Source organism: the organism of the source record quoted next, unplaced genomic scaffold (assembly GCF_019419815.1).
Source record: "Pyrus x bretschneideri cultivar Hongxiangsu unplaced genomic scaffold, Pyrus_bretschneideri_v1 Contig39, whole genome shotgun sequence".
Lineage (NCBI taxonomy): Eukaryota > Viridiplantae > Streptophyta > Magnoliopsida > Rosales > Rosaceae > Pyrus > Pyrus x bretschneideri.
The window spans coordinates 2,496,660-2,623,764 of NW_025999712.1; the positions used below are offsets into that span (position 1 = coordinate 2,496,660).

The 127,105-nt window shown below is 36.3% G+C and overlaps 4 protein-coding genes, 7 long non-coding RNA genes and 4 pseudogenes across 15 annotated transcripts; 7 read left to right on the forward strand and 8 right to left on the reverse strand.

Annotated features, from left to right (window-relative positions):
• Nucleotides 1–518: 518 nt before the first annotated feature.
• LOC125468560 (probable disease resistance protein At4g27220) lies at nucleotides 519–13,428 on the forward strand. Its single transcript, XM_048564534.1, has 8 exons — nucleotides 519–761; nucleotides 898–1,634; nucleotides 4,905–5,055; nucleotides 7,913–10,728; nucleotides 10,855–11,616; nucleotides 11,707–12,311; nucleotides 12,706–12,794; nucleotides 13,173–13,428. Exons 4-7 carry the CDS (start codon nucleotides 7,996–7,998, stop codon nucleotides 12,776–12,778), a joined length of 4,173 nt encoding a protein of 1,390 aa, XP_048420491.1. The 5' UTR covers nucleotides 519–761; nucleotides 898–1,634; nucleotides 4,905–5,055; nucleotides 7,913–7,995; the 3' UTR covers nucleotides 12,779–12,794; nucleotides 13,173–13,428.
• Nucleotides 12,304–14,746, reverse strand: LOC125468594. Its single transcript, XR_007250996.1, has 2 exons — nucleotides 14,171–14,746; nucleotides 12,304–12,359 (listed from the first exon to the last, which is right to left on the reverse strand). It is a non-coding gene; the product is annotated as an uncharacterized LOC125468594 (long non-coding RNA).
• A 3,136-nt stretch (nucleotides 14,747–17,882) lies between these two features.
• On the forward strand, nucleotides 17,883–19,341 carry LOC125468517 (annotated as a pseudogene).
• Nucleotides 19,342–35,992: 16,651 nt separating this feature from the next.
• Nucleotides 35,993–44,413, forward strand: LOC125468576 (probable disease resistance protein At4g27220). The gene is made up of 9 exons (XM_048564545.1): nucleotides 35,993–36,545; nucleotides 36,640–36,735; nucleotides 37,388–37,543; nucleotides 38,333–41,102; nucleotides 41,196–41,335; nucleotides 41,429–41,957; nucleotides 42,048–42,652; nucleotides 43,123–43,190; nucleotides 44,079–44,413. Exons 4-8 carry the CDS (start codon nucleotides 38,412–38,414, stop codon nucleotides 43,124–43,126), a joined length of 3,969 nt encoding a protein of 1,322 aa, XP_048420502.1. The 5' UTR covers nucleotides 35,993–36,545; nucleotides 36,640–36,735; nucleotides 37,388–37,543; nucleotides 38,333–38,411; the 3' UTR covers nucleotides 43,127–43,190; nucleotides 44,079–44,413.
• On the reverse strand, nucleotides 42,586–50,509 carry LOC125468579. Of its 2 annotated transcripts, XR_007250975.1 has the most exons (5): nucleotides 48,759–50,509; nucleotides 48,605–48,663; nucleotides 48,099–48,231; nucleotides 43,414–43,894; nucleotides 42,586–42,700 (listed from the first exon to the last, which is right to left on the reverse strand). It is a non-coding gene; the product is annotated as an uncharacterized LOC125468579 (long non-coding RNA). The 2 variants fall into 2 exon arrangements; XR_007250974.1 differs by lacking the exon at nucleotides 42,586–42,700 and having other exon boundaries at nucleotides 43,236–43,894.
• LOC125468593 lies at nucleotides 47,014–47,704 on the reverse strand. Its single transcript, XR_007250995.1, has 2 exons — nucleotides 47,336–47,704; nucleotides 47,014–47,238 (listed from the first exon to the last, which is right to left on the reverse strand). It is a non-coding gene; the product is annotated as an uncharacterized LOC125468593 (long non-coding RNA).
• A 2,394-nt stretch (nucleotides 50,510–52,903) lies between the features above and the next one.
• Nucleotides 52,904–53,664, reverse strand: LOC125468567 (annotated as a pseudogene).
• Nucleotides 53,665–54,733: 1,069 nt separating this feature from the next.
• LOC125468580 lies at nucleotides 54,734–55,915 on the forward strand. The gene is made up of 3 exons (XR_007250976.1): nucleotides 54,734–54,874; nucleotides 55,096–55,136; nucleotides 55,449–55,915. It is a non-coding gene; the product is annotated as an uncharacterized LOC125468580 (long non-coding RNA).
• A 5,388-nt stretch (nucleotides 55,916–61,303) lies between these two features.
• LOC103929839 lies at nucleotides 61,304–61,969 on the reverse strand (annotated as a pseudogene).
• Nucleotides 61,970–65,130: 3,161 nt separating this feature from the next.
• Nucleotides 65,131–66,647, forward strand: LOC125468569 (annotated as a pseudogene).
• Nucleotides 66,648–69,616: 2,969 nt separating this feature from the next.
• Nucleotides 69,617–86,117, forward strand: LOC103929838 (probable disease resistance protein At4g27220). Of its 2 annotated transcripts, none has more exons than XM_048564537.1 (8): nucleotides 69,617–69,830; nucleotides 69,965–70,077; nucleotides 70,540–70,683; nucleotides 74,121–74,271; nucleotides 77,104–79,883; nucleotides 80,011–80,775; nucleotides 80,866–81,378; nucleotides 84,970–86,117. In XM_048564537.1, exons 5-8 carry the CDS (start codon nucleotides 77,187–77,189, stop codon nucleotides 85,096–85,098), a joined length of 4,104 nt encoding a protein of 1,367 aa, XP_048420494.1. In that variant the 5' UTR covers nucleotides 69,617–69,830; nucleotides 69,965–70,077; nucleotides 70,540–70,683; nucleotides 74,121–74,271; nucleotides 77,104–77,186; the 3' UTR covers nucleotides 85,099–86,117. The 2 variants fall into 2 exon arrangements, with proteins under 2 accessions (XP_048420494.1, XP_048420493.1); XM_048564536.1 differs by lacking the exon at nucleotides 84,970–86,117 and adding an exon at nucleotides 82,945–83,265 and having other exon boundaries at nucleotides 69,618–69,830; nucleotides 80,866–81,470.
• On the reverse strand, nucleotides 82,258–107,796 carry LOC125468589. Of its 2 annotated transcripts, XR_007250991.1 has the most exons (3): nucleotides 107,241–107,796; nucleotides 106,777–106,874; nucleotides 82,258–82,760 (listed from the first exon to the last, which is right to left on the reverse strand). It is a non-coding gene; the product is annotated as an uncharacterized LOC125468589 (long non-coding RNA). The 2 variants fall into 2 exon arrangements; XR_007250990.1 differs by lacking the exons at nucleotides 106,777–106,874; nucleotides 107,241–107,796 and adding an exon at nucleotides 83,766–83,909.
• On the reverse strand, nucleotides 86,065–87,739 carry LOC125468581. Its single transcript, XR_007250977.1, has 2 exons — nucleotides 87,274–87,739; nucleotides 86,065–86,298 (listed from the first exon to the last, which is right to left on the reverse strand). It is a non-coding gene; the product is annotated as an uncharacterized LOC125468581 (long non-coding RNA).
• LOC125468144 (disease resistance protein At4g27190-like) lies at nucleotides 98,866–106,462 on the forward strand. Of its 2 annotated transcripts, none has more exons than XM_048564529.1 (8): nucleotides 98,866–99,111; nucleotides 99,206–99,301; nucleotides 100,010–100,165; nucleotides 100,952–103,712; nucleotides 103,806–104,567; nucleotides 104,648–105,270; nucleotides 105,631–105,827; nucleotides 106,207–106,462. In XM_048564529.1, exons 4-7 carry the CDS (start codon nucleotides 101,031–101,033, stop codon nucleotides 105,809–105,811), a joined length of 4,248 nt encoding a protein of 1,415 aa, XP_048420486.1. In that variant the 5' UTR covers nucleotides 98,866–99,111; nucleotides 99,206–99,301; nucleotides 100,010–100,165; nucleotides 100,952–101,030; the 3' UTR covers nucleotides 105,812–105,827; nucleotides 106,207–106,462. The 2 variants fall into 2 exon arrangements, with proteins under 2 accessions (XP_048420486.1, XP_048420487.1); XM_048564530.1 differs by having other exon boundaries at nucleotides 99,222–99,301.
• A 1,901-nt stretch (nucleotides 107,797–109,697) lies between the features above and the next one.
• Nucleotides 109,698–112,013, reverse strand: LOC108865456. The gene is made up of 2 exons (XR_007250985.1): nucleotides 111,550–112,013; nucleotides 109,698–110,423 (listed from the first exon to the last, which is right to left on the reverse strand). It is a non-coding gene; the product is annotated as an uncharacterized LOC108865456 (long non-coding RNA).
• Nucleotides 112,014–127,105: the final 15,092 nt, after the last annotated feature.

A 127,105-nucleotide genomic window follows, 5' to 3' on the forward strand; every position in this document is an offset into this window, starting at 1 on the left:
ACCTTGTTGGAAAATGGGTTACTAGGATTAGGCTGGTTCATTGTTCGATTCCATATATTGTAATAGGAATAAAAAAATAAAAAAAAATTCATAAAAAACGTTTTTAGTAATTTTAAAAACATTTTCAAACGAATTTGTACAAAATTTATATGTCATGACTAATAGTAAGCCTAATATTATTCGAAATAGATTACCAATTCTAATTGTGACGTTTGTACTATGAAATAATGTGACCCCACGAAGAGGATGGCGTCCTTTGAGAATTTGGGGTTGGGAAGCAATGCATCCAATTTTCTTTCACTTTATCCTTTTTCTTGTTAAAGAGAATACCAAATGGTTTGTGAGCAAAGCATCCAAATCTTTTTCACTTTTTTATTGTTAAAGAGAATCCAAAATGGGTTCGGAAGCAAAGCATCCCATTCTCTCACTTTGTCCTTTTCGTGTTAAAAGAGAATAAAAATACCTTACTTTAGAATCACCTCCTCTTGAGGTAATGCTCGTTAAATATTTTTTTTTTGTTTCTCTATTTATATTGTTGGAAAACTCTTATTAACCCTTCCCCATTCAAGTTATCTGCTCATATATTTGCATTGCTGAGGTAACATAATCTGTCCTTCTTGATACCATTCAATATTCATATTTTCTAGGAAATTCGTGAGTACCAATGCGAGTACCAGACACATGAGTTGTTACTGAATAAAGCATAGATTTCAGAACTTTTAATATGTCGGACAGTTGCATTGGATTGATTTACAATACAGGTACATACATACATACATATATATATATATATGCATCTTGGAAACTCTTTCTTTTCAATATTTGTTGTGTTAAGTGTTCATTTTTACCCCTGTGTGACCAAGAAACAAAAATGATGGTTTTACATTATATTTCTAGCAAATCTGTGAAGCACCAGGTTCCAGTACATATTGTTGTTGAACAAGGCATAGATTTCAGAATTTCATTTTTTTTCTCTACCAGACAGTTGCATTGGGTTAATTTACTATACAGGTATGTATGTGCTTCTTCGAAACTCCATTTCTTTTGAATATTTGTTGTTTAGGTGTTTGTCACTATATGTTATTGTGTTTTGATGTCCATCGACGTCAACTGAAATTGAGCTAACTCGCCCTTATAATCAAATATTTAATTTTCTCATCGTAATACAAAAAGTTTGAAATCGCGTTTGCTATGTGGTGGTGAAATGTAAATTATTTAAAATTTGCATACTATAAAATAATAATGAGTAAATAAATATACACATGCACTGAAACCATCATATATGACTTTACAACCTTAAAATTCAATTTTCTTTAACTAAAACTCATCATAGTATATTTTCTTAACAAAAACTCAATGACTTAACATATATATTTTATTGCTTTTCCTGCCTATATTGTTAGAAAGCTCTTATTAACTCTTCCACATTGAAGTTATCTACTCATATATTTGCATTGATGTGCATAATCTGCCCTCCTTGTGCATGCTACCATTCAACATTCAAATTTTCTAGCAAATTCGTGAAGCACCACTACCAGTACCAGACTTATGATCTGTTGCTGAACAAAGGCATATATTTCATAATTTTACTTTTACTCTGCCGCACAGTTGCATTGCGTTGATTTACGATACAGGTACGTATGTACTTCTTAAAAACTCTATTTTTTTTTCCAATATTTGTTGTTTTAGGCGTTTGTTTTTACCTTGCCTGATCAAAAAAAACAAAAGTGTGAGTTTTACATTCTAGTGCCTGCCGAATATTGTATTTCAACTGAGCTCCAACACTATAACTAGGCTCCAGCTCAACAATTTTATTGATTAGGTTTGACTTCACACAGTTTTGTACTTTCAGATGCCTAAAATACCCTTACGACAGATTAAAAACAAATGTTAATATCATGATTTCATTGCATATTAATAATAAAAGGATATGATGCTAGGGTTTTCATTTGTTTTTTTTTTTTTTCCTTTTTAAATTCCTTAGTTGCTTTTCAAATTTGCATAAATTAGGATTTTTTGTGGTTTAGTTTTTCCGTTTTCAAAATATGTGAGCATTAGTTATCAACAAAATATAAGAATGTAATATTTTTTTTTTCAAAATTATTTAATTATATTCTATATAAATATAGGTAAATTATTTTACTACATATATATATAATAACAATAAAATGTGCTTAATGTATGTAATAATAAATGCAAAATAATTACCTACAATATAAAGGATGTGATTTGGTTCAAGATTTATTTTACCTATATTTCACATATGGGTATAGGTAAATTATTTTATGTAGATTAAAGTACCTACTTAAAGATAAAAAATGTGATTTGGTTCAAGATTTAATTTACAATTATTTCACATATCTATTATACAAGTAAGGGGAATTTTGAACCAGGTGCAACATCCCTAGCATTTAGACTTTTTATTAAACTACTTTCTACAATTTTGGTGCCACTTTTTCTAAAATGTCCTCTTTCCAAAATTCAAAATTACATGAAGTGCCATTAATCCACCAATTGATTCAAAAAATAATATTTAAAGCCCCTAAATCTAGCCATCTATAAACCAAATCCAAAACAAAAAGACATATTATTAAGTTATCAATCAATGATATGTACCAAAAAAATTAAAATTATATATACCAAAACTAAAATCAAATATACCATAAACTAGAATTAAACGTACCAACACTAAAACTAAACGTGCCAATCAACGATATATACAAAACTAAACGTACCAAAAATTAAAACTAAACGTACCAATCGATAATATGAACAAAATCAAGTATGAAAACAAATAATAAACGTATCAATAATGTATACAAAATAATTCTCTCAATAAAATGTAGACATAATAATTTAAAATTTTAATTATCCACCATTTTTGTTATCTTGAAGTTAAAATTATATTTTAATTTTAGGAGAAAAAATATATATTTTTTATGAACAAATTATAACAAAGAGATAATTTGATAAATATTTTGAACGAAAAACCAAGATTATCTCCTAAAAAATGGCTCAACTAATTGAAGGACAAATTAAGAGATATGAAATTTGCCACTTAGTATTACAGTCCAGTGACATACCTCTTCACTTGTAAGTGAGAAGTCTTAAGTTCAATTCTCACCAAAGGCGAATTTGAATCACATTATTGCTAGCCTATTGTGAAGCTAAGCCCACTCTCTCCTCTCCCTTTAGTATAAATAATATCGTTTGTTCAAAAAAAAAAAAAAAAAAAAGAGATATGAAATTTTAATTTCAAAAATTACAGTAATAATTTTTAATTTGATAAATAGAGAAATATTGATGTGACCTAATGTACATAAGTTCTTTGATCAAAATCCTAAAAGGCACATATGTTATATAAAAAAAATAAAATAAAAAATAAAAAATAAAATCTTTAAATTTTAAGCGTTTAAATCTAATTAAGTTATATTCAAATGCTAAGCAACCCGGTGGGACTTTGTAGCAAGGCTTCATATCTTTACGGGTTTGAGCTAAGTGACGCTTAAGCCCTAAGGTATGAGTTATAGAAGAAAACTAACAAAGATCAACACAAAACTCAAACAAAAGATAAAGACAGAGAAGAAATTGAAAAAAAAATAAAATTTGATAAGTTATCTCGCTGGGCTGAAAAACTGTCAAAAACAGTGGGTCATGGAGAAAGGAGGCTTGAAATCTGAAACGAACCATGAGGGCTGCTGGAAAAAAATTGAAAAAAAAACTTAGAGGAGGTGTGGGGCCTATGATAACGGGATGAGGATGAATGAAAAAACAATAAAACAAAAAACATAAAGAAATTAAAAAACTAAAAAAACCTCAATATATCACGTTGTTTGTCATATCATGCAAGTATCATACAATATTGGGGACATTGTAATATTATAGAATATCTCGCAAAACGGCCTTCGCGATACAATATATATATCACGCAATCTCGCTCTATATTGAATACTTTTGTAATAATATAATACTAAAGAATTGAAGTAAAAATACATGTAATAGTTCATTTGCCACATAAGTTTATACTTGTCATGGATATTGTTTGGTAGATCTCGGTGACTGGTTTCTAACGATACTAGCTAATTGTGAAAATTTTCATAGTGAAAGAGGTCCTAATTTCAAATCCTAACTCTTCCTTTGATAAAATAAGAATGAAAATAAAATACAACTTAGATTTAAACAGGACAAAAATATCTGATTGTGAATGCTGTGTTGGGGCATTGCTTCTTTGGTTTTAGGCATTTGAGCACCTTCTTGAATGTATAATAAAACTAAAATGTGCTTAATCTATGTAATAATAAATGCAAAACCATTTACCTTGAACAGAAAGGATGTAATTTAGTTTACCTATATTTCACAGGTAGATATAGGTAAATTATTTTACTTAGATTAAAGTATCTACTTGAAGATAAAGAACATGATTTGGTTCAAGGTTTAATTTACCTATATTTCACATATATAGATACTATCCTTTTACCACACGCTAGCGCGTTTGGCAATTTGCACTTTTAGATGTTATTTTTATTTGTAATTTTATTATTATTTTTGTGGAAATATTTTTTATATTTTTATTTTTAAAAATTAAAAGAAAAAACTACCCACTACATGTGTAGTTTTATTTTGTTAACCTAGATTTTATTTTTACGAAGATTATCATTATATAATAATAAAAAGAAGAATATATATATATATATATATATATATGTGTGTGTGTGTGTGTGTGTGTTGTATCCTATAAAACTAAAATGCTTGCCAAAATAAGGAAAGAAACTAGATGAAATTTAGGATTTCATCATTACTGTAGGTATTAGTAAAGTTTGTTGATATAATTAAGATGTTTTGGCAGGATGTAAATAGTTTGTAATAAGAGGTTATTTTCTTTGTCTACATGTCAATGGATTCAGATTCCGTTTACAAGAGTTAATACCGAAACAAACAATTTCAGATGCCCTCAAACAGAAGCCACTAAGCAAGTAAAGGACAACGGGGCAAAACAACCTTCCACCTGGCCTCTGTACCAGTACTGGAGTAGCTTGCTACTTTCAATCCGAAAAGGTGTGTTTCAATTTGATATTTAAATATAGGTGGATTTTTTGTTTAAAAATTAGAATTACAAGAGTATTTATAAAGAATCCTATGTATCAACAACAATTTCAAATAATTCAAGTTCAGAAACACAATAAACAAATACAAATTTAAATATTTTACACAGTGATGATCTTATTTTAAAAGATAATTTTGATCTAGGTAGTTGATTTTTGAATTTGATAGACCCAACATTCCTAGCTTTTAGACTTTTTATTAAACTACTTTCTACAATTTTGGTGGCACGTTTATTAAAATGTCCTTTTTTTTAAAATTCAAAATTACATGAACTATCATTAATCCACCAATTTCTTCCAGAAACAACACCCAAAGCTCCTAAATCTAGCCTTCTTTAAACCAAAATTATTATTATTATTATTATTAATACTCCAAAATAAAGAGACATAATTATTAAGTTATCAATCAATGATATGTACCAAAAATTAAATTAAGCGTACCAAAAACTAAAATCAAACATACCATTAACTAAAATAAATTGTGCCAAATACTCAAACTAAACATAACAATCAATGATATGTACACATCTAAATGTACCAAAAATTAAAACTACACATACCAGTAGATAATATGAACAAAATTAAGTATGAAAACCAATAATAAACCTACCAATAATGTATACAAAATAGTTCTCTCAATAAAATGTATACATAATAATTTAAAAAAATATATAAACATCCACTATTTTTGTTATCTTGAAGGTAAAATTATATTTAAAGTTTAGGAGAAAAAATATTTTGTGCGGAAAAATTATAAAAAAGAGATAATTGGATAAATATTATGAATAAAAAACCAAGATTATCTCAAAAAAAAAAAAAATCGCTTAACTAATTAAAACCCAAATTAACAAACCAATATACAAAATTTTAATTTTGAAGATCACAATAATAATTTTTAATTTGATAAATGGAGAGATGCATGATGCGGTCTAATGCACGTAAGTGCTTTAATCAAAATCCTACAAGGCATAGATACTTGATACCCAAAAAAAAAGAAGGGAAAATTAGAATTCTCTACAGTTTTTCTATATTATTTAGATTAAGGGTGGTGCTATCTACACACCCTTCTCAATTTCGACCGTTGGATAGAATGAATTGAAGAAGATCAATGAACAAAAATTTAACAAGGGTGTATGAGAGATAAAATGGGGTGTGTGAATAGCACTACCCTAGATTAAACATCAGTGTCTTTTTAAAATTTGATTAAAGTACTTTGACCAATAGTCATCTCTATTTTTTAAAATTAAAATAATTTTTGAATTTATTATTTTATCTGCATGATGCACTTTTCCTTATTTAGTGGAGATATTATTAATTAAACTATATTTTCTCTTCTTCCAAATATGTTTTTTCGATCACTTTTTTTGTTTTTTGTTAAAAAAATCTATTGGAATAAAAGAAATTAATAAAAAAGTTCCTCGATTGTAAATGGTTTTTTTATTTATTTTCAAATAGTTGGTGATCAATATAAAAGTAATTTTTTCAATTTTTTTGTGAAATTATATATATATATATATATATTTTTTTTAAGTATAGTTGTTGACGAATTATTATTATGTACAATACATTACATATATATTATTTGCAAGTACGTTTGAATTTACAAAAATTATTAATTGGTACGTTTATTTGCAATTTCGGTAGGTTTGATTTGATACATATTGTTAATATTGGTACATTATTTTTATTTTGGTACGTTTTATTTTGTACACACTGTGTATTGGTACCTTTATATTATTATCAAGCCTATTTTCTCTTAACATACTAAAAGAAAAACTTATTTCGGTACATTTGATTTTGGAGGATTTAAAAATATTTTAAACTATTTTGGAAAAAAAAAATTTCTTAAATCATAAATAATTATTGCTAAATTGTAGCATTATTGTGAAAATAATTTTGAATCTAACCTTTTTTTTTTTTTGACAATTATCTCTAACGAAGGAGAGTGTAATCAAAATGATAGATTATAGGAAATTTGTTACAATACAATGTGCATATAGCACCAAAATAATGACAAAAAAAAAGTTTAATCAAATCACTAAAAGACATAGATGTTTGATCTAGAAAATTCAAAACTGAGGCGCATATATCAAAAGATCCCTAAAAAAAAAAAAATCCTAAAAGGCACATATGTTTGATTAAAAATAAATAATAAAAAAAAATAAAAAAATAAAACCTTTAAATTGTAGGCGTTTAATTCTAACTAAGCCTATATTGTCAAAAACAGTGGGCGATGGAGGAAGGAGGCTTGAAATTTGAAACGAACAATGAGGGCTGCTAAAAAATCCTGAGGTGTGAGGTCTACGGTAACGCCATGAGGAATGAAAAAACAATAGAAAAAAAAAATATAAAGAAATAAAAGTTAAAACAACGCTACGATATATCAAATTACTTATCATATCATAATATCTTAAAATATTGGGGATATCGTGATATTATAGGATATCTCGCAAAACAGTTTTCGTGATGCGATATATCACGCTAAAGTACGCAATCTTGCACAATATTTAATACTTTTGTAATAATATGGTACTAAATAACTGAAGTAAACATACATGTAATAGTTCATTAGTCACATAAGTCTATGCATGTCCTGGATATTTTTTTATAGATCTTTGTAACTCGTTTTGAACAATACTAGCTAATTGTTCGTCAAGTGTGAAATTTTTTTAAGTAGTGAAAGAGGTTCTAAATTCGAATCTCAGCTGCTCCTTTAATAAAATAAAAATAAAAATAAAATACAACTTAGATTTAAACAGGACAAAAATATATGATTATTAATGTTGTGTTGGGGTGCTTCTTTGGTTTAGGCATTAGAGAACTGAGCGCGAGACATACAAAAGACACCAGCAAAGAGGATCACTCCAGCCATAGTCTTTGATTTCAGAAGGAAATGGAAATTATAATTGCAATTGCCTCAAAAATTGGAGAATGCTTGGTCACACCAATAGGAACAGAGTTTGGCTATTTGATTCATTACCATTCCAACCTTGAAAGTCTTAGGGGTGAGATAAAAAAGCTTTTTGACAACAGAGATGGAGTGCAGCGATTGGTAAATGCTGCCAAAAGGAACGGTGAAATCATCAAACCTGATGTTCAGAGTTGGCTAAAGAATGTGAACGACGACCTGGTCAAAAAAGTGTTGCAGTTTGAGGAAATTAGCAAGAAAAGGCGATGTGTGTATCGATGGAGCTTGAGTCGGAGAGCCTATAAGATTACACAACATGTTCTTCAGCTCCAAAACGAAGGAAGATTTGAAAATGTTGCCCATCCTACACCTCCACCAGAGATATGGTCAACATTCAAGAAACGTTTTCAGGATTTTAAGTCCAGAATGGCAAACATGAATGAGGTGATAGAGGGTTTGAAGAGGGAAGAAGTACGAATGATCGGGATTTGTGGAATGGGGGGTGTGGGTAAAACCACAATGGTGAAAAAAATCATCGTAAGATTGGCAAACCTAGACTTGTTTGATAAAATTGTAATGGCAACTGTGTCTCAAAGTCCAAGTATTAGGCTGATCCAGTCGGAAATTGCGGACAAAATAGGTTTGAAATTTGAGGAGGAATCCGAGCCCGGAAGAGCACTAAAGCTACATGGAAGACTCATGGAAATAAAAACGATCCTGATTGTATTAGATGATGTCTGGACAGAGCCTGATTTTGAGGCTATTGGACTCCCTTCTGCAGATGCTCATAAAGGGTGCAAAGTTTTGTTGACATCACGAGATTGGGAAGTCTGCAACAGGATGGGAAGTCAACCAATTATTGCAGTCCCGACTTTAACAACAGAAGAATCATGGGAGCTCTTTCGAGAAATGGTAGATGAATCCTTCAATGATCCTGATTTACGTTCCATTGCAAAAGAAGTCGTGAAGGAATGTGGAGGTTTACCTATTGCAATTGTAACTGCTGGAAAAGCCTTAGAAAAGAAAAACAAGCGTGAATGGGATGATGCCCTTAATCAGCTGCGAAATTCTACCCCAGTGAACATCCCTGGAGTGAATGACAAAGTTTATTCTAGCATAAAATTGAGTTATGATAGATTGGAGAGTGATGAAGCCAGGTCATGTCTTTTACTTTGTTGTTTATTTCCAGAAGATTATGATATTCCAATTGAGTATTTGGTTCGATATGGGTGGGGTCGACGATATTTTAGCAACTGCTCTACTTTGGAAGATGCAAGAAATAGAGTGCATTCTTTGGTTGACCAACTAAAAAGAAGGTTTTTGTTGCTAGATAGTTACGTGAGCGAGGCTACGAAAATGCATGATGTAGTTCGCGATGTTGCCATATCAATTGCTTCAAGGGATTCACATGGATTTTTGATAAGAAGTCATGCTGAAAATAAAGGGTGGTCAAATTTATCTACATATGACCATTACACTACAATCTCACTTGTTGGCGAATTGGAGATTCCAGTTGGTTTGAAATGCCCAAAACTTGAGCTTCTACAGATGATGAAAGGCCGTTTTTCAGAAGGTAGCATGGACATCATTTGTGATGCGATGAAAGAACTGAAGGTTTTAGCTTTGGTGGAAATGGAAGTCCTAGGCTCATCAAGATCACTAGGACTACTGAAGAACCTGCGGACCTTGTGGCTAGATGGGTCTCACTTTTATGGCATGTCTACTGATGTTATTGGGAGTTTGGAGAATTTAGAAATCCTCAGCTTTCGGGATTGTTTTTACATGTGTGAGTTGCCGAGGGAAATTGGACGACTTAAACAGTTGAGGTTGTTAGATACGACAAACTGCGGGAACCTTGAGGTGATTCCACACGGTATCTTCTCCAGCTTATGTAGACTCGAAGAGTTGTATATGATGGGTAGCTTTGATAAATGGGACCTTGGAACAGGAAGAGAAGATAAGAGGATGGCAAGCATTTCTGAGGTGATGTCTCTGTCTCATCATTTGAAGGTTCTATCCATACAGATACCCAGTGTCATCCACTTGTTGCCAAAAGACATAGTCTTGAAAAGCCCAACAATAAAATTCCGTATATGCTTGGGAACTGGGGCAGAGGGATTTTGTGAGATGATCGATAGACGTGCTGAAAGTGATGCAAGGAAGTTGATGATGATGACAACTTATGCGTTCGAAAATTGTTTGGTGATTGTTGAAAGTGATGCAAGGGAGTTGATGGAGAGTCGAGCAGTTGGACTTATGTTGAAAAAATCTAAAAAATTGGCTTTGGGCAATGTTAAGAATTTCTCTGCCCTCGCTGAATTAGACGAAGAGGGATTTCAAGATCTGAAAGTTTTGTATCTTGATCATTGTCCAAATATCGAGTATCTTGTAAATGGAACAAGTGCACTCTTTCCTCGCATACAATCAGCTAGTCAGCTTCCAAATAGCTTTTTGACCAACCTAAGATTCCTTCGATTGTCAGATTGTGGTGTTTTAAAGTATGCCTTTTCACTATCAGTAGTGAGAAACTTGGTACAACTCGAGGAATTAGATATTGGTGGATGTGATCAAATGGAAGAAATTGTGTCGAAGCAGGGGAGGGAACTCGATGAGGAAGCCGATATGATATCTTTTCATAAATTAACCAATTTGAATCTCTTGGGTCTACAGAATTTGGTTGGTTTCTTCCAAGCTAACAAGATATACTCCAACCAAGAGGTATGTCCCACTCTCCAATCTCTATGATACGAGGAGGCAGCCGATATGTGGAAATTTGAAATTCTTACGAAATGCTTAAGTTGGTGCATAATTTTTCTTTAACTGATAATGATTTTTCTTTTTCAGGAAACAACGCCAAGTGTTGAGCATCAATCTGCAGGAATATTTGAAAAAGCAATATTTCCATCAAAGTGCATTTCATGGTTTCCACGTTTAGAAGAGGTAGTATTGTTTTATATGAAGTTTGAAGGCGTGCTATTTGATCTGAAAATCCATATAGTTATGGATGTCCAGACAGCTCCAACATGTCCCCAGTTACGTAAGTTGAAGATATGCTATTGTTCGTTTACACAATTGTGGAAAAACATTCCGTCTGGATTTCAGGGCTTCCAAAATTTGAGATATTTGGAATTGAGACGTTGTTATGGTCTAGAATATGTGTTCTCGCATTTAATTGCCCGAGAACTTTTGAATCTTGAAAAGGTAAAGATATCAGAATGTTGGGACATGGAAACTATAGTCAGAATCCCAGAGGAAAATGAAGAAGAGGCGACAAAATACATGATTTTGTTTCCGAAACTGAATAGATTTGAACTAAAATGCCTGCCTCGTCTCACAAGTCTTTGTCCAGAGGGATCTACATTTCAATGGTCATCCACAAAAAATATGCACGTGTACGGATGTGAAAAATTGAAGACATTGGGTGCTGTAATTCCACAAAGAAAGAAGTTGGAGAATAAGTCTGAGAAGGATTCAACAAGTCATGATTTCAGCACCTCCCCAACACGTTCATCAAATTGGTGCCCTGATGGATGTGGATGCATACCGTATTCAAGACCAAACGCCCAACGCCCCATTGAAATATTGCCACGTCCAATTAATCAGGAGGTAAGCTTTTAAATCAGGTTCAATTAACCTCTATAATTACAACTTTTAATTAGTATTGTATCATCTTGTTGATCGTGTTTAATTTTCTAGGTTACACCAACTAATCTGGAGGACTCAAATGATGATGATAATCTCGAAAATCTTTTTGTAATTGACTGTAATTCAATGGAAGTGATTTTCCAACTCAAGGGACCGGAGCATGAAGAAAGTAGTCACTCTGTTGAAGCATTCAAAAAATTGAGGTACTTGGGGTTACATACGTTGCCAAGTTTAACGTGTGTTTGGGAGACGGGTACTTCACAACCGATGTTCACAGGAAGCAGCTTCGGAAACTTGAAATCGCTGGAGGTCGATTGGTGCAACCGGTTGAAATACTTGTTTTCTTTGTCCATAGTCAACCTTCTTGTGAGTGTAGAGGACATAAAAGTTGGGAAGTGTGAGCAGATGGAAGAAATCGTTGCCGCAGAAGAAGAAACAGCTGAAATAATTACATTACCTAAATTGAAGTCCATCAAGCTTGAAAGTCTGCCAAAACTCAAGTATTTTTGTGGTGAAGCTTATACTTTGAAGTTGCCGTCTTTGGAGTTATTGGAGGTTATTAATGTGCAAGACTCAAGGCCATTTGATTCTAAGCTTGTTGACACGCATAATCCCCGATTGCAAGTAAAACCCGCATTTCGACAGGAATGGACAAGGTATGCTTTAGATTAATGTTTCTAATTTGCAATCACTTTTGTGTCCACCTGGAAGACCGCATCATCAATATACAACCACTGATATGCTTTACTTTAAAGTTTCTAATTTTCAATCACTTATGTGTGCGTATTTAAAGATGATATATTTTTTTTTTTTTAACATCTCACTTTTAAATCTTGATGTATATGTGGAATTTCTAAAGTTTTTACAGAAGACTATATAATAGCATACATATATTAATGTATATGTGTGTGTGTGTGTGTGTATGCGAGTATGTGCACACTAACGTGTATTTATATATATATATATATATATATATATATATATATATATATATATATTAGAAAAGTCAATTATATCTCAAGAAAACATCGTCTTTTATTTCTAATACAGTGAGGATGACGATGACGAAATCGAAGGCAAGGATGAAGATGACGAAACCAACAGGAAGGACGAACACAATTGATTGATCAAGCACAAAGGTTAGCATGTTTCCATCTCCAACTTATCTATATAGCACTCAAAAAATATTCTACCATGTTTTATATAATATATACATACATGTATAGCACTTGAAAATTTGAACAGTTTGGATCTAAAACCACAATCTGCTACCTGATTCATTTTTCCGAGGTAGCTAATAGCAGTTAAGGTGTGAGGAAGAAGCATTTCAGATTACCAACTGCCTCAAGAGAAACCTTATCAGAAACACATATACAATAAACATAACCGTAGTGCTAAGTGGCTTAAAAATTAATTGAGTCCTTAACCAGCTATTTTTGGAAACACATATACAATAAGCATAAGCGTTTCAACTTATTCCAATTTCAGTGATTTCTAATATTCTCCAATGCATGCAGGAAAAGAGTTTAAAGAACGTTGTGGCTACAGCAATTCGTTTACTATATCATATGTACAAACCAATAAAAGGACATTTGTTGCACCAGAATTTCATTCCAAAAATACTATTTACGTTGCTTATTTTATGTACCATAAATTTCGATTGCGATTATTACTGTTTGTTTCTAAATTCGCATCATTTGTGTTTTGCTTATTTGTGCTCGAGTTCTTGTATTGCCATTTATAATGATAATTTGGAAATGTTGTCTCTAGCTACCAATATTTGCATTTCAATTCATAATGCTAAAAATTCCGTGATACCATACATGTGTAAGTTGAATGACATGTCTGTAGAATGGAAAGCTGAATATACTGCAATGTTGATCACTTACATTACATATAAGTTGAACAATATTATGATACACTAGCTAGCCGTAACTAATGAAAGCTGAATAATACGAACATACACTACAAGGTCCGCTATTAATTCATAAAATCTGGTTTTCTCCTAAACGTAACGGAAATCATATTTATCTAGGCATGCTTAATATTTGATAAAGAAAAAACATTTCTTAAATAAATGTCCACTCACACCTCAGGCTAGCTCTCCCTCCACATTAAGTCTTAAACAAGGAATTCAAAACCAAAGCTACTGGACAGCAGGCAATTCAAAACCAAAGCAAGCTGCTGAATACAACTACAATAAACAAGGAATCAGGCTAAGCTATTGCCTTCATCATAACATGATTTTGGCCCCCATTTTCTAATTTCCTACCACATTTTCACATTCTTTCCATGAATTTTATAATTCCTACGCAAAAGAGTTCAATCCCACATCATGCTATAGACATGCTTCAACTATCAACCGGGAACGTAATCGTTAGGGATTTCAACAACTTCACAGGTACAAAAATTACCATAAGTCTCATCTCCGACATTCACACACAAAATCGAATAAAATTCGAAATCAAGAATCAATCCCAAAACTGAAAGTTGAAAATTTGGAAAAAGAACTTACATTGGAGAACAGCCCACGAGAAGAGGATCATTTCTACCTCTTGGGTCGAGGTCAAATTCCGGCGATATTGGCCGGAAATTGGCCGGAAATTGGCCGGAAAACCCTGGGTCACCGTTTCTTAAATTTGAAGTTGAGGAAAATCGCCTACGAATTTATAGAAACTAACTTGGGGATTGGATAAAGGACGGCAAGAGCATTCTGGGTGTGTAGTTTGAGAGCCTTTGGTGACCCGTGGACGACAGAGCTGTTGTGTCCACTTGGCACTCGGCAGTCGTCGGCTTGCTGTTTAATTGGGCTCCTGTTGCAGTGCAAAAGAGGAGGAGGGAGGAGGGAGGAGGAAAGAAAATGGGTTTCTACCACTTTTTACATCTTAATTCTTCTTCTTTTTTTCTTTTTTTGTTGCTGGAATAAATAATATTATCTATCATCAAAAGTACGTTTAGTATGTGAGAAGAGACAGAACATGTTTTGATAATAATAATAATGGCTAGATGTAATATAATTCAAATTCGCATGTAATGATAATCGAATATAAGATTTTCCACATACAATTTACGAATAAGAAGAATACCATTAATTTTTTTTTCACTTTTAATACACATCTAAATAAAAAGAAACAAAATGAAAAGGAAAAGAAATAAAATAATTTGAAATATAAATGAAAAATAAAGGTAAACTGACAGCATAAGGTAATCAATCATGGTAATACAAAATTATTATACTATCCTTAAACTTTGTAGTGTCGTAGAATCTTTATTTTAGTTCTGAAATTCGTTCTGCTTATGCTCACGCGTTCATATTGATGAGCACTACAAGAAAATATTAAGATGATAGGTCATATGAACGTTTTCCCTGAGAATGTTTTTGATGGATTTTGCAATATGGCAACCATGATTTGCAGAGCCCACCATTGCAGAGCTCGGTATCGGCCTGACTTATGGAGCCACCATCGCAAAGAAAAAGAACCTAGAAAGCTCAATCCTTGTCCTTTTCTTTTATAAATGTTGTTTTAGTGAACCGAATGTTCCGATTCCAACATCCAAAATACCACAATGTGAATGTTTTTCATACTACAATTGGATTGTGTCTTAGAATTATCAAGTTTTGGAGCATTGATTACGCCATCATGCTGCTTTGTGTTGGATTTCGTTAGAGATGGTAATTAATCAATCACCCCTTCTGTGTCTCCCTTCAAAAGCTCAAATTGAAACCTAAACTCCCTAGCAAATAAGAGCCCAATTTGACAACCAAAATCTTCATCGTTCGAGCATCAATGTTCTCTTAAATTCGCTATGAGCAAACCGCCATGAAATCTCCTTCATGGACATCTCATAAAATTAGAACGATACAAAGAAGATTAGTGTGATTTCTACACTAGGATTACACGTATGAATCGCAAAATAGTTCCTCCTCCACTCTTTGATTCTCTCTTTCATTGGCTAACAATATTTTACTCTACCTTTTCATCCTAAGTAAGAAATGAGCATTTGTCAACATCTTTCTGAAAATTTCACATTTGACCTTAATTTATCTATTTAGCACTATTTGACCAAATGACAAATTTTGATTGTCTAAATATTTATATCAAACTACAAATAATATTGATATTATATATTTATAATGTGACTGGATTTGTAGTACCCAACATCTCTATCTTGAAATAAATTTTGTTGTCTATGAAGTGGCCAACTTGACCCTCTCTTATACTCTTTAATCCGGTCCATTTTGAGTTTGTGTAAATATATCATTGTTTAACAATTGACATTTAGTATTGCGATTTAATAGTATTCATTCTTAGGTTCGAATCTTAGGAGTGACGAGTTTATGTAAATATATCATTGTATTAAAGAAAAATAAAAAGATGTTTTTTTTCTTTTTGGTTAAACAAAAACACGAAAATGCCTTTAAGCCCAAAGTGCCCCCCTACCCTGTCGCTGCCCACAAAGTTCCTTCCTCGCCCTTGTTTCCCTCCCTTTCTCCCTCTCAGACGTTTGAGGACTCCAAAACTCCCTCTCTCTCACTCTTTGCTTCCTCAGTAAATTTAATCCAATGGATTTTTTGTGTACCCTTGCAGTAATACAGGAAGACTTTTGTAGTATTTCTGATTGTTGGATGATACTGGAATAATTATTAGGATTTTGAAGAATTTTTGGTTCGTATGATATATGTGCTAAAAGACCCAAAATTTTGAAGTGGAGTGGCCATGGAAGGTGCTTGAAAAGAAAATCATCTAATGAGTCAATGGAGTCGTCATTGTCTCCAAAAGAGAATGACAAAAGCTCGAAACAAGCTTGCGTCGAAATCAACTTGGTAGAGTCCCTTGCTACGCACTTGAATTTGGGATTACCATCCCAATGTTCGAGTTCGAGAGCAAGTTCGAAGAGCATATATACAAAAGGGTCATTTTCTGACTCGAGACCATGACTTTCCCAACAAGAATATTAGTGGGGGTCCGAGAAGGTTTATTTCTGCTTGGTTTAATGAGCTTCCGACTTGGTTGGAATATACTATAGCAAAAGATGCTTTGTATTTCTGTGGTGATTGCTTTGTTAGTAAAGGGTTTTCTAATTGGAAGAAGGAAAGGTTGCAGGGTCATGTTGGAGGACGGAATAGCATCCTCAACCAAGCTTGGAGAACCTATGATGCTTTATTAAAGCAACACCAAGCACTAAAGGAATGTAACACTCTTTTGGATGTATCAATTGTTTGTATGAGGTTTCTTTTGCATCAAGGGCATCAAGGCCTTATATATTGCAGAGGCGATGAATATTAAGGTTCAAACAAGGAAGGAGTTTTTCTTGGACTCAGGAACTTCCAATGTGATAATCACGAGGAGTTAAAAGCCATCACATTGAGAAATCCTCCCTTAGGTCTAAAGTTGACTTCACCTGATACTCAGGACGTCATAACTGCTTTTTCAATGGAAATCATCAATGCAATCGTTAAAGATATTGGTGGTTCACACTTTTTCCGTTCCTATCGATGAGCTTCATGACATGTCTTCAATTAAGCAATTGGTTATTGTAATACATTTTGTGGATAAAGGTCATGTGATCGAGCCTTTTTTATGTGTTGTACAAACCATTGATAATACTGCTGACTCACTTAAGGTGGCTATTGATGATTTCTTTTCTACCCATGGATTAAGCATGTCAAGGCTAGGGAGCAAGGTTATGGTGCGACAAGTAATATGCTTGGTGAGTTATTAAGACACTTACAATGATTGAGAATGAGTGTGCATTTTACATTCGTTACTTTGCTCACGGCAGTGAAAGACCCGAAATGCCCACGTCCTCACGGAGATGTTGTCAGCGTTCTCCAACGAGGATGTACTTGTCTCGCTTGAGGACGAGCGAGTGCTCCAGATAACTGTTCGTCATCCAAATCACCCACAAGAAAGGCTGCTTGCTGTTGGCCAGACCCAATGCCATTTTAGCTAGTTTTTACTATCCATGAATGCTGTACTTCCTAAGCTTACATAGATGACAGAGTTGTGTGCTTGTTTATGAAGCCATGACATACAACTCTGGTCCTCTTTCAGCAAGCTTGTAGACGGGGATGAAACAGTTTTGTACTCCTTCTGAAGCCGTTCTAGCAATGATTGTTCAAGGCCATCCCGGTGTTCCAAATGAAATGATGGCCGAAGATGACCTTGAATCATGTGCTTTCACTAGTAGTTGCAGTAAGCAGACCAAGCCTCTGACATCTTACTTTGGAAGATGCAAGAAATAGAGTGCATTCTTTGGTTGACCAACTAAAAAGAAGGTTTTTGTTACTAGATGGTGGCAGGAGTGAGACCACAAAAATGCATGACATAGTTCGCGATGTTGCCATATCAATTGCTTCAAGAGATTCACATGGATTTTTGATAAGAAGTCATGCTGAAAATAAAGGGTGGTCAAATTTATCTACATATGACCATTACACTACAATCTCACTTGTTGGCGAATTGGAGATTCCCGTTGGTTTGAAATGCCCAAAACTTGAGCTTCTACAGACAATGAAAGGACGTTTTTCAGAAGGTAGCATGGACATCATTTGTAATGAGATGAAAGAACTGAAGGTTTTAGCTTTGGTGGAAATGGAAGTACTAGGCTCATCAAGATCACTAGGAGTACTGAAGAACCTGCGGACCTTGTGCCTAGATGGGTCTCACTTTTATGGCATGTCTACTGATGTTATTGGGAGTTTGGAGAATTTAGAAATCCTCAGCTTTCGGGATTGTTATTTCATGCATGAGTTGCCGAGGGAAATTGGACGACTTAAACGGTTGAGGTTGTTAGATACGACAAACTGCAAGAATCTTAAGGTGATTCCACATGGTATCTTCTCCAGCTTATGTAGACTTGAAGAGTTGTATATGATGGGTAGCTTTGATCAATGGGACCTTGGAACAGGAAGAGAAGATAAGAGGATGGCAAGCATTTCTGAGGTGATGTCTCTGTCTGATCATTTGAAGGTTCTATCCATAGAAATACCCCCCCAATGTCATCCACTTGTTGCCAAAAGACATAGTCTTGAAACGCCCAACAATAAAATTCCATATATACTTTGGAACAAGGGAGTCGTTCGATGGACATGCTGCAAGGAAGTTGATGATGACAACTTATGCGTTCGAAAATTGTTTGGTGATTGATGACAGTGGTGCAAGGGAGTTGATGGAGAGTCAAGCAGTTAGACTTATGTTGAAAAAATTTAAAAAATTGGCTTTGAGCAATGTTAAGAATTTCTCTACCCTCACCGATTTAGACGAAGAGGGATTTCAAGATTTGAAAGTTTTGTATCTTTATGATTGTCCAAATATCGAGTATCTTGTAAATGCAACAAGTGCACTCTTTCCTCGCATACAATCAGTTAGTCAGCTTCCAAATAGCTTTTTGACCAACCTAAGATTCCTTGAATTGTCATGTTGTGATGTCTTAAAATACGCCTTTTCACTATCAGCAGTGAGAAACTTGGTACAACTCCAGGGATTAGATATTGGTGGATGTGATCAAATGGAAGAAATTGTGTCGAAGCAGGGGAGGGAACACGATGAGGAAGCCGATATGATATCTTTCTATAAATTAACCAATTTGAATCTCTGGGGTCTATGGAGTTTGGTTGGTTTCTTCCAAGCTAACAAGCTATACTCCAACCAAGAGGTATGTCCCACTCTCCAATCTCTATGATATGTGGAAATTTGAAATTGTTTAACTGATAATGATTTTTCTTTTAGCATCAATGTGCAGGAATATTTGAAAAAGCAATATTTCCATCGAAGTGCATTTCATGGTTTCCAAGTTTAGAAGAGGTAGAGTTGTCTGAAATGGAGTTTGAAGGCGTGCTATTTGATCTGAAAATCCATATAGTTATGGATGGGCAGACAGCTCCAACATGTCCCCAGTTACGTAAGTTGAAGATATACGATTGTACGTTTACACACTTGTGGAAAAACATTCCGTCTGCATTCCAGGGCTTCCAAAATTTGAGATATTTGAAATTGACATCTTGTTCTGGAATAAATTATGTGTTCTCGCATTTAATTGCCCGAGAACTTTTGAATCTTGAAAAGGTAAAGATATCAGGATGTTGGGACATGGAAACTATAGTCAGAATCCCAGAGGAAAATGAAGAAGAGGCGACAAAATACATGATTTTGTTTCCGAAACTGAACACATTTGAACTACAATACCTGCCTTGTCTCACAAGTCTTTGTCCAGCGGGATCTACATTTCAATGGTAATCCCCAAAAAATATGGACGTGACAGGATGTGAAAAATTGAAGACATTGGGTGCTGTAATTCCACAAAGAAAGAGTTTGGAGAATAAGTCTGAGAAGGATTCAACAAGTCATGATTTCAGCGCTTCTCCAACACGTTCATCAAATTGGTGCCCTGATGGATGTGGATGCACACCATATTCAAGACCAAACGCCCAACGCTCCATTGAAATATTGCCACGTCCAATTAATCTGGAGGTAAGCTTTTAAATTAGGTTCAATTAACCTCTATAATTACAACTTTTAATTAGTATTGTATCATCTTGTTGATCATGTTTAATTTTCTAGGTTACAGCAACTAATCTTGAGGACTCAAATGATGATGATAATCTCTCCCTTGAGTAGCCTTGTTTACCAAATAGGTAAGTTCAAGCAACTTCAAGAGAGAATTTCCTCCACATTAAGTCTTAAACATCTACTGGACGGCAGGCAATTCAAAACCAAAGTAAGCTGCTGAATACAACTACAATAAACAAGGAATCAGGCTAAGCTATTGCCTTCATCATAACATGATTTTGGCCCCCATTTTCTAATTTCCTACCACATTTTCACATTCTTTCCATGAATTTTATAATTCCTATGCAAAAGAGTTCATAGATTGCCTATTAACAATAATTCAAGGTTCCACAGAGTTCAATCCCACATCATGCTATAGACATGCTTCAACTATCAACCGGGAACGTAATCGTTAGGGATTTCAACAACTTCACAGATACAACAATTACCATAAGTCTCATCTCCGACATTCACACACAAAATCGAATAAAATTTGAAATCAAGAATCAATCCCAAAACTGAAAGTTGAAAATTTGGAAAAAGAACTTACATTGGAGAACAGCCCACGAGAAGAGGATCATTTCTACCTCTTGGGTCGAGGTCCAATTCCGGCGATATTGGCCGGAAGTTGGACGGAAAACCCTGGGTCACCGTTTCTTAAATTAGAAATTGAGGAAAATCGCCTACGAATTTATAGAAACTAACTTGGGGATTGGATAAAGGACGGCAAAAGCATTCTGGATGTGTAGTTTGACAGGCGTTGGTGACCGGTGAACGACGGAGATGTTGCGACGGCAGTCGTCGGCTCGCTAAGAGAAGAGGGAGAGAGATGCGGGAGGGAGGGAGGAGAGACAAAAAGACAAGAAAAGGACAAGAAATAAAGAAATTTATAATAGAAATGAAAAATAAGGGTAAACAGACCGCATAAGGTAATCAATCAACCATGGTAATACAAAATTATCATACTATTCTTAAAACTTTGTAATTCCGTGGAATTCTTATTTTAATTCTAATGGATGCGCTCATAAGTTTGTATTGATGCATACTAAGAGAAAATAGCCCAATAGTTGCCGAATATGACCAGAAAATAGCATGAAAAGAGACTGGTCTACAGGAAAACTGGAAAAGTCGCTGGAAATTGGGTAAACTTTAAACGTTCATAACTTCTTCAATACTCAACAAATTGAGTGATTCAAAAACAAAAATCATACTTTTCGACGAGATGAAGAGAATGATACTTTCTGATTCAAAAAACGGCTTGAAAGTGGCTAACTCGAAAAATGGTTAGCCATTCTAAAATGTCGCACTTTCTGATTCATACGCACGCCAGTGATATCTGAAGCAATTTCTCTTCACTTTGGCTCTCTGCATCTCACCAGATGTAAAAAGCCCCGGGTTTTTATTTTACTTTTTCCTCTGTAAATCTAATTTAATGAATTTTTTGTGTACCCTTGCAGTGGTATAGGAAGATTTTTGTAGTATTTCTATGTGTTGGATGATACTGGAATAATTATTGGGATTTTGAAGAATTTTTGGTTCGTATGATATATTTGCTAAAAGACCCAAAATTTTGAAACAGAGAGGCGGTATTTGAAAAGAAAATCATCTGATGAGTCAATGGAGTCATCATCGTATTCGAAGGAGAACGACAAAAGCTCAAAACAAGCTTGCGTCGAAATCAACTTGGAAGATCTTGTTGTTGATCCCGGGTTGCGCACTCGAATTTGGGATTAGCATCCCAAATGTTCGAGTTCGAGAGCAAGTTCGAAGAGCATATATACAAAAGGGTCATTTTCAGACTCGAGACCATGAGTTCCCCTACAAGAATACCAATGAGGGACCGATAAGGTTTATATCTGCTTGGTTTATGAGTTTCCAACTTGGTTGGAAGATAGTATAGCAAAAGATGCTTCGTATTGTCTATGTTGTTATCTGTTTAAGCTAAATACGGGAGAGCAAGCTAGCGATGATTGCTTTGTTAGTAAAGGGTTTTCGAATTGGAAGAAGGAAAGGTTGCAGGGTCATGTTGGAGGACGGAATAGCGCCCTCAGCCAAGCTTGGAGAACCTATGATGCTTTATTAAAGCAACACTAAGCCCCAAAGGAATGTAAAACTTTTTTGGGTGTATCAATTGTTTGTATGAGGTTTCTTTTGCATCAAGGGCTTATATTTTGTGGAGGCCATGAACATAAAGGATTAAACAACGAATGAGTTTTTCTTGGACTCTGGAATTTCCAATGTGGTCGCCACGAGGAGTTAAAAGTTATCACATTGAGAAATCCTCCCTTAGGTCTGAATTTGACTTCACCTAATACTCAGAAGGAGGTCACAACTGCTTTTTCAATGGAAATCATGTCTTCAATGATATTGGTGGTTTGCATTTTTCCATTCTTATCGATGAGCTTCATAACATGTCTTCAATGAAGCAATTGGCTATTGTAATACGTTTTGTGGATAATGGTCATATGATCGAGCCTTTTTTTATGCGTTGTACAAGCCGCTAGTAATACTGCTGACTCACTTAAGGCGGCTATTGATGATTTCTTTTCTACCCATGGATTAAGCTCGTCAAAGCTACGGGGCAAGGTTATCACAGGACAAGTAATATGCTTGGTGAGTTGAATAGTATTAAGACACTAATAATGAAGGAGAATGAGTGTGCATTTTACGTTCGTTACTTTGCTCAAGGCAGTGATAGACCCGAAACGCCCACATCCTTATAAAGGTGTGCCGGCATTCTCCAAAAAGGACGTGCTCGTCTCGCTTGAGGATAAGTGAGTGCTCCAGATAATTGTTCGTCATCCGAACGACCCACAAGAAAGGCTGCTTACTGTTGGCCAAACCTCGTGCCATTTCAGTTAGTTTTTACTGTCCATGAATGTTGTGTTTCCTAGGCTTACATAAATGACAGAGTTGTGTGCTTGTTTATCGAGCCATGACATACAACTCTGGTCCTCTTTCAACAAGCTTGTAGACGGGGATGGAACAGTTTTGTACAGAAGACCGATAGGAACTAACGGAATTTGGTATTTTTTCTTAAGCCGTGACAGCGATGATTGTTCAAGGCCTTCCTAGTGTTCCAAATGACGGCTGAAGATGACCTTGAATCATGTGCTTTCACTAGTAGTTGCAGTAAGCCATCCAAACCTCTCATATCTTAGTGGTTGGAGTCTTGGTGCCAGTTCCAGCATTATAAAATCTGTACACAGAATGGTCAAGCATAAAAAATTTTAAGGTTAGGGCAAACATTTGCAAAAGTTGTAAAAACCATAGTCATCGAGTCTTATTTCCCGTAAAAAGGTTAAAATCAATCAATTAATTGATCAATTTGATGAATTTACATCTCATAGTTAATATGTCTAGACAGAATTCGAAAAAAATTGAGATGTTTGATTGTTACCTTGAATTGGAGAGTAACCATCTTATAGGAATTGCTTGGTAAGTCATCATGTTTGCTGGACTGCTAGTAGTCAATATAATGCTAGGCAACCCTAGGGTCGCGTTTACTGATCTGTAATCAAATTGAGAGGAATTGAATTGAGGAGGAATTGGATTGAAGAGGAATTGAAATGAGGTGGAATCAGAATCAGATTCCTATTGAAGTTGTTTACTAAAACTGTCCGGAAATGGAGTAGAATTGATGTTGAGTCCATATAAGTTGTTTACTAATTGTTATGCATCGGAATGAAAATTAATGTCATTACTAAAATGCTCCTATTCTAAATAATCTATATTATATGCTAATCTTTTTATATTTAATAAAAAAAAATTATTTTATTTTTAATTTTTGCGAGAAAGGCTTTTTAAGTCCTTTTAAATTCAATCTGATCAGTCCTCTTCATTCTCTGATCTGCTGACAAAATGCCTCCTCCTCGCCCTCTCACTCACGCTCGACCGCGACTACCCTCCCTGAGACTTCGACCATTCTTTGCTCTCCCTCCCTGCTTCACCATCAAGGATTCAAGGTAAGCCTTCCATGTAAATTTTTATTTTTGGTTGATTTGATTATGCTCTGCCCTGACCTTCCCTATGCGGTTATGCGTAATGATTTAAGCTAATATGTTGTTGAATGGTTGATCATTCAAGTGTTTTAAGGATGCCCAATTGCAATCATTACCCCCTATAAATTCTAACAAGAGTCTGAATTCGCAGTCTTTGGAATTAGAATCGGCAGCTGAGCCCCAAATCGAAAGAGTTCGACACGGCAATGCATGGGGTGCAGAGAGGCGACGGCGGAGGAGCACATAGCTGTTAGAGAGGATGGTGGAAGACAACGAGTAGATGGAAGGGAGTGCTGAAGGTGAAGCGTGCTTTGGGAAGAAAAATTTGATTCCGGATGAAGCCTTCTCCCCGGAATCCAAATACTACCTCCGTGTAAGTAATCCAATTCCGTCAATATTAGGAATTAGACTCCGACTCCTGATTTTACATGGGTCTTGCAACACTGTGCATTCCGGTTGAATTGGTAAACAGAGGAATAATCATGAATGGGGAATGACTCATATTCCGCCATTTCCTTTCCCCATATGTAAACACACCGTAGATGATTAGCCACCTCCTATGTACACATCATAGATGATACATGAAATCTTGGAAATTGGGCTTGTTGTATTGGGATTAGTCTCTTCTTTCTTTTCTAATATAATCGTTTATTCACAAAAGAAAAAGATAGATAATTATCGGTAGCTGTTAGAATTCCTCTATCATACATCGGCTAGAAAGCCTCAGAACAAGCCCTTTAAATAGAATTACCCCACTCCAACTATCACCGAGACCTTTTGATTAAAACCCCACACCTGACGGATTGAGCAGGTCTTTAATTAAGAACAGTATCGGTGTTGTTGGAGTGGGCCCATGACTTGTCTACCTGAAATTTAAGATGTTAGAATTCCTCTGTCCCACATCGACCAGAGGGCTTGAGAATAAGCCATTTACCCCATTCTAACTAACACTGAAGTCTTTTATATTAAAACCCCACACCTGACAGATTGAGCAGGTGGCTAAGTGGGGATAGTATCGGTGTTGTTGGAATGGGCCAATGGCCCGTCTACTTGAAATTTAAGATGGTATCAAAGTCAGGGGACGGGCTCGTACATCCACGTGAATAGATGGGTTCCCATTGACCCTGCGCAAACGGGTGAGCCCTGACTTGGCTCCACGTAGGCCAAGAGATACCACGTGAACGGATGGGTCCCCACTGGCCCCGTGCAAACGGGTGAGCCCTAGCTTGGCTCCACGTGGTTGTCGATGTGTGGAACTTCACGTGTGACCCATAAAATGGGGTCTCACGTGCAGGGAAGTGTTAGAATTCCTGTGTCCCACATCGGCCAGAGGGCTTGAGAATAAGCTCTTTATATAGAATAACCATACTCTAACTAACACCGATGTCTTTTGTATTAAAACTCCACACCTGATGGATTAAGCAAGTGGCCAAGTGGGGATATTATCGGTGTTGTTAAAGTGGACCCATAGCTCGTCTACCTGAAATTTAAGAGTAGCCACCAGATGTAAGACAAGGAGGAGGGCAGGTTGAAATAAACGCATCGTTCACTTAATTTTGAGCTGACTCAAGAACTATCAGGGTGTGTTTGTTTGGGTTCCTTAAGGTTCACTGGGCTAGACACCAATGTTTGGCAGGTATAGGGATTACGTTTAATGGGATTATGCCAGATTCGCCTCGACTAACTCCTTCACTAAGAGCTCTTAGGTTTTTCTGGTTCATTTGCGTCTTCCTCTCTTCGACTTCCTCAGCTCGCTTCATCTTCCTCTTCGTCTTCCTCAGATCCCCAACCCACTGCCATTAAGCTTTCATTCTTCCTAGGCTCGTAATCAATTGATTCAGTAGCTCCAGCTCTCAGGCCACCGAACATCGTGCATGCAGCTCCAAATACCACTCCACCAACCACCGCATCCTCCTCTAGGCAGCCAAATGCTAGGAAGTTATCTCCTTACATCCAAGACTATCTAACACTTCCATCTCTCACGCAGTTTTTAAATCCCAACGGACATCAAATTTCCCATAATCAAGAGGAATTAGGAATTGCATTGTTGGATACGTAGAATTTCAAAACGTCCACTCCTCTTGGGTATCAAATGCAAACGCACAATTTTTCCAAAATCAAGACAAAGTTTCAATCTATCTCCAAGCTTGTGCTTTCTTCTAGACCTCGACAAGTTGGAGAACGAGGAGCTCATCAAATATGGCTTCCCTGAAGACATTTGGCAACTCCCTCCCCCAATTCTCTGTCTCTAATTTTCCGAATTACCAAATCCAATTTGCAATTTGTCCCAATTTTTCATTTGAAAGATAGAAAATTTGTAGTTGCATTTCTTGTCAAGTTTTGGAATTTTCTGGTCATGCATCAAGAATTAACTTGAACGTTAGAAGCTTGCTTAAGGTAATCGGCGACAAAATCAAGATAATCGTTCGGTATAAATAGTGTATATGTTCTTCCACTAGAGGGGGATGATTGGTTTTTGATGATTTTTGTACTAGGTATTTTGAAATTTAGCATTTTGGTGTTGGATTAGGGAATTGGATGTTGAAATTTTGGATTGAAAATTTTAATGGTGGTTGAAATTGAAGTTGAAGCAAATAATTTAAATATTTTGTAACATATATGAGTTTATTTTTTATTTTTTATTATCCTGTTTTTTAGTCCGACACTGTACCAAATATTTCACTAAGTTAGTTCAGTTTAGTCTATTTTAAGACAGTCTAACTTAGTTCCTAAAGCTAGTCCAGTTCAAGATAATCCTATACAACAAATGTACCCTAAAAAAGTTTAAAATTTTGGGGTAGTCTTTTTAAAATTCATTTAAATTTATGTGTACTAAAAAACTTAAAAATTTTGTGGAATTTCATTAAGTTAAGGATTTTGGTGGATTACACTGGACTTGAAGATGGTATACATACCAAAGGATCCAAAGGCTTTAAACAATCTTACCATCCTCCAATGATTATGTGGGATTTCATTTATACGTGAGCATTCCATATGCCACTGCATTTAGGAATGAGCACTTGGAATCGGAAATTCGAAATCAAAACACGGATCAAATCAAATCGCACCAAATGATTTGATTTTTACGATTTTAAAACGATTTTGATTTGAATCCGAACTGTAGTATGAAGAAACGTTTTGGTTTTGCCTTTGAACATCTAAAATCAAGCCAAAACCGAATCACACCAACAAAATTAAGAAAATATTTAATTTAATATCAATGTGGACTAGCTGATCAAGGAGGATGATATATCTGCATCTGAACGAAAAGGCCCCTACTATTACTATCAAAGGACTCTCAAAGGTATAGAGTACGTTCCACGTAGAACATCTTTAAATGAGATGTCAAAATTGCCACTTAGGCATACAACAATAAAAAATAGCAGCAAATTTTCTTCAACCGAACCTTCAATTTCTTACGTGGCGTTGAGTCATTTGAAGGCAATAAATTTTGCTATCAAATTTGACAGCATATGTCAAATTCATTAAATGATATTTTAATAGATTAATATAACATATAATAAATGTTGTTATGTTTTTGAAATATTTGATTGGTTGCCTTAATTTGGACTCCACAAAAAAAAAAAAAAAATTATTAAATGACATTATTATTTAACATATCGGGTGTAGCAAAATATTGTACAAAATATCAAATTGTCACATAAGCTATCAATTATCATTTTGGAGATACTCTTAATACCCAAAACCAAAAGCAGCAAGGGTGACGTCGACCATCCACTCTGTGTATGATAGCATGCCCCCCGGACCTGATGCTCCTCTGGAGCATGTAAATCTTGGATGAGTAGTACACCAACATTACAATGCAGTGGTTTATGTTGAATAAGTGGCCAAGTGGCCATACTTTAGAATTAACAAATAAAAAGGGGAAACATCTTTCCTTGTTTTGGGGAGGAAAAGAGGGAAAAGACCTTTGCTTTTGAAAATGTTTTGGTTCCCTTCACCACCCGTGAGAGCCTTTTCATTTTGGTATATAGGGAGAAGAGCTTATTGTTTTCGGTAGTGGAAAAAAGGAGAGGGATGAAGAGATGTAGAGCATTCCTTTTGTGAGAGCATCCAAGGGGGAGAGCATTCGGCTCTCCCATGGAAAAGGTTGAACATGGGTTGAGAGAAAATCAAGAGAGCTAGAGTGAAAAGTATTCTAGTGAAAGAACTCTTGGGGTAGAGTGAGGCTCTTGGGAAAATTCTGTGAGTGGGTGTACAAGGTATATGGGATTGGGTTATGTCGATTTAACTCATGTATACTTGTACTGTTATTCTCATAGTGAAGAGCAATATCTCTCCGGGGACGTAGGCAGTTTTTTGCCGAACCTCGTAAATTTCTCTGTGTCTTTATTTCTTGTACTTTATTTTGTTCAACTGTGTGTGATTCTTTGGTGAGGTTGTAATCTGAATCTCGGTTCTGCACTAACGAACGGGCTAAGGCACAACAATTGGTATCAGAGCATCGTTGGGGGCTTTGGTTCGTTGGAGGTCCAGATTTGTTGTTCACCATGGAATTTTCAGTTGAGCAGTTTAAAGGGAGAGTCGGTTTTGCTCTTGGTAAAGGAGAGTAATGGAAGCCGTGTTTAGGGATGCTTGGATCAACTGCGAAAGTTGATGTTGAGGAAGAAGACAAAGGCCTCTTTCTTCTTACCTCACTTTCAGATTTGTACGAGAACCTTGTGAAACTTTACTGCAAGGAAAGAAACAGTAAGTTTGGAGCAGGTGCAAGCTTCTTTGGTGTGGAATGATACACACAAGAGACCATGGATGATGGTGGGCACAAGACTGCTTAAGCTATTCAAGGTTGAAATCGTGGAAGAAAATTGGAAAGAGGATCTAAGAGAGACAGCAGGTTCGGATCCGGTTCCGGAGGCAAGGGTCCACAATGCTACGGGTGCAAGGCCGGGTTAGCAAGTTTGTGGTGGAAGACTTTGAGTATGCCCTCTAGGTACTCGAAGCAACACTTCTCCTGGTGATGTTTAGTCTCAAGTGTTGCAGGGGTTTTGCAGCAGGTGGAGCTATGGGATTCACAGGTGATGAGAAGGTCCTGAGGTAGGAGGAAGTGTGGGAATTTTGTCTGGCTCGATGGGTTGTTGCTGGAAATAGGCGCGCTGACGAGTTTCCAGGTTGCAGACAATGAAGAGGAGGAAAACCTGCTGGAGGAGACGAGGATGTGTTAAGATCCTGTCTGAAGCTAAATGGTGATTTTTAGCTTGCAGCAGCTGCACATGCATTGGCAGTGACTGAATCGGAACAGGACCAACGAGGTTGATTCAGAATGTGCATGCTGGTACGTAAGGCCAATGGACTTTGGTACAACTTGGCTAAGGTGGAGATTGTTGAATAAGTGGCCAAGTGGCCATACTTTAGAATTAACAAATAAAAAGGGGAAACATCTTTCCTTGTTTTGGGGAGGAAAAGAGGGAAAAGACCTTTGCTTTTGAAAATGTTTTGGTTCCCTTCACCACCCGTGAGAGCCTTTTCATTTTGGTATATAGGGAGAAGAGCTCATTGTTTTCGGTAGTGGAAAAAAGGAGAGGGATGAAGAGATGTAGAGCATTCCTTTTGTGAGAGCATCCAAGGGGGAGAGCATTCGGCTCTCCCATGGAAAAGGTTGAACATGGGTTGAGAGAAAATCAAGAGAGCTAGAGTGAAAAGTATTCTAGTGAAAGAACTCTTGGGGTAGAGTGAGGCTCTTGGGAAAATTCTGTGAGTGGGTGTACAAGGGATATGGGATTGGGTTATGTCGATTTAACTCATGTATACTTGTACTGTTATTCTCATAGTGAAGAGCAATATCTCTCCGGGGACGTAGGCAGTTTTTTGTCGAACCTCGTAAATTTCTCTGTGTCTTTATTTCTTGTACTTTATTTTGTTCAACTGTGTGTGATTCTTTGGTGAGGTTGTAATCTGAATCTCGGTTCTGCACTAACGAACGGGCCAAGGCACAACAGTTTATATTATGACGATCCCAACATTTCAAATTCATTTTCTTAATCCTTCCTGAGGTTAGTCCAAACAACAAATTGGTGGCATATTCAGAAGACACAAAGGAAATGAAATCTATACAGTTTGTGTCATTGATGGCGAGACAGGAACATGTGGGTCTGCCTCTAGTTGCTACAACATCCTAGTTTGCAAATGGTTTGAAACCGAAATCAAAACCCTTGGAACCGAATTAAACCGCAATTAAATGGTTTGGTTTTATCTTGATTAATTCAAGCTTCAAATTCACACCGAATCGAACTGGCAAAAAATTCAGTTTCGCTTCAAAACCACATAGAACCAACCCGTGTCCACCCTTGATCTGCATTGGAGGAAAATTGGGGAAAACCTCCCGATAACCTCAACTCCGATGGAGAAAATCTATTGGAGATTGAAGATTTCCATACAAAATTTCTATACGATTTTTGCCTTTTCTTGTAATTTCATTATGATTACATACTTCAAAAATTTCTCATAATTGAATAGTACAAATTAGTCTCGCCTGTTGCCTTGTGGGCTTCAAGTCCTTGGTGACCCTCCGACAGCCATGGAAACGACAACCCACTTCTGAGATCGGAAGCTAGCGTATGGAGACGGTGTGTCGGAGATTGTCTTGACGGTGGATTCGAGCTGTGGCAACTGAATCTTCTTGAAACCGGTATCTGGCTGACTTGCAGAGCCACCATCGCAAAGAAATCTGAAAAGCTCAAACCTTATCTTTTTCTCCTATAACAACGTCGTTTTAGTGAATTGGTTTAAGTTTGTATACTTTTAAGTTTTATACGTAGTATACTAACGAGAGTTTTTTTTTTTTTTTGTCAAATAATAAATTTTGTTAGATTAGTCATCGATGTGTGATTAGCCACTAATAAGTTCAGACCCATATCATCATGCAGAGGCTTAACACTTTTCTACAATTATGATAAAGTGGCTAATCACACCTATGGGTGATTAGTCACTGACGAATTTGGACTCCCGCAATCATATGATGACTTAACATTTTTTTTTTAATCTTGAGTTGTCAGAGTTTCTCCATGAACGTGGTATTCTCCATGAAATAGTATGTCCTCATACACCCCAACAAAATGGGGATGCTGAGAGGAAAAATCGCCACATCTGAGAAACTGCACGTGCTCTCCTTCTTGGAGCATCGGTTCCCAAGAGTTTTTGGCCTGAGGCTATTACTTATGCCGTATATGTGATTAATTGTATGCCGTCTTGAGTTGTCGGATTTCAAACTCATCTTCAAGTTTTTACCCAACATGCTCTAGTGGTGTTTACTAATACTTTCACCCTTTGAGTATTTGGGTGTGTGGTTTATGTTCATATCCAGGGAATTCATCATAGTAAATTGGATCCGTGTGTCCTACGGTGTGTACTTATGGGTTTCTCACCTTATCAAAAAGGATATAAGTGTTATCATCCTGAGACTCAGTGTATATATGTCACCATGGATATGAACTTTTTTTTGAATTAGAGATTTTTTATACTTCACGCATTCTACTTTAGGTCACCAGGGGCTGATATGGGTTGGTTGGACCTAGGGGGAGACATAACAGCTGCCGAAAGCACACATGCTCCCACTGCCACAGATCAATCGGTTGGAGGTGCTGAAGATGAGATTGTTGATCTTCGACCACCTTCTGCTGAACCTATAGCAGAGCTTTTAGCAGCCTCTACAGAACAACAAAATGTGTTTTAGCTTGCTTCTACCGAAACAGCCTCTGATCAGCCAGAGACTTCTGCTGAACCCAATACTCAACCACGGGATACACTTGCTGAGCCTATTGATTTATTTCCCTCTCTCTCTAACTCCACAGTGTCGTCCAATACATATTCTTTGAATATACCTAAGGTAAGTATAGTAGATGATTATGTAACTACTCAAAGTAATAATGTAAGTACATATAAATTGCCACCGAGACAAAATCGAGGTGTGCCTCCTGATAGGTTTTCTCCGGAAGGGAACGTGAAGTATCCAATTGCCCATTATGTCTCATGCAATGGTCTTGCACCGAATCGTCAAGCTTTGGTGGACAATATGAAGTATGTTCAAGTACCAACCCGAGTGAAGGAAGCTCTGAAGGATCCAAAGTGGGCAAAAGCTATGGATGAAGAAATTGTGGCATTATAGAAAAATAATACCTGGGAGGTAACGGTTCTACCTAGTGGCAAAATGACAGTTGGATGTCGATGGGTGTTTAGAATTAAATACAAAGCTGACGGATAAATAGACAAATACAAAGCAAGATTGGTAGCCAAAGGGTACACCCATACATATGGTGTAGATTACCAAGAAAATTTATCACCAGTTACCAAGATGAATACGGTACGTGTTTTGATTTCTTTAGCTGCAACTATGGACTGGCCTTTAAACAGTTTGATGTGAAAAATGCTTTTCTCTATAGAAATTTGGAGGAAAAAGTATATATGGACTTTCCTTTCGTGTATAATGCTGGTAGGAATACCGAAGTATGTCAGTTGCGTTAGTCACTCTATGGACTTAAGCAATCGCCTCGTGCTTGGTTCGATAGATTTACCCAAGTTATGAAGAAGAATAGGTATCATCAGAGTCATTCTGATCGCACTTTGTTTGTGAAACAGAGGCAAGATAAAGTGATAGCTTTAATCATCTATGTAGATGACATGATTATAACAGGAAATGACGTTGATGATTATGTGCTTAGGGGCGATTACCTGTGGCATTTCCTTCTTCGCTAGATGGCGTGACTTTTCGACGACGAAGTACTGTGAGTGGACCCCTTCTAAAAATGCATGTTTTAATAGTAGAAATGCATACATGAAAAGCATGATTTGATGATTATGTTTTATGAAACGTTTTACAAGATAACATGCTTACTGAGGCTAATTTGAATTATTACTATTTTTTCCTATAACCCATGTTCTTATAGAATATCTGATGGATGACGATATGATATTTAGAACATGTTTAGAACACCTCTTTATAGTATAGATGATGGATGACTTTATACTATGAAGTTGATTTTCAATATATGTATGTTCACTGGTTTTGTACTTACCTAGTGGTCCTTTGCGCTACGGGACGTAGGGATAGATCCGGTCCGTCCTGGGCGACGGTTTGGTGTTGGCATAGGGCCTGGAGTGTGTTTTCCTCTGACTGTCTGCTCAGAGACGGGGAGCCGGCATGGGGCCTGAAGTGTATTTTCCTCTGACTATCTGCTTAGAGACGGGGAGCCGGCATGGGGCCTGAAGAGTTATATCGGACATTCACTAGTGTTTATTATTTTATGCGAATTATGATTTAAGGCATTGCACAGCATGCTAGGTTTCGGAAAACCTATGTTTATAATTATATATGTGTTTTCATAAAACCTGGGGGTTAGTATGTTGATAACTGTTTTAGTATATATATATATATCAACTTGGTCCACTCATGTTTGTTTTGCACCCCCTTCAGGACTTAGAATCGAGGCATACAATCCCGACGTCCAGGCACTTCCGCATCGGCATCTTCGAGTCCTCTTGGTGTAGGACCCACTCCTTGGTTTCATTCAATTTTATATTATTTTCTTTTAGTGTTCTAGATTAGTGGTGTGCTCTGAACACGGTCCTTATTTGCATATTCATTGTTCTTTTATATTTATAAACCTTATTTATCCTTTGTTTTCAGTATTTACACTCAATAAATGGCTTTTGTCACCCTCGGGTGTCGGCCAGCACGTGCCTATCCTGGTATTTGGGGAATATCGGGGTCGGGGCGTGTTAGATTTGGTATCAGAGCCTAATCCTGGTCGCGTGTGTGCCGACGAGGACGTCGAGCCCCTAAGAGGGGTGGATTGTGACATCCCACATCGCCCAGGGGAGTGATCTTTAAATGTATATTCCCATCTCTACCTAGCACAAGGCCTTTTGGGAGCTCACTGGCTTCGGGTTCCGTAGGAACTCCGAAGTTAAGCGAGAAGGGGGCTTGAGCAATCCCATGATGGGTGACCCACTGGGAAGTTGCTCGTGAGTTCCCAAAAACAAAACCGTGAGGGTGTGGTCAGGGCCTAAAGCGAACAATATCGTGTTATGGCCCGGGATTGTCACATCCCGGCCCGGGGCGGATCACTTCCCGAGCCCGCTCCACCACCATAGCACGATATTGTCCGTTTTGGGCCCCGACCACACCCTCACGGTTTTGTTTTTGGGAACTCACGAGCAACTTCCCAGTGGGTCACCCATCATGGGATTGCTCAAGCCCTCTTCTCGCTTAACTTCGGAGTTCCTACGGAACCTGAAGCCAGTGAGCTCCCAAAAGGCCTCGTGCTAGGTAGAGATGGGAATATACATTTAAAGATCACTCCCCTGGGCGATGTGGGATGTCACAAGTTGCATTGTTAATTTGATGTATTGAGTTTACTTATGCAGTTTTAATCTGGCTAAAAAACGTTATTTTAAAGGACAAAAATTAGCAAAGATGTGTTAAAAGTAAAAAAAAAAGTGTGTTAATAGCATTACTATTTTAAAAATATTCATTCAATTTGTATGACTAAACGACCTCAAAATGAATAAATTTTACCTCACTTTTGGGCAAGGTTCTAAAAAATTCTAGGCGCTAGTCGGGCGGCAGGCTAGCGCCTAGCTCCTAGGCGGCGGGCTAGCGCCTAGCTCCTAGGCGGGTGCCTAGGCGGCCTAGGCAGATTTAGGTAAATTTCTTATGTATCTTGTAAATAAGTGCATATTGACACTTATAAAAAAATTATACTTGTGTGAAATTCATGGATAAGATAATAAAAGAATGATAAAATGCAAAAAGAGTATCCAACAAGTTCAAAATTTAAAAACGCATTAAGCATATATGCCATATAACCATAGTGAAGAGTATTGTAGGATGACACATGTACAACAAGTTCACAATTTAAAACAACATAAAATGGAAAATAGGAGGAAAATAAGGAAATTTAGTAATGTAAGATACTTATCTTTAGCATCCTAGAATTTAAGTTGATACACAACACACCTTTTCTATAAAATTAACAAAATTTCAAGGTATAATTAGAAATTAGACTTTAAACAAATTTCAAAAAAAAAAAAAAAAAACCACCCAGCCGCCTAGCACCGCCTTACCCGCCTAAAGCCATCCCGATTTTTCCAGCCGTTTTGCACAAAATCGCCTCAGTTCCAAGGTGCCTAGCACCTAGGCGGCCGCCTAGGGCTTTTTGTAGAACAATGCTTTTGGGGCTTGTTTCCTTATTTTACTTTTGTAAAGGACTACACTTTTATTTTAGTGTGGTTTTAGAAAACGATACTTTAGTGTGTTTTATCTTTAATGAAATTAGTTGTTTGACTGAAAACAAAAGAATAAATTTTTTAGAGATATTTTTACGCAATAATAAAGAGAATGCACAACTCTAATTACGGCATTTCTACCGTGAAATAATGTAAATTGTAATGCCACGAGAGAGTGAGGATGGCTCGAGCCATGTATTGTCATTTGAAAATTTGGCGTTTGTAAACAATGCATGCATCCATTTCTCTTTCGCCTTGTGTTTTTCTATACAAAATGACAAAACTGGTCTTGTTGGGTTTAATGGAATTTTACATGGACATTTGAGCCAATGCTTAATTCATCTCATTACGTACTATATTTGAATGTAAACTAGATCCAAATCAGACTTGGAACAATTTAAAATTTTAAAGTTCAATAACAAGCGGTAAATTTTTACACTTGTGTAAATTCACACGTGTGTGCACGTAAAAAAGTGTCGGCAGATACTGTAGAAGAAATTACGTAAAAAAGTGTCGGCAGACACTGTAGAAATTATCGATTGGCCTTTCAAAATTTGTCCCGTTGTGAGATTTTTCTTCCGTTAGGTCAGGCTTTTTCTTTAAGGAAAGTCACCCCACCAATCAATTGCACTCTGCTTTTTCTCTCTCGCAGTGTTCTCCTCCCAATCTGTAGCATCTCTCCCACGCACTCAACCCTCTCTTTCTCCCTCTCAAAACTCTCCCGTCCTCTCTTTTCTCTGTAACGCAGAGAAAGTCACCAAACCTCGACGAATCAACGCTCAAACCGCGCCTACATCCACCCTCTTGACCTCGCGAGCTCGAACCCGAGCTCCGTTTCGCAGGAAACCGAGACTAGAGGCTCTAGCTCGAAGCTCCGACGAGAAAGAAACTTCCCGACGAAGTTCCCGACACTTTTCTGACCACTCAACACCGTTTTGGAAGAGTTGAAAGACACCACACAACTCCCTAACGTCCCTGGGTCAAGTTTGAGGCAATCCCCAACTCGAAAACACACGGTTTCGAAGCTTTGGGTTTTTGGCCGAGACTTTCAGGCCAATTTCAGTACATTTACGTCTGCTTTTTGGAGTTCCAAGAGGTATAAACTTGTTCCTTGTGCTTCATTTCCATATAAAGAACGTAAAAAATGGTTGAGAAATGAGCAGGTTATGACCTTTTGAAATTCTCCCCAGTTTCTGTCGATTTCAGGGACCTTCCGGCCTGTTTTTGGCTAAATCATGGCGAGTTAGCCATTGCTAAGGGTACCAATCTGTTCGTCTCATTCCGAGGTATCATTTCCATTCCGAATCATTCAATTTGGTTGAGATATGTGGAAGTTATGATGATTTAAAAATTTCCCAAAAAAACCGGCGTGAAACTGCGTAATCCGGTGACCCGCGACCGGAACCTCGTAAAAAGTAAATGAAAAAACGCAGTTTTAAAACAACTAAACACATAATTGCATATCATTCCTTAAACACGGAAAAATTTGTGAGAGTGGTCTAAATAGAAAGAAAAGGATATGAAATGAATTTCCTTTGAAATCGCAACAAGTAAAAGGCCCGATCATATATTTCAGGAAAGGTGACATCACATATCTAACTTAAACTAGGGAATGTCATACTTAATGTGATCGTAACTAATAACTTTTATTTTTTACAAAGTGCTAATAACTTATAAAGCATCAAGTATTTGAATTTCTACCTAGTCAATGTAGTAATTCTTAATCCTGTTGTTTGTCAAATTATCTTTCCTACCTAGAATGTGAATAATCTTTATGTTACTGTATTTTTATATATGCTCTGAATTTACATTTATGTAGTACGGGTACATTTTGCATAGCGCACTCTCACTACTAGTTTAAATTACTTATAAGCTTCGGTTTTATGTATTCAAATATTTGCTCATCATCTATACTTTATGGCTTTTGTCACCTTCTAGGTGTCGTCTAATACACCTTGACTTCGGTTGGGATCTGTCCAAGTTCGTGAAGCACCACTACGAGTTCCAGACATATGATTTATTGCTGAACAAAGCATAAATATCATAATTTCACTTTTACTCTGGACAGTTGTATTGTGTTGACTTACAATACAGGTACTACATATTTCGAAAACTATTTCTTTCCAATATTTGTTGTTTTAGACGTTTATTTTTACTCTGCCTGACCAAGAATAAAAGTGTTGGTTTTACATTCTACTGCTCACTAAATACTTTATTTCAGCTGAGCTCCAACACTAACAAACCTAAGGAAACCGTCACCTATTAAAATATAATCAACTAAAAGTGAGCTAATCCACCCTTATAATCAAATTTTTATTGTTTTCTAAACAGAAAAAAAAAAAAAATGGATTGGGGTAGCTAGCAGAAATGAACAAATAAAATATTATGTGACAGTGAGTTTGGGGACCATACAAATGCATGTGTTATTTTTTTCATAACATATGGTGAGAAAGGCGACTGTGAGGAAGACAACAGGGTTTGGGTTTTTTTTATCATAAAATTTTTTATTAGTATTTTTTTTATTTCTATATTTTTTAATATTCACGTGGGCCCATATTGACAAGTGATGTCCAGTCATTGTTCATATGGATGTCACGTCATCAGTTAAAATAAATTGTAATGGAAAACTTATGAAAGAATCCTAGAATTATGACTTTAGATGCCAGAATGGAACAAAAAAACTTGATGTATGAAATGTTAAAAATTGAAAAATTTCAAGATAGTAAACTGACATTAACCCTTTAAACATAATGGTGATGTTATATTCGAATGCTATCAAAGCATCAGCACACAATTTTTTTTGCATAAAATAAAAATACTACCTAGATTTAAACATGACAAAAATATCTGATTACTAATGTTGTGTTGCTCGTTTTGTTTTAGGCGAGCACTGAGCAGGAGACATACAAAAGCCACAAGCAAAGAGGAGCATTATAGCCGTAGTCTTTAATTTCAGAAGGCAATGGAAATTATAATTGCAATTGCCTCAAAAATTGGAGAATGCTTGGTCACACCAATAGGAACAGAGTTTGGCTATTTGATTCATTACCATTCCAACCTTGAAAGTCTTAGGGGTGAGATAAAAAAGCTTTTTGACAAGAAAGATGGAGTGCAAGGATGGGTAGATGCTGCCCAAAGGAACGGTGAAAATATCAAACCCGATGTTCAGAGTTGGCTAAAGAATGTGAACGACATGATCCAAAAAGTGTCGCATTTTGAGGATGAAATTAATAAGAAAAGGCGATGTGTGCATCGATGGAGCTTGAGTCGGAAAGCCTATAAGATTACACAGCATGTTCTTCAGCTCCAAAACAAAGGAACGTTTGAAAATATGGCCCATCCTGCACCTCCACGAAAGATATGGTCAACATTCAAAGAAGGTTTTAAAGATTTTAAGTCCAGAATGGCAAAGATCAATGAGGTGATAGAGGGTTTGAAGAGGGAAGAAGTAAGACTGATCGGGATCTGTGGAATGGGAGGTGTGGGTAAAACCACAATGGTGAAAGAAATCATCACAAGATTGGCAGAACTGAACCTGTTTGACGAAATCGTAATGGCAACTGTGTCTCAAAGTCCAAGTGTTAAGACGATCCAGTCGGAAATTGCAGGCCAAATAGGTTTGAAACTTGATGAGGATCCCGAGTCTGTAAGAGCACTAAAGCTATATGGGAGACTCACGGAAATAAAAAGGATCCTGATTGTATTAGATGATGTATGGACAGAGCTTGATTTTAAGGCTATAGGACTTCCTTACGAAGATACTAATAAAGGGTGCAAAATTTTGTTGACATCACGGAATTTGGAAGTCTGCAACGAGATGAGAAGTCAACAAATTATTGAAGTCCGGACTTTAACAACAGAAGAATCACAGGAGCTCTTTAGAGAAATGGTAGGTGAATCCTTCGATGATCCTGATTTACATTCCACTCCAAAAGATGTTGTGAAGGAATGTGGAGGTTTACCTATTGCTATTGTTACTGTTGGAAAAGCCCTAGAAAACAAAAAGAAGCATGCATGGGAAGATGCCCTTAATCAGCTGCGAAATTCTAACCCAGTGAACATCCCTGGAGTGGACAGCAAAGTTTATTCTAGCATAAAATTGAGTTTTGATGGCTTGGAGAGTGATGAAGCAAGGTCATGCCTTTTACTTTGTTGTTTATTTCCAGAAGATTATAATATTCAAATTGAGTATTTGGTTCGATATGGGTGGGGTCGAGGATATTTTAGCAGCATCGTTACTTTGGAAGATGCAAGAAATAGAGTGCATTCTTTGGTTGACCAACTAAAAAGAAGGTTTTTGTTACTAGATGGTGGCAGGAGTGAGACTACAAAAATGCATGACATAGTTCGCGATGTTGCCATATCGATTGCTTCTAGAGATCCACATCGATTTCTGGTAAGAAGTCATGCTGAAAATAAAGAGTGGCCAAATTTAGCTACATATGACACAATCTCACTGGTTGGCGATCTGGAGATTCCAGTTGGTTGCCCAAAACTTGAGCTTCTACAGACGATGAATGGACGTTTTTCAAAAGGTAGCATGGACATCATTTGTGATGCGATGAAAGAACTGAAGGTTTTAGCTTTGGTGGGAATGGCAATGAAAGACCTAGGCTCATCAAGATCACCAGGAGTACTGAAGAACTTGCGGACCTTGATCCTAGATGGGTCTAACTTAGATGGCATGTCTACTGATGTTATTGGGAGTTTGGAGAATTTAGAAATCCTCAGCTTTCGGGATTGTTTTTACATGTGTGAGTTGCCGAGGGAAATTGGACGACTTAAACAGTTGAGGTTGTTAGATACGACAAACTGCATGAATCTTAAGGTGATTCCACATGGTATCTTCTCCGGCTTAAGTAGACTTGAAGAGTTGTATATGATGGGTAGCTTTGATAAATGGGACCTTGGAACAGGAAGAGAAGATAAGAGGATGGCAAGCATTTCTGAGGTGATGTCTCTGTCTCATCATTTGAAGGTTCTAACCGTACAGATGCCCCCCAATGTCATCCACTTGTTGCCAAAAGACATAGTCTTGAAAAGCCCAACAATAAAATTCGCTATTGGAAGTACCGAGATGTTTTCGAAGATGTTTTCGGAGATGACAACTTATGCATTCAGAAACTCACTAATTATTGATGAAGGTGATGCAAGGGAGTTGGAGAGTCAAGCAGTTAGGCTCTTGTTGAAAAAATCTGAAGATTTGTTTTTGTGCAAAGTTAAGAATTTCTCTGTCCTCACTGATTTAGACCAAGAGGGATTTCAAGATTTGAAATATTTGACTCTTGAGCGTTGTCCAAATACTGAGTATCTTGCAAATGGAACAAGTGTGACCCAGCAGACACCATTTCCTCACATACAATCAGCTAGTCAACTTCCGAATAGCTTTTTGACCAACCTAAGATTCCTTCGATTGTTCAATTGTGATGTCTTAAAATATGCCTTTTCACTATCAGCGAGAAACTTGGTACAACTCGAGGAATTAGATATTGGTGACTGTGATCAAATGGAAGAAATTGTGTCGAAGCAGGGGAGGGAACATGAGAATGAAGCCGATATAATATCTTTCAATAAATTAACCAAATTGAGTCTCTGTCATCTACCGAGTTTGGTTGGTTTCTTCCAAGCCAACAAGCTATACTCCAACCAAGAGGTATGTCCCACTCTCCAATCTCTATGATATGAGGAGGCAGCCGATATGTGGAAATTTGAAATTGTTTAACCGATAATGATTTTTCTTTTTCAGGAAACAACGCCAAGGATTGAGCATCAATCTGCAGGAATATTTGAAAAAGCAATATTTCCATCAAAGTGCATTTCATGGTTTCCAAGTTTAGAAGAGGTAGAATTGAGTGATATGGAGTTTGAAGGCGTGCTATTTGATCTGAAAATCCATATAGTTATGGATGGGCAGACATCTCCAACATGTCCCCAATTACGTAAGTTGAAGATATCCGAATGTTCGTTTACACACTTGTGGAAAAACATTCCGTCTGGATTCCAGGGCTTCCAAAATTTGAGATATTTGGAATTGAGACGTTGTTATGGTCTAGAATATGTGTTCTCGCATTTAATTGCCTCGGAACTTTTGAATCTTGAAGAGGTAAAGATAGGTGGATGTCGGGACATGGAAACTATAGTCAGAATCACAGAGGAAAATGAAGAAGAGGCGACAAAAGACATGATTTTGTTTCCGAAACTGAACAGATTTGATCTAATAGGCCTGCCTCGTCTCACAAGTCTTTGTCCAGCGGGATCTACATTTCAATGGTCATCCACAAAAGATATGCGCGTGGAAGAATGTCAAAAATTGAAGACATTGGGTGCTGTAATTCCACAAAGAAAGAAGTTGGAGAATAAGTCTGAGAAGGATTCAACAAGTCATGATTTCAGCACCTCTCCAACACGTTCATCAAATTGGTGCCCTGATGGATGTGGATGCATACCATATTCAAGACCAAACGCCCAACGCCCCATTGAAATATTGCCACGTCCAATTAATCAGGAGGTAAGCTTTTAATTCAGGTTCAATTAACCTCTATAATTACAACTTTTAATTAGTATTGTATCATCTTGTTGATCGTGTTTAATTTTCTAGGTTACACCAACTAATCTGGAGGACTCAAATGATGATGATAATCTCGAATATCTTATTGTACTTGGCTGTAATTCAATGGAAGTGATTTTCCAACTCAAGGGACCGGAGCATGTAGAAAGTAGTCACTCCGTTGAAGCATTCAAAAAATTGAGGTACTTGGGGTTAGTTAGGTTGCCAAGTTTAATGTGTGTTTGGGAGACAGGTAGTTCACAACCAATGTTCACAGGAAGCAGTTTCGGAAACTTGAAATTGCTGCGGGTCTATAGTTGCAACCAGTTGAAATACTTGTTTTCTTCGTCCATAGTCAAACTTCTTGCGAGTGTAGAGGACATAAAAGTTGGGAAGTGTGAGCAGATGGAAGAAATCGTTGCGGCAGAAGAAGAAGCAGGGGAAATAATTACATTACCTAAAGTGAAGTCCATCGAGCTTGGAAATCTGCCAAAACTCAAGTATTTTTGTGGTGAAGCTTATACTTTGAAGTTGCCGTCTTTGGAGTTATTGAAGGTTATTAATGTGCAAGACTTAAGGCCATTTGATTCTAAGCTTGTTGACACGCATAATCCCCGATTGCAAGTAAACCCCGCATTTCGACAGGAATGGACAAGGTATGCTTTAGATTAATGTTTCTAATTTGCAATCACTTTTGTGTCCACCTGGAAGACCGCATCATCAATATACAACCACTAAACCAACAAAGATTTTCTCCTAAACAGTAATGCTTCAAGTTGTTTGTTCCAACTCTTTCGATCCTTAATGTTTTTACGAAGGACTGAAGAATAGCTAGGTTGATAATTTACAGTCAGTGAGCTATATATGCTCAATCTTAAGTTTCTATTTATTCAACCAACATATACGTTCTGGTTTTGAGCTACAAGCATAATATGGCAAACACCACCAAAATTTTTACTACAAATTTAGGGAAAGCATAATCAACAGTTCATATTTAGTTTGACAAAAGATTTCTCAAAATTTAGTCAAATACCATATAAATGTGCATATGTTCACACTAAAGTGTATTTAAGTAATTTTATTTTTTAAAACTCAACTCTATCTCAAGAAAACATCTGTCTTTTAGGTGAGAGTATTACGAATTCTATGGGGAGGATGGAGATGACTAACACAATTGATTGATCAAGCACAAAGGTTAGCATGTTTCCATCTCCAACTTCTTCTGGGTTTAGTAAAAACTGATGAAATTATCTATATAGTACTCAAAAAATTATTCTACCATGTTTTATAGAATATATACATACATGGATAGTACTTAAAAAATTGAACAATAAGGATCGTCAAACCACATTCTGCTACCTAATTGATTTTTTTGAGGTACCCAATGCAAGTCGATCTATAATATGCAAGTACTAACCTTGAGAAGCCATTGATATGAACAAGATTGAACCATGATCAGCAACGAACAAGCAAAGATCTTCATCTCTCTCTACACGCCTTATGCACTCCTATATGGGGTAGTGTTTTGTGCTAGAATAATGTGTATAAAAGTGGGACCTAAGCCTTATATTTATAGGTGAGAGTATTAGGTTTCTCGCCCATAAAGAAAACCCTAATACAAATCTTTAGCACCTCTAAAATCCATGAACTAATAGGATTGATATTCCCAAAAATTATTGCTATACTTCACCATAAGTAATCCGGAATAATCAAATATTACTTCCTTTCTTTTATCCTTAATCAATTAGGACTCCTGTATAGATGTAAGCCCAATAAAAGTCTTACACCCAATAGCAGTTAAGATGGAAGAAGCTTTTCGGATCAGCAACTGCCTCAAGAAACCTTTATCAGATTCCACAATAATATTGGAATAACCCTTTTCAGTTAGCATGTCTCACCTGATCTACAACAAGCATAACCTTTTTGAGAAACACATATACAATAAACATAACGGTAGTGCTAAGTGACTTGAAAATTAATTTAGTCCTTAAACCGCTATTTTCTGAAACACATATACACTAAGCATTACCATTTCAACTTATTCCAATTTCAGTGAATTCTATTATTCTCCAATGCATGCAGGACAAGAGTTTACAGAACGTTGTGGTTTCAGCAATTCGTTTACTATATCATATGTACAAGCCAATAAAAGGTCATTTGTTGCACCAGAATTTCATTCCAAAAATACTATTTATGTTGCTTATTTACGTTGTGATTATCAATGTTTGTTTCTAAATTAGTGTTTGCTTATTTGTTATGATAATTTGGAAACGTTGTCTCTAGCTACCAATATTTGCATTTCAATTTATAATGCTAAAAGTTCTGTAATACCATACACGTGTAAGATGAATGACATGTATGTAGAATGACACATGTAATATTGATCATACACATGTAAGCTAAATAATATTATGATACACTAGCTAGCCGCAACTAATGTAAGCTGAATAATATGATCATTCACTATAAGGTCTGATATTAATTCGTAAAATCTGGTTTTCCCCTAAACATAACGGAAATCATATTTATCTAGGCATGCTTAATATTTGATAAAGAAAAACATTTCTTAAATAAATGTCCACTCACACCTCAGGCTAGCTCTCCCTTGAGTAGCCTTGTCTACCAAATAGGTAAGTTCAAGCAACTTCAAGAGAGAATTTCCTCCACATTAAGTCTTAAACATCTACTGGACAGCAGGCAATTCAAAACCAAAGTAAGCTGCTGAATACAACTACAATAAACAAGGAATCCAGCTAAGCTATTGCCTTCATCATAACATGATTTTGGCCCCATTTTCTAATTTCGTGCCACAGTTTCACATTCTTTCCCTGAGTTTTATAATTCCTATGCAAAAGAGTTCATTCATTGCCTATTCACAATAATACAAGGTTCTACAGGTTCAATCCCATATCATGCTATAGACATGCTTCAACTATCAACCGGGAACGTAATCGTTAGGGATTTCAACAACTTCACAGATACAATAATTACGATAAGTCTCATCTCCGACATCCATACAGAAAATCGAATAAAATTCGAAATTAAGAATCAATCCCAAAACTGAAAGTTGAAAATTTGGAAAAAGAACTTACATTGGAGAACAGCCCACGAGAGGAGGATCATTCTACCTCTTGGGTCGAGGTCAAATTCCGGCGATATTGGCCGGAAGTTGGCCGGTAAACCCTGGGTCACCGTTTCTTAAATTTGAAGTTGAGGAAAATCGCCTACGAATTTATAGAAACTAACTTGGGGATTGGATAAAGGACGGCAAGAGCATTCTGGATGTGTAGTTTGAGAGCCTTTGGTGACCCGTAGACGACAGAGCTGTTGCGTCCACTTGGCACTCGGCAGTCGTCGGCTTGCTGTTTAATGGGGCTCCTGTTGCAGCGCAAAAGAGAAGGAGAGAGGATACGAGGGGAGGAGAGAAAATGGGTTTCTCCCACTTATTACATCTTAATCCTTTTCCACAATTTTTATTTTTTTTATGGAAAAAAACGATATTATGTATCATCAAAAGTGTGTTTGGTGCGTGAGTGTCACATCCCGACCCGGGACGGACCACTGTCCGGGCCCGCTCCACCACCGTAACACAATATTGTCCGCTTTGGGCCCCGACCACGCCCTCACGGTTTTGTTTTTGGGAACTCACACAAGAACTTCCCGATGGGTCACCCATCCTGGGAATGCTCTCGCGCACTACTCGCTTAACTTCGGAGTTCCTATGGAACCCGAAGCCAGTGAGCTCCCAAAAGGCCTCGTGCTAGGTATGGATGAGAATACATATAAGGATCACTCCCCTGGGCGATGTGAAATGTCACAATTCACCCCCCTTAGGGGCCCGACGTCCTCGTCAGCACACACGCGACCAGGGTTAGGCTCTGATACCAAATTGTCACATCCCGGCCCGGGGCGGACCACTTCCCGGGCCCGCTCCACCACCGTAGCACAATATTGTCCGCTTTGGGTCCCGACCACGCTCTCACGGTTTTGTTTTTGGGAACTCACACAAGAACTTCCCGATGGATCACCCATCCTGGGAATGCTCTCGCGCGCTACTCGCTTAACTTCGGAGTTCCTACAGAACCCGAAGCCAGTGAGCTCCCAAAAGGTCTCGTGCTAGGTATGGATGGGAATACATATAAGGATCACTCCCCTGGGCGATGTGGGATGTCACAGTGAGATAGGATAGAACACGTTTTGATGATAATAATGACTATAATTAATATAGTTTAAATTTACATTTCATGATAATCGAACAAAAGATTTCTTACTTATCAGTTACAAATAAAGAGAAATACTATTAATTTTTTTTTTCCACTTTTAATGCACACCTAAATAAAAAGAAACAAAATGAAAAAGAAAATAAATAAAATAATTTGAGATAGAAATGAAAAATAAAGGTAAACTGACATAGGGGTGGGTACGGGCTGGGCCGGACCCAAATTTGGATGGACCGGACCAAACCCGTTTAAAAATCTAACAGGGTAGGGCGGGTAAAGCAATTATGAGTTTTGGAACTGGACCTAACTCAGCCCATTTTAAACCAGCCGATTCGGGCGGGCCCACGGGTCCAATTACTTTTTTTTTTTTCTCTTATTTATTTATTTTTTTTTTGGTTGAAATTTCCTCTGAAATGTAGCAAAGAAAACCTTTGATGAAAAACAAATCTGGAAAGTTCTAGCCGTAAAGGACGGAGACGAACAGGATGAAGGCAAGGAGGGTGAAGCGGTAGGGAAAGAATCCGAGGAGATCTGATTAAGATTAACAAAAAACACAAAGAAATTCATTAAGTTCGAGTCTTTTCCCAGAGAAACTCAAATCCCAGCAAAATACAAAACCTAAGTGAAAACGAAGTCTGTAATCCAATACCAACCATATACTCCATCCTTTGTAATACAAACATTTAACAAACAAAATGTCAACATTATCACCTATGCTACAAACTCCCAATTCCACACAAGAAAGGCGAAACACCAGAGCTGACTTTCAGATCAACCCCACAAAACCAAACGGTTCGAAACACTAAATTTCACATATTTTTCATAAAACCCATTACTATAAACACATATTTATGCAATATTTTGCAATACATTTTAGTAAATTTTCAATTCATAAGTCAACAAACCAAAAATTGGACAGTGAAGGTGCCCAAACCGAGAGAAAAATACCACCGACAAGCATGAGGGAGAAGTTGAACTACAATGTGGCCTCCAATGAACACCACCGACAAGCCCTTGCATAGCTGTGTGAATCCAGAGAACACACATGTGCTTTACAACATCTGGAGTCAAAAATTCGAATTGAAACCCGCAAATCGGAAGAAAATTTGAAAGCTTTACCCTTGAGAGTGATGGAGTGCTCACGGAGGGCAGGTGGGCGGTGGATTTGCGACGGCGATGTGAGATTAAAGAATTAGATTTTGGGTGGAAGGAAGGTATGGATTATAAGGGTTGCGAATGGGCAAGAAACATAAGTGAAGGTTGTTAAAAATGAGAGAATTGAGCCAACAGTGATGTTGTTGAAGAGGAAAGAATCGAGCCAGTGGGATGTCGTCAAGGAGGATGGGTGGTGCCGTTGCGTTGGTCGTGATGACGAAGGAGAAGATGACTGAAAGTTGGATACGAGGGATGAACGGCGTGGAGTGAGAATGACTGATTTTGGAATTAGGAGTGGACTCGGGAGGAAGGAGAACTAGAGTAAAATCTAACGGTTGCAATTGGATAATGGTTTATCATTCAATCTTATTTTATGTATTATAAATTTCGACTGTGATTATTACTGTTTGTTTCTAAATTGGTGTTTGCTTATTTGTTATGATAATTTGGAAAAGTTGTCTCTAGCTACCAATATTTGCATTTCAATTTATAATGCTAAAAGTTCTGTAATACCATACACATTTAAGATGAATGACATGTTTGTAGCATGACACACGTAATATTGATCATACACATGTAAGCTAAATAATATGATCATTCACTATAAGGTCTGATATTAATTCATAAAATCTGGTTTTCCCCTAAACGTAACGGAAATCATATTTATCTAGGCATGCTTAATATTTGATAAAGAAAAAACATTTCTTAAATAAATGTCCACTCACACCTCAGGCTAGCTTTCCCTTGAGTAGCCTTGTCTACCAAATAGGTAAGTTCAAGCAACTTCAAGAGAGAATTTCCTCCACATTAAGTCTTAAACATCTACTGGACAGCAGGCAACTCAGAACCAAAGTAAGCTGCTGAATACAACATGAATAAACAAGGAATCAGGCTAAGCAATTGCCTTCATCATAACATGATTTTGGCCCCCATTTTCTAATTTTGTACCACATTTTCACATTCTTTCCATAAGTTTTATGATTCCTATGCAAAAGAGTTCATTCATTGCCTATTCACAATAATACAAGGTTCTACAGAGTTCAATCCCACACCGTGTTATAGACATGCTTCAACTATCAACCGGGAACGTAATCGTTAGGGGTTTCATAAACTTCACAGATACAACAATTACCATAAGTCTCATCTCCGACATTCATACAGAAAACCGAATAAAATTCGAAATCAAGAATCAATCCCAAAACTGAAAGTTGAAAATTTGGAAAAAGAACTTACATTGGAGAACAGACCACGAGAAGAGGATCATTTCTACCTCTTGGGTCGAGGTCCAATTCCTGCGATATTGGCCGGAAGTTGGCCAGAAAACCCTGGGTCACCGTTCTTAAATTAGAAATTGAGGAAAATCGCCTACGAATTTATAGAAACTAACTTGGGGATTGGATAAAGGACGGCAAGAGCATTCTGGATGTGTAATTTGACAGCCTTTGGTGACCCGTGGACGACAAAGCTGTTGCGTCGGCAGTCGTCGGCTCGCTAAGAGAAGAGGGTGAGAGGATGCAGGAGGGAGGAGAGACAAAAAGAAAAGCAAAAGAAATAAAGAAATTTAAAATAGAAATGAAAAATAAAGGTGAACGGACGGCAAAAGGTAATCAGTCATAGTAATACAAAATTATCATACTATACTTAAACTTTGTAGTTCCGTGGAATCTTTATTTTAATTCTAAATTTTGTTATGTTTGCGATCACAAGTTTGTATTGATGCGCACTACGAGAAAATATTAGATGATAGGTCATATGTGAGTTTGCGTTCAGAATTTGTTTGATGGATTTAGCAATATGGCATTCATGATTTGTAGAGCCAACTGTGGCAGAGCCAGATATCAGCTTGACTTGTGGAGCCACCATCGCAAAGAAGAAGTTCAATCCTTGTCTTTTTCTTATATAACGATGTCGTTTTAGTGAACTGAATGTTCCGATTCCAACATCTAAAATACCACAATTGGAATTTTTTTTCATACTACAATTAGATTGTATCTTAAAATTATGAAGTTTTGGATTGAATTACCACTACCAAAAATGTGAACATTGGTCACGATATCTTTGAATTACCACTACCACTGCTTTTTTGGATTTCGTTAGGGATCGTAATTAATCAATCACCAATTCTAGGTCAAAGCTTTTTATAAGAAAAGTAAAAAGCTATCTCCCTCAAAAAGCTCAAATTGAAACCTGAACTCCCTAGTTGACAAAATTAAAAAAAAAATAAAAAAAATAAAAACCTGAACTACCTAGCAAATCAGAGCCCAATTTGACAACCAAGATCTTCATCGTTTGAGCATCAATGTTCTCTTAAATTTGCTGCGAGCCACCCACCATGAAATCTCCTTCATGGACATCTCATAAAATTAGAACAGTACAAAGAAGATTACTGTCACTCCTAAGCTAGGATTACACGTTTGAATCGAAAAATAGTTCCTCCCCACTCTTTGATTCTCTCTTTCACCGGCTAACTATATTTTACTCTACCTTTTCACCCTAAGTAAGAAATGAGCCTTTGTCAGCATCTTTTGCTCTATTTGACTGAACGACACATTTTGATTGTCTAAATATTATATCAAACTACAAATAATATTGATATCAAACTACAAAAAAGACTGAAATCAAACAGCATCCGAGCATACAGACAAAACCCCCTAAAAATCACAAAATAAAAGCAATTGAGGAAATGCTAATAGATTGATTTTCCAACCGTTATATCTATTTCCTCACAAAACCAAAAACAAAAGTGGCAGTCCAAACTTGGTCGCCGAGCATAAGCACAACTACTCCTAAAACCATTTGTCAGATCATAAATTTGATAATGCTCAGTTGTGGCATTCTACCAGAAAAGCAGAAAACTCATCAGAAAATCAACCTAAGCAGTTCAATGGTTGTTAACCACCCATTTAAACGGAACCCCAAAAACTTAAAATTTTCTAACATTTAAAATTGAATAAAACAGAATGCATTATACACTATAACAAAAACTGTATGCATAAACATGCTAAATATATACGGCATGGATGCTAAAAAATATGCATTATCTCCTAATATAAATATAAATATATATGGCCTTAATTTTCTCATAAAACAAAAGCCCTGGTTTGAAAAGAAAATATCGCGTGACTTCAAAAAAACCCTAAGTACCTAGCACAATAGAATCTGCCGCCATCGCCTTTTTTCCAATTGCAGATCTTGCCGTTTCAACACTCTTCTACACAGAGCTCTCTCTGTCTCTCTCCCCTCCCGCTCTCTCCCCCTCCTTTGGTTAGATCTTTTCATCGTCAGGCTACTTTTGTTAGAAATTTGTGAAGACCCACAACACAACCTAACTAAAAAACTCACGGATTAAAAGTTTCTCCCCAAAAAACCCCATCTCTGTCATCAAACGAAAACTCCGAAAGCAACAACCCATTTAAAATTGAACCCAAAAACGAAAACCCCATCACGGGTTCACGCCGTTCTCTGTTCCTACGCAAGCTACTCCTCAACCAAGGAATTGATGCGCTCTTTGTCTTGCCCTCCTTCCCAATAACCAGCAGCCTCCGATGACGGAGGAACCCAAGAAGGAAGAAAAGGCAGCTAGGTAGACGAAACGCAGAACTTCATAAGAGAGGAAGCCCGCACAGCCAAAACCCAATACTAAAACTACGATTTCAAATCTCGATTTATGAGTACTTTGATTCGTAATTTCTTTTGGGTTTTCCAAGTTATTTGGGTTTTCTACTTCTGGGTGGATTAAGTCATTGATCATGGGTCAAGGACGGAACGAAGAACGAACGAAAGTACACTTTCATAAGGGATCTTTAGCTTTGTTTCAGCAAGTCTTCAATCTTGGTCCCAGCTCATGAACAAGCAAGGCGGGGATCCCATTCCTTAGACCAGAACGACCTCCTTTGTGGATTGTTCTATTTGATTATTCTAGGATAAAATACATTTTATCCTCTCAAGTTTGGGTGCAATTACAATCTCATACAACATTTTTAAAACATTTTAATCTCATACATAATTTTGTTACAGTTTTATACATCCGTTAATTAAACCGTTAGTTTGACCGTTAAGTGATGACGTGACATAAAAAAATAATTTGTTAACAAAAAACAATTTAAACAAAAACTTAAATTAAAACAAAACAAAGAGGGGCCCACCCCCTTCTCCCACCCAAGACTTCCATCGCCATCTTCTTCTTTCTCCACCACCACCCATCCCATACAACCATGTCAATCGCCCCCGTTCATAAATCTCCCCCTCTCAATCCTTAATAGTTCCAAATTATCGAAGTTGAAATTTGCACAACCAATAATTTGAAACCAAATATATGATTTCTAAATCTTGACACATGGCACGGCGTCGATGGTCCTTGCCACCAAGCTGTTATAGCAACGAGTTTAGGTCCAAATATCCTTCGTTAACCACCACACGTTGATGAGGTCGATTCCTTCCTGCGAGGTTCGTTTTTTCAGGTTTTCTCCATGGGTCTTCCAGTTGGGTGTAGCGGTGGAGGCGGTTGCACCTAAGAGTAAAGGCATGAGCACAGAGAGAGCTCTCGATCGCGATCCCTCCTCACAACCTAGTCGAAAAGGGAAGCTAATTTAGACGCAAACTCATCTTCGGATCTAGGAAATTTTTAGGGGTTTTTTTTTTTTTTTTTTTTTTTTTTTTTTTTTTTTTTTCCGGATTGAGAGGGAAAACGGAGAGAATTTTAGGGAGATTTGAGGAAGACGAAGAATTAGAAAAAAATTTGGAAAATCTAGGAATGGGGTTTAGGGATTGCCGCGGGGGGGGGGGGGAGAGGATTGACATGGTGGTTGTATGGACTTTAGACCTCCTTAACTGGTCTTACACAATTCGATGTAGAAGTGAAGGTTTAGCTTGTACTACGTACGAATTATGTCCTCTTCCCTCGTTTTTAACTTCATCATCATCAGTTCAACGCCATCAATCCACACCCAACCCCTGATTTAGAGAATGCGCGCCAAAAATTACCATCTCAATGTTCACCTCAAAACTATCAAGAAAATTTTGCCAAAAATTACGTCAAGATTAGTCACGCCTCAATCCTTTTCGTCATTTGACGTCATCAAGAAATTTCAATAAAATTCAAAGTTCTTGGTGAAGCTTTGCCATAAGAGCCTTACAAATATGTCCAACTTTTGTTCGATAAGTGGGTTAACAAGAGGGGTTGCCATAAGAGCCTTACAAAATTTTAGGGTATTTTGTTTGTGGCTAGTCCAACAATGCACAAACACTTCACTATTATTATCTTGCTTCAAACCAAGACAATCCAGCTCAATCTCTGAAGCTAATTCAGTTCAAAATTATTCCATATATATTTTTAAGAATTTATTTGTCAAGTTAGTAAAAACTCTAATGTATGTACTTACTTTTTACATTTAATGGACCTAATTTTGACATATATTTTTAATAGTACAAAAAATGCTTTTTATATGTATTTTTAACATATTATTAAAAAGATCAAAATGATAAAGTTTTAAATTAATTACTATTCAAAAATTTAGAACTGGCTTGAATTTTTCAAAGTACCTTTTCAGTAGAGTTGTCGAATAATACACATATGTATTTTTCACGTATTTATATGTGGCGTATAACATAGATAAAATCTTAAGAAAAAAAAAATCAGAATTTCAACCAGAGATTTCAATGGCTTTGACGTCAAGCTTCTTCACCTTCGCCTTTAGAATAGTGACACTTAGAACTCCATTCTCCCTGGCAGCCTTAATCTAATCGACCATTGCATTCTTTGGAAGCTGAAACCTCCTCAAGAACTTGCCGTTGCTTCTCTCCACTATGTGCCACTTGTTTTTGTCCTCCTTCTCCACGTTCCTTTCTCCGCTGATCTGAAGCACCCTATCGTCTTCCGCCTACATCTTCACCTCCTCTTTTTTCAGGCCTGGAACGTCTGTCTTGAACAAGTGGACTTCGGGGCTCTCCTTCCAGTCGACCCTAATGTTCACAAAAGCCGAATTCTCCTGAGAAAATTCAGGAAATGCGAAGAGTGATGAGGAGGAAAGGAACTGGAAATCCTTGAAAGGGTCCCACAGATTGAGGGAGAATGGGTCGAAGACGCTGCTGCTTCCTCATTGGGAGTTGGGGACGAACGACATTCTGAAAAACAGATAGGGTTGGTTTGGATGCTGAGAAATTTGAGAATTATTACAGAATTATTGCTTTTGCTGGACTAATTGCATGAAGAGCGGATTTGGTTGTGTATTTTTAAGGAACCAAAGAATTTTCTAAAACAGACTTAAGGATGAGACTAGAAATGTATGTGTGAATTTCTCGAACTTCCTAGGACGCTTGAGAATTATCAGAACTTTCTTAGGACGCTTGAGAATAATCTGACGTTTGTATGAGTTACTTAGACAACACAGTTGACTGATGATGATGAATGGTGGACCCAAAAACTTAAGTGTGGGGGTTGTATGGGCCATTCGATTTAATCGGACGATTAAAACTAAAGATACCGTGCAAGTTATAAGTAGGCCGTTTGGTATGTAATATTTGGACTTATTGATAAATAATAATATTTACATTAAATTAACAATATCAACTAAATATCAATAACATTTAACATCTCATGAAATTATACATATACTAAAACTCAATACAAAATTACTGTTCATTAACTGTAAGACCAACTCCAATGGTGGGCTAAAAGCCAAATTACCCCCCGAAATTTCCCCCCAAACCCACTCCAACCCAAGGAGAAAATTTGGGCTAAATGCTAAATGCTAAACCAAGGCCAAATTCCCCCCAAAATTTAGCCCAGAAATCGGAGTGAACTCCACCCAATATTTATTGGAATTTAAATTTTTTTAGATTAAAATGTTCATAAAATTAATTTACGATAGTCTACATATTTATTTATTTTTTTAAATTTAATTTAACAAAAAAAATAGCCTAAGTTCATTCTTTAATAATCCCGGGCTAAAATTTTAAATTAGAACGGTTGGAGCAGAAAAGTTGTTTTTGGGCTAAAAGCTAAATTTTCCGGGCTAAAATATTTGTCTTTTAGCTCAACATTGGTGATGGTCTAAACGGGCCAAAATGCCCTCCAATTCCTTTGTTATCTGCCTTTTTTTACTTTTTTTCCTTTTTTTTAACAGTTAAAAGACGACTTTGCCCTTCGTCTCCACCAGTCGATCACTTCTCAGCTTCTGTCGTTTTCAATGGCATAAATGCCCTCCGATTCTTCTCCATTATGCGTTTGTCCACGCGTCGCTCATCGCTCTGCACAACCTTTCTACTCGACTTTTCCCTCCGTTCCACTTTTTTCCCTCACAATTCCCTGCTTCTGTCGCTCTTGAACCTCGATTCCTTTCGCTTTCCAAAGCTGCCTTCTCTCCTTCTCCGTCCCTGCGATCTTTGTCTCACAAATTACCAACCGCACTTTCTTGCTGAAAAACCACCTAACCTGTAGAAGTTTCTTCGGTTCTTCAGTTGGATTCCGAGAAATTTTTTACCTAGAAAAGCTAGCGTTTCCTGGTGAGTTTTTATGGCTTTCTCAATTTAGGCGTTTCAATTTCTGTTCTGTGATTTTGGATATGCAGATGGGTTTTCTGTTCAAATTTATTTTTATTTTTTTGCGATTTTGAGGGTTTTGTTGGTGCCATCGGATCCTGCGTGTGGGTTTTTAATTCAACTGCATGTATGTGTTTAATTCGGCTGCATATGGGTTTTTACTTTGGTTTTGTTTTCGGTGTCAGGGGACCCTGGTTTTTCCTTTTTTGCGGTTTTGTAACTCAAGGTGAGCAATTTCAGCTTCTCTTTGGGGCTTTTGTGGAAACAAATTTTTATTTTTTTTCGTATTGTGAAAGTTGAATACAATACTCTGTTTAGTTTCCATTTAGTTCATTAATGCATGACTCTGTTTTTCTCTCCTCCTTAAATTCATATATGGAAATAGGAAGTTTAAGAATCTTTGTTCTTGCTAATAGGTTTAATAATAGTGACATTCGAATGATCTTTGTTCCCAGGAAACTGATTCTAAAGAATGGTAGCTGGTGATTCATAAAATAGTTAGATTTTTTAAAGCTGACACAGGTTTTATGAATATCAGGCTTTGGAGAGTAACAGCCACGAATCCGGGGCTCCGATTGAATTGGGTTGTTCTTGCAAGGATGATTTGGCTGCTGCCCACAAGAACTGTGCTGGTACTTTGGTAAATTGTTAGCTAACACGCTTAGACAGAAGGAAAAAGCAAAGACAGGAATTGTTGGCTAAGACACTTATGCAGAAGGAAAAATCGAACATAATGACGCTTAGTCAGACAAGACTGGTATTTGCAACCATAACGCAACATAATGAAGAAACGTACCATGAGGATTTTGAACAAACATAATGACGTGTAACCAACAGCATACAAATATAAAAAATATAAAAGAGAATGCTATACAATCACTATAAGTGATGTCAAAGCCATCAATCTTCTATTTCTGTTTCTGGAAAAAAAGTCATGTAGTCAAGATGTCGTTCCATTTGCTTACCATGATGAGTTGAAATTTGAACTAGCTTGCTGTTCTTGCATATCTTCTCCTCATCCTGGTTACCAACCCAGCGAGTCTTCACCAATCCATCTATGATGTATGTATGTCATTGTATTATCATGTGATGCAGCTTATCTAGATTATATTTCCTGTAGCCTAAGTTTGGATATTTCCTTTGAAGAGGGTATAGCGTGCAAGGTCCTAAGAACTTTACCAAATTATCATCCTTGGAGTATAGAAAATCTCCCAAATGTATAAACGAAATAAACTTGTGACGGAACCAAAGAATGCAAATGCTCATCATCATTTACTAATCCATATGCATAATTTAAACATTTACATCTTTATTAGAAGCATACAGAAAAGATACATGGCACACAAGATATCTACTTTTCGACATAGGAGCTCAATTCTTGCATACAAACACACTTCCTTTAGCTTGCATTGGACCTCGCACTTTCCACTAATGTAAATGCCACAGAAAGTGTGACTATAAAAACTATGAACCTAGAACGATGGATATCTTTGAGTTCAGATGGATTGTAATTGTGGTGACTACAAGATTGTTCTTTTACTTGATTTTCTCGTATTTCATATGAGCATACGCATTCTACAACATACGTGATCTGCCTAATTCGGCATTCCAGTAAGAAGCAAAATGATAAGAACAATCGTGACAATTACATGAAAAGAAAGAAGCTAATTAGCAAGTAATCATTCGAATAAGCTGAACTCTCGGAAGCAGGAACCTAAACACCACCAAGATGGTATCTGTTGTAACATGCCCATAGTAAGTTCATAGTTTGAAGTAAACCACATCAAAAGTGAGAGAGCTGACTCCGGGAACCAATTACATCCATGTGCTTGCACTTCAATGCAGAAACAGAACAAAATATAATCCTAAAGTTTTCGGACCATCATTAAACACTCAAGCAGAACAAACATTCACAATCCAGCAAATGGGTGTTCATAATTTCAAGCAGAAACACCAAAAACCAAAGAAAATAATGAATATTAAACTCAGAAAAATTTTGTACTCACGTGTCTCCCTTGATCTTGGACCAAGTCTCAGCGCATTGCTTATGAGCAGCACGCTAATCCCCCTTGCAAGAACACCCCAGGTCAATCGGGACCCCAGAGGCAGGGTCGGTCCCACTACCTCCCTCCAAACCCAGGTGGCAAATCCTGCAATTTCTCTCAACTTTACTCAAATGCACCACCTTCTTCACCTCCAAAAGCCCACTCTCCAAATCCACCTCCTCCACTGAACAATCTGACTCACAAGACTTCCTCCGGACATTGCCGGAGTCAGACATCGAGCGCCAGGACTGGTTGTCGTCGGAGTCATCCGAGACCGACGTGCCGCTGCCTCCGGTGGCCGAACGGCGGTGGTGGGTTGCCTCGGGAGCTGACATTCGTGAAACCCAGAAAGAGAAATGGCGTGAAATGGTGAAGTGTTAAAGTTGCAGCACTTGGACATCAAACATGGTGGGGTTATGGAGTAGGTGGAGAAGTTTTTTCTCTATCCTCAATGAAAGTATCAATGTCTCCCTCCTCCCTCCTCCCTCGATCACTGTCTTTATTTGTGTGTCAGTTTCGAGCAATGGCTTTGCTGAACGAGAGAGGGAGAGAGGGAGGAGTTCCGAAGCAAATGCGAATTATGAGAGTGGTGGGGGCAGACTGCTCCGATCAGAGATATATTTGAAGGATCACACACAGACGGAGACAAAACACAAGTAAGACTTGTTTGAGCAATATTATAAAATATGAAAAATAATAATATAATTCCAATCATAATAATCATAAAGAAATTCACAATATCAATTATATATGAGATTAACATAAACAACTAGAGAGAAAGTTTGAAAAACTGATAAACTTGGAGATTAAGGCTTGCATAAATGCAATGTCCTAAAGACAGAATTTCACCTCTACTCTTGTGTTTGTAGTTCGGTAGGCGTCTATCTCCTAGGATTCAACGATCTATAATCCGAAGTCAAAACACTTCAATCTTCAGACTCTAGCGAATTTCATATATTTCGTACTCTCAAGACACAACTTAGAGTTTGACTAACAAAGAATAAAAGACATTGAAGAAAACTCTTTTCTTCGATTATTTAGACATGTAGGATGTTTGAGTTTATATAGAACTCAAGCCACCACTTTTGAAACATTGTGACTGTTGCCTAATGTTCTAACGACCAGACACAACTCATTAATTTGAATTCAACTATAACACTTAACTCTTATTTTTCATTCATACAGAACTTAAATATTATAACAAGACTTCTAAAAAACTTTGAGTTAGAGTTAGTAAGTTTGTGTAGGGATGGTTCGGTGTGGGATTTCAAATTGAAAATGAGATTCTAAATTTCAAATTGAAAACCAATCTTGAACCGAAATTCCGATATTCTCAATTTTTGGAATTTCGATATGTTTACGATATTTCAGGATGGATCGGGACTGAATTTTGGATTTCAGGTTTTTGGGTTGAAAATTGAGATTTTTGGGGTGTGGGCCAAAATTTGGGCTATGAGCCTGAAATTTTATTGCCCAATTTCATATCAATTGAAATTTAAGTTTTTTATCTCATATCAATTGAAATACCAATTTATTCATCAAAGTCCAATTGACGCTCCAATGTTTCAAACTACTTAATTTCATACTTCTATTTCTAACATAGTTTATTATCAAACTACTTAAATTCAACATTCAATAAAAATAAAACCAAAATAAATAAATATATATATATATATATATATTTTTTTTTCGGTTCGGAATTCTCACACCATTGAATATTTATTTTTCACATACTATAGATGTTCCGTATATTACTGTTAACCCTAAAAACTGCCAAGCCTACGTGGCGCATATGCCGAGTAATTAATAAGCTAACTACGTCATTCGGTTGTGTGCGGGACGTGCCAACTCTTCGGTCGAGTTCGGCGAGGGAGTAAAATATGTTGATGTGGCGTTGGGCGCGATGCTGACTTCTTGATCTTGCGACTGAAACCAAGGAAGGAACACGTCTCGGCCTTCGGGTTCTAGAGCCTGAAGACAAGGCTGCTAGTTCTGCGAAGTTCAATTTCAAATTCGGCTTTCAATGTGCCGAATGTAGTAACTTGGTAACACTTTACTTCGCCGAGAAGGTTGATGAAATGACCTCTACTAACAAAGACTCGTAAATCCTTATTGACCGTGACTTGGATAAATAACCAGTCGGTCTCAAGGCAGTGCTATCTATCCAAACTGAAGGTGTTCATCGGTCGACTGATTATACGGCTCAAATTTTGTCTATCCAAACTGAAGATATCACCGGTTGCCTTCACATTGATGTCTATCCAAACGGAAGATGTGTTGGCGAGAAGAAAAGGGGAGAGGAAAAAAATCTCAGGGTTGTTGAGAAGCTTTGCGCAGGGCAATTTGTGTGTTGATTTGAAGGGGCTATCCTCATTGCAGAGTCCTTCGTGAACCATACCTTGTGAAATAATAATCATGAACCACCACTCATTATCCTCTAACTTTTGGTGATATCGTAATGTTAATCATTGCGATGCATTGGACCTTTTAGTCTTCACGGTACATCACCATCTTAAATTCTTAATGTTTCAAACAGATAAAATGGCATATCCATATGCTAATCATCCAAAGTTGCATCCTTGTACCATTATTCCACGTGGTTCTGCATGCAAACCCATTCAAATATGGAATCCATGCAACTGACTAGATACCATTTTGATTAGGATAGAATCTTAAGGCTACACGGCAAGCCCTCACATAACTCTCTTTACTGTTGTGTTGATTGTAAGGGGTTGGCAAGCAGCCAACTATGCAATCTCCTTTAATTTCTCCACAATCCGATAAAACCCTTGATTATCTGCAAAAGAATCCCATGCATAACTCTAAACTTTGTAAGCTTTGAGGATATTTTCAAGATAATTACTATGATTAAAATCAATAGTAATGCTAAGAAAAATCTCTTAATTTTCATAATCATCCGAGGGCTTCGATTGCTTGGGTCAAAAATATAAAATCGGGTCAAAAATATAAAATCTGGTCCAAACAATTACTATGTGTTTCTTATCAACTAGAGAAACAAAAAAAAAAAAAAAAAAAACATTCTTAAAATCCTTTTGGAAGTATTTTTTTTTTAAAGAATAATACTTGCATTTCTCCTTTGGAGATGAGCTCATTCTCTCATAATTGCAAATAGCGTATCTTCACTATAGAAATTTTATAATCATAACCGTTCAATTTCGTAATTTTCTTTTGAAGATCATCATTGTAAAAATTCATTCGAAATGGAATTCTTTAATCTTTCAAATGCATCAAATAAACAAATGATCGTGATCATGAATTTTTTTTTTTTTTTTTTTGTGAAGATACGTTATTTGCAAGTGATAAAACAACTTCATCCAAAAAAGAAAATGCAAGCATTATTCTTTTTAAAACCTGAAATTGACAAAAATGACTTAGATTGTAAGCAATGAAGAAAACAGTGACCAAATTGGTTATATCGAAAACGTTAACCTTTCTCTAATCATCTAAATTTTACGTCCCATAATGTAAAATAAAGATGACGAAATCTGATTCGTTTATTTTTCTTTCTGCAGAATTATGTCATTTCCATTATGCAATTATGCGACTGCCATGAACTTTATTCATTCAAGAACGATAAAAGCCACAAATAATGCATCCATCTGCATCTCCATCGTATCATTACCCCCGTGGAAGGTTGCTCTAAGTCTTGAGAAGCAAAATCGCCAACAATCACACCGCAACATTTGGGTGCTTCCTTGGAAATCGGTGGGACTATGACCAGAATCCTAGGCATATGCTTTTGGAAAAATGTCTGGCTACAGTTAGAGTTTTCTTGATTAATCGTCGGGTTGTCACTTACCAGAGCATTGGTGATGGTTGCGGCAGCTGGAGTTTCTTGGTTCATGGTTTCTTTTTACTTCTCCAAGTCGCTGAATGCAAGCGATGCAGAAAGAAATGAAAAGGACTAATTCAAGGTTGAAACTGGAGAGGAAAAGCTGTGTGGAAAACAAAGAGAGGAAGAGAGGGAGCAGAAATGGAGAGTAATGTTAGACTTTATTACTGCGTTTTTGGGAATTCTATTTCTTTTTGTAGTCAATAAGCTTATATAGTGTTTTCTTTGCAACTAAGTAATCAGATCAGACTGAGTCAAAGACCAACAAGAAGCATCTCAGTTCTAGTTTCTTCTAATATCTCGCGAGTATTATTTCAAATGGCAATGAGAGGAGTTGAAATGGCTTCACCTTCCTCACAAAATTACTAAGCTTAAAACAAATTGCAACAGAAACCAGAGCTTTTTTAATTGTTACTCACCATCATGCCATGACATGTCTATTGACATAAAAAATTGTCAATTATATGTATATTTGCGGTAGGCAAAGAAGAACCGTGACACTCAGAACTCCATGTTTCATTAAAAACGACAAGTCTATATTTCATTAAAAAGGGACAAGTCTATATTTCATTGATACTCAACAAAATCAAATACGTATTTGTGATATGACTTTGGCACTCTTATTTCTAATACATATTTGTGACTGAGCAGGTAAAATAGATAAAATCTTTAAAAAAATCAGAATTTCAACCAGAGATTTCAATGGCCTTGACGTCAGGCTTCTTCACCTCCGCCTTCAGAATAGTGACACTCAGAACTCCATTCTCTATGGCAGCCTTAATCTGATCGACCTTTGCATTCTCCGGAAGCTGAAACCTCCTCAAGAACTTGCCGCTGCTCCTCGCCACTTTGTGCCACTTATCGTTTTTGTCCTCCTCCTCCACGTTCCTCACTCCACTGATCTGAAGCACCCTGTGGTCTTCCACCTCCACCTTAACATCCTTTTTTTCAGCCCCGGAACGTCCGCCTTGAACACGTGGGCACCCTAGTGCTCACAAAAGCTGAATTCTCCCGAGAAACTTCAGGAATTGCGAAGAGTGACGAGGAGGAAGGGAACGGGAAATCCTTGAAAGGGTCCCACAGATTGAGGAAGAATGGGTCGAAGACGACTTAGCTTCCTCGTCGGGAGCTGGGGATGAGCGACATTGTGATAAAACTGATGGGTTGGTTTTGATGCTGAGAAAGTTTGAGAATTATTACAGAACTTCTGCTTTTGCTAGACTGATTGCAAAAGGAGCAGATTTGGTTGCTTATTTATAAGGAACCGAAGAATTTTCTTGAACAGACTTGAGGATGAGGCTGCAAAATGTTTGTGTGAGTTTCTCTCAAACTTCCTAGTACGCGTGAGAATAATTGGAACTTTCTTAGGACGCTTGAGAATAATCGGATGTTTGTGTGAGTTACTCGCACAACACAGTTGACTTGATGATAACAAAAGGTGATTGGTGAACCAAAAAACTTAAGTGCGGGGGTTGTATGGGCCGTTCGATTTAATTAGACGGTTAAGACTGAAGATACCATGCAAGTTATAAGTGGGCCGTTTGATATGTATTATTTAGACTTACTGATAAATAATAATATTTACATTATATTAACAATAGAACAGGATAAACGGACAAATATTTTGAGTCAGAGTAGTTGTTTAATATTTTGGATTATGATGTACACATTTCAGTTCGAATATAATGAAGTTCTTACCTTTGGGAAAAAAAAGGGACAAATATTTGGGCAAATCTTTACACTCCATTTTAGCTCTTGGATCTTTATACAGATAATGGTCCTAAATAAAACTAATATAACTCAAGATAAATTACTAAATGATGTGGCGATGACTTGTAAATAAAAATATTTTATTCAATAAAAAATTAGGAGTTTTAACGAAACAATCCTGATACTGTTCACTTTTAACGAAAAACTATATTTTTACCTTTCTTGGTACTATTCACTTACACCTTTATTTGTCATTTTTCATTAAAACTAAAGTTTTTTAGGACTTTTTGTTAATTTTCCTTTAAAAATTTTAAGAAAAAACGTTAGGTTAAGGAAACGTAAACACTCTCGAGCTGAGCCTCCATCTTCCTCTAACCCCCTAGGCTATTGTTAATTAAGATGATAAAAACTCAACCATCCATGGTGGATACGTCAATCTTGATCGCTCCGTACAACCTAACCGACCTTTTCACTCTTCTTTCTTCTATCCTCCCTTGAATCATCCTCAGTGTCAATGGTGTATTCATGGGTTATTTGCAAGTCATGGGAAGCAGTAAAAAGTGGCTGAAGAAAAAGAGGGGATTACCTATTAAGAGATAGATCCAGAGAACTTTTGCCCCATTAAAAAATTACCTTTTTTTTTTTTTTTCTGTTCAACCATTGAAGATGCCCCGATTATGCTTCTTAGCCCAGAAACTGAATTTTAATATCTAGGAAATAAATTGAATCTTTATAGAAAAGGATGAGGTTCGCAAACCCTAAAATTGGTTACATTAAATTCTTAAGCCTGTTCTTGATTGACAATAAAGCTTTTCAATGGCTTGTTAAGGTTTCATCATAAAAAACAAAAGAACTATCATCTCTATCCTCTCCCTTGTTTATTTTAGACTCGGCAACAATTTTTATTTGATGCAGAATGGTATGAAGGAATAGGGTGTTCGTGAAGGAATAGGGTGTTCGTGAAGGAAGATGGTGCTTTATATGCAATAGGACTATTTTCCAACAAAATAAAACAAAATAAAATATTTAATAAAGATTTATGTTAATTTATTCTAAGTCATGTTTATTGACAATCATTTTAACTTTTAATCAATGTTCTAAAAAGGTTAGACGCTAGTCGGGCTGTGGACTAACGCCTAGCGCCTAAGCGGTCTAGGCAGATTTACATAAATTTACACTATATATTATAAAATATGAGTATATGTGTATAATTTTAGAACTTTTTTTTTTCTAATTTTATACAAAGAATATTGGGCTTAGTTTGTTTTTTCTTTGAACAAAATAGTGGGCCATAAAATGGATCCAACTTGAAAGAAAAACTTTTTTTTTCAATTAAACTGACAGCTTTTCTGGTTTCTCCAATGCTATTCCCAATCAACCATCACTTGTTTAGTGGCTCCAGGGTTGCATTTATTATCAACAGATCTCCTCTTCTTTCTCTCTCTACAGAGAGATCCCCTTCTCTCTCTTTAGTCTTTTTTTTTATCAGACTCATTCTTTAGTCTTTAGTTATGCCTTTCTTTTCCTCCCATTTTCAGTTTTTCTTTCGACTCTCTCTCTCTCTCTCTCTCTCTCTCTCTCTCTTCTCTTCAACAGAACGGACAGATCTCTTCAACAGATCCCTTTCTCTCTCTGCAGTAAAACCCAACGGACAGATTATGTGTATTGCTCATCCTTGTATATTCTTAATCTACTTGGGTTCATCGATTGATGTTGGGTGCAAGAGCGCAGGTTTGAAGATTTGGGTTGTGGGTTGTGGATCGTGTGGATGTGAGGGGAGATTTGCAAAGCATCGACCGCCGCCTAGCACCGCCTAGGCCACCTTGAGCGCCTAGAGACGCCTAGGCAACCGCCTAAATCCTTCCCACCTTACCTGAACGATTTAGTCCAAATTGGATCGGGACTCCACCGCCGAGTGCCTGGGCCGATTTTTAGAACACTGCTTTTTATCATGACCATTAAATATAAAAAATCCAAGAGATAATATGAAGTGTAAAGATATTTGTCAAAATATGTGTCCCTTGATCTTATCTCATTAACAATATCTACTAAATATCAATAACATTTAACATCTCACGAAATAGCTTATCTAAAAGTCAGGAGGAGTTAGAGCCCAAACAAACTAATTACGTACCAACACTTATGTAATATGATGGTCTTTTAGTACTCTAGTCTAGTGGAATTCCTCTTCATTTGTAAATAAGAGTTCTTAGGTTCGATTCTCGTCAAAGGCGAATTCGAACCACATTATTGCTAGCTAGCCCACCTCTAGTGTAGATGATAGTTTGTTCATAAAAAAATAAAAATAAAAAAAAATAAAAACAAGTAATGTGATGTGTACAAAATAATACATGAAATATACTAAAAATACATAAAAACATTTCAGCCTAAAAAGAAAGATCCTCCACAAAGCCCCAACCAGTAGATGTTCTATACCCCATAAGATTGAAGCGAAGCTTTTTATTGTGCACCATAAGATTGGAAGAATCAATCTCATACCTAATTGTTTTGACCAAAAAAAAAAAAAAAAAACCTCCACACACATGCACGTGCAATAAAGCTAGTTTAGTGGAATTCTTTCCTCTCTTCTATACCAACATTTTTTTTTTTTTTGTTGAAGTCAATTTTTTTCATTCAGGAAGTTTCTAGCAACTTCTGTTTCGTCTTCCTTGTGCTGCTTGGTTTCATGCCCTTTTTTAGTTTTCCAGTACCTGGAATTTTCTAGAAACGTCTTTGACTCCTTATAAATATGCCACTAACCCACTTCCTTCACCAACCAGTGAAGCAAAGTGAGAACTCTCTCTACCGGCTCTAATTTCGATTCCCAGGACTTTTCTCCGCATCCAAACAAAACCGCATCAAGTTTTTTCCAAAATGTCTCTCATCCCCAACTCTCGACGAGGCAGTAGCATCTTCGACCCGTTTTGCCTCAACCTTTGGGACCCTTTCAAGGATTTCCCATCCCCTTCCTCCTCATCACTCTCCGCATTTCCTGAATTTTCTCGAGAAAATTCGGCTTTTATGAACACTAGGGTCGACTGGAAGGAGACCCTGGAAGCCCACGTGTTCAAGACGGACATTCTGGGGCTGAAGAAGGATGAGGTGAAGACAACATGGTGCTTCGGATCAACAGAGAGAGGAACATGAAGAAGGACGACAAAAATGACAAGTGGCACATAGTGGAGAAGAGCAGCGACAAGTTCTTGGGAAGGTTTCAGCTGCCGAAGAATGTAACGGTTGATCATATTAAGGCTGCCATGGAGAATGGAGTTTTGAGTGTGACCGTACAAAAGGCGGAGGTGAAGAAGCCTGACGTCAAAGCCATTGAAATCGAGGTTAATTAATAGTGAAATGTTGTCTACTTAGGAAATAACATTATGAAATGGAGTGCCAAAAAGAGAAGAAAAACTTGTGTGGGGCTTGACATGCCACTAGATGATGTTAAGCGGCACTACACGCCACTCATAAATTGCCATGTGTTAAACTTAAATATGATTTCTTATTTTTAGTTTTATATGAAAATAAAATTAAAAACTTAAATCATTATTTCTTAAAAAACTGAAATGGTAAAAACAAAATTCACAATCCCAGTTAAATCTACCTCCATCTGCGAACCCTCCTCTTTTCTCTCGTCGGTACCGGTGATCTACAACACCGTCAATTCTTCCTTGCTCTTCAAGCTCTCCCTTTATTAAGTCTCTCATCTCCCATCTCTCAACTCTCTCTAATTATTACTTATAACTCGTTCAATTTTACATCTATAGTCTATTAATATTTGAAAATTGGAAACGACAAACTACTGGTGGACAAAGTTGGCTTTGAGAATTGGGTTCTTCTCCAGAATTTATATGCCCTTCCTTAATAATAATTTGATAATACATTGAAATAATGAGAAGTTTTTTTTTTTTTTTTATTGAATTGAAATAATGAGGTTAGTCAGAAACTTATTCTAGCTTTGATGGATTAATAAACTTTTGAACCAGTAATTACCTAAAATCTGCACAATTTCCCAGCAGCCATGCAAGGCTGTGAGAGAGAGATAAGCTTGTGATTATTTTTTATGCGAATCATGAGAAAGCTAATGTTTGTTTGCAATGAGTCACATACATAAACAGATTCGATTATTCAAAATTCGAATACATTTGTTTCGATTCCATCACTCTTGGAAGAGTTGAAACTGCTTCAGTTTTCCAGGGCAGGTGCTGCAAAAGGAGGTGGTCTTGAAATTGTGGTGAATTTCCACCGCCCCTTGCAATTCCACCATCGCCCATTCCCGACAATCCTTTTCGTAGCTGCACTTCACCCGAATCTGCATTCCTCTCTTACCGTGTGATTGTGGCGTCCTTGAAGTTCAAGCCTTCTAACAATTTACTTTTCCATATATATATATATATATATATTATTAATTAAATTTTGAATTATGATATAAAATAAAAATAAGAAATTATACTAATGCAACAATATTTAACACATGGCAAGTTATGAATGGTATGGGACTACCACTCAGCATTGTCTAGTAGCATGTCAAGCCCCACACAAGTTTTTCTCCAAAAAAGAGAGTGATTTTGTGTAATTGTTTTTAAAATAATGACTTGTGCGTAGTTAAGTGGATACTAGTTTTGATTTACGTACGTGCTTTAAAATAATAAAATTTTCAAGTGATAGAATAATTAGAAGACAGCTTTTGTTGTGAAAATTTGGATTTAAACTTTTTAGTAAAGTTCTTTAGGTTTCATATTCAAATATAAAAGTTATGTTATTTTTCTATTACTAGTCATTTTACCCTATATTTTTTCACGCAATGCCATGCCAAGCCCTTTTCTCACTTGTCCCTCTTCGTCTCTCTATACCTCCATTCCGTCTTCTCTCTCTCCTCTGTCTCACTCTCCATCCGCGAAACAATTTTGTGAGGCTTTAGATTTTAAAGCTCTGATTGGATCAGTTTGAATGAAAAGTTTTAACCAAGCTTCTAAAACTGGAAAATGGATTTCTAGGCAGCAAAGGCAAGAGTCTTGCCTTAATATAAAAATACATGTTAAATGTATATTCATAAATAATATTGCTGTTAATATAAAAATACATGTTAAATGTACTTATAACGGTATTTAATAGTTAGAAAAAAGAAAATTATGACAAATTTATTTTTAATTTTTAAGTTGTTAAAAAAAATAGGTAGACGGATAAACAAAAGTAAACAGGTACGCGATTATGGGTAAATGGGTATGGTTATTGGTATGGGTTTATCCGTTTATATAAATACCCAATAGGTAACCGGTTATGCGGGTAAAAGTTTAAACGGTTATGGGTAATAACTGCGGTTACCCATCCGCTATAACCGTTGCCCATAGCTAGGCAAGACCCATGGCGTACAATTGAATTGAGATTTGAAAGAAATGGCCTTGAGATTTGTTAGTTTGGGATTTTCCTTTGGCGGTGGAAAATAGTTGTAGAGAGGGAGGGTGAAAAGGGACGATGAACAGAATAAAGGAAAGAAATGCAATTTTTAACTCACATGTAAAGGTACGTCCATGCTATTAACAGAGGGATAGCGCATAATTTCACAAGTGAAAGAAGTTGTCATTGCATGATCATGTGAGTTCGAATTCTGTTGATGGCTAATCTAACAAAATCTATCGTTTGAAAAAAAAAAAAAAATATATATATATATATATATATATTTCCTTACTCATATTTCTTAGAAACTTTTTTTTTTTTTTTGGTCAAGGGTATGGAATATTCAATAAAAGAAGTTCAAACAGATGAATTACATCTTACATAGCCTTAAAGAGTACCGACATACAGAAAAGAAGAGACCATTTATGCAAACAACTTATGAGTAATTGTTCTTCACTGCAGAAAGAAAAGACCATAGTTTTTGCTTGTTACCGCTACCTTCTATAACCCTTGGCCCCATTTTGTCAACAAAATTGTAACAATGGTCCCTCAATGTACAACTATGGTTTTTTTCGTCTACTCCGTCAGAACTTCCTTCAAAATCAGTCATAGTTAAATGACCATTGTAACAATTAGGTTAATGTTGAAGAACCATTGCTCTAATTGGATTAAAATTGAGGGGTCATTGCTCCAATCGGGTTAGAGTTGAGGGACCATTGCAACAATTTTCTCATTTGATTTTTCTTATTTACCTTTTGATTCAGCCTCACGTGCATGACCAGTGTCTTATTTTGACGTAAGTTCTGACAAAGTGGACGAAAATGATCACAGCTGTACATTTTGATGAGTTAAGTGACCAATGATCACATATTTTTAGTTAAGGAACTATTATTCCAATTCAATTAAAGTTGAGGGATTATTGTTACAAATTCCTCTTTATGCTATTTACAATATTATCGCTAAGCTTCTTGCCAATCGGATCAAGGATGTCCTTCCCTCTATCGTGAGCAACTCTTAATTTGCTTTCTTCGCTGGCAGGCGAATTGGAGACGATATTATGCTTTTGAAGGAGTTTCTGAAAAATTACCATAGAAATAATGGTCTTCCTAGATGTGCCTTGCAGGTGGACATTCTGATAGCTTATGATACCTTGTTGGAAAATGGGTTACTAGGATTAGGCTGGTTCATTGTTCAATTCCATTTATTGTAATAGGAATAAATAAATAAAAAATACTTTTCATAAAAAATACTTTTAGTAATTTTAAAAACATTTTCAAACGAATTCGTACAAAATTTATATGTCATGACTAATAGTAAGCCTAATATTATTCGAGATAGATTACCAATTCTAATTGTGACATTTGTACTATGAAATAATGTGACCCCACGAAGAGGATGGCTCAAGCCATGTATTGTCCCTTGAGAATTTGGGGTTGGGAAGCAATGCATCCAATTTTCTTTCACTTTATCCTTTTTCTTGTTAAAGAGAATACCAAATGGTTCGTGAGCAAAGCATCCAAATCTTTTTCACTTTTTTATTCCAAAATGGGTTCGGAAGCAAAGCATCCCATTCTCTCACTTTGTCCTTTTCGTGTTAAAAGAGAATAAAAATACCTTACTTTAGAATCACCTCCTCTTGAGGTAATGCTCGTTAAATATTTTTTTTTTTTTGTTTCTCTATTTATATTGTTGGAAAACTCTTCTTATTAACCCTTCCCCATTCAAGTTATCTGCTCATATATTTGCATTGCTGAGGTAACATAATCTGTCCTTCTTGATACCATTCAATATTCATATTTTCTAGGAAATTCGTGAGTACCAATGCGAGTACCAGACACATGAGTTGTTACTGAATAAAGCATAGATTTCAGAACTTTTATTATGTCGGACAGTTGCATTGGATTGATTTACAATACAGGTACATACATACATATATATATATATATATATGCATCTTGGAAACTCTTTCTTTTCAATATTTGTTGTGTTAAGTGTTCATTTTTACCCGTGTGACCAAGAAACAAAAATGATGGTTTTACATTATATTTCTAGCAAATCCGTGAAGCACCAGGTTCCAGTACATATTGTTGTTGAACAAGGCATAGATTTCAGAATTTCATTTTTTTCTCTACCAGACAGTTGCATTGGGTTAATTTACAATACAGGTATGTATGTGCTTCTTTGAAACTCCATTTCTTTTGAATATTTGTTGTTTAGGTGTTTGTCACTATATGTTATTGTGTTTTGATGTCCATCGACGTCAACTGAAATTGAGCTAACTCCCCCTTATAATCAAATATTTAATTTTCTCATCGCAATACAAAAAGTTTGAAATCGCGTTTGCTATGTGGTGGTGAAAGGTAAATTATTTAAAATTTGCATACTATAAAATAATAATGAGTAAATAAATATACACATGCACTGAAACCATCATATATGACTTTACAACCTTAAAATTCAATTTTCTTTAACTAAAACTCATCATAGTATATTTTCTTAACAAAAACTCAATGACTTAACATATATATTTTATTGCTTCTCCTGCCTATATTGTTAGAAAGCTCTTATTAACTCTTCCTCATATATTTGCATTGATGTGCATAATCTGCCCTCCTTGTGCATGCTAGCATTCAACATTCAAATTTTCTAGCAAATTCGTGAAGCACCACTACCAGTACCAGACTTATGATTTGTTGCTGAACAAAGGCATATATTTCATAATTTTACTTTTACTCTGCTGCACAGTTGCATTGCGTTGATTCACGATACAGGTACGTATGTACTTCTTAAAAACTCTATTTCTTTCCAATATTTGTTGTTTTAGGCGTCTGTTTTTACCTTGCCTGATCAAAAAAAACAAAAGTGTGAGTTTTACATTCTAGTGCCTGCCGAATATTGTATTTCAACTGAGCTCCAACACTATAACTAGGCTCCAGCTCAACAATTTTATTGATTAGGTTTGACTTCACACAGTTTTGTACTTTTAGATGCCTAAAATACCCTTACGACAGATTAAAAACAAATGTTAATATCATGATTTCATTGCATATTAATAATAAAAGGAAATGATGCTAGGGTTTTCATTTGTTTTTTTTTTTTCCTTTTTAAATTCCTTAGTTGCTTTTCAAATTTGCATAAATTAGGATTTTTTGTGGTTTAGTTTTTCCGTTTTCAAAATATGTGAGCATTAGTTACCAACAAAATATAAGAATGTAATTTTTTTTTTCAAAATTATTTAATTATAATGTCACATCCCGGCCCGGGAGGGACCACTTCCCGGGCCCGTTCCACTACCATAGCACGATATTGTCCGCTTTGGGCTTACCATTCCCTCACGGTTTTGTTTTTGGGAATTCACGAGCAACTTCCCAGTGGGGTCACCCATCATGGGATTGCTCTAGCCTCCTTCTCGCTTAACTTCGGAGTTCCTACGGAACCCGAAGCCAGTGAGCTCCCAAAAGGCCTCGTGCAAGGTAGAGATGAGAATATACATATAAGGATCACTCCCCTGGGTAATGTGGGATCTTACATATAATCTATATAAATATAGGTAAATTATTTTACTACATATATATATATATATATATAATAACAATAAAATGTGCGTAATGTATGTAATAATAAATGCAAAATAATTATCTACAATATAAAGGATGTGATTTGGTTCAAGATTTATTTTACCTATTTCACATATGGGTATAGGTAAATTATTTTATGTAGATTAAAGTACCTACTTAAAGATAAAAAATGTGATTTGGTTCAAGATTTAATTTACAATTATTTCACATATATAGCTATTATACAAGTACGGGGAATTTTGAACCAGGTGCAACATCCCTAGCATTTAGACTTTTTATTAAACTACTTTCTACAATTTTGGTGCCACTTTTTCTAAAATGTCCTCTTTCCAAAATTCAAAATTACATGAAGTGCCATTAATCCACCAATTTATTCAAAAAATAATATTTAAAGCTCCTAAATCTAGCCATCTATAAACCAAATCCAAAACAAAGAGACATATTATTAAGTTATCAATCAATGATATGTACCAAAAAAACTAAAATTAAATGTACCAAAACTAAAATCAAATATACCGTAAACTAGAATTAAACGTACCAACACTAAAACTAAACGTGCCAATCAACGATATATACAAAACTAAACGTACCAAAAATTAAAACTAAACGTACCAATCGATAATATGAACAAAATCAAGTATGAAAACAAATAATAAATGTATCAATAATGTATACAAAATAATTCTCTCAATAAAATGTAGACATAATAATTTAAAATTTTAATTATCCACCATTTTCGTTATCTTGAAGTTAAAATTATATTTTAATTTTAGGAGAAAAAAAAATATTTTTTATGAACAAATTATAACAAAGAGATAATTTGATAAATATTTTGAACGAAAAACCAAGATTATCTCCTAAAAAATGGCTCAACTAATTGAAGTACAAATTAAGAGATATGAAATTTGCCACTTAGTATTACAGTCCAGTGACATTCCTCTTCACTTGTAAGTGAGAAGTCTTAGGTTCAATTCTCACCAAAGGTGAATTTGAATCACATTATTGCTAGCCTATTGTGAAACTAAGCTCACTCTCTCCTCTCCCTTTAGTATAAATAATATCGTTTGTTCAAAAAGAAAAGAAAAAAAAAAGAGATATGAAATTTTAATTTCAAAAATTACAGTAATAATTTTTAATTTGATAAATAGAGAAATATTGATGTGACCTAATGTACATAAGTTCTTTGATCAAAATCCTAAAAGGCACATATGTTATATAAAAAAAATAAAATAAAAAATAAAAAATAAAATCTTTAAATTTTAAGCGTTTAAATCTAATTAAGTTATATTCAAATGCTAAGCAACCGGTGGGACTTTGTAGCAAGGCTTCATATCTTTACGGGTTTGAGCTAAGTGACGCTTAAGCCCTAAGGTATGAGTTATAGAGGAAAACTAACAAAGATCAACACAAAACTCAAACAAAAGATAAAGACAGAGAAAAAATTGAAAAAAAATAAAATTTGATAAGTTATCTCGCTGGGCTGAAAAACTGTCAAAAACAATGGGTGATGGAGAAAGGAGGCTTGAAATCTGAAACGAACCATGAGGGCTGCTGGAAAAAAATTGAAAAAAAAAACCTGGAGGAGTTGTGGGGCCTATGATAACGGGATGAGGATGAATGAAAAAACAATAAAATAAAAAACATGAAGAAATTAAAAAACTAAAAAAACCTCGATATATCACGTTGCTTATCATATCATGTAAGTATCATACAATATTGGGGACATTGTAATATTATACAATATATATATATATATATATATATATATATCACGCAATCTCACTCAATATTGAATACTTTTGTAATAATATAATACTAAAGAATTGAAGTAAAAATACATGTAATAGTTCATTTGCCACATAAGTTTATACTATCCTAACTCCTCCTTTGATAAAATAAGAATGAAAATAAAATACAACTTAGATTTAAACAGGACAAAAATATCTGATTGTGAATGCTGTGTTGGGGCATTGCTTCTTTGGTTTTAGGCATTTGAGCACCTTCTTGAATGTATAATAAAACTAAAATGCGCTTAATGTATGTAATAATAAATGCAAAACCATTTACCTTGAACAGAAAGGATGTAATTTAGTTTACCTATATTTCACAGGTAGATATAGGTAAATTATTTTACTTAGATTAAAGTATCTACTTGAAGATAAAGAACCTGATTTGGTTCAAGGTTTAATTTACCTATATTTCACATATATAGATACTATCCTTTTACCACACGCTAGCGCGTTTGGCAATTTGCACTTTTAGATGTTATTTTTATTTGTAATTTTATTATTATTTTTGTTTAAATATTTTTTATATTTTTATTTTTAAAAATTAAAAGAAAAAACTACCCACTACATGTGTAGTTTTATTTTGTTAACCTGGATTTTATTTTTACGAAGATTATCATTATATAATAATAAAAAGGAGAATATATATATATATATGTATATTGTATCCTATACAACTAAAATGCTTGCCAAAATAAGGAAAGAAACTAGATGAAATTTAGGATTTCATCATTACTGTAGGTATTAGTAAAGTTTGTTGATATAATTAAGATGTTTTGGCATTGGATGTAAATAGTTTGTAATAAGAGGTTATTTTCTTTGTCTACCTGTCAATGGATTTAGATTCCGTTTACAAGAGTTAATACCGAAACAGACAATTTCAAATGCCCTCAAACAGAAGCCACTAAGCAAGTAAAGGACAACGGGACAAAACAACCTTCCACCTGGCCTCTGTACCAGTACTGGAGTTGCTTGCTACTTTCAATCAGAAAAGGTGTGTTTCAATTTGATATTTAAATATAGGTGGATTTTTGTTTAAAAAATAGAATTACAGGAGTCTATTTATAAAGAATCCTATGTATCAACAACAATTTCAAATAATTCAAGTTCAGAAACACAATAAACAAATACAAATTTAAATATTTTACACAGTGATGATCTTATTTTAAAAGATAATTTTGATCTAGGTAGTTGATTTTTGAATTTGATAGACCCAGCATTCCTAGCTTTTAGACTTTTTATTAAACTACTTTCTACAATTTTGGTGGCACGTTTATTAAAATGTCCTTTTTTAAAAAATTCAAAATTACATGAACTATCATTAATCCACCAATTTATTCCAGAAACAACACCCAAAGCTCCTAAATCTAGCCTTCTTTAAACCAAAATTATTATTATTATTATTATTATTATTATTACTCCAAAATAAAGAGACATAATTATTAAGTTATCCATCAATGATATGTACCAAAAATTAAATTAAGCGTACCAAAAACTAAAATCAAACGTACCATCAACTAAAATAAATTGTACCAAATACTAAAACTAAACATAACAATCAATGATATGTACACACCTAAATGTTCCAAAAATTAAAACTACACATACCAGTAGATAATATGAACAAAATTAAGTATGAAAACCAATAATAAACCTACCAATAATGTATGCAAAATAGTTCTCTCAATAAAATGTATACAGAATAATTTAAAAAAAAAATATAAACATCCACTATTTTTGTTATCTTGAAGGTAAAATTATATTTAAAGTTTAGGAGAAAAATATTTTGTGCGGAAAAATTATAAAAAAGAGATAATTGGATAAATATTTTGAATAAAAAACCAAGATTATCTCAAGAAAAAAAAAATCGCTTAACTAATTGAAGCCCAAATTAACAAACCAATATACAAAATTTTAATTTTGAAGATCACAATAATAATTTTTAATTTGATAAATGGAGAGATGCATGATGCGGTCTAATGCACGTAAGTGCTTTAATCAAAATCCTACAAGGCACAGATACTTGATACCCAAAAAAAAGAAGGGAAAATTAGAATTCTCTACAGTTTTTCTATATTATTTAGATTAAGGGTGGTGCTATCTACACACCCATTTTTACCTCTCACACACCCTTCTCAATTTCGGGCCGTTGGATAGAATGAATTGAAGAAGATCAATGAACAAAAATTTAACAAGGGTGCGTGAGAGATAAAATGGGGTGTGTGAATAGCATTATCCTAGATTAAACATTTGTGCCTTTTTAAAATTTGATTAAAGTACTTTGACCAATAGTCACCCCTATTTTTTAAAATTAAAATAATTTTTGAATTTATCATTTTTTCTGCATGATGCACTTTTCCTTATTTAGTGGAGATATTATTAATTAAACTATATTTTCTCTTCTTCCAAATATGTTTTTTCAATCACTTTTTTTTTTTTTTTTGTTATGCAAACATTTAATATTATTTATTTTTGTAGATGGTTTTTTTTTTTTCGTTTTCAAATAGTTGGTGATCAATATAAAAGTAATTTTTTCAAATTTTTTGTGAAATTATATATATATATATATATTTTTTTAGTATAGTTGTTGACGAATTATTATTATGTACAATACATTACATATATATTATTTGCAAGTACGTTTCAATTTACAAAAATTATTAATTGGTACGTTTATTTGCAATTTTGGTACGTTTGATTTGATACATATTGTTAATATTGGTACATTATTTTTATTTTGGTACGTTTTATTTTGTACACACTGTGTATTGGTACTTTTATATTATTCTCAAGCCTATTTTCTCTTAACATACTAAAAGAAAAACTTATTTCGGTACGTTTGATTTTGGAGGATTTATAAATATTTTAAACTATTTTGGAAAAAAAATATCTCAAATCATAAATAATTATTGCTAAATTGTAGCATTATTGTGAAAATAATTTTGAATCTAACCATTTTTTTTTTTGACAATTATCTCTAATGGAGGAGAGTGTAATCAAAATGTTAGATTATAGGAAATTTGTTACAATACAAAAAAAGTTTAATCAAATCACTAAAAGACATAGATGTTTGATCTAGAAAATTCAAAACCGAGGCGCCTATATCAAAAGATTCCTAAAAAAAAAAAAAAAAAAAAAAATCCTAAAAGGCACAAATGTTTGATTAAAAAATAAAAAATAAAAAAAACCCTTAAATTTTAGGCGTTTAATTCTAACTGAGCCTATATTGTCAAAAACAGTGGGCGATGGAGGAAGTAGGCTTGAAATTTGAAACGAACAATGAGGGCTGCTAAAAAATCCTGAGGAGGTGTGAGGTCTACGGTAACGCCATGAGAATTGAAAAAACAATAGAACAAAAAAAGTATAAAGAAATAAAAGTTAAAATAACGCTACGATATATCAAATTACTTATCATATCATGATATCTTAAAATATTGGGATATCATGATATTATAGGATATCTTGCAAAACAGTTTTCGCGATGCGATATATCACGCTAAAGTACGCAATCTCGCACAATATTTAATACTTCTATAATAATATGGTACTAAATAACTGAAGTAAACATACATGTAATAGTTCATTAGTCACATAAGTCTATGCATGTCCTGGATATTTCTTTTATAAATCTTTGTAACTCGTTTCGAACGATACTAGCTAATTGTTCGTCAAGTATGAAATTTTTTTAAGTAGTGAAAGAGGTTCTAAATTCGAATCTCAGCTGCTCCTTTAATAAAATAAAAATAAAAATAAAATACAACTTAGATTTAAACAGGACAAAAATATATGATTATTAATGTTGTGTTGGGGTGCTTCTTTGGTTTAGGCATTAGAGAACTGAGCGCGAGACATACAAAAGACACCAGCAAAGAGGATCACTCCAGCCATAGTCTTTGATTTCAGAAGGAAATGGAAATTATAATTGCAATTGCCTCAAAAATTGGAGAATGCTTGGTCACACCAATAGGAACAGAGTTTGGCTATTTGATTCATTACCGTTCCAACCTTGAAAGTCTTAGGGGTGAGATAAAAAAGCTTTTTGACAAGAGAGATGGAGTGCAGCGATTGGTGGATGCTGCCAAAAGGAACGGTGAAATCATCAAACCTGATGTTCAGAGTTGGCTAAAGAATGTGAACGACGACCTGGTCAAAAAAGTGTTGCAGTTTGAGGAGGAAATTAGCAAGAAAAGGCGATGTGTGTATCGATGGAGCTTGAGTCGGAGAGCCTATAAGATTACAAAACATGTTCATCAGCTCCAAAACGAAGGAAGATTTGAAAATGTTGCCCATCCTGCACCTCCACCAGAGATATGGTCAACATTCAAGAAAGGTTTTCAGGATTTTAAGTCCAGAATGGCAAACATGAATGAGGTGATGGAGGGTTTGAAGAGGGAAGAAGTACGAATGATCGGGATTTGTGGAATGGGGGGTGTGGGTAAAACCACAATGGTGAAAGAAATCATCGTAAGATTGGCAAAACTAGACTTGTTTGATAAAAGTGTAATGGCAACTGTGTCTCAAAGTCCAAGTATTAGGACGATCCAGTCGGAAATTGCGGACAAAATAGGTTTGAAATTTGAGGAGGAATCCGAGCCCGGAAGAGCACTAAAGCTACATGGAAGGCTCATGGAAATAAAAAGGATCCTGATTGTATTAGATGATGTCTGGACAGAGCCTGATTTTGAGGCTATTGGACTCCCTTCTGCAGATGCTCATAAAGGGTGCAAAGTTTTGTTGACATCACGAGATTGGGAAGTCTGCAACAGGATGGGAAGTCAACCAATTATTGCAGTCCCGACTTTAACAACAGAAGAATCACAGGAGCTCTTTCGAGAAATGGTAGGTGAATCATTCCATGATCCTGATTTACGTTCCATTGCAAAAGATGTCGTGAAGGAATGTGGAGGTTTACCTATTGCAATTGTAACTGTTGGAAAAGCCCTAGAAAAGAAAAACAAGCGTGAATGGGATGATGCCCTTAATCAGCTGCGAAATTCTACCCCAGTGAACATCCCTGGAGTGAATGACAAAGTTTATTCTAGCATAAAATGGAGTTATGATAGATTGGAGAGTGATGAAGCCAGGTCATGTCTTTTACTTTGTTGTTTATTTCCAGAAGATTATGATATTCCAATTGAGTATTTGGTTCGATATGGGTGGGGTCGAGGATATTTTAGCAGCATCGTTACTTTGGAAGATGCAAGAAATAGAGTGCATTCTTTGGTTGACCAACTAAAAAGAAGGTTTTTGTTACTAGATGGTGGCATGAGTGAGACTACAAAAATGCATGACATAGTTCGCGATGTTGCCATATCGATTGCTTCAAGAGATCCACATCGATTTCTGGTAAGAAGTCATGCTGAAAATAAAGAGTGGCCAAATTTAGCTACATATGACACAATCTCACTGGTTGGCGATCTGGAGATTCCAGTTGGTTGCCCAAAACTTGAGCTTCTACAGACGATGAATGGACGTTTTTCAAAAGGTAGCATGGACATCATTTGTAAGGCGATGAAAGAACTGAAGGTTTTAGCTTTGGTGGGAATGGAAATGGAAGACCTAGGCTCATCAAGATCACCAGGAGTACTGAAGAACCTGCGGACCTTGATCCTAGATGGGTCTGACTTTGATGGCATGTCTACTGATGTTATTGGGGGTTTGGAGAATTTAGAAATCCTCAGCTTTCGTGATTGTGCTTCCATGCGTGAGTTGCCGAGGGAAATTGGACGACTTAAACAGTTAAGGTTGTTAGATACGACAAACTGTTGGAAACTTGAGGTGATTCCACATGGTATCTTCTCCAGCTTATGTAGACTTGAAGAGTTGTATATGATGGGTAGCTTTGATAAATGGGACCTTGGAACAGGAAGAGAAGATAAGAGGATGGCAAGCATTTCTGAGGTGATGTCTCTGTCTCATCATTTGAAGGTTCTATCCATAGAATTACCCCCCAATTTCATCCACTTGTTGCCAAAAGACGTAGTCTTGAAAAGCCCAACAATAAAATTCGCTATTGGAAGTACCAAGATGCTTTCGGAGATGTTTTCGGAGATGACAACTTATGCATTCAGAAACTCACTAATTATTGATGAAGGTGATGCAAGGGAGTTGGAGAGTCAAGCAGTTAGGCTCTTGTTGAAAAAATCTGAAGATTTGTTTTTGTGCAAAGTTAAGAATTTCTCTGTCCTTACTGATTTAGACCAAGAGGGATTTCAAGATTTGAAATATTTGACTCTTGAGCATTGTCCAAATACTGAGTATCTTGCAAATGGAACAAGTGTGACCCAGCAGACACCATTTCCTCACATACAATCAGCTAGTCAACTTCCGAATAGCTTTTTGACCAACCTAAGATTCCTTCGATTGTTCAATTGTGATGTCTTAAAATATGCCTTTTCACTATCAGCAGCGAGAAACTTGGTACAACTCGAGGAATTAGATATTGGTGACTGTGATCAAATGGAAGAAATTGTGTCGAAGCAGGGGAGGGAACATGAGAAGGAAGCTGATATAATATATTTCAATAAAGTAACCAAATTGAGTCTCTCGTATCTACAGAGTTTGGTTGGTTTCTTCCAAGCCAACAAGCTATACTCCAACCAAGAGGTATGTCCCACTCTCCAATCTCTATGATATCAGGAGGCAGCCGATATGTGGAAATTTGAAATTGTTACAAAATGCTTAAGTTGGTGCTTAATTTTTCTTTAACTGATAATGATTTTTTTTTTTTCAGGAAACAACGGCAAGGGTTGAGCATCAATCTGTAGGAATATTTGAAAAAGCAATATTTCCATCAAAGTGCATTTCATGGTTTCCAAGTTTAGAAGAGGTAGAATTGCAAGCTATTGAGTTTGAAGGCGTGCTATTTGATCTGAAAATCCATATAGTTATGGATGGGCAGACAGCTCCAACATGTCCCCAGTTACGTAAGTTGAAGATATACGGATGTTCGTTTACACACTTGTGGAAAAACATTCCGTCTGGATTCCAGGGCTTCCAAAATTTGAGATATTTGTATGTGAGTGAATGTTCTGGTCTAGAATATGTGTTCTCGCATTTAATTGCCTCGGAACTTTTGAATCTTGAAGAGGTAAAGATAGGTGGATGTCGGGACATGGAAACTATAGTCAGAATCACAGAGGAAAATGAAGAAGAGGCGACAAAAGACATGATTTTGTATCCGAGGAAACTGAACAGATTTGAACTAGTAGACCTGCCTCGTCTCACGAGTCTTTGTCCAGCGGGATCTACATTTCAATGGTCATCCACAAAAAATATGCACGTGCACGGATGTGAAAAATTGAAGACATTGGGTGCTGTAATTCCACAAAGAAAGAAGTTGGAGAATAAGTCCGAGAAGGATTCAACAAGTCATGATTTCAGCACTCCTCCAACACGTTCATCAAATTGGTGCCCTGCTGGATGTGGATGCGCACCGTATTCAAGAGCAAACGCCCAACGCCCCATTGAAATATTGCCACGTCCAATTAATCAGGAGGTAAGCTTTTAAATCAGGTTCAATTAACCTCTATAATTACAACTTTTAATTAGTATTGTATCTTCTTGTTGATCATGTTTAATTTTCTAGGTTACACCAACTAATCTTGAGGACTCAAATGATGATGATAATCTTGAAAATCTTTCTGTAATTGACTGTAATTCAATGGAAGTGATTTTCCAACTCAAGGGACCGGAGCATGTAGAAAGTAGTCACTCCGTTGAAGCATTCAAAAAATTGAGGTACTTGGGGTTAGTTAGGTTGCCAAGTTTAATGTGTGTTTGGGAGACAGGTAGTTCACAACCAATGTTCACAGGAAGCAGTTTCGGAAACTTGAAATTGCTGCGGGTCTATAGTTGCAACCAGTTGAAATACTTGTTTTCTTCGTCCATAGTCAAACTTCTTGCGAGTGTAGAGGACATAAAAGTTGGGAAGTGTGAGCAGATGGAAGAAATCGTTGCGGCAGAAGAAGAAGCAGGGGAAATAATTACATTACCTAAAGTGAAGTCCATCGAGCTTGGAAATCTGCCAAAACTCAAGTATTTTTGTGGTGAAGCTTATACTTTGAAGTTGCCGTCTTTGGAGTTATTGAAGGTTATTAATGTGCAAGACTTAAGGCCATTTGATTCTAAGCTTGTTGACACGCATAATCCCCGATTGCAAGTAAACCCCGCATTTCGACAGGAATGGACAAGGTATGCTTTAGATTAATGTTTCTAATTTGCAATCACTTTTGTGTCCACCTGGAAGACCGCATCATCAATATACAACCACTAAACCAACAAAGATTTTCTCCTAAACAGTAATGCTTCAAGTTGTTTGTTCCAACTCTTTCGATCCTTAATGTTTTTACGAAGGACTGAAGAATAGCTAGGTTGATAATTTACAGTCAGTGAGCTATATATGCTCAATCTTAAGTTTCTATTTATTCAACCAACATATACGTTCTGGTTTTGAGCTACAAGCATAATATGGCAAACACCACCAAAATTTTTACTACAAATTTAGGGAAAGCATAATCAACAGTTCATATTTAGTTTGACAAAAGATTTCTCAAAATTTAGTCAAATACCATATAAATGTGCATATGTTCACACTAAAGTGTATTTAAGTAATTTTATTTTTTAAAACTCAATACTATCTCAAGAAAACATGTCTTTTATTTCTAAAACATGAAGGATAACGATGACAAATTGTACAGTGACGATGAAAATGAAGATGACGAATCTATGTGGTGGATGAAAACGTCTAACACAATTGATTGATCAAGAACAAAGGTTAGCATGTTTCCATCTCCAACTTCTTTTAGGTTTAGTAAAAACTGATGAAATTATCTATAAAGTAGTCAAAAAATTATTCTACCATGTTTTATAGAATATATACATACATGGATAGTACTTAAAAAATTGAATAATAAGGATCGTCAAACCACATTCTGCTACCTAATTGATTTTTTTGAGGTACCCAATGCAAGTCGATCTATGATATGCAAGTACTAACCTTGAGAAGCCATTGATATGAACAAGATTGAACCATGATCAGCAACGAACAAGCAAAGATCTTCATCTCTCTCTACACGCCTTATGCACTCCTATATGGGGTAGTGTTTTGTGCTAGAATAATGTGTATAAAAGTGGGACCTAAGCCTTATATTTATAGGTGAGAGTATTAGGTTTCTCGCCCATAAAGAAAACCCTAATACAGATCTTTAGCACCTCTAAAATCCATGAACTAATAGGATTGATATTCCCAAAAATTATTGCTATACTTAACCATAAGTAATCCGGAATAATCAAATATTACTTCCTTTCTTATATCCTTAATCAAATATTACTTCCTTTCTTTTATCCTTTCTTCCAATAAAAGTCCTACACCCAATAGCAGTTAAGATGGAAGAAGCTTTTCGGATCAGCAACTGCCTCAAGAAACCTTTATCAGATTCCACAATAATATTGGAATAACCCTTTTCAGTTAGCATGTCTCACCTGATGTACAACAAGCATAACCGTTTTGAGAAACACATATACAATAAACATAACTGTAGTGCTAAGTGACTTGAAAATTAATTTTGTCCTTAAACCGCTATTTTCTGAAACACATGTACAATAAGCATTACCATTTCAACTTATTCCAACTTCAGTGATTTCTAATATTCTCCAATGCATGCAGGACAAGAGTTTACAGAACGTTGTGGCTTCAGCAATTCGTTTACCATATCATATGTACAAGTCAATAAAAGGTCATTTGTTGCACCAGAATTTCATTCCAAAAATACTATTTATGTTGCTTATTTTATGTATTATAAATTTCGACTGTGATTATTACTGTTTGTTTCTAAATTGGTGTTTGCTTATTTGTTATGATAATTTGGAAAAGTTGTCTCTAGCTACCAATATTTGCATTTCAATTTATAATGCTAAAAGTTCTGTAATACCATACACGTAAAAGATGAATGACATGTTTGTAGAATGACACATGTAATATTGATCATACACATGTAAGCTAAATAATATTATGATACACTAATGTAAGTTCAAGCAACTTCAAGAGAGAATTTCCTCCACATTAAGTCTTAAACATCTACTGGACATCTACAGTAAAAAAGGAATCGGGCTAAGCTATTGCCTTCATCATAACATGATTTCGGCCCCCATTTTCTAATTCCGTACCACATTTTCACATTCTTTCCATGAATTTTATAATTCCTATGCAAAAGTGTTCCAATGAATTATAAAATTCCTATGAATTTTATAATTTTATAATTTTATAATTCCTATTCACAACAATACAAGGTTCTACAGAGTTCAAGCCTACACCATGTTATAGACATGCTTCAACCGAGAACGTAATCGTTAGGGGTTTCAACAACTTCACAGATACAATAATTAACATAAGTCTCATCTCCGACATTCACACACAAAATCGAATAAAATTCGAAATCAAGAATCAATCCCAAAACTGAAAGTTGAAAATTTGGAAAAAGAACTTACATTGGAGAACAGCCCACGAGAAGAGGATCATTTCTACCTCTTGGGTCGAGGTCCAATTCCGGTGATATTGACCGGAAGTTGGCCGGTTTTGGTCACCGTTTCTTAAATTAGAAATTGAGGAAAATCGCCTATGAATTTATAGAAACTAACTTGGGGATTGGATAAAGGACGGCAAGAGCATTCTGGATGTGTAGTTTGAGAGCTTTTGGTGACCCGTGGACGACAGAACTTTTGTGTCGGCACTCGGCAGTCGTCGGCTTGCTGTTTAATGGGGCTTCTGTTGTAGCGCAAAAGAGGAGAAAGGATACCGGAGGAGGAGAGAAAATGGTTTCTCCTACTTTTTTATCTTAATTCTTTTATACATTTATTTTATGGAATAAACTCTATTATTTATCACTAAAACTGCGTTTGGTACGTGAGATAGGACGGAACACGTTTTGATGATAATAATGACTAGAAGTAACATAGTTTAAATTCGTCTTTAATAATAATTGAACATAAAATCTCTCACTTACAAATTACAAATAAAAAGGAATACATTAATTTTTTGCCACTTTTAATACACATCTAAATAAAAAGGAAAGAAATAAAATAATTTGAAATAGAAATGAAAAATAAAGGTAATCTGGCAGCATAAGGTAATCTGCCATGGTAATACAAAATTATCATACTATCCTTAAACTTTATAGTTCCGTGAAATCTTCATTTATAGTTCCGTGGAATCTTACTGTAAGTGACTGTAATTCAATGGAAGTGATTTTCCGTGGTAATACAAAATTATCATACTATCCTTAAACTTTATAGTTCCGTGGAATCTTACTGTAAGTGACTGTAATTCAATGGAAGTGATTTTCCAACTAAAGGGACCGAAGCATGAAGAAAGTAGTCACTCCGTTGAAGCATTCAATAAATTGAGGTCCTTCGAGTTACAGAAGCTGCCAAGTTTAACGCGTGTTTGGGAGACGGGCAGTTCACAACCGATGTTGACAGGAAGCAGCTTCGGAAACTTGAAGTCGCTGCGGGTCTATTATTGCAACCAGTTGAAATACTTGTTTTCATCGTCCATAGTCAAACTTCTTGTGAAATAATTACATTACCTTAAGTGAAGTCCATCAAGCTTGGAAGTCTGTCAAAACTCAAGTATTTTTGTGGTGAAGCTTATACTTTGAAATTGCCGTCTTTGGAGTTATTGGAGGTTGTGAAGGTCCAAAGCTTAAGGCTATTTGCTCCTAAGCATGTTGACACACATCCTCGATTGCAAGTACGCACCGCGTTGGGAGTGGCTAAATGGATGGGGGACCTCAATGCCACTCTAAGGTATGCTTTAATTTAAGGTTTCTAATTTTCAGTCACTTATGTGTGCGTATTTAAATACACTATTTTTTAACTCGATTATATCTCAAGAAAACAGCTGTCTTTTAATTCTTGACGTATGAGTGGGATTCCTAATGTTTTTATGAAGGACTGAAAGATAGCATATTATGCTTAATCTTAAATTTCTAGTTATTCAACCAATAAGTAGGTTCTGGTTTCGAGCTAAAACATAATGGCAAACACCACAAAAATTTCGACTACAAATTTATGCAAAGCATAATCAACAGTTCAGATTTAGTATGACAAAATTTTGTCAAACTATACACACACACACATATATGTATACATGTAATGTGCGTATGTGCACACTAAAGTATATTTAGATATGTTTTTCTTCTTTTGAAAACTCAATTATATCTCAAGAAAACATTTGTCTTTTATTCCTAACACAGGACGGGTGAAGACGATGAAATCGACAGGGAGGACAAACACAATTAATTGATCAAGCACAAAGGTTAACATGTCTCCATCTTCAACTTCTTCTAGGTTTAGTAAAAACTGATGAAAATTATCTATATGGTACTCAAAAAATCATTCTACCACGTTTTATAGAATATATATATATACAAGTTTAGTACTTAAAAAATGAATTTAGTCCTTAAGATGCTATTTTCGGAAACACATATACAATAAGCATAACCATTTCAACTTATTTGAATTTCAGTGATTTCTAATATTCTCCGATGCATGCAGGACAACAATTCAAAGAAGGTTGTGGCTTCAACAATTCTTTTACTATCTCATATGTACAAACCAATAAAATGTCATTTGTTGCACCGGACTTTCTTTCCAAAAATACTACTTATGTTGCTTATTTTATGCATGTATAATAAATTATATGAACGGGTACAAACTTATTTTTATTCTGTACTTTGACAAGTTTTAGATTGAAAGTTAATTAAGAGATTAACTGAAGGTGTGAGAATAAAAACCATAACGGAAATCATATTTATCTATGCATGCTTAATATTTGACAAAGAAAAAAATTCTGAAATAAATGTCAACTCACACCTCTGGCTAGCTCTACCTTGAGGAGCCTTGTCTACCAAAAAGGTAAGTTGAAGCACCTTCAAGAGATAATTTGTCCACTCACACCTCAAGCAACGTTCACTGAAGATATGTATTCTGTAGCACGTTTACCCCAAACAAAACACAGGTTCTGGACAAAACCAAAGCAAACTACTGAAATCAACCCGATTCGAGCCAAGAAATGAGAAATGCTTATGTAAAAATAAATGAATATGATTAAACAAGAAAAACTTTACACTACTCAAACTTGCAATCACTCAAACTACAAGCATTATAAACAAACAAGGAATCTCCAACACACCCATACACCCATACACCTCAGGACCTTATCAACAGCAAAAAGCACAAGACTAACTAGGAAAGTCGAATCTCAATTACCCACACACGCATGCATAAAGCGGCAACAAAATTTCATCCACATCCAGTCTTAAACATGTACTGAACAGAAGGCAATTCAAACCAAAGTTAGCTGCTGTATACAACAGAATAAACAAGGAACCAGGCTACGCAACTGCCTTCATCGCAACATGATTTTGGCCCCCATTTTCTAATTTCCTACCACATTTTTACATTCTTTCCATGAATTTTATAATACCTATGCAAAAGAGTTCAATCTAGGGGATTCAACAATATCACAGATAGAACAATTACCACAAATCGAATAAAAATTTGAAATCAAGAATCGATCAAACATCTACTGGACAGCAGGCAATTCAAAACCAAAGTAAGCTGCTGAATACAACTACAATAAACAAGGAATCAGGCTAAGCTATTGCCTTCATCATAACATGATTTTGGCCCCCATTTTCTAATTTCCTACCACATTTTCACATTCTTTCCATGAATTTTATAATTCCTATGCAAAAGAGTTCATTCATTGCCTATTAATAATAATACAAGGTTCTACAGAGTTCAATCCCACATCATGCTATAGACATGCTTCAACTATCAACCGGGAACGTAATCGTTAGGGACTTCAACAAATTCACAGATACAACAATCACCATAAGTCTCATCTCCGACATTCTTACAGAAAATCGAATAAAATTCGAAATCAAGAATCAATCCCAAAACTGAAAGTTGAAAATTTGGAAAAAGAACTTACATTGGAGAACAGCCCACGAGAAGAGGATCATTTCTACCTCTTGGGTCGAGGTCCAATTCCGGCGATATTGGCCGGAAGTTGGATGGAAAACCCTGGGTCACCGTTTATTAAATTAGAAATTGAGGAAAATCGCCTATGAATTTATAGAAATTAACTTGGGGATTGGATAAAGGACGGCAAGAGCATTCTGGATGTGTAGTTTGACAGGCGTTGGTGACCGGTGAACGACGGAGATGTTGCGTCGGCAGTCGTCGGCTCGCTAAGAGAAGAGGGAGAGAGGATGCGGGAGGGAGGGAAGAGAGACAAAAAGAAAAGAAAAGGACAAGAAATAAAGAAATTTATAATAGAAATGAAAAATAAGGGTAAACGGACAGCATAAGGTAATCAATCAACCATGGTAATACAAAATTATCATACTATCCTTAAAACTTTGTAATTCCGTGGAATTCTTATTTTAATTCTAATGGTTAAGCTCACAAGTTTGTATTGATGCGTACTACGAGAAAATAGCCCAATAGTTGCTGGATATGGTCAGAAAATAGCCTGAAAGGAGACTGGTCCGCAGGAAAACTGGAAAACTCACTGAAAACTGGGTAAACTTTAAACGTTCATAACTTCTTCAATACTCAACGAATTGAGTGATTCAAAAACGAAAATCATACTTTTCGACGAGATGAAGAGAATGTTACCTTTTTCGATGGCTAACTCGCCGTGGTTTGGCCGAAAAACGGCTTGAAAGTGGCTAACTCGAAAATGGTTAGCCACTCTAAAATGTTGCCCTTTCTCACTCATATGCACGCCCAGTGATATCTGAAGTAATTTCTCTTCACTTTGGCTCTTTGCATCTCACCAGATGTCAAAAGCCCTGGTTTTTTATTTTTTATTTTACTTTTTCCTCTGTAAATCTAATTTAATGAATTTTTATGTGTACCCTTGCAGTGGTATAGGAAGATTTTTGTAGTATTTCTACGTGTTGGATGATACTGGAATAATTATTGGGATTTTGAAGAATTTTTGGTTCGTATGATATATTTGCTAAAAGACCCAAAATTTTGAAGTAGAGAGGCGGTATTTGAAAAGAAAATCATTTGATGAGTCAATGGAGTCATCATCGTATTGGAAGGAGAACGACAAAAGCTCGAAACAAGCTTGCGTCGAAATCAACTTGGAAGATCTTGTTGTTGATCCCGGGTTGCACACTTGAATTTGGGATTAGCATCCAAATGTTCGAGTTCGAGAGCAAGTTCGAAAAGCATATATTCAAAAGTGTCATTTTCAGACTCGAGACCATGACTTCCCCCACAAGAATACCAGTGAGGGACCAATAAGGTTTATATCTGCTTGGTTTATGAGTTTCCGACTTGGTTGGAAGATAGTATAGCAAAAGATGCTTCGTATTGTTTATGTTGTTATCTGTTTAAGCTAAATATGGGACAGCAAGCTAGCGGTGATTGCTTTGTTAGTAAAGGGTTTTCGAATTGGAAGAAGGAAAGGTTGCAGGGTCATGTTGGAGGACGGAATAGCGCCCTCAACCAAGCTTGGAGAACTTATGATGCTTTATTAAAGCAACACCAAGCACCAAAGGAATGTAAAACTTTTTTGGATGTATCAATTGTTTGTATGAGGTTTCTTTTGCATCAAGGGCTTATATTTTGTGGAGGCGATGAACATGAAGGTTCAAACAACGAAAGAGTTTTTCTTGGACTCTGGAATTTCCAATGTGGTCGCCACGAGAAGTTAAAAGTTATCACATTGAGAAATCCTCCCTTAAGTCTGAATTTGACTTCACCCAATACTCAGAAGGAGGTCATAACTGCTTTTTCAATGGAAAGCATGTCTTTAATGATAATGGTGGTTTGCACTTTTCCATTTTTATCGATGAGCTTCATAACATGTCTTCAATGAAGCAATTGGCTATTGTAATACGTTTTGCGGATAAAGGTCATATGATCAAGCCTTTTTTTATGCATTGTACAAGCCGTTAGTAATACTGCTGACTCACTTAAGGCAGCTATTGATGATTTCTTTTCTACCCATGGATTAAGCTTGTCAAAGCTAGGGGGCAAGGTTATCATGGGACAAGTAATATGCTTGGAGTTGAATAGTATTAAGACACTAAAAATGAAGGAGAAAAAGTGTGCATTTTACGTTCGTTACTTTGCTCAAGGCAACGAGAGACCCGAAACGCCCACATCCTTATGAAGGTGTGCCGGCATTCTCCAAAAAGGACGTGGTCGTCTCGCTTGAGGATAAGTGAGTGCTCCAAATAATTGTTCGTCATCCGAACGACCCACAAGAAAGGCTGCTTATTGTTGGCCAAACCTCGTGCCATTTCAGCTAGTTTTTACTGTCTATGAATGTTGTGTTTCCTAGGCTTACATAGATGACAGAGTTGTGTGCTTGTTTATTGAGCCATGACATACAACTCTGGTCCTCTTTCAACAAGCTTGTAGACTGGGATGGAACAGTTTGTGCAGAAGACCGGTAGGAAATAACAGAATTTGGTATTCTTTCTTAAGTCGTGACAACGATGATTGTTCAAGGCTGTCCTGGTGTTCCAAAAGACGGCTGAAGATGACCTTGAATCGTGTGTTTTCACTAGTAGTTGCAGTAAGCCGTCCAAACCTCTCACATCTTAGTGGTTGGAGTCTTGGTGCCTGTTCCAGCATTATAAAATCTGTACACAGAATGGTCAAGCATCAGAGATTTTAAGGTTAGTGCAGACATTTGCAAAAGTTGTAAAAACCATAGTCATCGAGTCTTATTTCCCATAAAAATGTTAAAATCAATCAATTAATTGATCAATTTGATGAATTTACATCTCATAGTTAATATGTCTAGACAGAATTCGAAAAATTTGAGATGTCTGATTGTTACCTTGAATTGGAAAGTAACCATCTTATAGGAATTGCTTGGTAAGTCATCATGTTTGCTGCACTACTAGTAGTCAATATAATGCTAGGCAACACTAGGGGCGCGTTTACTAATCTGTAATCAAATTGAGAGGAATTGAATTGATGAGGAATTAGATTGAAGAGGAATTGAAATGAAGTGGAATCAGAATCAGGTTTCTATTGAAGTTGTTTACTAAAACTGTCTGGAAACGGCGTTGAATTGATGCTGAGTCCATAGAAGTTGTTTACTAATTGTCATGCATCGAAATGAAAACTAATGTCATTACTAAAATGCCCTTATTCTAAATAATCTATATTATATGCTAATCTTTTTTATATTTAACAAAAAAAAATTATTTTATTTTTAATTTCTGTGAGAAAGGCTTTTTAAGTCCTTTTAAATTCAATCTGATCAATCATCTTCATTCTCTGATCTGCTGACAAAACGCCTTTTCCTCACCTTTTCACTCACGCTTGACCGCGACTACCCTCCCTAAGATTTCGACCATTCTTTGCTCTCCCTCCCTACCTCACCATCAAGGATTCAACGTAAGCCTTCTATGTAAATTTTTATTTTTGGTTGATTTGATTATGCTCTGCCCTGACCTTCCCTATGCGGTTATGCGTAATGATTCAAGCTAATATGTTGTTGAATGGTTGATCTTTCAAGTGTTTTAAGGATGCCCAATTGCAATCTTTATCCCCTATAAATTCTAACGAGAGTCTGAATTTGTAGTCTTTGGAATTAGAATCGGCAACTGAGCCCCAAATCGAAAGAGTTCGACACGGCAATGCACGGGGTGCAGAGAGGCGGCGGCGGAGGAGCACATAGCTGTTAGAGAGGATGGCGGAAGACAATGAGAAGATGGAAGGGAGTGCTGAAGGTGAAGGGTGTTTTGGGAAGAAAATTTTGATTTCGGATGAAGCCTTCTTCCCGGAATCCAAATACTACCTCCGTGTAAGTAATCCAATTCCGCCAATATTAGGAATTGAACTCCTGATTTTACATGGGTCCCGCAACACTGTGCATTCCGATTGAATTGGTAAACAGAAGAATGATCATGAATGGGGAATGACTCCTATTCCGCCATTTCCTTTCCCCATATGTAAACACGCCATAAATGATTAGCCACCTCTTATGTACACATCATAGATGATACATGAAATCTTGGAAATTGGACTTGTTGTATTGGAATTAGTCTCTTCTTCCTTTTCTAATATACTCGTTTATTCACAAAAGAAAAAGATAGATAATTATCGGTAGCTGTTAGAATTCCTCTATCACACATCGGCCAGAAAGCCTAAGAACAAGCCCTTTAAATAGAATTACCCAACTCCAACTATCACTGAGACCTTTGGATTAAAACCCCACACCTGAAGGATTGAGCAGGTCTCTAATTAAGGACAGTATCGGTGTTGTTGGAGTGGGCCCGTGGCCTGTCTACCTGAAATTTAAGATGTTAGTATTCCTCTATCCCACATCAACCAGATGGCTTGAGAATAAGCCTTTTATATAGAATTACTCCACTCTCACTAACACTGTGGTCTTTTATATTAAAACCCCACACCTGACAGATTGAGCAGGTGGCTAAGTGGGGACAGTATCGGTGTTGTTGGAGTGGGCCAATGGCCCGTCTACTTGAAATTTAAGATGGTATCAAAGACAGGGGACGGCCCTGTATATCCACGTGAACGGATGGGTTCCCATTGACCCTACGCAAACGGGTGAGCCCCAACTTGGCTCCACGTAGACCAAGAGATACCACGTGAACGGATGGGTCCACACTGGCCCCGCGCAAACGGGTGAGCCTTAGCTTGGCTCCATGTGGTTGTCGATATGTGGAACTTCACGTGTGACCCATAAAATGGGATCTCACGTGCAGGGAAGTGTTAGAATTCCTATGTCCCACATCGGCCAGATGGCTTGAGAATAAGCCCTTTATATAGAATTACCCTACTCTAACTAACACCGATGTCTTTTGTATTAAAACCCCACACCTGATGGATTAAGCAAGTGGCCAAGTAGGGACAATGTCGGTGTTGTTGGAGTGGATCCATGGCTAGTCTACCTGAAATTTAAGAGTAGCCACCGGATGTAGGACAAGGAGGAGGGCAGGTTGAAATAAACGCATCGTTCGCTTAATTTTGAGCTAACTCAAGAGCTACCGGGGTGTGTTTGTTTGGGCTCCTTAACGTTCACTGGACTAGACACCAATGTTTGGCAGGTATAGGGATCACGTTTAATGGGATTATGCCGGATTGGCCTCGACTACCTCCTTCACTAAGAGCTCTTAGCTTTGTCTGCTTCGTCTTCGTCTGCATCTACCTCTCTTTGACTTCCTTAGCTCGCTTCATCTTCCTCTTTGTCTTCCTCAAATCCCCAACCCACTGCAATTAAGCTTTCATTCTTCCTAGGCTCGCAATCAATTGATTCAGTAACTCCAGCTCTCGCACCACCGAACATCGTGCATGCAGCTCCAGATACCACTCCACCAACCACCGCATCCTCCTCTAGGCTGCCAAACGCTAGGAAGTTATCTCCTTACATCCAAGACTATCTAAGCCTTCCATCTCTCTCGCAGTTTTTAAGTCCCAGCGGACATCAAATTTCCCATAATCAAGACGAATTAGGAATTGCAATGTTGGATACGTAGAATTTCAAAACGTCCACTCCTCTTGGGTATCAACTACAAACGCACAAATTTGCCAAAATCAAGACAAAGTTTCAATCTATCTCCAAGCTTGTGCTTTCTTCTAGGCCTCGACAAGTTCGAGAACGAGGAGCTCATCAAATATGGCTTCCTTGAAGACATTTGGCAACTCCTTCCCCCAATTCTTTGTCTCTAATTTTCTGAATTACCAAATCCAATTTGCAATTTGTCCCAATTTTTCATTTGAAAGATAGAAAATTTGTAGTTGCATTTCTTGTCAAGTTTTGGAATTTTCTGGTCATGCATCAAGAATTAACTTGAATGTTAGAAGCTTGCTTAAGGTAATCGGCGATAGAATCAAGATAATCATTCGGTATAAATAGTGTATATGTTCTTCCACTAGAGGGGGATGATTGGTTTTTGATGATTTTTGAACTAGGTATTTTGAAATTTAGCATTTTGGTGTTGGATTAGGGAATTGGATGTTGAAAATTTGGATTGAAAATTTTAATGGTGGTTGAAATTGAAGTTGAAGCAAATAATTTAAATATTTTGTAACATATATGAGTTTATTTTTTATTTTTAATTATCCTGTTTTTTAATTCGACACTGTACCAAATACTTCACTAAGTTAGTTCAGTTTAGTCTATTTTAAGACAGTCCAACTTAGTCCCTAAAGCTAGTCCAGTTCAAGATAATCCTATACAACAAATGTACCCTAAAAAAGTTTAAAATTTTGGGGTAGTCTTTTTAAAATTCATTTAAAATTATGCGTATTAAAAAACTTAAATATTGTGGAATTTCATTAAATTAAGGATTTTGGTGGATTACACTGGACTTGAAGATGGTATACATACCAAAGGATCCAAAGGCTTTAAACAATCTTACCATCCCCCAAAGATTATGTGGGATTTCATTTATACGTGAGTATTCCATATGCCACTGCATTTAGGAATGAGCACTTGGAATCGGAAATTCGAAATCAAAACACGGATCAAATTAAATCGCACCAAATGATTTGAATTTTACGATTTAAAACGATTTTGGTTTGAATCCGAACCGTAGTATGAAGAAACGTTTTGGTTTTGCCTTTGAACATCTGAAATCAAGCCGAAACCGAATCACACCGACAAAATTAAGAAATTATTTAATTTAATATCAGTGTGGACTAGCTGATCAAGGAGGATGATACATCATTACATCTGCACCTGAACGAAAAGGCCCCTACTATTACTATCAAAGGTCTCAAAGGTATAGAGTACGTTCCGTATAGAGCATCTTTAAATGAGATGTCAAAATTGTCACTTAGACATACAACAATAAAAAATAGCAGCAAATTTTCTCCAACCGAACCTTCAATTTCTTACGTGGCGCTGAATCATTTGAAGGCAAGGCATTTTGCTATCAAATTTGACAGCATATGTGAAATTCATTAAATGATATTTTTATGGATTAATATAATATATAATAAATGTGGTTATGTTTTTGAAATATTTGATTGGTTGCCTTAATCATTAGACTCCACAAAAAGATAAAAAAAATTATTAAATGACAACCCACGTCTTGACGGTGGATTCGAGCTGTGGCATCTGAATTTTCTTTAAACCGGTATCTGGCTGACTTGCAGAGCCACCATCGCAAAGAAATCTGAAAAGCTTAAACCTTATATTTTTCTCCTATAACGATGTCGTTTTAGTGAATTGGTTTAAGTTTGTATACTTTTAAATTTTATACGTAGTATACTCACGAGAGTTTTTTGGTTTTTTTTTTGTCAAATAATATATTTTGTTAGATTAGTCATCGATGAGTGATTAGCCACTAATCAGTTTGGACTCAAAACATCATGCAGAGATTTAACATTTTTCTACTATTATGATAAAGTGGCTAATCACATCTATGCGTGATTAGTCACTGACGAATTTGGACTCCCGTAATTATACGACGACTTAACATTTTTTTACTATTATGGTAAAGAACTACTTGCTACCCACGCGAGTTGGTTGGATATATACAAAAGGGTCCCTTCAGCCTTGAGACCATGAATTTCCCCATTAGCCTTGGTGCCAGACAAAGAAAAAATGGAAAGTAAAGAAGGGGGAAAAAAAGGAAAAGAAGGTGATGGTGGAATTGCAGAAAGAAATAAAGGAAAAGGGAAAGGGGGAGTCCGCGTGAAGAAAAGGCAGAAGAAAGAAAACAAAGAGAAAACAAAATATGAATGAGCATTCTCGTCGAATTTTTTTTTAAGAATTATAAAAATTATTTAATCACATTCGTTTATTGTATATCGGTTATAAATTATTTTAAATTTTTTATTTAAAATTAAATATAAATATTATTTAACAAAAATTGATCGTGTGATATACGATAAACAAATATAATTACAGAATTCTCACAATTCTCACTCTGACAGAATTCTCTCTAAAAAAGATGGTGAAAGTTGAGCCAGAAAAGAAAAAGAAAGAGGTAAAAGAAAGATAAAAAAAAAAACAGATGGTGGTGTCTGGCATGCAATCCAGAAGTAGAAAAGTGATGAATTGTGGCAGACAAATAAAAAAATGTGAAGAAAAAGTGGAAGAAAGAAACAAAGGAGTGGAGTGAAAGTGGGGAGTGTGGGCACGTGAAGAAGAGAAAAAGAAAATAAAGTGGTGGTAAACACATGTGAAATGGCATGTACCATCATGTTAGCAGATCCAATAAAGGTGGCATTTTATCACAATAATGTAAAAGTTGTTTGTATTTCTACGCGAATTTTGTTGGCTTTTCAAAGATTATGTATTCTTATATTTCAGCGTGAGTTCGAAAAACCAACCAAATTATGAAAGAAATTAAAACAAGTATGTATTCCATTAGAACCATCCTCTGAGTGATCTTCCTTGTCAAAATTCCCACACGCCATTAACTTAGTCATTAACTTAGCATATGTAAGGAAGAGCTGAAAAAGTGGTTGATTCTTCACTCAATCAGTTTTTTTTTTTTTTTTTCTCTGTATGTGACAAACATCAGATTAAAGTTCCTAACATGAGTGACATGTTTCAAACTGTAGGGATAAAATAATTTCGGCGGGGACTTATATGCATCATTATCATGTTGAGATGTTTTGTAATGTTATCGAAATGCAACTCCAAGAGCTAAATATTCGTTTCACTGCGACAAATATTGAGTTGCTTCTTTGTGTGACATGTATGAATCCAAGTGATATTCATATCTACTTTTAACAAACAAAAGTTGATTCAGCTTGCTCAGTATACCCGAATGACTTTTCGGGACTTGACTTGATGATACTGTTTTTTTTTTTTTTTTTTTTTAAGGGACTTTTTGGCACTTGACAATGCTTGAAAATCAGCTTAAGATGCACATTATGGACATGCGCTCCAGAATTGAGTTTTCAGGATTGAATGGGATTGCGGATCTTGCACAAAAAATGGTTGAGACAAAATAAGAAACTGTTTACCCATTAGTTTACTTGTTGTTGACATTAGCATTCATGTTACCAGTTGCATCTCCCAGTGTAGAGAGCGTTTTGTGCTATGAGGATTGTGAAGAATTGGTTAATCAAATGGAAGATCAAATGACAGATGATTGTTGGATTGCCTATATTGAGAAAGACATTCTCGATGATATCAAACATGAAGTTATTAAGTAACGATTTCAAAATATGAAAACTCGTCCATGGCAAATATCATTATAACCAATGGATATATTATCAATCAATGCTGATTTGTTGTCGTAGAATAGGCTTCAGTTTTATTTTTCCTTATTTAGTTAAAATATTGTCAGTATAGATATGTGTCTTTGCATCCCTTTAATTTTAACAGGTTCGATGATGACCGCTTGCTCAAAAAAAATGACTGCAGAACATTGGAGTTACAGGTTAGTGTCGAGAAGTAATGTACTTGAATGGATGACCATAGGCTGCATTTTGCAGTTGGTATTTGGCATGATATGTCGTTTTGTATCCAAAAATTATAGAGCTTTACAGTTGAACTAAATTGCAATTGAATTGAAGGAGAATGAGTGTGCGTTTTACGTAGATTAGTTTGCTCACGATCTTCATTCAACACTCGTAGAGATGGCAAAGGATCATTCTGAAATCTATTGTCTCTTTACTTCAGTTGCTAATTTGGCATAATCCTTTGAAACCAAGCCAAAGTTTGAAACCAAACTGAACATAATCCTTTGGTTATCTAATCTACGCTAAAATGATGCACCAAACCAAAATGTATATTCTAATTGGTAATATGTCCTCCTTGTCCATGATAGCATTCAACATTCAAATTCTCTAACAAGTTTGTGACAACCTATTCCGACTTTATTGAATTTTAATTTTCAAAGATGTGAAGTGACCAAAATGCCCCTGTTGGGTTCAGCGGATACGTGGATGTTTGAGCCAGTGCTTAATTTGTATCATTTCTTAGTATATCGAGATAGTAGTCATTATTACTAACGCGTGAGCGCAAACTAGATCCAAATTGGACTTGTAATAAAGAAACTACACTCGTTTAATAAACGGGTAAATATGTACACAAAATTGTGTGAAATTCACACGAGTGTGCACGTGAGAAACTATGACCATTATCCTTTCCGAATCCTTCTCTGCGGATCGCGTAAAATATCATTTCATTCTAATCGTTCACTAAACGTAGAAATGATTTCAAATATTTTATTCTTTTTCCAGCTTGCACGCACAAATCACGGGCACCATTCTCCTTTTCGTCACTTTGTCCATCTAAAATGGATCATTATTGATTGAATGATAACAACCACCACTATTGATTGAATGATACATAAAGGCTTCATTGTTTATTTAAAGTATCTGTTAGCTTTTAAAAATTTGTCCTGTTGTGAGATTTTTCTTCCGTTAAATCAAGCTTTCATTTGGTGTGTGAAAATGTGAAAAGTTTGTCTCTTTGTGTGATTTAAATGTATGACTTGATGTATTGGGTGCGTTTGTGCGTTTGTGTGTTTGTGTGATTTGATGTATTGGGTTTACTTTTGTAGTTTTAATTTGGCTAAAAAACATTATTTTAAAGGATAAAAATTAGTAAAAATGTGTTAAAAAGTAAAAATAAATGTATTGATTGTATCACTATTTTAAAATTGTTCATTCAATTTGCATGACTAACGGTCTCAAAATGAATAAATTTTACCTTACTTTTAGGCTTGTTTCTTTACTTTACTTTTAGTGTGCTTTACTTTTGGAAAGGATTGCACTTTTACTTTTAGGCTTGTTTCTTTGCTTTGCTTTACTTTCGTGTAAATTTTACTATACTTTAATTTGCTTTATCTTTAATGTGATTAGTTATTTGACCGAAAACAAGAGAATAATTTTTTTTTGAGATATTTTTACACAAAGATAAAAAAAATACGCAACTCTAATTGCGACGCTTCTACCGTGAAATGATGTAAATTGTAATGCCACGAGAGAGTGAGAATGGCTCGAGCCATGTATTGTTGTTTGAAAATTTAGGGTTCGTAAGCACTGCATTCATTTCCTTTTCACTTTGTCTTTTTCTTGTTAAAGAGAATACAAATGACAAAACTGATCTTGTTGGGTTTAATGGAGTTTTACATGAATGTTTGAGCCAATGCGTAATTCATCTATTTTTTAATATATTTGAGTACTCGTCGTTATGTATGCATAAATATAAACTAAATCCAAATTAAGTAACAATTTAAATTTTGATAACAAGCAATAAATTTGTATACTTGTGTAAATTCACACGTGTGCACAAAAGAAAGTGTCGGCAGACACTGTTGGAGAAATTGCCGATCAGCTTTTGAAAATTTATCCCGTAAGATTTTTCTTCCCTTAACGGAAAGTCACCCCACCAATCAATTGCACTCTGCTCTCTCTCTCTCTCTCTCTGTTGTCCTCGTACTCTGTAACATCTCTTTCACTCACTCAAACCTCTTTCTCCCTCTCAAACTCTCCCGTCCTCTCTTCTCTCTGGAACGCAGCAAAAGTCACCAAAACTCGACGAATCAACGCCCAAACCACCACCACATCCACCCTCTTGACCTCGCGAGCTCGAACCCAGCTCCGTTTCGTAGGAAACCGAGACTAGAGGCTCTAGCTCGAAGCTCCGACGAGAAAGAAACTTCCCGACACTTTTCCGACCACTCCATACCGTTTTGGAAGAGTTGGAAGCCACCACACAACTCCCTAACGTCCCTGGGTCAAGTCTGAGGCAATCCCCAACTCGAAAACACACGGTTTCGAAGCTTTGGGTTTTTGGCCGAGACTTTCAGGCCAATTTCAGTATATTTACGTCTGCTTTTTGGAGTTCCAAGAGGTATAAACTTGTTCCTTGTGCTTCATTTCCATATAAAGAACGTAAAAAATGGTTGAGAAATGAGCAGGTTATGACCTTCTGAAATTGTCCCCAGTTTCCGTCGATTTCAGGGACCTTTCGGCCTGTTTTTGGCTAAATCATGGCGAATTAGCCGTTGCTGAGGGTACCAATCTGTTCATCTCATTCCGAGGTATCATTTCCATTCCGAATCACTCAATTTGGTTGAGATATGTGGAAGTTATGATGATTTAAAATTTTCCCAGAAAACCGGCGTGAAACTGCATAATCCGGTGACCCGCGACCGGAACCTCGTAAAAAGTAAATGAAAAAAACGCAGTTTTAAAACAACTAAACACATAATTGCATATCATTCCTTAAACACGGAGAAATTTGTGAGAGTGGCCTAAATAGAAAGAAAAGGATATGAAATGAAGTTCCTTTGAAATCGTAACTAGTAAAAGGCCCGATCATATATGTTCAGGAAGGGTGACATCACATATCTAACTTAAACTAGGGAATGTCATGCTTAATGTGATTGTAACTAATAACTTTTATTTTTTTACAAACTGCTAATAACTTATAAAGCATCAAGTATTTGAATTTCCAAATTAACCTGGTGAGATTCAACTGTCGATATTCCCCGTTAGTTCTGACATCCACACTAGTCAATGTAGTAATTCTTAATCCTGTAGTTTGTAAAATTATCTTTCCTACCTAGAATGTGAATAATCTTTATGTTACTGTATTTTTATATATGCTCTGAATTTACATTTATGTAGTACGGATACATTCTGCATAGCGCACCCTCACTACTAGTTTAAATTACTTATAAGCTTCGGTTTTATGTATTCAAATATTTGCTCATCATCTATACTTTATGGCTTTTGTCACCTTCTAGGTGTCGGCTAATACACCTTGACTTCGGTTGGGATGTGTCAAAGTTCGTGAAGCACCACTACGAGTTCCAGACATATGATTTATTGCTGAACAAAGCATAAATATCATAATTTCACTTTTACTCTGGACAGTTGTATTGTGTTGACTTACAATACAGGTACTACATATTTCTCGGAAACTATTTCTTTCCAATATTTGTTGTTTTAGACATTTATTTTTACTCTGCTTGACCAAGAATAAAAGTGTTGGATTTACATTCTAGTGCTCACTAAATACTTTATTTCAGCTGAGCTCCAACACTAACAAACCTAAGGAAACCGTCACCTATTAAAAAATAATCAACTAAAAGTGAGCTAATCCATCCTTATAATCAAATTTTTATTGTTTTCTAAACAGAAAAAAAAAAAAATGGATTGGGGTAGCTAGCAGAAATGAACAAATAAAAGATTATCTGACAGTGAGTTTGGGGACCGTACAAATGCATGTGTTATTTTTTTCATAACATATGGTGAGAAAGGCGACTGAGGAAGACAATAGGGTTTGGGTTTTTTTTTTCATAAAACTTTTTATTAGTATTTTTTTATTTCTATATTTTTTAATATTCACGTGGGCCCATATTGACATATGATGTCCAGTCATTGTTCATATGGATGTCACGTCATCAGTTAAAATAGATTCTAATGGAAAACTTATGAAATAATCCTAGAATTATGAATTTAGGTACCAGAATGAGACGAAAAGACTTGATGTATGAAATGTTAAAAATCGAAAAATTTCAAGATAGTAAATTGACATTAACCCTTTAAACATAATGGTGATGTTATATTCGAATGCTATGAAAGCATCAGCACACAATTTTTTTTCATAAAATAAAAATACAGCCTAGATTTAAACATGACAAAAATATCTGATTACTAATGTTGTGTTGCTTGTTTTGTTTTAGTCGAGCACTGAGGTGGAGACGTACAAAAGCTACCAACAAAGAGGAGCATTATAGCCTTAGTCTTTGATTTCAGAAGGCAATGGAAATTATAATTGCAATTGCCTCAAAAACTGGAGAGTACTTGGTCGATCCAATAGGAAGAGGGTTTGGCTATTTGTTTAATTACCATTCCAACCTTGGAAGTCTTCAGGGTGAGATAAAAAATCTTTTGAAAAAGAAAGATGAAGTGCAAGGATTGGTAGATGCTGCCCAAGAGAATGGTGAAAGTATCAAACCTGATGTTCAGAGTTGGCTAACGAATGTGAACGAGGTCATGGTCAAAGAAGTGTTGCCGTTTGAGGATGAAATTAACAAGAAAAGGCGACATATGAATCGATGGAGCTTGAGTCGGAAAGCCTATAAGATTACACAACGCGTTCTTCAGCTCCACAATGAAGGAACATTTGAAAATGTGGCCCGTCCTGAACCTCCACCAGAGATATCGTCAACATTCGAAAAAGGTTTTAAGGATTTTAAGTCCAGAAAGGCAAACATGAAGGAGGTGATAGAGGGTTTGAAGAGGGAAGAAGTACGAATGATCGGGATTTGTGGAATGGGGGGTGTGGGTAAAACCACAATGGTAAAAGAAACCATCACAAGATTGGAAAAACTGAAACTGTTTGATAAAATTGTGATGGCAACTGTGTCTCAAAGTCCAAGTATTAGGAAGATCCAGTCGGAAATTGCAGACGAAATAGATTTGAAATTTGAAGAGGAATCCGAGCCCGGAAGAGCACGAAGGCTACATGGGAGACTCAAGGGCATAAAGAGGATCCTGATTGTATTAGATGATGTCTGGGAAGAGCCTGATTTTGCGGCTATAGGACTTCCTTACAGAGATACTCATGAAGGGTGCAAAATTTTGTTGACATCACGAGATTCGGATGTTTGCAACAGGATGGGAAGTCAACCAATTATTGCAGTCCCGACTTTAACAACAGAAGAATCATGGGGGCTCTTTAGAGAAATGGTAGGCGAATCCTTCGATGATCCTGATTTACGTTCCATTGCAAAAGAGGTTGTGAATGAATGTGGAGGTTTACCTATTGCAATTGTAACGGTTGGAAAAGCCCTAGCAAAGAAAAGCAGGCGTGAATGGGATGATGCCCTTAATCAGCTGCGAAATTCTACCCCAGTGAACATCCCTGGAGTGAACGACAAAGTTTATTCTAGCATAAAATGGAGTTATGATAGATTGGAGAGTGATGAAGCCAGGTTATGTCTTTTACTTTGTAGTTTATTTCCAGAAGATTATGATATTCCAATTGAGTATTTGGTTCGATATGGGTGGGGTCGAGGATATTTTAGCAACTGCTCTACTTTGGAAGATACAAGAAATAGAGTGCATTCGTTGGTTGCCCAACTACAAAGAAGGTTTTTGTTGATAGATAGTAGCAACAGGGAGACTACAAAAATGCATGACATAGTTCGCGATGTTGCCATATCGATTGCTTCAAGAGATCCACATCGATTTCTAGTAAGAAGTCATGCTACATGTGACACAATCTCACTGGTTGGCTATCTAGAGATTCCAGTTGATTGCCCAAAACTTGAGCTTCTACAGACGATGAATGGACGTTTTTCAAAGGGTAGCATGGACATCATTTGTATGGAGATGAAAGAACTGAAGGTTTTAGCTTTGGTGGGAATGAAAATGGAAGACCTAGGCTCATCAAGATCACCAGGAGTACTGAAGAACCTGCGGACCTTGATCCTAGATGGGTCTGACTTTGATGGCATGTCTACTGATGTTATTGGGGGTTTGGAGAATTTAGAAATCCTCAGCTTTCGTGATTGTGCTTCCATGCGTGAGTTGCCGAGGGAAATTGGACGACTTAAACAGTTAAGGTTGTTAGATACGACAAAATGTTGGAAACTTGAGGTGATTCCACATGGTATCTTCTCCAGCTTATGTAGACTTGAAGAGTTGTATATGATGGGTAGCTTTGATAAATGGGACCTTGGAACAGGAAGAGAAGATAAGAGGATGGCAAGCATTTCTGAGGTGATGTCTCTGTCTCATCATTTGAAGGTTCTATCCATAGAATTACCCCCCAATTTCATCCACTTGTTGCCAAAAGACGTAGTCTTGAAAAGCCCAACAATAAAATTCGCTATTGGATGTACCGACATGTCTTCGAAGTTGCTTGCGAAGATGTTTTCGGAGATGAGAACTTATGCATTCACAAACTCACTAATTATTTTTGAAGGTGATGCAAGGGAGTTGGAGAGTCAAGCAGTTAGGCTCTTGTTGAAAAAATCTGAAGAAATGTGTTTGTGCAAAGTTAAGAATTTCTCTGTCCTCACTGATTTAGACCCAGAGGGATTTCAAGATTTGAAATCTTTGATCCTTGTGGAGTGTTCAAATACTGAGTATCTTGCAAATGGAACAAGTGTGACCCAGCAGACACCATTTCCTCGCATACAGTCAGTTAGTCAGCTTTCGCATAGCTTTTTGACCAACCTAAGATTCCTTAAATTGTCAAATTGTGGTGTCTTAAAATATGCCTTTTCACTATCAGCAGCAAAAAACTTGGGACAACTCGAGGGATTATATATTGATAAATGTAATCAAATGGAAGAAATTGTGTCAAAGCAGGGAAGGGAACATGAGAAGGAAGCCGATATAATATCTTTCAATAAATTAACCAAATTAGATCTCTGCTATCTACAGAGTTTGGTTGGTTTCTTCCAAGCCAACAAGATATACTCCAACCAAGAGGTATGTCCCACTCTCCAATCTCTATGATATGAGGAGGCAGCCGATATGTGGAAATTTGAAATTGTTTAACCGATAATGATTTTTCTTTTTCAGGAAACAACGGCAAGGGTTGAGCATCAATCTGCAGGAATATTTGAAAAAGCAATATTTCCATCAAAGTGCATTTCATGGTTTCCAAGTTTAGAAGAGGTAGTATTGAAATATATGGAGTTTGAAGGCGTGCTATTTGATCTGAAAATCCATATAGTTATGGATGGGCAGACATCTCCAACATTTCCCCAGTTACGTAAGTTGGAGATATCCGAATGTTCGTTTACACACTTGTGGAAAAACATTCCGTCTGGATTCCAGGGCTTCCAAAATTTGAGATATTTGGAATTGATACGTTGTTCTGGTCTAGAATATGTGTTCTCGCATTTAATTGCCTCGGAACTTTTGAATCTTGAAGAGGTAAGGATATCAGGATGTCGGGACATTGAAACTATAGTCAGAATCCCAGACGAAAATGAAGAAGAGGCGACAAAAGACATGATTTTGTTTCCGAAACTGAACAGATTTAAACTAGAAGACCTGCCTCGTCTCACAAGTCTTTGTCCAGAGGGATCTACATTTCAATGGTCATCCACAAAAGATATGCACGTGTTCGGATGTGAAAAATTGAAGACATTGGGTGCTGTAATTCCACAAAGAAAGAAGTTGGAGAATAAGTCTGAGAAGGATTCAACAAGTCATGATTTCAGCACTTCTCCAACACGTTCATCAAATTGGTGCCCTGATGGATGTGGATGCACACCATATTCAAGACCAAACGCCCACAGCTCCATTGAAATATTGCCACGTCCAATCAATTTGGAGGTAAGCTTTTAAATTAGGTTCAATTAACCTCTATAAGTACAACTTTTATATCATCTTGTTGATCGTGTTTAATTTTCTAGGTTGCACCAACTAATCTTGAGGACTCAAATGATGATGATAATCTCGAAAATCTCATTGTATTTGGCTGTAATTCAATGGAATTGATTTTCCATGCCAAGGGACCAAAGCATGAAGAAAGTAGTCACTCCCTTGAAGCATTCAATAAATTGAGGACCTTGTGGTTAGATACATTGCCGAGTTTAACGCGTGTTTGGGAGACGGGTAGTTCACAACCGATGTTGACAGGAAGCAGCTTCGGAAACTTGAAATTGCTGGTTGTCCAATGTTGCAAACGGTTGAAATACTTGTTTTCTTCGTCCATAGTCAAACTTCTTGCGAGTGTAGAGGACATAGTAGTTTATAACTGTGAGCAGATGGAAGAAATCGTTGCGACAGAAGAAGAAGCAGGGGAAATAATTACATTACCTAAAGTGAAGTACATCGGGCTTGTAAGGCTGCCAAAACTCAAGAATTTTTGTGGTGAAGCTTATACTTTGAAGTTGCCGTCTTTGGAGTTATTGAAGGTTATTGATGTGCAAGACTTAAGGCCATTTGATTCTAAGCTTGTTGACACGCCTAATCCCCGATTGCAAGTAAACCCCGCATTTCGACAGGAATGGACACAAGGTATTTATGACACAAGGTATGCTTTAGATTAATGTTTCTAATTTGCAATCACTTTTGTGTCCACCTGGAAGACCGCATCATCAATATACAACCACTGATATGCTTTACTTTAAAGTTTGTAATTTTCAATCACTTATGTGTGCGTATTTAAAGATGATTTTTTTTTTTTTAACATCTCACTTTTAAATCTTGATGTATACGTGGAATTTCTAAAGTTTTTACAGAAGACTATATAATAGCATACATATATTAATGTATATGTGTGTGTGTGTGTGTATGCGAGTATGTGCACACTAAAGTGTATTTAAATATATATATATATTTTAGAAAAGTCAATTGTATCTCAAGAAAACATCGTCTTTTATTTCTAATACAGTAAGTATGAAGATGACGAAATCGACAGTGAGGATGAAGATGACGAAATCGACAGTGAGGATGAAGATGATGAAATCGACAATGAGGATGAAGATGACGAAATCGACAGTGAGGATGACGATGACGAAATCGAAGGCAAGGATGAAGATGACGAAACCAACAGGAAGGACGAACACAATTGATTGATCGAGCACAAAGGTTAGCATGTTTCCATCTCCAACTTATCTATATAGCACTCAAAAAATATTCTACCATGTTTTATATAATATATACATACATGTATAGCACTTGAAAAATTGAACAGTTTGGATCTAAAACCACAATCTGCTACCTGATTCATTTTTCCGAGGTAGCTAATAGCAGTTCAGGTGTGAGGAAGAAGCATTTCAGATTACCAACTGCCTCAAGAGAAACCTTTATCAGAAACACATATACAATAAACATAACCGTAGTGCTAAGTGGCTTAAAAATTAATTGAGTCCTTAACCTGCTATTTTTGGAAACACATATACAATAAGCATAAGCGTTTCAACTTATTCCAATTTCAGTGATTTCTAATATTCTCCAATGCATGCAGGAAAAGAGTTTAAAGAACGTTGTGGCTACAGCAATTCGTTTACTATATCATATGTACAAACCAATAAAAGGACATTTGTTGCACCAGAATTTCATTCCAAAAATACTATTTATGTTGCTTATTTTATGTACCATAAATTTCGATTGCGATTATTACTGTTTGTTTCTAAATTCGCATCATTTGTGTTTTGCTTATTTGTGCTCGAGTTCTTGTATTGCCATTTATAATGATAATTTGGAAATGTTGTCTCTAGCTACCAATATTTGCATTTCAATTCATAATGCTAAAAATTCCGTGATACCATACATGTGTAAGTTGAAATGACATGTCTGTAGAATGGAAAGCTGAATATACTGTAATGTTGATCACTTACATTACATATAAGTTGAACAATATTATGATACACTAGCTAGCCGTAACTAACGAAAGATGAATAATATGAACATACACTACAAGGTCCGCTATTAATTCATAAAATCTGGTTTTCTCCTAAACGTAAGGGAAATCATATTTATCTAAACGTAAGGGAAATCATATTTATCTAGACATTTCTTAAATGTCGACTCACACCTCAGGCTAGCTCTCCCTTGAGTAGCCTTGTCTACCAAATAGGTAAGTTCAAGCAACTTCAAGAGAGAATTTCCTCCACATTAAGTCTTAAACATCTACTGGACGGCAGGCAATTCAAAACCAAAGTACGCTGCTGAATACAACTACAATAAACAAGGAATCAGGCTAAGCTATTGCCTTCATCATAACATGATTTTGGCCCCCATTTTCTAATTTCGTGCCACATTTTCACATTCTTTCCATGAATTTTATAATTCCTACGCAAAAGAGTTCAATCCTACATCATGCTATAGACATGCTTCAACTATCAACCGGGAACGTAATCGTTAGGGATTTCAACAACTTCACAGATACAACAATTACCATAAGTCTCATCTCCGACATTCACACACAAAATCGAATAAAATTCGAAATCAAGAATCAATCCCAAAACTGAAAGTTGAAAATTTGGAAAAAGAACTTACATTGGAGAACAGCCCACGAGAAGAGGATCATTTCTACCTCTTGGGTCGAGGTCAAATTCCGGCGATATTGGCCGGAAGTTGGCCGGAAAACCCTGGGTCACCATTTCTTAAATTTGAAGTTGAGGAAAATCGCCTACGAATTTATAGAAACTAACTTGGGGATTGGATAAAGGACGGCAAGAGCATTCTGGATGTGTAGTTTGAGAGCCTTTGGTGACCCGTAGACGACAGAGCTGTTGCGTCGGCAATCGGCAGTCGTCGGCTTGCTGTTTAATGGGGCTCCTGTTGCAGCCCAAAAGAGGAGGGAGGAGGAAAGAAAATGGTTTCTCCCATTTTTTACATCTTAATTCTTTTCCTTTTTTTTTTTTTTTTTTAAGTTGTTGGAATAAATGATATTATCTACCATCAAAAGTACGTTTGGTATGTGAGATGAGATAGAACATGTTTTGATAATAATAATAATGGCTAGATGTAATATAATTCAAATTCACATGTAATGATAATCGAATATAAGATTTTCCACGTATAAGTTACGAATAAAGAAGAATATCATTAATTTTTTTTCACTTTTAATACACATCTAAATAAAAAGAAACAAAATGAAAAGGAAAAGAAATAAAATGATTTGAAATAGAAATGAAAAATAAAGGTAAACTAACAGCATAAGGTAATCAATCATGGTAATACAAATTTATTATACTATCCTTAAACTTTGTAATGCCGTGGAATCTTTATTTTAGTTCTGAAATTCGTTTTGCTTATGCTCACGCGTTCATATTAATGAGCACTACAAGAAAATATTAAGATGATAGGTCATATGAACGTTTTCCCTGAGAATGTTTTTGATGGATTTTGCAATATGGCAACCATGATTTGCAGAGCCCACCATTGTAGAGCTCATGGCAACCATGATTTGCAGAGCCCACCATTGTAGAGCTCATGGCAACCATGATTTGCAGAGCCCACCATTGTAGAGCTCATGGCAACCATGATTTGCAGAGCCCACCATTGTAGAGCTCGGTATCGGCCAGACTTGTAGAGCCACCATCGCAAAGAAAAAGAACCTAGAAAGCTCAATCCTTGTCTTTTTCTTTTATAAATGTCGTTTTAGTGAACCGAATGTTCCGATTCCAACATCCAAAATACCACAATGTGAATTTTTTTCATACTACAATTGGATTGTATCTTAAAATTATCAAGTTTTGGAGCATTGATTACGCCATCATGCTGCTTTGTGTTGGATTTCGTTAGAGATCGTAATTAATCAATCACCCATCCTGTGTCTCCCTTCAAAAGCTCAAATTGAAACCTAAACTCCCTAGCAAATAAGAGCCCAATTTGACAACCAAAATTGTAACCAATTTTCTAGGTTACACCAACTAATCTGGAGGACTCAAAATGATGATGATAATCTCGAAAATCTTTTTGTAATTGACTGTAATTCAATAGAAGTGATTTTCCAACTCAAGGGACCAAAGCATGAAGAAAGTAGTCACTCCGTTGAAGCATTCAAAAAATTGAGGTCCTTGTGGTTACATACGTTACCAAGTTTACTGCGTGTTTGGGAGACAGGTAGTTCACAACCAATGTTCACAGGAAGCAGTTTCGGAAACTTGAAATCGCTGTGGGTCTATAGTTGCAACCAGTTGAAATACTTGTTTTCTTCGTCCATAGTCAAACTTCTCGTGAGTATAGAGGACATAAAAGTTGATTGGTGCGAGCAGATGGAAGAAATCGTTGCGGCAGAAGAAGAAGAAGCAGGGGAAATAATTACATTACCTAAAGTGAAGTCCATCGAGCTTGGAAATCTGCCAAAACTCAAGTATTTTTGTGGTGAAGCTTATACTTTGAAGTTGCCGTCTTTGGAGTTATTGAAGGTTATTAATGTGCAAGACTTAAGGCCATTTGATTCTAAGCTTGATGACACGCATAATCCCCGATTGCAAGTAAAACCCGCATTTCGACAGGAATGGACAAGGTATGCTTTAGATTAATGTTTTTAATTTGCAATCACTTTTGTGTCCACCTGGAAGACCGCATCATCAATATACAACCACTGAACCAACAAAGATTTTCTCCTAAACAATTACGTATTTTCTCCTAAACAACCGAGACTACAGTAATGCTTGAAGCTGTTTGTTCCAACTCTTTCGATCCTTAATGTTCTGAAAAATAGCTAGGTTTCGAGCTACAAGCATAATATGGCAAACACCACCAAAATTCTTACTACAAATTTAGGGAAAGCATAATCAACAGTTCATATTTAGTTTGACAAAAGTGTTCTCAAAATTTAGTCAAATACTAAATTGTATTTAAGTAATTTTATTTTTTAAAACTCAATTCTATCTCAAGAAAACATCTGTCTTTTATTTCTAAAACACGAAGGATAACGATGATGAATTGTACAGTGAGGATGAAAATGAAGATGACGAATGAAGATGACCAACACAATTGATCGATCAAGCATAAAGGTTAGCATGTTTCTATCTCCAACTTCTTCTAGGTTTAGTAAAAACTGATGAAATTATCTATAAAGTACTCAAAAAATTATTCTACCATGTTTTATAGAATATATACATACATGGATGGTACTTAAAAAATTGAACAATAGGGGTCGTCGAACCACATTCTGCTACCTAATTCATTTTTTTCGAGGTACCCAATGCAAGTCGATCTATAATATGCACTCTAAAAGTACTAACCTTAAGAAGCCATTGACATGAACAAGATTGAACCATGATCAGCAACAAACAAGCAAAGATCTTCATCTCTCTCTACACGCCTTATGCACTCCTATATGGGGTAGTGTTTTGTGCTAGAATAATGTGTATAAAAGTGGGACCTAAGCCTTATATTTATAGGTGAGAGTATTAGGCTTCTTGCCCATAAAGAAAACCCTAATACAGATCTTTAGCACCTCTAAAATCCATGACGTAATAGGATTGATATTCGCAAAAATTATTGATATACTTCACCATAATTAATCCGGAATAATCAAATATTAATTCCTTTCTTTTATCCTTAATCAATTAGGACTCCTAAATAGATGTAAGCCCAATAAAAGTCTTACAGCCAGTAACAGTTAAGATGGAAGAAGCTTTTCAGACTAGCAACTGCCTCAAGAAACCTTTATCAGATTCCACAATAATATTGGAAATACCTTTTTCTGTTAGCATGTCTCACCTGATCTACAACAAGCATAACCGTTTTGAGAAACACATATACAATAAACATAACCGTAGTGCTAAGTGACTTGAAAATTAATTTAGTTCTTAAACCGCTATTTTCTGAAACACATATACAATAAGCATTACCATTTCAACTTATTCCAATTTCAGTGATTTCTAATATTCTCCAATGCATGCAGGACAAGAGTTTACACAACGTTGTGGCTTCAACAATTCATTTACCATATCATATGTACAAGCCAATAAAAGGTCATTTGTTGCACCAGAATTTCATTCCAAAAATACTATTTATGTTGCTGATTTTATGTATTATAAATTTCGACTGTGATTATTACTGTTTGTTTCTAAATTGGTGTTTGCTTATTTGTTATGATAATTTGGAAAAGTTGTCTCTAGCTACCAATATTTGCATTTCAATTTATAATGCTAAAAGTTCTGTAATATCATACACGTATAAGATGAATGACATGTTTGTAGAATGACACATGTAATATTGATCATACACATGTAAGCTAAATAATATGATCATTCACTATAAGGTCTGATATTAATTCATAAAATCTGCTTAATATTTGATAAAGAAAAAACATTTCTTAAATAAATGTCCACTCACACCTCAGGTTAGCTCTCCCTTGAGTAGCCCTGTCTACCAAATAGGTAAGTTCAAGCAACTTCAAGAGAGAATTTCCTCCACATTAAGTCTTAAACATCTACTGGACAGCAGGCAATTCAAAACCAAAGTAAGCTGCTGAATACAACTACAATAAACAAGGAGTCAGGCTAAGCTATTGCCTTTATCATAACATGATTTTGTTCCCCATTTTCTAATTTCCTACCACATTTTCACATTCTTTCCATGAATTTTATAATTCCTATGCAAAAGAGTTCATTCATTGCCTATTAACAATAATACAAGGTTCTACAGAGTTCAATCCCACATCATGCTATAGACATGCTTCAACTATCAACCGGGAACGTAATCGTTAGGGATTTCAACAACTTCACAGATACAACAATCACCAGAAGTCTCATCTCCGTCATTCATACAGAAAATCGAATAAAATTCGAAATCAAGAATCAATCCCAAAACTGAAAGTTGAAAATTTGGAAAAAGAACTTACATTGGAGAACAGCCCACGAGAAGAGGATCATTTCTACCTCTTGGGTCGAGGTCCAATTCCGGCGATATTGGCCGGAAGTTGGACGGAAAACCCTGGGTCACCGTTTCTTAAATTAGAAATTGAGGAAAATCGCCTACGAATTTATAGAAACTAACTTGGGGATTGGATAAAGGACGGCAAGAGCATTCTGGATGTGTAGTTTCACAGGCGTTGGTGACCGGTGAACGACGGAGATGTTGCGTCGGCAGTCGTCGGCTCGCTAAGAGAAGAGGGAGAGAGGATGCGGGAGGGAGGGAGGCGAGACAAAAAGGAAAGAAAAGGACAAGAAATAAAGAAATTTATAATAGAAATGAAAAATAAAGGTAAACGGACAGCATAAGGTAATCAATCAACCATGGTAATACAAAATTATCTTACTATCTTTAAACTTTGTAATTCCGTGGAATCTTTATTTTAATTCTAATGGTTGCGCTCACAAGTTTGTATTGATGCGTATTACGAGAAAATATTAAGATGATAGGTCATATGAGAGTTTTCGTTGAGAATTTTTCTGATGGATTTAGCAATATGGCATCCATGATTTGTAGAGCTCGATATCGGCATGACTTGTGGAGCCACCATCACAAAGAAGAACTTGGAAAGTTCAATTCTTGTCTTTTTCTTATATAACAATGTCATTTTAGTGAACTGAATGTTCCGATTCCAACATCTAAAATACCACAATTGGAATTTTTCCATACTACAATTGAATTGTATCTTAAAATTATGGTAGTTTTGGATTGAATTACCACTACCAAAAATGTGAGCATTGGTCACGATATTATGTTGCTTTGTGTTGGATTTCGTTAGAGATCGTAATTAATCAATCACCTCTTTTTTGTATCCCTCCAAAAGCTCAAATTGAAATTGGAACTCCCACAAAAAAATAAATAAATAAATAAACCCTGAACTCCATAGCAAATCAGAGCCCAATTTGACAACCAAGATCTTCATTGTTCAAGCATCAATGTTCTCTTAAATTCGCTGTGAGCAACCCGCCATGAAATCTCCTTCATGGACATCTCATAAAATTAGAACGGTACAAAGAAGATTAGTGTCATTCCTAAGCTAGGATTACACGTTTGAATCGCAAAATAGTTCCTCCCCCACTCTTTTATTCTCTCTTTCACCTAACAATATTTTACTCTACCTTTTCACCCTAAGTAAGAAATGAGCCTTTGTCAGCATCTTTTGCTCTATTTGACTGAACGACAAATTTTGATTGTCTAAATATTATATCAAACTACAAATAATATTGATATTAGGCTAAATAGTCAAAATGGTTCCTAAGATTTGCATAATCAAAGATTTGCATAATCAATAGAAATGATCCCTAAGATTGTCCACCATCCATGATTTTGGTCCTTTTGTTTAAAACTCTTTGGGCAATTTTCAAAGCTTCGTAACTCAATCGATTCTTAACCAAATTCCACCCATAATATATCAAAATGAAGATAGGAAAGTGTAGAACTAGATTATACTTATTTGGAGGCCCAATAGTTGCCGGAGATGGCCAGAAAATAGCTTGAAAGAAGGCTGGTACGCAGGAAAACTGGAAAACTAGCCGGAAACTGGGTAAACTTTAAATGTTCATAACTTCTTCAATACTCAACGAATCGAGTGATTCAAAAACGAAAATCATACTTTTCGACGAGATGAAGAGAATGGTACCTTTTTCGATGACTAACTCGCCGTGGTTTGGCCGAAAAATGGCTTGAAAGTGGCCAACTCGAAAATGGTTAGCCACTCTAAAATGTTGCCCTTTCTCACTCATATGCACACCCAGTGATATCTGAAGCAATTTCTCTTCACTTTGGCTCTCTGGATCTCACTAGATGTAAAAAGCCCCGGTTTTTAATTTTTTATTTTACTTTTTCCTCTGTAAATCTAATTTAATGAATTTTTTGTGTACCCTTGCAATGGTATAGGAAGATTTTTGTAGTATTTCTACGTGTTGGATGATACTGGAATAATTATTTGGATTTTGAAGAATTTTTTGTTCGTATGATATATTTGCTAAAAGACCCAAAATTTTGAAGTAGAGATGCAGTATTTGAAAAGAAAATCATTTGATGAGTCAATGGAGTCGTCATCGTATTGGAAGGAGAACGACAAAAGCTCGAAACAAGCTTGCGTTGAAATCAACTTGGAAGATCTTGTTGTTGATCCCGGGTTGCGCACTTGAATTTGGGATTAGCATCCAAATGTTCGAGTTCGAGAGCAAGTTCAAAGAGCATATATACAAAAGGGTCATTTTCAGACTCGAGACCATGAGTTCCCCCACAAGAATACCAGTGAGGGACCAATAAGGTTTATATCTGCTTGGTTTATGAGTTTCCGACTTGGTTGGAAGATAGTATAGCAAAAGATGCTTCGTATTGTTTATGTTGTTATCTGTTTAAGCTAAATATGGGAGAGCAAGCTAGCGGTGATTGCTTTGTTAGTAAAGGGTTTTCGAATTGGAAGAAGGAAAGGTTGCAGGGTCATGTTGGAGGACGGAATAGCGCCCTCAACCAGGCTTGGAGAACTTATGATGCTTTATTAAAGCAACACCAAGCACCAAAGGAATGTAAAACTTTTTTGGATGTATCAATTGTTTGTATGAGGTTTCTTTTGCATCAAGGGCTTATATTTTGTGGAGGCGATGAACATGAAGGTTCAAACAACGAAGGAGTTTTTCTTGGACTCTGGAATTTCCAATGTGGTCGCCACGAGGAGTTAAAAGTTATCACATTGAGAAATCCTCCCTTAAGTCTGAATTTGACTTCACCTGATACTCAGAAGGAGGTCATAACTGCTTTTTCAATGGAAAGCATGTCTTTAATGATATTGGTGGTTTGCACTTTTCCATTCTTATCGATGAGCTTCATAACATGTCTTCAATGAAGCAATTGGCTATTGTAATACGTTTTGTGGATAAAGGTCATATGATCAAGCCTTTTTTATGCATTGTACAAGCCGTTAGTAATACTGCTGACTCACTTAAGGCAGCTATTGATGATTTCTTTTCTACCCATGGATTAAGCTTGTCAAAGCTAGGGGGCAAGGTTATCATGGGACAAGTAATATGCTTGGAGTTGAATAGTATTAAGACACTAAAAATGAAGGAGAAAAAGTGTGCATTTTACGTTCGTTACTTTGCTCAAGGCAACGAGAGACCCGAAACGCCCACATCCTTATGAAGGTGTGCCGGCATTCTCCAAAAAGGACGTGGTCGTCTCGCTTGAGGATAAGTGAGTGCTCCAAATAATTGTTCGTCATCCGAACGACCCACAAGAAAGGCTGCTTATTGTTGGCCAAACCTCGTGCCATTTCAGCTAGTTTTTACTGTCTATGAATGTTGTGTTTCCTAGGCTTACATAGATGACAGAGTTGTGTGCTTGTTTATTGAGCCATGACATACAACTCTGGTCCTCTTTCAACAAGCTTGTAGACTGGGATGGAACAGTTTTGTGCAGAAGACCGGTAGGAAATAACAGAATTTGGTATTCTTTCTTAAGTCGTGACAACGATGATTGTTCAAGGCTGTCCTGGTGTTCCAAAAGACGGCTGAAGATGACCTTGAATCGTGTGTTTTCACTAGTAGTTGCAGTAATCCGTCCAAACCTCTCACATCTTAGTGGTTGGAGTCTTGGTGCCAGTTCCAGCATTATAAAATCTGCACACAGAATGGTCAAGCATCAGAGATTTTAAGGTTAGTGCAAACATTTGCAAAAGTTGTAAAAACCATAGTCATCGAGTCTTATTTCCCATAAAAAGGTTAAAATCAATCAATTAATTGATCAATTTGATGAATTTACATCTCATAATTCATATGTCTAGACAGAATTCGAAAACTTTGAGATGTCTGATTGTTACCTTGAATTGGAAAGTAACCATCTTATAGGAATTGCTTGGTAAGTCATCATGTTTGCTGCACTGCTAGTAGTCAATATAATGCTAGGCAACCCTAGGGGCGCGTTTACTAATCTGTAATCAAATTGAGAGGAATTGAATTGAGGAGGAATTGGATTGAAGAAGAATTGAAATGAGGTGGAATCAGAATCAGATTCCTATTGAAATTGTTTATTAAAACTGTCTGGAAACGGCGTAGAATTGATATTGAGTCCATATAAGTTGTTTACTAATTGTCATGCATCGGAATGAAAACTAATGTCATTACTAAAATGCCCCTATTCTAAATAATCTATATTATATGCTAATCGTTTTTATATTTAATAAAAAAATTTATTTTATTTTTAATTTCTGTGAGAAAGGCTTTTTAAGTCCTTTTAAATTCAATCTGATCAATCCTCTTCATTCTCTGATTTGCTGACAAAACGCCTTCTCCTCACCCTCTCACTCACGCTCGACCGTGACTACCCTCCCTGAGACTTCGACCATTCTTTGCTCTCCCTCCCTACCTCACCATCAAGGATTCAACGTAATGCTCTGCCCTGACCTTCCCTATGTGGTTATGCGTAATGATTCAAGCTAATATGTTGTTGAATGGTTGATCTTTCAAGTGTTTTAAGGATGCCCAATTGCAATCCTTATCCCCTATAAATTCTAACGAGAGTCTGAATTTGCAGTCTTTGGAATTAGAATCGGCAACTGAGCCCCAAATTGAAAGAGTTCGACACAGCAATGCATGGGGTGCATAGAGGCGGCGGCGGAGGAGCACATAGCTGTTAGAGAGGATGGCGAAAGACAACGAGAAAATAGAAGGGAGCGTTGAAGGTGAAGGGTGCTTTGGGAAGAAAAATTTGATTTCGGATAAAGCCTTCTCCCCGGAATCCAAATACTACCTCTGTGTAAGTAATCTAATTCTGTCAATATTAGGAATTGAACTCCTGATTTTACATAGGTCCCGCAACACTGTGCATTCCGGTTGAATTGGTAAACAGAGGAATAATCATGAATGGGGAATGACTCCTATTCCGCCTTTTCCTTTCCCTATATGTAAACACGCCATAGATGATTAGCCACCTCTTATGTACACATCATAGATGATTAGCCACCTCTTATGTACACATCATAGATGATACATGAAATCTTGGAAATTGGGCTTGTTGTATTGGGATTAGTCTCTTCTTCCTTTTCAAATATACTCGTTTATTCACAAAAGAAAAAGATAGATAATTATCGGTAGTTGTTAGAATTCCTCTATCACACATCGGCTAGAAAGCATAAGAACAAGCCCTTTAAATAGAATTACCCCACTCCAACTATCACCGAGGCCTTTTGGATTAAAATCCCACACCTGACGAATTGAGCATGTCTCTAATTAAGGACAGTATCGGTGTTGTTGGAGTGGGCCCGTGGCCTGTCTACCTGAAATTTAAGATGTTAGAATTCCTCTATCCCACATCAGCCAGATGGCTTGAGAATAAGCCCTTTATATAGAATTACTCCACTCTAACTAACACTGAGGTCTTTTGTATTAAAACCCCACACTAGACAGATTGAGCAGGTGGCCAAGTGGGGACAGTATCGGTGTTGTTGGAGTGGGCCAATGGCCCGTCTACCTGAAATTTAAGATGGTATCAAAGACAGGGGACGACCCTGTACATCCATGTGAACGGATGGGTTCCCATTGACCCTGCGCAAACGGGTGAGACCCGACTTGGCTCCACGTAGGCAAAGAGATACCACATGAACAGATGGGTCCCCATTGGCCCCGCGCAAACAGGTGAACCCTAGCTTGGCTCCACGTGGTTGTCGATGTGTGGAACTTCACGTGTGACCCATAAAATGGGGTTTCACGTGCAGGGAAGTGTTAGAATTCCTATGTCCCACATCGGCCAGAGGGCTTGAGAATAAGCCTTTTTATATAGAATTACCCTATTCTAACTAACACCGATATCTTTTGTATTAAAACCCCACACCTGATGGATTAAGCAAGTGGCCAAGTAGGGACAATATCGGTGTTGTTGAAGTGGACCTATGGCTCGTCTACCTGAAATTTAAGAGTAGCCACCGGATGTAGGACAAGGAGGAGGGCAGGTTGAAATAAACGCATCGTTCGCTTAATTTTGAGCTGACTCAAGAGCTACCGGGGTGTGTTTGTTTAGGCTCCTTAAGGTTCACTAGACTAGACACCAATGTTTGGCAGGTATAGGGATTACGTTTAATGGGATTATGCCGGATTCGCCTCGATTAACTCCTTCACTAAGAGCTCTTAGCTTTGTCTACTTCGTCTTCGTCTGCATCTTCCTCTCTTTGACTTCCTTAGCTCGCTTCATCTTCCTCTTCGTCTTCCTCAGATCCCCAACCCACTGCAATTAAGCTTTCATTCTTCCTAGGCTGGCAATCAATTGATTCAGTAACTCCAGCTCTCGCACCACTGAACATCGTGCATGCAGTTCCAGATACCACTCCACCGACCACCATATCCTTCTCTAGGCCACCAAACGCTAGGAAGTTATCTCCTTACATCCAAGACTATCTAAGCCTTCCATCTCTCTCGCAGTTTTTAAGTCCCAGCGGACATCAAATTTCCCATAATCAAGACGAATTAGGAATTGCAATGTTGGATACGTAGAATTTCAAAACGTCCACTCCTCTTGGGTATCAACTACAAACACACAATTTTGCCAAAATCAAGACAAAGTTTCAATCTATCTCCAAGCTTGTGCTTTCTTCTAGACCTCGACAAGTTCGAGAACTAGGAGCTCATCAAATATGGCTTCCTTGAAGACATTTGGCAACTCCCTCCCCCAATTCTCTGTCTCTAATTTTCTGAATTACCAAATCCAATTTGCAATTTGTCCCAATTTTTCATTTGAAAGATAGAAAATTTGTAGTTGCATTTCTTGTCAAGTTTTGGAATTTTCTGGTCATGCATCAAGAATTAACTTGAATGTTAGAAGCTTGCTTAAGGTAATCGGCGACAGAATCAAGATAATCATTCGGTATAAATAATGTATATGTTCTTCCACTAGAGGGGGATGATTGGTTTTTGATGATTTTTGAACTAGGTATTTTGAAATTTAGCATTTTGGTGTTGGATTAGGGAATTGGATGTTGAAAATTTGGATTGAAAATTTTAATGGTGGTTGAAATTGAAGTTGAAGCAAATAATTTAAATATTTTGTAACATATATGAGTTTATTTTTTATTTTTTATTATCCTGTTTTTTAGTCCGACACTGTACCAAATACTTCACTAAGTTAGTTCAGTTTAGTCTATTTTAAGACAGTCCAACTTAGTCCCTAAAATTAGTCCAGTTTAAGATAGTCCTATACAACAAATTTACCCTTAAAAAGTTTTAAATTTTGGGGTAGTCTTTTTAAAATTCATTTAAAATTATGTGTATTAAAAAACTTAAAAATTTTGTGGAATTTCATTAAGTTAAGGATTACACTGGACTTGAAGATGGTATACAAACCAAAGGATCCAAAGGCTTTAAACAATCTTACCATCCCCCAAAGATTATGTGGGATTTCATTTATACGTGAGTATTCCATATGCCACTACATTTAGGAATGAGCACTTGGAATCGGAAATTCAAAATCAAAACACGGATCAAATTAAATCGCACCAAATGATTTGATTTTTACGATTTTAAAACGATTTTGGTTTGAATCCGAACCGTAGTATGAAGAAACGTTTTGGTTTTGCCTTTGAACATCTGAAATCAAGCCGAAACCGAATCACACCGACAAAATTAAGAAAATATTTAATTTAATATCAGTGTGGACTAGCTGATCAAGGAGGATGATACATCTGCACCTGAACGAAAAGGCCCCTACTATTACTATCAAAGGACTCTCAAAGGAATAGAGTACGTTCCGCATAGAACATCTTTAAAAAAATTATTAAATGACATTATTATTTAACATATCGGGTAGAGCAAAATATTGTACAAAATGTCAAATTATCACATAAGCTATCAATTATCATTTTGGAGATACTCTTAATACCCAAAACCAAAAGCAGCAAGGGTGACGTCGAACATCCAGTCTGTGTATGATAGCATGCCCCCCCCGGACCTGATGCTCCTCCGGAGCATGTAAATCTTGGATGAGTGGTACACCAACATTACAATGCAGTGGTTTATATTATGACGATCCCAACATTTCAAATTCATTTTCTTAATCCTTCTTGAGGTCAGTCCAAACAACAAATTGGTGGCATATTCAGAAGACACAAAGGAAATGAAATCTATACAGTTTGTGTCATTGATGGCGAGACAGGATCATGTGGGTCTGCCTCTAGTTGCTACAACATCCTAGTTTGCAAATGGTTTGAAACCGAAATCAAAACCTTTTGAAACCGAATTAAACTGTAACCAAATGGTTTGGTTTTATCTTGATTAATTCAAGCTTCAAATTCACACCGAACCGAACTGGCAAAAAATTCAGTTTCACTTCAAAACCGCACAGAACCAACCCGTGTCCACCCTGATCTGCATTGGAGGAAAACTGGGGAAAACCTCCCGGTAACCTCAACTCCGATGGAGAAAATCGATTGGAGATTGAAGATTTCCATACAAAATTTCTTTACGATTTTTGCCTTCTCTTGTAATTTCATTATGATTAAATACTTCAAAAATTTCTCATAATTGAATAGTACAAATTAGTCTCGCCTGTTGCCTTGTGGGCTTCAAGTCCTTGGTGACCCTCCGACAGCCACGGAAACGACAACCCACTTCTGAGATCGGAAGCTAGCCTATGGAAACGACAACCCACGTCTTGACGGTGGATTCGAGCTGTGGCATCTGAATATTCTTTAAACCGGTGTCTGGCTGACTTGCAGAGCCACCATCGCAAAGAAATCTGAAAAGCTCAAACCTTATCTTTTTCTCCTATAACGATGTCGTTTTAGTGAATTGGTTTAAGTTTGTATACTTTTAAATTTTATACGTAGTATACTCATGAGAGTTTTTTGTTTTTTTTTTGTCAAATAATATATTTTGTTAGATTAGTCATCGATGAGCGGTTGGTCACTAATAAGCTTGGACCCATACCATCATGCAGAGGTTTGACATTTTTCTACTATTGTGATAAAGTGGCTAATCACACCTATGGCTGATTAGTCACTGACGAATTTGGACTCCCGCAATTATACGATGAGTTAACATTTTTTTATTATTGTGGTAAAGAACTACTTGCTACCCACGCGAGTTGGTTGGATATATACAAAAGGGTCCCTTCAGCCTTGAGACCATGAATTTCCCCATTAGCCTTGGTGCCAGACAAAGAAAAAATGGAAAGTAAAGAAGGGGGAAAAAAAAAAGAAGGAAAAGAAGGTGATGGTGGAATTGCAGAAAGAAATAAAGGAAAAGGAAAAGGGGGAGTCCACGTGAAGAAAAGGGAGAAGAAAGAAAACAAAGAGAAAACAAAATATGAATGAGCATTCTCGTCGAATTTTTTTTTTTTAAGGATTATAAAGATTATTTAATCATATTCGTTTATTGTATATTGATTATAAATTATTTTAAATTTTTATTTAAAATTAAATATAAATATTACTTAAGATGCATATGGACATGCGCTCGAGCGTTGAGTTTTCAAGATTGAATGGGATTGCGGATCTTGCACAAAAAATGGTTGAGACAAAATAAGAAACTGTTTACCTATTAGTTTACTTGATGTTGACATTAGCACTCATGTTACCAGTTGCATCTCCCAGTGTAGAGAGCATTTTGTGCTATGAGGATTGTGAAGAATTGGTTACTCAATCAAATGACAGGTGATTGTTGGATTGCCTATATTGAGAAAGACATTCTCGATGATATCAAACATGAAGTTATTAAGTAACGATTTCAAAATATGAAAACTCGTCCATGGCAAATATCAGTATAACTAATGGATATATTATCAGTCAATGCTGATTTGTTGTCGTAGAATAGGCTTCAGTTTTATTTTTCCTTATTTAGTTAAAATATTGTCAGTATAGATATGTGTCTTTGCATCCCTTTAATTTTAACAGGTTCGATGATGACCGCTTGCTCAAGAAAAATGACTGCAGAACATTGGAGTTACAGGTTAGTGTCGAGAAGTAATGTACTTGAATGGATGACCATAGGCTGCATTTTGCAGTTGGTATTTGGCATGATATGTCGTTTTGTATCCAAAAATTATAGAGCTTTACAGTTGAACTAAATTGCAATTGAATTGAAGGAGAATGAGTGTGCGTTTTACGTTGATTAGTTTGCTCACGATCTTCATTCAACACTTGTAGAGATGGCAAAGGATCATTCTGAAATCTATTGTCTCTTTACTTCAGTTGCTAATTTGGCAAAATGATGCACCAAGCCAAAGTTTGAAACCAAACCGAACATAATCCTTTGGTTATCTAATCTACGCTAAAATGATGCACCAAATCAAAATGTATATTCTAATGGGTAATATGTCCTCCTTGTCCATGATACCATTCCACATTCAAATTCTCTAACAAGTTTGTGATAACTTGTTCCGACTATATCGAATTTTAATTTTCAAATATGAGAATTGATCAAAATGCCCCTGTTGGTTCAGCGGATACGTGGATGTTTGAGCCAGTGCTTAATTTGTATCATTTTTTAGTATATCGAGATAGTATTCATCGTTACTAACGTATGAGCGCAAACTAGATCCAAATTAGACTTGTAATAAAGAAACTACACTCGTTTAATAAACGGGTAAATATGTACACAAAATTGTGTGAAATTCACACGAGTGTGCACGTGAGAAACTATGACCATTAACCTTTCCGAATCCTTCTCCGCGGATCGCGTAAAATATCAATTCATTCTAATCGTTCACTACACATAGAAATGATTTCAAATATTTTATTCTTTTTCCAGCTTGCACGCACAAATCACGGGCACCATTCTCCTTTTCGTCACTTTGTACCAGATGCTTTATCCATCTAAAATGGATCATTATTGATTGAATGATAACAACCACCACTATTAGTCCATTACATCACACAGCACATAAAGGCTTCATTGTTTATTTAAAGTATCTGTTAGCTTTTAAAAATTTGTCCTGTTGTGAGATTTTTCTTCCGTTAAATCAAGCTGTGAAAAGTTTGTCTCTTTGTGTGATTTAAATGTATGACATAGGGGTGTGTTTGTGTGATTTGATGTATTGGGTTTACTTATGTAGTTTTAATTTGGCTAAAAAACATTATTTTAAAGGATAAAAATTAGTAAAAATATGTTAAAAGTAAAAATAAATGTATTGATTGTATCACTATTTTAAAATTGTTCATTCAATTTGCATGACTAACGGTCTCAAAATGAATAAATTTTACCTTACTTTTAGGCTTGTTTCTTTGCTTTACTTTTAGTGTGCTTTACTTTTGGAAGGGATTGCACTTTTACTTTTAGGCTTGTTTCTTTGCTTTGCTTTACTTTTGTATAAATTTTACTATACTTTAATTTGCTTTATCTTTAATGTGATTAGTTATTTGACCGAAAACAAGAGAATAATTTTTTTTTGAGATATTTTTACACAATGATAAAAAAAAATATGCAACTCTAATTGCGACGCTTCTATCGTGAAATGATGTAAATTGTAATGCCATGAGAGAGTGAGAATGGCTCGAGCCATGTATTGTCGTTTGAAAATTTAGGTTCATAAGCACTGCATTCATTTCCTTTTCACTTTGTCTTTTTCTTGTTAAAGAGAATACAAATGACAAAACTGATCTTGTTGGGTTTAATGGAGTTTTACATGAATGTTTGAGCCAATGCGTAATTCGTCTATTTTTTAATATATTTGAGTACTCATCGTTATGTATGCATAAATATAAACTAAATCCAAATCAAGTAACAATTTAAATTTTGATAACAAGCAATAAATTTGTATACTTGTGTAAATTCACACGTGTGCACAAAAGAAAGTGTCGGCAGACACTGCTGGAGAAATTGCCGATTAGCTTTTGAAAATTTATCCCGTAAGATTTTTCTTCTCTTAACGGAAAGTCACCCCACCAATCAATTGCACTCTGCTCTCTCTCTCTCTCTCTCTCTCTCTCTCTCTCTGTCTCTCTGTGTTGTCCTCGTACTCTGTAACATCTCTTTCACTCACTCAAACCTCTTTCTCCCTCTCAAACTCTCCCGTCCTCTCTTCTCTCTGGAACGCAGCAAAAGTCACCAAACCTCGACGAATCAAGCCCAAACCACCACCACATCCACCCTCCTGACCTCGCGAGCTCGAACCCAGCTCCGTTTCGTAGGAAACCGAGACTAGAGGCTCTAGCTCGAAGCTCCGACGAGAAAGAAACTTCCCGACACTTTTCCGACCACTCCATACCGTTTTGGAAGAGTTGGAAGCCACCACACAACTCCCTAACGTCCCTGGGTCAAGTCTGAGGCAATCCCCAACTCGAAAACACACGGTTTCGAAGCTTTGGGTTTTTGGCCGAGACTTTCAGGCCAATTTCAGTACATTTACGTCTGCTTTTTGGAGTTCCAAGAGGTATAAACTTGTTTCTTGTGCTTCATTTCCATATAAAGAACGTAAAAAATGGTTGAGAAATGAGCAGGTAATGACCTTTTGAAATTCTCCCCAGTTTCTGTCGATTTCAGGGACCTTCCTGCCTGTTTTTGGCTAAATCATGGCAAGTTAGCCGTTGCTAAGGGTACCAATCTGTTCGTCTCATTCCGAGGTATCATTTCCATTCTGAATCACTCAATTTGGTTGAGATATGTGGAAGTTATGATGATTTAAAAATTTCCCAGAAAACCGGCGTGAAACTGCATATTCCGGTGACCCGCGACCGGAACCTCGTAAAAAGTAAATGAAAAAACGCAGTTTTAAAACAACTAAACACATAATTGCATATCATTCCTTAAACACGGAGAAATTTGTGAGAGTGGCCTAAATAGAAAGAAAAGGATATGAAATGAAGTTCCTTTGAAATCGCAACAAGTAAAAGGCCGAATAACTAATGAGCTAACTAATGTCCTTCGGTTGAATGCAGGGCGTGCCAACTCGTCGGCCGAGCTCGGCCGAGGAGTAAAATTTGATGCGGTCGCGTTGAGCGCGCTGTTGACTTCTGTATCTTGCGATTGCGACCGAGGAAGGAACGCTCTCGGTCTCTGGATTCTATAGCCTGAAGACAAGGTTACTAATTCTACGGAGTTCACAACTCGTCGAAGCCTGATTCGGCCACTGTGATTATATTCGTAAGAGTATAAGCACACCGAATTGAGACCAAACTATACGGGCACAGGTATTCGAATGTGATGTATGTCTTGATGATAAACGTAGTTCGGCCGTCGGAATGCCGAACCCTGAAACTCACTTGTGAGTATCCAATCATAAACTCACTCGGCCTCCAATGCGCCGAGCAAGGCAATTCGTAACACCCAACTATGCCGAAACGGCTTAGTAAGATGACCTCTACCAACAAAGGTTCGAAAACCTTCCTCGGCCGAGACTTAGATAGATAATCGGTCGACCTCAACGCAGTGCTGTTTATCCAAACTGAAGGTGTGTCTCGGTCGGCTGATTCTGCGGCAGCAGTGCTGTTTATCCAAACTGAAGGTGCTCACCGGTTGCTTCCACAGTGCTGTTTATCCAAACTAAAGGTGTGTCGGCGGGAAAAGAAAAGTAAAAATCTCAAGGTGTTTGAGAGAATTTGCGCAGGGCAATTGTATGCTGATGTTGAAGGGGTTTCTATTGCGTAATTTCTTGTATTTATAGCACCTCGCTCCTTGATTCCCATTCTGATTTGGATTGGGAGTCCTTGTCCCATCTCACCTTTAACTCAAACAATCCCAGTCCTATTGGGATTCTGAATTCTCCTACTTTTGAGGTTTTATCCCTTGCCGGTCGAGAATCCTGGTTGCATCAGGATTTCCTCGACCTTTCCTCGTTTATCTGGACTACTTAAGATCGGATCTGGCCGACCCTGCCAGCTGGTCCGAGTCTCATTATTTGGCCCATAGCATGTGTTATTACCTTGGGCCGAGCACATCCTGCTGCTCGGCCTAATCCCAATATTTTGGGCCCAAACAATCTGTTAGCTTTTAAAAATTTGTTCTGTTGTGAGATTTTTCTTCCATTAAATCAAGCTTTCATTTGGTGTGTGAAAATGTGAAAAGTTTGTCTCTTTGTGTGATTTAAATGTATGACATAGGGGTGCGTTTGTGTGATTTGATGTATTGGGTTTACTTATGTAGTTTTAATTTGGCTAAAAAACATTATTTTAAAGGATAAAAATTAGTAAAAATGTGTTAAAAGTAAAAATAAATGTATTGATTGTATCACTATTTTAAAATTGTTCATTCAATTTGCATGACTAACGGTCTCGAATAAATTTTACCTTACTTTTAGGCTTGTTTCTTTACTTTACTTTTAGTGTGCTTTACTTTTGGAAAGGATTGCACTTTTACTTTTAGGCTTGTTTCTTTGCTTTGCTTTACTTTCGTATAAATTTTACTATACTTTAATTTGCTTTATCTTTAATGTGATTAGTTATTTGACCGAAAACAAGAGAATAATTTTTTTTTGAGATATTTTTACACAAAGATAAAAAAAAATACGCAACTCTAATTGCAACGCTTCTACCGTGAAATGATGTAAATTGTAATGCCACGAGAGAGTGAGAATGGCTCGAGCCATGTATTGTCGTTTGAAAATTTAGGGTTCGTAAGCACTGCGTTCATTTCCTTTTCACTTTGTCTTTTTCTTGTTAAGGAGAATACAAATGACAAAACTGATCTTGTTGGGTTTAATGGAGTTTTACATGAATGTTTGAACCAATGCGTAATTCATCTCTTTTTTAATATATTTGAGTAGTCGTCGTTATGTATGCATAAATATAAACTAAATCCAAATCAAGTAACAATTTAAATTTTGATAACAAGCAATAAATTTGTATACTTGTGTAAATTCACACGTGTGAATTGCCGATTAGCTTTTGAAAATTTATCCCGTAAGATTTTTCTTCCCTTAACGGAAAGTCACCCCACCAAATCCAATCAATTGCACTCTGCTCTCTCTCTCTCTCTCTCTCTCTGTTGTCCTCGTACTCTGTAACATCTCTTTCACTCACTCAAACCTCTTTCTCCCTCTCAAACTCTCCCGTCCTCTCTTCTCTCTGGAACGCAGCAAAAGTCACCAAACCTCGACGAATCAACGCCCAAACCACCACCACATCCACCTTCTTGACCTCGCGAGCTCAAACCCAGCTCCGTTTCGTAGGAAACCGAGACTAGAGGCTCTAGCTCGAAGCTCCGACGAGAAAGAAACTTCCCGACACTTTTCCGACACTTTTCCGACCACTCCATACCGTTTTGGAAGAGTTGGAAGCCACCACACAACTCCCTAACGTCCCTGGGTCAAGTTTGAGGCAATCCCCAACTCTAATTGTGATGTTTCTACCGTGAAATGATGTAAATTGTAGTGCCACGAGAGAGTGAGGATGGCTCGAACCATGTATTGTCGTTTGAAAATTTGGGGTTCGTAAGCAATGCATCAATTTCTCTTTCGCTTTGTCTTTTTCTTGTTAAAGAGAATACAAAATGACAAAACTGATCTTGTTGGGTTTAATGGAATTTTACATGAACGTTTGAACCAGTGCTTAATTTATCTTA

Coding starts and splice junctions, on each gene's coding strand:
- LOC125468576 (XM_048564545.1), top strand. CDS start 38,412: ATGGAAATTATAATTGCAATTGCCTCAAAAATTGGAGAATGCTTGGTC. Junction 41,103..41,195: donor AGCTATACTCCAACCAAGAG/GTATGTCCCACT, acceptor TTTCTTTTTCAG/GAAACAACGCCAAGGATTGA. Junction 41,336..41,428: donor GAAGGCGTGCTATTTGATCT/GAAAATCCATAT, acceptor TACACACTTGTG/GAAAAACATTCCGTCTGGAT.
- LOC103929838 (XM_048564536.1), top strand. CDS start 77,187: ATGGAAATTATAATTGCAATTGCCTCAAAAATTGGAGAATGCTTGGTC. Junction 79,884..80,010: donor AGCTATACTCCAACCAAGAG/GTATGTCCCACT, acceptor TTTTTTTTTCAG/GAAACAACGGCAAGGGTTGA. Junction 80,776..80,865: donor CACGTCCAATTAATCAGGAG/GTAAGCTTTTAA, acceptor TTAATTTTCTAG/GTTACACCAACTAATCTTGA.
- LOC125468560 (XM_048564534.1), top strand. CDS start 7,996: ATGGAAATTATAATTGCAATTGCCTCAAAAATTGGAGAATGCTTGGTC. Junction 10,729..10,854: donor AGATATACTCCAACCAAGAG/GTATGTCCCACT, acceptor TTTCTTTTTCAG/GAAACAACGCCAAGTGTTGA. Junction 11,617..11,706: donor CACGTCCAATTAATCAGGAG/GTAAGCTTTTAA, acceptor TTAATTTTCTAG/GTTACACCAACTAATCTGGA.
- LOC125468144 (XM_048564529.1), top strand. CDS start 101,031: ATGGAAATTATAATTGCAATTGCCTCAAAAACTGGAGAGTACTTGGTC. Junction 104,568..104,647: donor CACGTCCAATCAATTTGGAG/GTAAGCTTTTAA, acceptor TTAATTTTCTAG/GTTGCACCAACTAATCTTGA. Junction 105,271..105,630: donor CAAGGTATTTATGACACAAG/GTATGCTTTAGA, acceptor TTTCTAATACAG/TAAGTATGAAGATGACGAAA.